The following is a 144179-nucleotide window of genomic DNA, read 5'->3' as shown; positions in this document are numbered from 1 at the left end:
CACCATCTGAGGAAATGCTAATTCTCTAAGCAAATGGCTTCCCTAACTCCACCCCATCCTGTTCCTCACAGAAGAAACCCCTTTTGGTCCTGGCCTCTTTACCTGTGAGACTATAAATAAAGGTGAAGGTGGGCTCCTCCATCTTGTTGGAGGCCAGATCTGGCCTGGCCCAGTTCGCCACACCCGCTTCCATTTGAAAAAATTATTGGTTCTTGTATTTATTTGATTAGATAAATTTCTTGGTGATTAATTGATAGTCGGCACCGTCCTCTGACAGAAATTCTTTCCCTCTCTACGCTGGACATGTCAGGAGAACCCACGCACTTTCTCTCACCTAGAGAAGAAGGAGGAAAAGAAAGGCAGGAGGGGGGAATCTCATGAAAATCAAAGGGAGACCAGTAGAGGAAAGGGACCAGGAAGCAGAAAGACGGGAGGGAAAGGGGAAGTGCTGGGGAGGATACTGGCCAAATTATATTGTTATATTGTGTGCATGCATAAATATGTAACAACAAATCCCATCATTATGTACAACTATAATGTACCAATAAAAATGTGGAAAGAGAAAAAATGAAATAAATTGATTAATATTCTGAAGTCTACAGTCTTTTTTTTTTTTTTGGTACTAAGGATTGAACCCAGGGGTGCTTAACCACTGAGCCACATCCCCAGCCCTTTTTATTTTTTTGTTTGAGACGGGGTCTCCCTAAGTTCCTTAGGGATTTTCTAAATTGCTGAGGCTGACTTTGAACTTGTGATCCTCCTGCCTCAACATCCCGAATTGCTGGAATTACAGGCGTGCCCCACCAAGTCCGGCCCAAGTCTATACTCTTTTATCATATCTGACTATTGAGGTCTGTACTCAATTTATTTGTAAAATAATAATTATTGTTATTATTAAAAGAAATATTTTTAACGCAAATGGAGCTAATAAATTTTCTGATTTTTGCTCAGGAACAACAACAACAAAAAAAAAACCAATTCATGTGTTGGCACCTTGATTCCCATCATGGCAGGGTTGGGTGGTGCTCACTGGCAGTGTTTAGGTAATAAGGGCTCCACTCTCATGAATGGATTGAGGCCATTCTCTCTGGAGTGGGTTAGATTTCCTAGGAGTAGCTTTGTTATGAAAGCAAGTCACACTTCTTTGGCTTTTTCTTTCTCTGGTCCTCTCTCCATGTGATCCCTTCCACCCTTCAGCCATGTTATGATGTGGCATGAGATCCTCACCAGAAGCCAAGCAGACACAAGTGCCAGGCTGTTAGGCTTTCTAGCCTCCAGAATCTTGAGCCAAAATAAATCTCTTTTCTTCATAAATAACCCAGTCAGTGGTAGTCTGTTCTAGCAACACAAAACAGTCTCAGACATGGATACTACAAAGACTTGCATTCCTGAGAGAAATATTTCACAGTGAAATAGAAGTAGAAAGAAAACTACTGAAACATTAAAACACTGATTGCTAAAATCCAATAGGGAAGATCATTCTCAATAGTGAAACACTGAAATAATTTCAATTAAAATTACAAAATTGACAAAAAAATGACTGCTCTCACTATTGCTATCCAACTCAAACAAATGCAATAATGCAAAAAGAAAAAAAAAAAACTTAGTAATTGCTATAAACATTGAGAAGGAGAAATAAAACTTTTTATTTTGTGGTTATTTTATAGTTCACCCAGAAAATCCAAAAGACTTTAGGGAAAAAGTTCAGCTGCAATTAATAAGATAATTTGGAAGATGACTAGATAGATGATACATATCTCCAATTAGCTTCATCCTATTTTAGCAATGAGCATCTAGAAATAGAAGTTGGAAAAAATGTTTTCATTACTAGGATGGCAAAAGTTACATGGTGCCTAGAATAAATTTACAATGAAAACCACAGGGTCTATTTGTAGAAAACTATGAAATCATACTGAAAGACATAACATATTCATGTTTGGGATGGCAATACCATAGCTATTAATTCTCCCCAAATTAATATATAAATATATGTATTAAATTTCCACAAGAATATTTGAATCGGATTAAATGATTGTAGTGATTATAAAGAATAATAAAATGTGTGAAAACTATACATAAAAAAGAATAGGTGAAGGGGACTTTCTTTAACTTATACCAAAACATTCTACAAAACCAACATAATCAAATCACTATAGTATTGGCCTGGAATGAACAAAGAGAAAAGCAAAAGAGGGACAGGATAGCACACACAGTAATCCCAACCACTCAGAGGCTGAGGCAAGAGGATTGCAAGTTCAAGGCCACTCTGGGTAACTTAGTGAGACCTTGACTTAGAATAAAAATTAAAAAGGTGAGGGGGGGGTGGTAATAGGTCAGTATTAGAGGACTCCTGGGTTCAATCCCCAGTAAAATGTAAAACGTTGGTGTGGTTAAAGAAGCTTACAGTGACAGATTATGCCAATGTATTTGTAAAAAAAAAAAGTATATATTTGCCAAAGGGTTCACATCTGTAATATGCAACAAATTGATAAGATGACCCCACAGAAAAAAAAAGGGGGGGGGCGGATGAAGTCTAGAATGGCCAAGAAATAAAAGGTGTTCAAATAAACCATATTTCTGTTAAGGAAATAAAAATTCAAACAAAAAATCACCTTTTGCTCATAATTTAACTAGCAAAATTTAAAAAGGACTGGCACCATTTGCTAGAGAAGATTCAGGAAAGGGTTCCTTCGTGTCGCCCTGGTGGTGATTTGACTTGCTGCAGTTTTTCTGGAATGTAGCCTATGAACTTCTATTGAAACAACAATACAGCTTCCTTTGGACCAGCAAACCCATTCCCGAGGATCTTTCCCTTAGAAATTACCCCATGAGTGTGTAAAAATATGCACATAGGCATGTTTATAGCGGTTTTGATTACCAAGGGCAAGAATCAGAGTCGGCATGAATGACAGATCAGTAGGGGGACGGTTGGACCAACTGAGACGCATCCACACCATGATGTCTACATGGTATGTGTGGTTTCTAAAAATGAATTGGAACAATAGCAGTGGACTTGGAGGAATTTCTGAGGTATTTTTGAATGACTAAAGCAAAACGTGAGACAGTGTGTCCAAAAAATGATTCTATTTTTGTGGATCAGTGCCAGAGCTCCTGTATGTATGAAATTTCTTTTCAAACAAGAAGAAAAAAATTCATCCATTTTCCAAATAAACCAAAACAGGAAAAAGGGAAAAGAAAGAAAGAAAGAAAGAAAGAAAGAAAGAAAGAAAGAAAGAAAGAAAGAAAGAAAGTAAGTTAGAATGTTTATCTGTACTTCAGTTTCTTTCCACCAAGTATCTGGACAGATAACCAAGCAGTTGAAGTCCAAGTTCATTTGCAGGGTTCATGCTCACATTGATCATATAATACCATTTGCAGGTACCTGAGTTTTTCTTGCTTGACTCTTTTCATTTCTGGAACCGTTAGTCTAGACAGGTGTACTTAAAGTTTTCTCGTACCTCAATTCCTGCTTTTTGGCCTTCATGCTAGATACTAAGAAAGAAACTACATTTTCACCATCAACAGGAAACTAATTGTACACTAAATAAATAGAAGGAAAAAAACAATAAGTCAAAGTTCTGGCATTAAATTCCAGCTCCTCTGTCAGCAGATGGCTTGGACCTAAGACATGCTCTGTCCTAAAGGAAGTTTGGAAAGTCATTAGAAAATTGTTCAAGACCCACCAGCACCAAACTAACACTTTCTCGCCTACAGTATTAAAGGATTGAAAGATATTTGCAAAGGAAATAGTTTTTCTTTTTTGCCACTGCACAGTCCTTGGTGGCGGAACTCCAGCACTTGGGCAGATATTGATTGAGTCTAATCCTCATTTCTCCAGTTGTTAAACCACCTCCCGGAAAGTTGCATTACTCCTGTCAGGTCAAACATCTGGATGGTGACATGGTCTCTGCCACACCAGGCTGGCTCTTCCTGAAAATGCTACATTCCCTCTAGACATTTTGAAGAAACAAAATCAGGCAGTGACACTTGGTTCTATTCTTGGCTGGCTGTGGAAAATATCTCCTTCCTCCTTTCTTTTCACTCACTTAGAAAAATGATCTCACTTATAAGAAAGTTAAAATAGGTGTTCCAGGGACGACATGGAATAGGAAAAGTCCTGGGAGGAGGAAACTGTCCATCAAGAAACCACTTAAAGTGCTTTGTCTTCTCCTCAAGGCGGGGAAGGAACTTAAGAATAGAACTCAGGGAAGTAAGGATTCCAAATGGAAGAGCGGTGGTGGGGTAATTATAACGTGATAGGCAATTGTGGTTTTCCAGGAAGTGCCCAAATTACAGGGCCAATGTCATTTCCATGTTAGTTCCACCTGAGAATAACAATGCAGGCATTTGACACCTGGACACATTCAGGCACCTCTTCCAAGATGAAGGCAGTTCTAGTGCCTGGTCGTCTTCCTTCAGTCCCTTGTCACCTGATGTGAGGGTGGACTTAGTCACTCACTCCTCCCTCTCATAGTAAAATGGCGCTGGTCACCAGTCTCTGCCTTCTCTCTGGCTCCAGAGAGATGAAATGGTGAGCAAGTTAACGTGGATGAGGTCATGGAGAACGGGTTGCCGTGAATAGCAGGTCCTCATTCCCTCTCCCCTGTACAAAGGCGACCTTTCATTCCCTTGGAAAAACCCATCCCAGGGCCCTGGTGAAGAAATGGTCGTCCCCAGGACTCCTGTTTACTTAGCTCTCGCCTGGGAGGCCAGGGCTGGCTAACATAAATGCCACCCTTTTAAAGCCACACTGACCTCAAGTTGGCAGTGGAGAAACAAGAGTTTTGTGTGAGGAGCTCCTGTGGGGAAGGCCCATGGAATTTCCTGCAGCCATTCTGACTGCAAAGCGGAGCCACCATTTCACACACGGTTGTTTTGATGTGGGGGCATTTTGACTCAGCCTGAAACCCAACCATTAAACTTCAGGCTTAAAAAAAAAAAAAAAAAAAAAAAAAACCAGCATGTACACAGAGAACCTTATCCTATTCCTGAACCTCGCTCCTGGGGAGGGTGAAAGTCAGGCATGGAGCGAGGGTTATGAGAATCTGTTTTGTACACTCACTGGTAGGCTCAAGAAGTAGAATTGTACGTTTTGATGTCACCTGTCAACAGGCCATGAAGTGGTATCCGAATGGCCACAACAACACATTCAGCCCCTCACATGGCACCAACTTTCTCATATTTCCAGCTGGGTTGGTTCTTCCCCTTTTCCATTTTTTTTTCTTATGGGATTCTGGGCATGGAACCCAGGGCCTTGTGCATGCTAGATAAACACACTGCCATTGAGCTACATCCACAGCATTTTAAACATTTTTTAAAAATTCTGAGACAGGGTCTCACTAAGTTGCCCAGACTGGCCTTGAACTTGGAGATCCTCCTGCCTCAGCCTTCTGAGTCTCTGGGATTACTAGGGTGCCGAACAATGCCTGGCCTATGTTTGTTCTTGTCATAGCCCCAGCTCCTTAGAGGCAGGCACCCTCTGAATCTTCATCAGTTGTAGCTTCTCAGCTTGACTGATAAAATAAAATAGCCTCAACTACAGTTAGTACTTTCCCCATCTCCACAAAGAAATGAAGAAAGATCACTAGACCAGTGGTTTCTTCACTTTTTTTTTTTTTTTTTTGGTACTGGGTATTGAACTCAGGAGCACTTAACCACTGAGCAATATTCCCAACGCTTTTTTTGTATTTTATTTAGACACAGGATCTCACTGAGTTGCTCAGAGCCTTGCTAAGTTGCTGAGGCTGGTTTTGAACTAGTGATCCTCCTGCCTCAGCCTCCAGAGCTGCTGGGATTACAGGCATGTGCCACTGTGCCTGGCCTTCTTCAAACTCTGATTACAACCTACAATAAAAATACTTTAAAAGCCTATTAATATTGCAACCCAGTATAGTTTAATTATTTACATATTCCACATACAAAAGTTTAGGGGCACAAAATTGGAATTCACCATGTGCTGTGTACTTGGCCTTTTAAACTTTTTTGGCAGTGCTGGGGATTGAGCCTAGGATTTTATACATGTTTGGCAAGCACTCTACCACTGAGCTATAGCCCCAGCCTACTTGCCCATTTCTTAACTGGGGATTTAACCCAGGAGAGCTCTACCACTTAGCCACATTTCCAACCTTTATTTAGTTTTTATTTTGAGACAGGGTTTCACTAAACTGCAGAGGCTGGCCTCGAACTTGCCATTCTCTTGCTCCGCCTTCCGAGTCTCAGGGATTATAGGCGTGCACCGTGGTGCTCAGTGATGCTATTTTGTTCTACGCTGTTTGTTCTCTACTATTTCATTTTTAAACTCCCTGAACATTCTTCATTCAGTAGATTTGATCAACAGCAGATGGATGTTGACTCACAATATGGCAACACCAATCTTGCTGGGCTGTTCCTGTCAGCGCTCAGCAGGGCACCAGGCTCCCATGTCACTCCTCATCCACCCCAGGAGAGGCTCTCTAAAGGGACATAGGAAGGAGCTTCTGAGCTGGGGCTTGAGCCGGCTGCCAATCCTCTCTACACCCTCCCTACATCCTCCACTTGCACTCGCAGCTGGCCCTCTATGGACTTTGTGGTCCTGGTGAGTAGACTGCATTTTGTACCTTATAACAGCCTGAGCCAAAGTTTGTTCCTACTGACAGCGCATCTGAGGTATCCTACACTCAGAAAATCTGTTCTTAAAGGGCTCTTTGGCAAACCGCCTGTATTGTTAGCTAGGGCTGCTATAACAAATATCTCAGACTGGGCAGCTTATTTTATCACAGTTCTAGAGGTTGTGATCAAGGTGTTAGCAGGGTTATTTCTCCTCAGGTCTCTCTCCTTGGCTGGTAGATGGCCTTATTCTCCTTGTCTTCACTCAGTCTTTCCTCTGTGTGTCCGTAGCCTAGTCTTTTCTTTTCAGGACACCATTCATACTGGACTGAACCTACCATATGACCTCATTTTCTTCTTAAAGACCCTATCTCATTTATCCATATTGTCCTTACTGAATACATAAGTGTCTTTTACTATGAATGCATTGTTTTATATCTTATTTAACTAGTCTTCTACTGTATTTATAATATTTTCAATTTTTATTATAATAAACACTGTGATTTAAAAAATTTTATATATATATATATATATATATATATATATATATATAGAGAGAGAGAGAGAGAGAGAGAGAGAGAGAGAGAGAGAAAGAGAGAGAGAGAGATCCTATTCCCAAATGTGGTCCTTTTTGTGGGGATACCAGGAATTCAACTCAGGGACACTCAATGGCACTCAACCACTGAGCCACATCTCCAGCCCTATTTTGTAGTTTATTTAGAGATAGGGTGTCACAGAATTGCTTAGTGCCTTGCCATTGCTGAAGCTAGCTTTGAACTCCTGATCCTCCTGCCTCAGCCTCCTGAGATGCTGGGATTACAGGTGTGCGCCTTCGCACCCGACCCAAATGTGGTCTTATTCTGAGGTACTGTACCTTAGGACTTCAAGAAATGAATTTTGGGGAAATATAATCCATAACACCTGCCTAGACTTTGCCCCTGGGGGACCTATTATCTCTACCATCCTGGTCAGAAAACATCCTCTGCCCCCCCCCCCCCCCCAAGGAGACATTATCTCTAGCCCCTAAGGCTGTTGGCTCTGTAAACCTCTTTGAAAAGATGATCCTAAACAAAAGCTATCACAGGATGTATGGAATTACCTGTAGGTAATTTGCCCTAGGGAATTAACCACCAGCAAACAGTAAGTCTAGGGAGCAGCTGCCACCTCTAGGGCTGGGTTTATCAGAATGCAGATGAGGCTGGTTCTAGGAGTTTATCAAGAAATCGGGCCGACCCAATGCTGCTGCATGGGTGAATAATTTCCAAGACAGGAAGCAAAAAAGAAGGAACAAGTCCTGTCTCCATGTAGCATCTCCTCTCTATCTGTGGAACTCAACAGGGACCAAAGTGGCTTAGGGAAGATATAGTCAGCAGCCTCAAAAAGCAAAGTACAGAAAGATGGACTGAGAGACATGACCGATCAACATGTAAGGGGGTCACTTGATGCTTTGATTATATTCCTTGTTGCTTTGAGACTTACAAGGCGTTTCTTGTTCCCAACCTTTTCCCTGATCTACTTTCCCCTGATCTTCTTTTCCCTAACCTTCCCCTCCCTGATCTTCTTTTCCCTGATCCTCTCCTTCCTGATCTCTCCTCTCTAATCTCATTTTCACTGAATCACCGCTATAAAAGCTGCTGTTCCTGCTGATGGGCAGAATCACAGCCTTTGGGACAGGAGTCTCCTGTGTTTCTCCTTTGCTATCAAAGCAATAAACCTTTTTCCTTTTTCTCAAAACTGTGTCCTCGTTACTGGATTGCATTGGGGGCAAGGATGGAGCTTTCAGCAACAAACACAGTCTCCCTCTTTGGCTACTGAACATGGATACACACCCTTCTATAAACACTTCAACTTCTATACAACAATTACAACTTTATGCTTCCATACAACGTGATGCAGCTATACTTCATGACAACAAAGATGCTCCCAACAGCCATCAAAGTGAGGTTACAAAACATTCCCCTGATTCTGGTATCCATCTCTTGGCAAGGGTCATGGGCGATGTTAATTATTTCTATAATTCAGTCCTTGTCCCATCTGATTATTTCATAACCTTTAACCAAACCAAATTTCACAGGTAGCCACCAACAGTATCCTTACATAAAACAAGATGGCAAGAAGAATGGAGGAATGCGCGCGCACACACACACACACACACACACACAGAGAACCATGTGCAAGCACACTTGCTACAGTCCTCCTTTCCACAGCTGATGGCGAGGTTGTAGTGAATATGCATTACTTCTCACTTCTTTGATGAGCTGATGTTTTCAGATGGCTGGAGTTCTTAACCTGGTAGGCTGACTCACACCTTTGTGCCTAGATGGTCTGATTCCTCGGGAGCTCTGACATTTTTTCTGGTTGCTGTAATTTTCCATGAACTTTTACTATTGAACATAGTCATACTAAGAGGCACTCTGGAGACTCCTCTGGATTCCACCCGGGGTGCACCTCAGCACCATTGTGTCCAATACCCCAATCTCCCCTTGGTGATCAGGATCAGTCACCCCAGTCTGAAGGGCAACCTGCCTTTCTGCCTGCTGGCTCAAATGGCCAGACGGCAGAACCATTTTCCATGTTAATGGAATCACTGCTTGTGCTCCCTGGTGGAGACATGCCCTTTTGGGGACTAAGATCTCCAAGGATCAGAGCTCCAAGTTAATTTGGAAAACAAAATTCCTGAGTAGGTTAGGAGCTACAATAGTGAGAGCGGCCACTCCCACTTCTGCGCCTTGATTCCCAGACCTGTGTAGCCTGGTTATGGGAAAAAGAGCTTCATACGTTGGTTGCTGAGTCAAAGCCTAGGTTGCATCTTGGAGGACACAACCCTGTCATTTAGGGTGTTGTCTCCCAGTTGCAGTTGGAACTGGGTCTTCAGAAGGCTTTTCCACTGATCCATCAGGCCTGCTGCTTCTGTGTTCTGGGGCATGTGGTAAAACCAGCGAATTCCAGAGACACAAGGCCATTGTTCATGTCTTTTGCTGTGAGATGCGTTTTTGCTATGTCTGGATTTCTCAAGAGGATGGGATAGAAAGGTTGGAGGGATGGGTGGGAGTCAGGAGGTCATACCCCACTTCCAGAAAGAAGAAGTCCACACTGCTTCGCCCACATTTAAGGTCTTCTCCCTCTAACCAGCTCTCCTTTCCAGCACTGGCCACTCTCCGTGCACTAATTAACCTCCCTGTTAATTAACTGTTTGTGAACCCCTCCACTTTTAGGACTGCTGTCTCCTGGGTCCTGCTGTCTGTCTCTGTGCAAAGCCCCTCCCAGTTTGTGCAGGCCCCTCTCCTCCAGGGCAGCAGGTCTGAGGCTCTGTCTCTTCTTTCCAGCCAATGGGCCTCTCCCTGTTAAGCTCCAGAGCCCTGACCAGTCCTGTCCTCCAGGGTCCAGCTTCTGGAAGACCTTGGGTACCATCTGGATCTGGGTTACCCCTGGGAAGCCTAGACATCTAGTCACTTCAGGAAGGCTACTTGTAGGGAGGCATGGTTGTCCACGCCGGAAACCCCAGAGACTCAGGAGGCTGAGGTGGGAGGATGGAGAGTTCAAGGACTGGAGGAATAGCTCAGTGGAGAGGTATCCCCGCATTCAATTTCCAATACTGAAAAGACGAAGGAGGAGGAGGAGGAGGAGGAGGAGAAGAAGAAAAGGGAACTTGCTCTGGGCAAGGACAGAGTTAGCAGAGTGCCAACTATGTGAGAGTGAAGAGTCATCTGGCTCTGCCTGAAGAGGAGGCCTATGGGCCTGATTGGGAGCTCGACCCCATGGAGGGTGCCTTGTGTGGATGGGCAGGAGGAATGTCCGCAGGCCAGGCTCGCAGCAACATCTGACCTCTGGTGGGGGTGTTGCGTGCTGGGTGACAGCCACAGCAGATGGTATTGGCTCAGCTTCAGTGAACCCCAGGGCTCTGTGCAGGTCTCTGGATTCTGAGTCTGCAGCAAAAACTAAGGCTCATCAAGATGGTGAAGATGAGGCAAGATTAGGGGGCAGCCAGGGCGCCAGCCTAGGTCGCATCCGTGGTTAGAGGTGAGAGGGGAAGACGCCTTCACCCTGAGCACTCTAGTGAGGACAGCCTCTTCACACAGCCCTGTTGACAGGGGCCTTAGACACCAGGGACCCTACTGAAGATGTACTTTCCTGCCCAAAACCCTGCCCTGAGGAAAATATCAGACCCATTGGCAGACAGTACTGGAGGAAAGGGAGCTTGAAAGAAAAACATAAAAGCCGGGTGTGGCGGCGCACGCTCGCAATCCCAGAGGCTTAGGAGGCTGAGGCAGGAGGAACGTGAGTTCAAAACCAGCCTCAGCAACTTAGGGAGGCCCTAAGCAACTCAGTCAGATCCCCTCTCTAAATAAAATACCAGAAGGGACTGGGGATGTGGTTCAGTGGTTAAGCGTGCCTGGGTTCAATCTCCAGTACAAAAAAGGAACAAAAATATCCTTAGAAGCAACTTACTTCTGAAATAGAAAGGACCATCAGCCTTGAAAATAAAAGAAACGCTCTCAGCTCTGTATTCTGTCCAGTACATTGGGAGAGACAGAGAACAGGAAGGGGAGGAAGGAGCTACCCGCAGCAACAAGGACATGGTTTGAGAGAACGTATGCGCATGGATAGATATACATATACATATGCAGCTGGGTGCAGAGGCGCATGCCTGTCATTCCAGTTACTTGGGAGGCTGAGACAGGAGGACGGCAACCTGGGCAATGCAGCAAGACTCTCAGGAACTCTGTGAGACCCTGTCTCAAAATAAAAAATAAAAAAGGCTGGAGATGCGGCTCAGTGATACAGTACTCCCCCCAAACACTGGGCCTCGCCCGCCCCCTCAACCCATCCACTTCAATTCCTGGTAATGCAAAATAAATAAATAAGTAAAAACAGGAAAGGAAATTTAAGTCTAACCTATTTTTCTCACCTGAAAATGTGTTCTTTGTCCCATTGTGCCCTCTCACTTAACCATGCAAAGGCCCAGGTGCTTCTCTAGTCTTTTAAGGGTTCAAGGCTGGGAATGTGCTAATTAGCTCCTGCACAGGGTTGCAAAGGAACAACTTACTTACTCCTGGGGTGCAGAGCAGAAACATCCTTCTTATGGCAAAGCCTCCCCCTCTTCCTTTTCTTTCTTCTGGAACTCCCTTCCGGACCCCGTCGGGGCAGGCACCTACACCTCCCCCACATACTTTGGGATTACGAGTCTGCTTTCCGGTTCAGCTCACCCTTTCACTGCCAGTGTGGCCCAGACCTCAGTTTCCCCTCTGTAAAATGTGGGGCTGGCCCAGATCAGCATTCCCTTGGTGCTATCCGTGTACAGCAAGTTTGCAAGCTGCTGCACTTGTAGGAGCATCGTAGGGAGGCCTGCAGGTTGTCTGCACCTGGCCGCAAGCAGTGGCCATGCACTCTGGCTGGAGCATACTGTCCTGTCCTGCTGGGCCCCTCCAGGCAGCTTGCTGGGACAAGCCAGATTCCAAAGGCCTTCCCACTTGGAGATGTCTGGGGTATGAGGAAAACAGGACGGGGTTTGGAAAAGGACACTCTCCTTGACCCCAGACCTGTGGTCACTGAGCTGCTCCGGCGCAATGGCCTGACTTTGCAGGCTGGAGGTTAAGTGGGCAGACCTGTCTGGACACAGCCACAGCTCAGCCGTCCTCAGTGGTGAGCAAGCGGGCTTTCCACTCTCAGGGCGCCTCAGCTGGGCTTTGCTCACACCCTTGCCCAATTTTCCCAAGGTTCCCTGGGGTGGTAAGACTCATCGTGATGCTCAGCCTGTCCCAAGGGGCAGCGGGGAGGTCTCCCTCCCTGGTCAGGGTCGCAGCAGGACCTGAGGCTGGCTCTTAGAAACCAAAGAGGAGCAGCAGGGTTAAGGCAGCTGGGCTTCCTCTTTCCCTCTCCTTCTCCAGCGACAGTTGCCTCCTCCAAGAAAGAGGTGACAAGTCAGGTGCAGTGCACCTCTGTGGTCCCAGCACTCCAGAGGCTGAGGCAGGAGGATCACTTAAACCTGAGAGCTCAAGACCAGCCTGCCACATAGCAAGTCCCCAGCTCAAAAAAAAGTGACAAATTAGACATCTTTGGTGAAGGAGAGAAAGTCCCCCGTGGCTGAGACTGGAGGGCAGGGCTGAGGCACTGGTGTGGAGATGGTGATCTCAGCCCTCCACGGGCGCAGTACTGAGGCCTTGGAGCCCAGTTGGCACAGTGGCAGGAGACGGGGGAGGTCTGGCTGGAGCGTAGACTGAGTCATCGCAGCTGGCGGAGGCCAGGGTAGTCTCGCCTGTGAGTGATGAGCAGCTTGACGGAGGACAACGTCACTGCCGCGTCTGGGAGGTGAGTCAGGGGCCCACAGAATAAGCCTCTACATTCCTGGGAATGGCTTCCTCTTCCTATGTTGCCTCCCCTACCTGACCTCAAAGGAATGCCAGCTTTGCAGTTGACATTTCTACAGCAGCAGGATCTAGCCTGTGTGCTGGAGTTCAAAGGGCATGGCGGCAACTTCCAAACCAAACTCCCATGAGATGTCACGAAGGGATAATTCCTCCCTGCCTCTCCCCCTTCCATCACGCCTGCATTCATCTTTCACATACTGACTGAACACCTACTATGTGTCAGGCACCATGGGCTGGGGTCCCAGGAATCAACTAGACACGTGATTCCCTACTCGAAGGTGAGAGGACACTACCCATGGGCACAAATAATTACCTTCAACTTTCTGTGAGTTATGAACCAATAGCTCAAGGGCTCTGAAGGCATCTAAAAGGTCCTGTGGGAGAGAGAGGGGTAGGGAGGGCTTCTTTGAAGAAGCACACGTGTGAGGAGATGAACAGGGTGGAAAGTTCTCCAGGGAGGAGTGGACTGTGCAGAGGGAGCAGAGGGACCTGATTTCACACACGGTGGGCGTGGCCAGGGAGAGTGGATGGAGGGGAGGCACAGGGCCTGGAATGGAAGCGGTGCTAAGGGTTGGTTGGAGGTTTAACTCTGAAAACAGTTCTTAAGTTGGGAGGGTACAGACCTGAGTCCCAGAGTCACAGCATCCCAGGAGGGAAGTTTGAGATTCTGCTCGTGGATCACTTGGACTCTGATCTCCCAACCATCAGCTGTATCGAGACCTGGGAGGCTCAGGACATGGATATTCTAAGAGTCTGGCTTCTGGGTTTTGTCCCACTCAGACCCACTTCAGGTGATTGTGGGAGGTGATTCAGTTTTCCTGTCTGTAAAATGGGTAGAATAAGCTTGGATAAGTATGTCAAGGGTTATAAGCATCAACAATGGTGGTGGATAGAAGGGAGATTAGTGCTCTTTTAGTGGCCTGCCCAGACCCAGATGACACTACTGACCTCTCCAAACTAGCAAACCCTGGGATCACAGACACATACTAGCCTTTCCATAGTGAGGAAACAAAAAATGCCAAAGAAGTCATCAAATAGCTCATAGATGCTTTGATATAGTAGGAGTCTGGGCTTTGGAGCCAGAAAAACTTGAACTTGTATTCTGGATCTGTCACTACCTGCGTAGCCTTGGGCAAATCACCTAATCTCTCTGAGCCTCATTTCCTCATCTGTAGCCAGAGGACAATTGCAACAATCTACACTTATTCAGCTGTTTGAAGGATTACAGATGGTGTTTGTAAGATGTTCAGTACAGAGGAAAGAGTAGATCTCTAGTACTTGGAAGAGGTAGGAAAATATTCAGACCACCTGAGACAGGTGGGCTTTCACCTGTGCTCTGAACAAGGAGAAGCCCCATCTTCCAGTAATGTCCTAGAGGAGTCCTTTATTGGTCAACTTTTACTACTGGGAAGTCCTGTCTTGTGTCTAAGTTTAACCCGTGTGCCTCTTTGCATGGCAGCTGAAGCCCCATCTGCTGGGTTCTGCCCTAAGTGGAGCATCTAGGAACACAGGAGAGATAGACCAAGTCCCACCGCCCACAGGGCTTCCACAAAGGAGCACCCAAAAGACAAGGGACATCAGTCCTGCTGGAGTAGCAGGTGCGCTGCCTCGCTGGAATTTTCAGAAACACAGGTGCCAACATCATCTTCCCCCATCACTGACTGGGGCCCACACACCAAGACCTTTCCCCTTCGACACTATACCTTCCTAGCATGCAGGCAGAAAAGACCCTGAGCTGAGCAAGGGGCCAGAACGAGAATGTAGGGTGTCTGGACCTATAGACACACACATGCGCACAGGGATCATGGATGGTTATCAATATGCAACACACATAAATAGATGTTTATGAGACTCCAAATCCACAACCACCAGGAAATTGGTACATGGTAAAGTTATTTAGTTTCTCCATACCTCGGGTTTCTTTTCTGTAAAATAGAGATATAAGGCCATGGGAGTATTATAAGGATGATGTAATAGGTACTTGGACACAGCCAGGTCCACAGCGGGCACTCAGAGTCGGTTTACTGTGAACAACATTACACAGCCAGAAACCCTCACAGAACACATACAAGGATACAGAGGCACACACAAATACGCTCAGACTCAGCACAGCAAATTCACGAGCACACACATGCCCAAAACTGACCACTATGAAGTGCAGGAGCTCATCTAAGACAGGCCAGTTCCAGCACCTGGCTGCAGGGCTCCTGAGGTGTGGCCAGGTTAGGCCTGCCCCATTTCAGCCAGACTAACAAAGAGAATAAATTGCTCTGCAAATTCTAACGAGCAGAATTCTAAGATGGAGTCGTAGTTTAGATGTGAGGTGTCCCTCCAAAGCTCATGAGGAGACAATGCAAAAAAAGCTTAGATGTGAAAGGATTGGGTTAAGAGAACCTTAACTTAATTAGTACGTTGATTCTCTGATAGGGATTAACTGGGTGGTACCTGTAAGCAGGTAGGGTGTGGCTGGAGGAGGTGGGTCATTGGGGCCATGTCTTTGGGGTTTATATATTGTCCATGGTGAGGGTGATGTCCTAAGATGGTTTCCCCCTCCACACCCTTCCACCATGATGTGTTGTCTCACCTAAGACCCAGAGCAATGGATCCTACCATCTATGGACTGAGACTTCTGAAATCAGGGGTGCCAAATACACCTTTTCTTTAAAGTTGTTCTTATCAGGTCTTTTGGTCACAGCAGTGAAGGTGATTAAAACAGATGGTGTGTCAAGGGAGGCCCCAGAGAGAAATGGGACTGAGCCCAAAAGTTCAAAGCCTCTTTTTAAGCAGTCAGCCACTTTTAAGCTATCTAATGGCTGGGCCTGCATATGGTCCCCACTCCACCTGCTGAATCTCCAACAGATGGTGCGTTGCTCCCAGTCTCTGATGTCGCAAGTATGTGGAGATGATCAAAGGTAGGGGGCTGTGGTCCACATCTGAACTGATGTGCTGCTGGTCATGCTCAGAGGCAGGAGAGAAGAAGTGTGGAATTCATCTGGAGCAGGAGATGAGAGCCAGCTGACTGGGGGAAGGGACGCACCCTGGGTCACTCCAAGATAGCATCATGATGGACGTGCTAATTACCCCTGATTTGATCACTACACATCTAGTGTAGAAATGTCACACTGTATCCTGACAATATGTACAATTATGTGAATTTTTTAAAAGATAGTGTTATGAGATGGGGAGAGAAGGTATAAAAATGGATGGCTATCAAAAGAGTAGAAATCTGAGCACCTATGTCCCCATTATCCCCTCCTGCTAAAACAGGCTGGAGGGTGGGGTCTGGGACTCCTGTGGCATTAGTCAGGCTCTGTGAACAGTGGCTGTGAGGTGGAGGGAAGCTGTGTCTGCCTAGTGGAACCTGAAACAGTGAAGGTTGTATCTTGGACCGTCTTAGGAACTTTCTCTTCAATTCACCCAGAGACTTTCATTGATTATTTTAAAGAGAAGTCTGTGAATGGCCCTGGGACAATTGGTCCTTATCATTTTTCTTTCCAGGAAGCCTTCCCTACTCTGTGATTAACACGGGATGTCAGGGGAGATGAAAAGAGGGGATTTGGGAGCTTTTAAAGAAAAGGTGACCATCTGAATAGAGCAGGTGCAAGTGGCTAAGGTCAGAAGGTGGCAGATGGCTGGGAACAGAGGAGATGACAGGCAGGCAGGTGTGGGGTCATTGTGAAAGGGATTTCCCAAGTGAAACAAAGAATTTTTTTTTGTATTGAAGTTGGGGTCAAGCATGAGGATTTCATCACTATTTATTAACTGCCTTTCAAACTTTGCCCACAAATGCAGTAGGAATGTTTTCATGGCAGATCAGTTTGGGAAATAACTGAGAAATAGGAGAAGAAAGGCAGACCTACCATCCCTTATCTGCAACTCCAAAAGGAAAAGAGCTCTAACAACAGGTTTTGAAAAAAAACTTATGTGGCACAAGAAGGTGACCTGAACTGACCTGAAGTTCTTTTTCATCTTTAGACCATTTGAGGCAAAAATGTGGATGGGTGGGACTGTTGAGTGCTGGCAGGCCCAATGGAGTTCTACATAATGCAGGTAATGAGCTCTATATTGCTTTTTTAAAATTCAAAAATTGCAGGATTTTCAAGTGTGTCTGGCCCCTGTGGTTTGTGGGCACATTCCATGCTGAGCAGGCTGCCCCAAGGCCTCAGCGCAGGATGGCCAGGTGTTCAGATGTCCGGGAGTGGAAGAGGTTCTCTGGAAAACCTGCAGCTTTCTTGTGTACATTGGGAGGGCAAGGCGCTGGGTTGTACAGGTTCAGGCTGGCTCCATCTAAATCCGGATGCCAAATTAACAAAGGGGGAAAGAAGCCCTTAGGAAAGTCATCCTCCTGGGTGAAATGGCTCTTTACTTTGAGATGATACTAATAATTAAAACATTTTTATGGCATTTAAAAACAACAACAACAACAACAGTTGGGTGTGGTGGTACACGCCTGTAATCCCAGCAGCTTGCGAGGCTGAGGCAGGAGGATTGTGAGTTCAAGGGCAACCTCAGGAATTTAGCAAGGCCCTAAGCAACTTAGTGAGACCTTGTCCCTAAATAAAATATAAAAAGGGCTGAGGATGTGGCTCAGTGGTTGGGCTCACCTGGGTTGGATCCCCAGTATCAAAACAAATGAACGAACAAACAAACAAACAAACCAAAACAGATCCATTCAATTAGGCCCACTTGCAAGACTCTTTCCTCTCCTTTCAAAACACATTTCAGAAATCTGGACTGTGATTTTGCTGTCCCTTGACTCTCCTTCCTCATCTCCACCAGGTGGGTCCCCAGTCCTGTAGCCCTGCTGTCTGCAGGCCTCAGGAGGACCCTGAGGAGGGAGGCCGTGGGGAGAAGGAGGGGAGCAGGGAAACGAGCATAAATAGTGCTTTCATCAGCTTTTTGCTGCTGTGACTAAATGACCTGACCAGTCCGACTGTAGAGGAGGAAAGTTTATTTGAGGGCTCACAGTTTCAGAGGTCCTAGACCATAGAAGGCTGACTCCATTCCTCAGGGCTTGAGGTGAGGCAGACCATCATGGCGGAAGAGGGTGGCTCAACATCATGGCAGAAGAGGGGAAGCAGCCCACATTATGGTGATCAGGAAGCAGAGAGAGACAAAAAGAGGGGGAGGGGGAGGGGGAGGGGGAGGGGGAGGGAGAGGGAGAGGGAGGGAGAGAGGGAGAGAGAGAGAGGAGAGAGAGAGAGGAGAGAGAGAGAGAGAGAGAGAGAGAGAGAGAGAGAGAGAGAGAGAGAGAGAGAGAGAGTCTCCACTCTCCAGATACAAAATATAAGCCCCAGAGCCACGCCCCAATTCCCACCTCCTCCATCCACCCCCTACCACTTCAATTAATCCCATCAGGGATTAATTCACTGACTGGGTTATGATTCTTACAACCCAATCATTCCTCCTCTGAAACTTCCTGCCTTGTCTCACATGTGAGCTTTGGGGGGGGGCACCTCACATCCAAACCATAACAAATAGTCTGCCCTCCCCGTCCTAGTCAGTGAGCTGCTCCTGAGCTTCCCAAAACAGCAGCGTTGCCACCAGGGCCACAAAGCGTTGGTGTCACCAGGACACAGCAGCATCAAGAGGAGAAGGGAGGTGACTGGAGGTAAAAAGGGCTGTGCTGGCTCTGAGCTCCAGGGTCCCTAGAGGAGAAAAGTGAGATAAGCAAATGAATACATCCTCAGAGAGATCTCGTAATAAAGGGGGACATCAATTTTACTGAGCTATTTTTAAGAGTAGAGCTTAGTTTTCAAAGAAGTGCCTCCTGTGCAGTTTATGCAGAGGTCATTTTTTGATGATTTCTTTCACTGACGTCACTTATCACTAGAAGACCTTAAGTGAGACCCCAGATGAGAGATTTGCCCGATCATTCATGTAGAAGCACTTCCTATCATGAAGGGTGCAGGAGTAGGAGGGTGTGCTGGGGTCTCCTGCCTGGGGTACAGGAATAGATGCTGTTGGGGAGGGACTTACATTTGCAAAAGGAGGAAACTCAGGGAATAGAGTCTCAGGGAGCCAAGACCAGTGGAAGGGCCCCTTCACTGCACCTTCTGATTCTATTGAAGGAAGATTGCTACCAGGTGATGGATGGGCCTGTGTGGGAAGTAATGCCTTCCTTATCACCACAGGTGACTCAGCCAAGCCTGGGAACTCTGTGATGGTGACTCATGCATCAGATGGGGCAAGACATAGGAGAGAGTGTTTCTAAATCCTGGGGTGCAGGGGGATAGCAATGACCTCTGTCTTTTGGAGCCACAGAATGCCCCCCTCCCTTAAATCTTGGCTAGTGTGTCATCACAGCTGGTAATCAAGCATCAGATGCCTCAGGCTGTTGGGGAGGCGGGGTGAGGACTTATGGGCTCATGTTCTTTCTTGGGGGTACCCGAAGCAACCAGTCCTTGGGGAACTGTAATGAACTAGAGAAATATTCAGTAAGAGCTTCTAAGGAATGTTTGAGCCCAGAAAGGTGACTGAGCCCACAGTTGACCAAAGGTAGACTTTCCAAGGTTGATTGTTTCTTCCCACGCAGGTGGGATCTCACAACCCTCTGCATCCATCTTGTCTGGCTCCTGGTTTTTATGGGATAGTATCTGGTGTTGCCAAGTATTTAAAACCAGAAAATGTGTGGAACTATCTCATTCAAGTGTGTCTCACACTGTCTGTCTCCAAACTGTGATGGAAATGTTCCGTGCTATCCGACCTACTGGCTGGGAGCCCCCTGTGGCTACGGGGCACCTGCAGTGTGGCCAATATGAACGAGGAACTGAAATTTTTGTTTAGTACAATTTTTGATTTAAATTTTACATAGCCAATTGTAGCTAGCAGTTACTATGTTGAACAACATGGAGCTGAACTATTCATTCTTTGAGAGTAGGAATTGTATTTTCTTACTTTTTGGGGGAGGGTGGTCCTGGGGATTGAACTCAGGGGCACTCAGCCACTGAACCACATCCCCAGCCCTATTTCGTATTTTATTTAGAGACAGGGTCTCACTGAGTTGCTTAGCGCCTCACTTTTGCTGAGGTTGGTTTTGAACTCCTGATCCTCCTGCCCCAGCCTCTCTGGATTTTGAATCTCCAGCTTCTTGTATAATGCCCACAAGCAGATATTCAATGAATAAACAAGGCATGGCTATGAGGAAGCTCTGGGAAGTTTCTGGAGAGGGCATGGAGAAATCTGAGGGCAAAGGACTGTTCTAAGTAGATTAATGGAGACTGCAAATCACCGGGGGTTGTTGGCTGGCTTGTTTGCAGTTTCATTCTCCTCAAGAGCCCAGGAGATTCCTACCATTCCAACCATAGTTCCCTGTGTTTTGGACAAATATACATAAAAGCGGAACCTGTCCCCAGAGCAAGGTATAGAGCCTTCCATCATCACCAGTATTTTCTCATGGCCAGTGTTGGCTTCAGGCATGTACCCTGTTCAGAGGACCCCAGGCCTGGTTTAATGCTCTTCTCCACGGCTTCCACATCCTTTTTGGGGGAGGCGGGGGTTACTGGGGACTGAACTCCAGGCACTTTACTGCTGATTTATATCCCCAACCCTTTTTATTTTTTATTTTGAGATAGGGTCTAGCTAAATTGTGAAGGCTGGCTTCGAACTTGTGATCCTCTTGCCTCAGCCTCCCAAGTCACTAGGATTGCAGTAAGCTTCCACATCTTTAATGAGCTCTTAGCAAGGGGCCCTGCATGCATTTTCATTTTGTACTGGATCCCACAAATTATGTAACTGGTATTTCTGGTACCCCTTTGCAGTTGATCTCCCACCAGCCCAGCCTTTGACAACCACTGATCTGCTTTTGTTACTCTGGGTTAAATGTCTTTTTTTTTTTTTTTTTTCAGTGCTGGTGATGAACCCAGGGCATTGAGCAAGCTAGGCAAGTGTTCTACCACTGAGCTAAACCCAGCAACCCTCACCCATTTTTGAGATGAGTCTCTATAAGTTGCCCAGACTGCCCTCAAATTTGTGAAATTCATGCCTCAATCTTCCAGGTAGCAGGGATTCCAGGTATGTGCCATCACACTCAGCTCCAGTTCCCTTTTTACAGTTTCATATAAATGAAATCAAAAGGTTTGTACTCCTTCATGTCTGTTTCTTTTTTTTTTTTTTTTCTCAGAATAATGCTCTTCAGATTCACGTATTTGTGTGCATGTGTGTGTGCTTAGCAATAGCTATTCCTTTCTTATTGTTTAGTAGTATTCCACTGTATGGTGCACCAAAATGGGGTTATCCATTCATTTGTTGATGAACAGTTGGGTTGTTTATAGTATTTGTCTCTTATAAATAAAGTTGTCATAAGCTTTTGCAAACAAGTATTTGTGTGGATGATGTTTCAGTGTATGTGTGTGTGTGTGTGTGTGCATGCGTGGTATTGGGATTGAACCCAAGGCCTTGTGCATCTGAGGCAAGCACTCTACCAACTGAGCTATATCCCCAGCCTGATGTTTCCCTTCTTCTTGGGCAAATGCCTGGGAATAGGTTTACTAAATTTTAGGATATATTGATTCTTTACTTCTCTGAAGTTGTCATATTGTTTTCCAAAGTGTTTGTCTCATTTAACATTCCACCCAGCAGGGTACAAGGGTTCTGATTGTTCCATAGTATTGCTAACACTTTACGTTGTCAGTCTTAAATTTTAGCCATCTTAATGAGCAGGCTGTATATCTTATGGTTTTACCTGGAATTTCTTGGTTACTAAAGATGTTGAGTATCATTTCATATGGTTTCCATCATTTGTATATCTTCTTTTATAGTGTCTATTCAAATCTTTGCCAATATTTGTTTGTTTTCTTATTGTTGAGTTCTTTATATATTGTGGATACAAGTCTTTGGTCAGGGGTGTGTGTGTGTGTGTGTGTATGTATATGCATTAACCTGATATATTTTGTCCCATTCTGACTTATTTGTCATTTTCTTAATAGTGTCTTTCAAAAGGAGAAGTATTTTTTTTTAATTTTAATTTTAATGAAGTCTAATTTATTTTTTAAGGTTCTTTTTTTTTTTTTTTTTGAGGTACTGGGGATTGAATTCAGGGCCTTGTGCTTTCGAGGCAAGCACTCTACCAGCTGAGCTATCTCCCCAGCCCTTAAAATTCTTTTAAAAATTTTTTTATTTCTTCTAATTAGTTCTACAGCATACATAAATGGAGTATTACTTCTCATTCTTCTGGTTGTACATGATGTAGAATCACATGGGTCATCTAGTCATATATGCACACAGAGCAATAATGTCTTTTCATTCTACTATCCTCCCTACCCATCCACCTCCCCTCCCTTCACTCCCCTCTCCCTAATCCAAAGTACCTCTATTCTTCCCTAGCTGCACCTCCCTTTTGTGAATTAGCATCTACATATCAGAAAAAATATTTGGCCTTTGTTTTTGGGGGATGGACTTATTTCACTTAGCATGATATTCTGTAGTTCTATCCATTTACCAGCAAATGCCAGCATTTCATTCTTCTGTAAGGCTGAGTAATATTTCATTGTGTATATATACCACAGTTCAATTTATTAATTTTATCTTTAAAATTAATATGTTTTTCAGTGTCTAAGATATTTTACCAATTCCAAGTTTTTAGATGTTTTATCAAATGTGGAAACACCAGATATTTCTTCAAGTATTTTTCTACTCTCTACCTTCTTATACACATCTTCAACCACTTGCTATGTTTCCATAGCTCATAAACTCTGTTATTTTTTTTTTTTTTTTTTGCCTTTTTTCCCCCTTTTCATGTGTCAATTGGAGAGTGTCTATTGTTCTCAAATTCACTTGCTTTTTCTTCTGCAGTATTTAAGTTGTTGGCAATTCATTCAATGTTTTTCATTTTATGTATCATATTTTTAATCCAAAGAGTTTCTATTTGTTCCTTTTATATATTCCCATTATTTATAGCTATGTTATCATATTTATAATAGTGGTTTTAAGTCCTTTTTGCCAATTCCAAAGTCTCTGTCATTTATGGTATGTTTCTCTCGACTGGAATTTTTTTCCTAGTTATGTGTCACATTTTCCTGCTTCCTTGAATGTACTGTAATTTTTATTGTGCTAGGCATTGTCAAAGTTACCTATTTGAGAGCTTTTATGGAGCTTCTAGCAGGGGAGCACAGCTCTCTGTATTTCCTTGACTGGAGCCCAGTCCTCCTCTATAAGGGAAGATCTTCCTCTTCTACCAAGTATGCAGCTTTGGGAGGGCTGCATACTTACCTAGGCAGTCAGACCAGCCAAATTGATCTCCCCTGGAGATCAGTGGGGTGACAGATGTCACCGCCTGATTGCCCTTGCATCCAATTGTTTCCTATTTGATTGAATGACTTTCGTTTTTAAAAATGTGTTCTTTTTAGATATACATAACGGTAGAGTGTATTTTGACATATTATTCATTCAAGAAGTATAACTTATTCTAATTAGGATCCCATTCTTGTGGTTGTACATGATGTGGAATTATGTTGGTTGTGTGTTCATATATGAACGTAGAAAAGTTATGTCCAATTCATTCTACTTTCTTTCCTACTCCCATCCCCCATCCCTTCCCTTTATCCCCCTTTGTCTAATCCAGTGAACTTCTATTCTTTCCTTCCCCACCCTTATTATGTGTTAGCATCCACATATCAGAGAGAACACCCAGCTTTTGGTTTAGGGGGACTGGCTTATTTCACTTAGTATAATAGTCTCCAATTTTGTTCATTTACTGGCAAATGCCATAATTTCATTCTTTTTTATGACTGAGTAATGTACCATTGTTATATATACCACATTTATCCATTCATCTGTTGAGGGCACCTAGATTGGTTCCATAGTTTAGCTATTGTGAATTGAGCTTCTGTAAACATTGATGTGATGTGTCACTATAGTATGCTGATTTTAGGTCCTTTGGGTATACACCAAGGAGTGGGATAACTGAGTTAAATGTTGGTTCTATTCTAAGTTTTCTAAGGAGTCATCATACTACTTTCCATAGTGGTTGTACCAATTTGCATTCCCATCAGCAATGACTGAGTGAGCCTTTTCCACCACATCCTTGCCATTATTTACTTGTATTCTTGATAATTGCCATTCTGACCAGAGTGAGATGTAATCTCAGTGTAGTTTTAATCTGCATTTCTCTAATTGCTAGAGATGTTTAACATTTTTTCATATACTTGTTGACCGATTGTATTTCTTCTTCTGTCAGGTACCTGTTTCGTTTCTTTGCCCATTTATTGATTGGGTTATTTGTTTTTTGTTTGTTTGTTTGTTTTTGTCGTTGTTGTTAAGTGTTTTGAGTTCTTTTTATATGCTTGAGATTAATACTCTCTGGTCTAATGTCTAGGTCCTTGATCCACTTTGAATTGTGTTTTGTGCAGGTTGAGAGATAGGGGTTAAATTCAATTCTGCTATGTATGGATTTTCAGTTTTCCCAGCACCATTTGTTTAAGAGGCTCTCTTTTCTCCAACATATGTTTTTGGTGCCTTTGTCTAATATGAGAAACTGTGTTTATGTGGATTTTTCTCTGCCTTCTATTCGGTTCCATTGGTCTTCATGTCTGTTTTTGTGTCAATACCATGCCATTTTTGTTACTGTAGCTCTGTAGTATAATTTAAAGTCTAGTATTGTGATGCCTTCCTGCAGGTAATTTTCATTTTTTTTGTCTTAAAAGAGCATCAACTTCTATTTTGACATGTGTGTAAGAAACTTTGGATCTGCTCATTTTTTCCCAGTTCGCTTTTAGGTTTAGCTAAGGTAGGTCTAGAGTAGCCTTTGCTTTAAGTCTATGTTATTTAGTCTTCTAAGATGAAACATTTCTACAATCCCCACTGAATTCCATGGACATTCAATGACATCTTTCCTCTCTGACTGGATCTCTACTATTCCACAGCCTATGTCAACTCTGGAGATTGTTCAGCATGCAGACTCACAGTGCATACAGATTCCAAGTACTTCTCTGCATAGACTTGTGGATTTTCACTCTAAGTATTCACAGGTTAATTTTCAGTAATATACTTGCGGGGAACTTGATGCAGATTCCTGGCTCTTTGTTTGCATAGTTCTATATGTTCCATAAACTCCAGCGGCTTCAGTCTCCTCTACCTTGGATCTCTGCTTAACCTGGCAAGACTGAAGGGCTGTGCTTCTGGGTTTTTTTTGTTGTTGTTGTTGTTGTTATTGTTTTTGTTTTTGGTTTTTTCCTATGCTATTAGGTGAAAAGAGGCTCCTTGAAGACATTCAGGGCAATTGTAAGGATCAATGTGTTTTTTTCCTGACCCTCCTTGACCATAGTTCTCCACTGTTTGTTGTCCAGTATATGGAATAACTTTTCATAAATATTGACCAGTTTTCTCATTGTTGGGGCTGGGAGATAGCTCAGTCTGTAGAGTGCTTGCCTTGTAAGCACAAGGCCCTGGGTTCAATCCCCAGCACCAAAAAAAAAAAAAGAAATGAAACAATTTTCTCATTGTTTATAGCAGAATGGCAAGTTTGGGGAAAGATGGACTTTAGAGAAGAACACTTTACAACAATGATAATTCTAAACTGTTTTCATAGAGTCCCATACCAAGGGACTTGGGGAACTGAAAAGGACTTTGGAGAATCTGAGGTCTGGAGATTTGATGATGGAAGCAGAGGCCCAGATCTCAGGGAAAGGATCACAACAGGAAATCAGACAGATCAGACTGGAACAATTGGGATTTCTGGTGTGTGGGCTGGGAATGAGATGAGAAAAGTATTTGACTATTTTTTTTTCTTAAACTGAACATTATTCACTTCTTAATGAAGCAGAAAACTCAATAGGAGATAAACTAGGGCCTCTTCTTCTAAGAAGAAGTCAACTTTGGCTAGATTAGAATGTTCTAGGGAGTTTTTTTAATAAATCCTGATGCTTGGGTTATACTGAAAAAATAAATTAGTCTGTGGGGTGAGCCCACACATTTGTATTTTAAAGCTCCTTGGGTCATTTCAGTTTGCCACCAAAGACGAGGAGCCCTGTTCTGAGGCCTGCCTGGGGACTATAGGTCTTTCTCCCTGAGGGCCTGTGGCAGGTGCTCTCTGTATCTTACCTCCTTCCTCTGCCCTGAGCATCTTCTCACCCTGCCCTTGTTCTCAGAAGGAGGCCCAGGTGACCAGACAGTGGGGAAGGCCAGGCAGGAGGTGCTGGAGTGGGAAGAAGGGAGCTTGGTGGCAGGAAGGGGAGGGAGGTGGGGAGGGAGAGAGGGTGCTGCGAGGCCAAGGCCGGGGAGTCCCCAGGCCTTCTCCCTCTTCCTGCTCTCTCACTTCCTTCCTGTGCCGCAGGCCCAAACAAGTCTGGAGGTAGGCGGCTCAGCTAGGGACTGTCCAAGATCTCCCGCTCACAGTTCCTGGCCACGGTCCTCCTTCGGGGTGAAGAAGAGGTCCTGGAAGTCCCTTCCTATCTAGGAGGGATGCGTGGGCTTGTCTCCTGGGAACAGAGTCCACACATTTTCTGTGATGGAAAGTGCCACAGGCCAGAGCTCGTGCTCTGCTGCCGACCTGCAGACTGACCCCAGGTCAAGTTGCTAGTCCTCTTCATCTTCCCCACCTGTAAAATGAGGGGATCAAACTGACGGCTTCCTGGACATCTCCGGTGTGTGCAGGCAGCCAGTGTCCCTTTGAGTAGGGCTGCTGCAGCTGGCTTTGAGGACTCTTTTCCCCCAAAAGTGTGTGACGTCTGACCTCCCTCCTGAGTTAAGCCAGCGATGACAGGTTGGAAATGGAGATGGCTTTGGTGGCTGAGAAGGTGGCAGTGGGTCGTTGGGGTGTTAACAGAGCCCTCCATAGTACCCTTTAATCCTTTTCTTTTTTTCCCTAAAGGTGAGAAAAATGACTATTTCAAAAGGGTCGTGTTGGAGGCAGATGGCATGTTTGTTTTGAAAGGTACCACTCAGCACTCCCCTTGATGGTGTGGGAAGGGAAATACCTGCCCTCTGTGGGCTCAGCATGTGCTGTGGAGTTTCCTGGAGACTGGGTGGGGTGAGGGTGGCCAGCCAGAGGGAGGAGGTGGGGTGAGGAGCCTGTCCTCAGAGGATGCCTGGGAGCTGGGTGGAAGCCAGTGCAATGGGGGACTCTACAGAGTCCCGGAGGCTCTGTGAGGAGGTTCTTGGAGCAGCAGTGGGAGGGGAGGAAATTTCTTTGTATGGACAGGGGACCAAGTCCCCAGACTGGACCCCAGAACAGAGCTCTGGCAGGTTTAGCCAATGTCACCGGCAGAGATGTCCTCACAAGAACATTGGGCAGAAGGGACAGCAGGTTGAGGACCAGGGGTGATTGCGGAGGCTCTCTGGAAGAAGGTCTGAGGCCGCGCTTCAGAGACCACATAGAATGGCAGCTGGAAGCAGACCTTCAGAGAGCCCAGATTCTCTGAATCGGGATGGTGGGGGCTGGGGTAGAACAAGGAATGGTTCTTCCTTGACAACCAGGGCTGCCAAGGTCTGGGGCTTGGCAGCTGCTCCTCACCACATTTTCCCTGCAGCCCACAGAGGCTGCACAGGAACAGGGCAAAGACAGATTATAAGAGCAAAGTGCGCAGGACCCAGTGCCTTCCAGGCGTGCTGACAGAAGGCCATTGTGAAGGTCATCATTGCTAGAGATGCACCATGGGAATGTTTTCATGAACTGTGGCCTAATTTACATTGATCCTTTTATTGAGTCCTGCTGGGTAACCAGGGTGCTATTGTCAGGGCCCATCCCTAACACTGTGGGGCTCAGGCGAAGAGCGCAGATGGAGGTTCATGTTCTTTAACACAAGCAATTCAATTTGCAACCAAATTTAAGGGCCATGTGGATTATATAATATTGCAAAATATCACTTAGCCACCACGTACAACTGCTAAGTATATAGCACTGATGAATGACAACCTCTGAAAGCACATATTGGAACAGAAAGAGAAGCAAGAAGGTAGGGGTCAGCAGGATTGGGAGAGTCCATTCTGCTATGTTATATTCGGTAATTTATTCCACTCATGCTATCTGTGAGGAAGGACTGAGCAAGTTCATTTGCTTTCTCTTGATCTAGACAGTTTTATCTCCAACTAAACACACAGGTCCGTTTCCAACACATCACCTTCCCAGCATTCACATAGTCACCTTTGTTTGGAGACTACAAAGCAAAAACTTGGGAGACAGGTTTTCCTTGGTGCTAATCAAGAGAATGGACATTTCAGTTTCTTGTTTGTCATGTGTCCTTGAGAGCACAGGGCCCTTCTTGCTGGGTCAGTATTATTTTATTTCTTCTTTGGACTCTAGATACAGAAACTTTAGCTCAATGTATTCTTCAGTGCACAACACAGTATAATCTTTGATATATTCAAGGGCCTCTTGATAATTGATGTAGAATTCAGGATGAGATTTTCAGAGTGATGAAGGGAACTATTCAATCAGGCTAGATGTATCGCTATAAAGATGTTCCTCATCTATTTTGAATAAGGTTGCTTAAAACAAGTTGAAGTTAGTTTCACCTTAATTTCTTGATTTTTTTTTATTAAAGGCAATTTTCAAATCTTCTTTCTCTAACATTAGTTAACACCCTCTTGAGGATCAGAGACATCAGTATCATTGGATGTAGAAAAAATGTTTATAGAGACAGGTGTCCAGATTTTACATGAGGAGAATATAGGGAACTGTATAGGTGTGCTAGGATTTGGACCCTTAAGGTTCAGGTGCTGGGGGCTTTGTCCCCAGTGTGTGCTGGTGTTTTGGTGGTGGAAGCTTTAAATAATGGGGCCTAGTGGAAGGTGCTCAGGTCATGGGGGCACTGACCTCAGAAGGATTAATGCTGGTCTTACAGAGCGAATTAGATCCCAAGAGAGCAGGTCAATATAAAAAGAGCTAGCATGGCCTGGTCTCTTACTCTCTACCTCACCATGAGATCTCTTTTGAATGCACTTCCACTATTGTGATGCCATTCATCTGACTTTCACTAGAGTCAAGCAAACGCTGGCACCATGCTCTTGAACCTCTAGAACTATGAGCTAAATAAACTCCATTTCTTTATAAAGTACCAGGTATGTTGTAGCAATAGAAAACTGACTAAGACAAAATGCTAAACACATAGGCAGGGCTGCCTATAAGTGAGGAACAGGAGGTTCAGCTCAACCTACGTCACCTTACAACATTGCAGGCTTGTCCACTGTGGTGGTCCCTGGCAGTCAGTTCTTTCCTTTTCCCCTTCCAATCCCTAGGTTTCCTGCCCTCAGCTGTCCATTCAGCCATAGCTGGTGCTGCTGGAATCCTGACAACATTTATCTTGCTTCTTCAACCCAGTGCCCACCTCACCCCTTCTAACTTCCCATAGGCCAGAGGCTGTGCTGCTGGAGACCCTCAGCTTGGCTGTAGGTCATGGCAGTGGAGAAGAGTGAGTGCTTAAATGCAAGTGGGCTGGTTAGCAGCCACGGAAGTGCATCACTCTGCTCTCCCTCAAGAGGGAGCCAGTCAGCGAAGCTAGTGAGCCCACTGCCTCCAGCTGAGGCACCTGCAGGATCTGCGGGCAGCAGTAGCCAATGGCTGCTTATGGCAGAGGCAGCAGGGCCCGACAGTTCCTGTCCTGTCCTGAGAAGAACTTCTCTAATAGGGGGTCCTTGTTCTAGAGCTCCCTTTTGGGTGACAGAGGATCTCTGGGGGCCGCACTGCTCCGAGGTATTTTCTATTTGCTCTTCCTTATGCAGGTGCAGTCCTGTGATCGGAAGGTTCTCCCTGCCTCCTTCTGCTCCTTCTTCCCCTCCTTCTTTCACATTAACCCTGCCACCCCCCAGTAAATCTCCTGCACTTCTTATTCCATCTTGGTATCTGCTTCCTAAAGGATCTGAATGCACACAACTCGTGGGAAAATGTGCCAGATGTGACAGCGCGTATCTGTAATCCCAGCAATCTGGGAGGCTGAGGCAGGAGGATCTCAAATTCAAGGCCAGCCTCAGCAATTTAGCAAGGCCCTAAGCAACTTAGTGAGACCTGGTCTCGAAATAAAAAATAAAAAGGGCTAGGGATGTGGCTCAGTGACTAAGTGCCCCCCGCCACCCGGGGTTAAATTGTCAATACCCCCAAACAAAAACAAACAGCAACAGAAAATTAAAAGTGTCACTTTTCAGCTGTTGGTGGGGAGGGGGAACAATGGTTCAAAGATAGTATGGACCAGCAAGAGCCTGCCCAGAGCCATTTGCCAACAAGAGCATGACTTGAGCAGGAAGTGGAGTAAGACAAAGGTGTGGGCCATCCGTTACTGCGCTTCTCAGTCTAACTAGTACAGTCAGCCTGGGATCCAGGCCCAGGGCTGGCCTCCTTCCTTCAGCCATTCTTCGCTCATGAGCCCCCTCACTTGCAACAGGAAAACATGGCGGTGAGGCCCTCTTTCCATTTGGCCTACTTTTCTCCACTAAATTCACAACTCTTCTTAACCACTTGAGCAAATAGCTCTTCAATGTCTGTCTTCACCTTAAGAATATAAGTCTTATCAGACAGAGGACCCTGTATGTCCAGGTCAAAGTTCATTCCCTGGAATCAAAAAAATGGTGTTCAAAACATGAGAGGTACTCGGTCACCTGGGCTGGTGAATAAATGAGCCAAGACAGAGAGCTAGCTGGACCACATTCTTATTCTTTCAGCAGCTATAAAAGCAAACCGAGAAATTAAAGGCATTCCAAGCATTCAGTATTCTAGCCAGAAATATACTCCACGTGGTCCCTGTGGTCCCTGCTCTACAGATGTCATTCCTGTATGCAGGATGGTTTTCTCTTTTCCCCATTGGAAACCTGCTTCCACACCCCCTTATCCAGACTTCCCTAACCCTGTCTTTCCCCTCAATCTAGTTCTATCCGTGTTGGGCAACATATTGATGGTGTCTGAGATGACTCCTAACTCCAGGAAAGCCTGTGAGATGACATTCCAAAGAGTATCCTCCCCTGCCTTCTTTTCATTTAAATAATTACAGGTTTCTTCCTGTCAGGTTCTGAAATAACTTCCCCACAGGGCAAAGTCCTTTGCAAGGTGGTTCAAGCCCAGCTTTAATGATATGCACTCAGAACTTAAAAGCCATTCTCTATCAATTATCTCAGGCACTGGGCAAGTTAGCAAGTTACTATTTGTCAATACTGGGAAGAAAAACAATAGACATACTTGAGTCAAGTTCAACTCAAGATTTGCTGGACTTTCACAGAGTGGAGCAGGTCACCTTGGGCTGGTTGTCGCTGAACTATGAGCTATTGATTTTTCTTTTTTTGGTGGTGCTGGGGATGGAACCCAAGGTATTGCTCATGCTAGGCAGGCACTCTAGCACCAAGCCACATCCCCAGCTTCCTTTGCAACTTAAAAAAGGTTCGCTATTCCTTGCAGAATATATTAGATGCTATTACAAAGGGAATTGGGCTCTGGATAAAGTTCTTTGTTCCCTTCCTTGTTGGTTACCTGAGGACACAGAGATGACTCAAGGGCAAGTTGCCATACCAGGGGTGAATTTTTAACAAGAGTCTCCTTCTCTGTCTTTGAGTTTCGCTCATTTGCTCCTTTTCTGTCTCCTAGAGAATCTTGTAGAAGAGTAAATTTCTCCAAGATTCTATAGTCATTCAATCATTGATTCATTCAAGGAACATCCATGGCATGTATACCAAGTGCCAGTTATTCTAAGAACTGAGGATATGACAATGGACAAAACAGACATGGTCCCTGTTCTCACGGAGCTATGCTTTAATGGAGAGATGGGACAAGATGATAAATGGAAAATAAATGGAAAAAATAATTTCTGACAGTGATGAGTTCCAGGAAGACAATGAAACAGGAATGTGATATAGTGGATCGGTTCTTTTTGAGTACAGACCTGGGTTGCAGAGAGGGTTGCTAATCCAGTTTGATAGTCAGGGAAGAACTCACCCAGGAAATACTTGAACTAATGCCTCAGCAATACCAAGAATTCAGCCATGAAAAGATGTAGGTGTAGAACTTTCTAAGTAATGAATCAGCAGGATCCACGGTTGCAAGTGGGGAATAAATGAGGTGAATTTGAGGAATCAAAGGAAGGTCCAAGTGACCAATGTACAAAGAACTGACAGTAGGGGGAGGACAAAGTCAAAGAAGAAGGGGCAGATGATGGGATAGAAAGGTGTTTATCAAATCACCTCTGCTTATTGTCCCTAGTGATGGTTTCTTCCATTTTCTGTTGACTTTACATTCAGAAGCTTCATTCAAGATTCACACATTCTACCCAGTTAAGGAATCTCAGTGCCAATATCCATCTTTGACTGCATTGTTTCCACTAGTGGGGTGTTACCCTTCTTCTGAATACATGGGTTCTTTTGTTGGACAACTTTAATTATTAAAAAAAAATATCATTTGCCTATTGAGTTTGTCTTCCAGACTCATGCTTCAAAATGATGTTTGAAGAGAATTAGGGTCTTAGAATCTTCTCTTTCTGAGGATAACATCACCAGTTCCTAAGCTATTCTTGGTTCCCAGATTCCTAGAAACCCTCAGATACGCTTGTATTAGTTAGAATTCTTTTCATAAGAAATGATTGAAAGTCCAAAACGAATTGCAAGAAGACAAAAAAGAAAAGTATTGGCTCGTGCAATTGAAAAGTTCCAGGGAATCCTACAGCAATCTTGGTCCAGAGGCTGGTTTCTTCCTGTCTTTGATTCATCCTTCCTTTGTGTTGGGTCCATTCTAGATTTAATATGGTGACCCTCGATGCCCTTCAGTTGATGAATGGATAAAGAAACTGTGGCATATTTATACAATGGAATATTACTCCGCAATGAAGAATGATAAAATTATGGCATTTGTAGGCAAATGGTCGAAATTGGAGAATATCATGCTAAGTGAGATAAGCCAATCTCAAAAAACTAAAGGACAAATGATCTCGCTGATAAGCGGATGAGGACATATAATGGGGGGTGGGAGGGGCTAGCATTAGGTTTAGGGTTAGGTTTAGAGTTAGGCTAAGGAGAGCAGTAAGAATGAAGGAAAGAAGGACTGTGTAGAGGGAAAAGAGGGGTGGGAGGGGTGGGAGGGGTGGGGGGGAGGGGAAAAATATAATAAACATCATTACCCTATGTAAACGTAAAAAAAATAAATAAATTAAAAAAAAAAAATATGGTGACCCTCGAGGCTTCAGATTTGCATCAGTTTAACTGCAATGCTGTGATTGACTAGTCCTGATCGTATTCCTGTTGCTGGGGTTGGGGGAAGGGATCAACTGCATTAGGAACAATGTACTGAGCATAGAGGAGAAAGTGATTCTCTAAAAGAAGAGTGGGGTACAGCTATCTGGAGAGAAAAGTAAGCAGAAGCTTTGGGGGGGCGCAAAACAGCAGTACTAACTGAACCATGAATTTGAAAGTAACCAATGTATCTCACTCACCAGCGTGGGGAACAGTTCAGGTCATATTTCTTCATGCAGTATTCTAATTAAAGACCCCAACTCCCTGATCGCAGGTCATCTTTTCTTTCTTCCTGGGTTCTACCCCGCTGGGAAGAAGCAAGAATTATCCAAAGCATTCATTTGCATTTATTTGTGTTTCATCTTTGGTGGAACCACTGTATGGTGTTTGGGGTAGAAATTGAACTCAGACCTATTCTGGAACTTTTCCAGAGTCAACACCTCTGAGGTTCATGGAAGTTTTTAGTGTGGTCACTGCTATTACTGCTGCTGCTGCTGTTCTTCCTGCAGCAGAGTGTCACATCACTGCTCGTAGGCACTGGGCCTTTTGTTCAGGTTGCTGTATCTGACAGAGACAGGAGTTCCTCAGGGTGGCTGGATGTGGATTTCCTGTCCCTTCCCCTTCCCCATATATTGCCATGACTCAGTCTCTGGGGGCCTAACCAAGTATGGCCCAGGCTCCTGGGGTCCTAAACAAGCATAGCCCAGGCTCCTGTTATGTATATAAACAGATCTTCAAAGTTTGAGAGCTTTTTGAGGATGGAGGAGAATGACTCTTATACTCTGTTTAATGATTCACTCATTAATGGTCTGAATTTATCAAATGATTAGCATTGTAACTTTAAATGCTTCCTACCTCTCTACGTATTCACACGATATTTACACAATTGTAAATCAAAACTTATCAACCTAAGTTTCTCCAATCGCTTTCCCATTATTGAAAATTATTTAACCTTCTAGACATTTTTGTTGTTCTGAAATTATGAATCTGTCACATTAGATTTTCCTAAATGCAATCTTAAGAAACAAAAGGCCCCAAATTTCACAGCACTTTTTAAGCTGATAATTCAACTTGAAGTATTTGTGAAAGTACTAGTACTTGAATTTAATCTGCTCTTATCCTCATTCTTCCTTTCATTCTAATGATCTCATTTAAGTTCTTTTCCTAGCATTTCAGTCCCCAAAAGAAAAAAAAAATAGTGGTCAAGCGGTGAATTTTGTGTGTGTGTGTGTGTGTGTGTGTGTGTTAGTGTGTGTTACTGAAGATTGAACCCAGGGGTGCTTTACTACTGAGCTATATCTCCAGATCTATTTACTTATTATTTATTTTTAATTGTTCTTTTTAGATATACATGACAGTAGAGTGTATTTTAACATATTATACATAGATAGAACATGACTTATTCTAATTAGGATTCTATTCTTGTGGTTGTTTATGATGTTTGGATTTTGAAAAAGGATCTTACTAAATTATCCAGGCCGGCCTTGGATCTGAGAATCCCTTGCCTCAGTCTCCCTGGGATTATAGACATGTGCAACCACACCTAGTTGTGACCTATGAATTCTTAAACAGAATTAGGAACTGCACCACAAATCCCAGTCTCTGAGGGTCAGACTGAAGCTCTTTGATAATTTACTTTTAATTTTAATTCCCTGGAATTGAGGTCAGTTTTTACTTTCTGAAGGAAGGTATCTTTTTCCAGAAATGATGAATCCTTAGGTTTTGCCCACTGGCTAACCTGATCCTCTGCCCCCCACTGTGATTGTTTGACTTGGTTAGAATCTCTACAGATATGTCCTTGTGGTAAGGTTGGTCACCTGGGGGTAAAAGGTAGAGTTTGGAACCCAGAGTGACCTCTGGTCACTGTGAGTGACCCTCGAGCCTGGTGAATGTCAGACCCTCTTCCACCAGGTCACTGCTGGTGGCATCTGATCCTGGCCCACTGGTCCTGCTCTTGGTACAGCAACTCCTTTTTTTCCAGCTTTACTTGACTTAGTCACAGTTTCTGTGTTTCAATATTTTGTATTTGAAGTACATAAACATCTATTTAATAGAAGAAGGGAAATAACCCCATGTGTGTTTGTTAGGTATCCATATGTGTGTGGGTATGCATATGTGTGTATGTAGGTTTTCTCTCTCTCTCCCCCAACCCCATTAAATCATTAAAAACACAATCCATTATACTACTTTCATTTTTTTAATTTTGACGATATTATTTTTGGACTCTATAGTAACTTTTTCTTTCACAAATCCAAACGGACCCAATATTTATCATTTTTCATTTGATGCTCAGCGTCACGTAGCTGGGCTCACTGTGGCCCCTGCAAGCCAGCTCCCGTGCTACCAGCACTGCCTCCAACATCTGGGAAAGCAACCTTGCTTTCTGGTAGCAGTTAGAGGATGTTCCAGACCCTTCCTGATGGTTAGGGATGATCATCGGACACTAGGAAGATTTGCCATAGAAGATTTGGGAAATGACAAAAGCGTGGCTATTCTTTCATTTTGGAAAAAAAGTTTTATTAAAGAATGTGTTTGCACTGGCTTCCCCAGTGTGACGTGTCATGTTATCTTCTTGTCATAGTTTGTATTCTCTTGTCCTAGTCTGTGGTTGCATCAGCCACTAACGTGACAGGTTAGCTGCTTCAGTTCACTCTGCCACCCTCTGCCCCTTGACACAGGCCTGGACCTGGAAGGGCTGGGCCAGGACGAAGGCCAGCATCCCTTGTACTCTAGACCCCCACATCTCTCCCTCTTCCGCCAGTTGCTCACTGCAGAACCCAGGCTGCAGGTCCCCCTCTCTACCTACCTACAATAAGGCAGTTCAGTTTCTTGATTCTGCTTCGTTAGAAATGTGCTCCATAGAAATGTCATCTTTTATTATTTAAAAAAAATACCATGTTTGTTATAGGTAATTTGGAAAAGTCATTAAGTTGCATAAAAAAAACAAGAACCGAGTATGTTTCTAGCTTTCTCTTTAGAGATTACTTGAAACAAAGGATGCCCCCAGCTGGGTGTGGTGACTCACACCTGTGATCCCCTCAAATGTGGAGGCTGAGGCAGGAGGATCCCGAGTTCAATGCCAGCCTCAGCAACTTCACAAGACCCTGTCTCAAAATTAAATACCAAAAAAGAACTGGGGTTATGGCTTGGTGGTTAAGTACCACTGGGTTCAAACTCCAGTACCAAAACAACCAAAGGATGCCTCCAGAAAATTCAGCTTCAAACCTGGCGAAGTTTGAATTATTCACACATTAATAGAGGTTACATCTAGAGACTGGTGCTAGAAGTGAGAGAGGAGAAACTTTGATTCTTACTGTTTATATTTATGCATTGTTGGAGTTTTTCAAAACAAAGCATTCACTTCCTTTGTCATAATAAATAAAATTTTAAATACTTTGAATAATAAAAATAAACTATCCCTGTAAGTACTGTTAAAACTTTTTGTGCTCCCTGTTAGTCTTATTTTCCCCTATAAGGTCTTTATTTCTTTTTGCGTCTTTGGTATCATAGCCTGTCCTCAATTCCCCGCCTCCCCCCTATTTTTTATTTTAACTTACATGATGTAGCAAGCGCTTTGTCATATTATCAAGTATTCTTGGGAAACACAGGACTCGTAACAGCTGCACGATATTTTATCATCAGGATGCTCCTTAATTTATTAGGTCCTGCTATTGTTTGGCAAAAAACATTGTTTTAAATCTGGAAAGTACATTGAAAGATCGTTTCTGGAAGAGAAAACTGCAGTCCAGGGATGCTAGTCATTTGTTCAAGCATGGCCAGCTGGCGAGAGGCTTGGCCGGATGGGACCCGGTGCTCCCAAGATCTAGGCTTCAGCTCTCACTGCCGCCACACTTTGCCTCCCAGGCCTCGGCCGGGCACTTTTGGAATCTAACTGTAGGGCACTGCCTACATTCTTTCTAAATTACATTTTGTAATTTGGGGCACATTACTCCTGCCCGTCAAGATAATTTTTTTTATCTTCTGCCATTAACCATTAGCTAATGAAAGACAACGTAGCCAGCGTCAGAAGTTGTGATTTTTTCCCTCTATCAAGATGTGCACCTAAATCATCTCTGGGCTGGGGAAGGGGAAATGGCATAACTTTGATCAGATAATTCCAATTGTCACCAGCAATTACAGGGAAGGGTACTAATTAGCAGATCTCGGTCCTTGTTTCTCAGGGATCCCCTGGGTTCTGACATTCTGTGATCAGCATTCCAGCAGGATGCCTGGACTCTGCCCAAGGGCTGGCGCTCACAGGATGGAAGAGGAATAATTATTAGGTGGGGAAATGAAGAAGAGGAGGGAACTGGCGCTTGTGGCTAATCTGTGCCTGGCTCAGGGTGCCACGCCATGGATGTCAGAGTTCTGTAGGCAGCAGATCCTGGAGAATAGGATTGGTGTGTTTTTGAGGGAAAGTAGGAAGATCAGGGGAATCTCTCTTTTGCTTGGGTTATGGAACATTGCCTTACCCTGAAGCTGTGTTAAACTCCGGGCAGATATGAAGGAATTCATATGATCACTCTCAAGAGCTGGGACTATCTGATATTTTTCCCTTGACATTTTATGAAACACATTTTATCCAAACTCATTTTTTTTTTTTTTTTTACCAACAAGTCTTTAACATCTGTGTCTGTCATCACTACAACTACTTTTTTGAGTCATCTAATGTCATTTTTTCCCAGAGTATGTCATGTTTGCCCCCACCTAAGTTATTGGAAGTATAATCCCTTTAAAATATGTCTTTAAAGATATTGTGGTTCAGGTTTATTCTGCATTGACCTTTTTTTAAGTATTGCCTTTCAGAAAATACCTAATTCCTATGAACGTGATTGGCAGGCACCAGAGAATGTGATGGTTTCTATTTATGGTTAATGTTAATCCATCGACCATATGGTAGTGTAAATTTCTAGTGCAAATTCCATTTGTATGATGTTACAGTTCATTCTTGGACTGCTATAATTGTATAATTTATCATTGTGAAGAATGGACTTTGAAATGTAATAGTCCAGAGCTAATATGGCCAGGAACCTAAGAGTTTTTGGAGAGCGCTCGTTTCCATGGGAACTAAATGCTTCAAGGAAGGCCCCTGGATCCCTGGGCTGCAGTGTGAGTCATGCATCCAGGTGATGCAACCTGGGTTCCAGGCTCAGCTTGGACATGACTTGCCAGGTTCCATGGGCAGGTCCCTCAACCTCTTTGGGACTTAGTACTCTTCTCTACAAGTCAGACTGGTTCTATGGTTACTAGAGTTTGAAGTATCAACGATCAGTAATGTATTAAAGTGTGTTGTTAAAATTTTAGATTTACAGAGTTAGATGGGTAGCTTCCCCTAATGTTATCATTCACTAAGTTTCCCCAACATCTTATAGAAGCATAGTGCATTTGTCAAAACTGAGAAATGAATGCAGGTGAGTACTATACACTGTAGACTTTATTTGGATTTCGCCAGCTTTTTCATTAAGATTTTTTTTCCATTCCAGGATCTAATCCAGGGAACATTTAGTTATCATGGTTCCTTAGTTTCCTTCAGTCTATAAACATTTCTCTGTCTTTCTTTCCTTCCTTATTATGACCTCAATAGTTTTAAAGAGTACCGGTCAGGTATATTATAAAATGTCCCAATCAAAATTGGTGTAGTGGTACATGCTTGTAAGCCTAGTAACTCAGGAGGCTAAAACAGGAGGCTTGCAAGTTCAGGGCCAGCCTCAGCAAATTAGCAAGACCTTCAGCAAAACTTAGACCCTACATGTCTCAAAAAGTAAAAAGGGCAGAGATTCAGCTCAATGGTAAAGTGCCCCTGGATTCAATTCCCAGTACCAAAAAGAAAAGAAAAAAAGAGAAGAAAAAGCAAACAAAACAGTAAGTAAAATTGGATTCTATAATTGGCAGATTTTTACTTTGACAAGTGAGGAGTATGAGTAAATTCTCAGGATTGCACATCATAGACAACATGTTCAAAAAGGAAATTTATTGGCTCATGTCAAGAAAATACCCAGAGGTGGTTGTGGATTCAGGATGACATTTGTGTTCAGTTTTATTCTGTTTCTTGGCTTGGTTTTTTTCTCCTTGGAACAGCCGGATCCTTGGATATGCATTCACCAGATAGTCACAAGATTGCTGCCAGCAGCCCATAAGACTGTATCCACCCAGGTGTGTGTGTGTGTGTGTGTGTGTGTGTGTGTGTGTGTGTGTGTGAACACGTGTGTGCATGATATGGGAGGGTAGGATGCTTGCCTCTGTTTCCTTTGCCCAACTAAGCTTTCACCAGCTCTGACTCAGCTGTTTGCCCAACCTGAACCAAAGGGGGATGATAATCCCTCTTCTGCTGTGATGTTGCCCAGAGATATGGCTTCCATCCTATAACCATGAAGGGAGCAAGCTCAGTGCCCAGGAGAATGTGTGAACCTTAAAGACGGACAAGAACCCAGATTCTGAATGATGTCATTTAGCTGCTGAACTAGTCAACCCTGGAATTGGATCATCACACAAAATAACACATGTTCCTATCATTTCAGCTGCTTTGTAGTTGGGTTTTATATTACCTGCAACCACAAGCATCTTAAGTGGTACAACATGTTATATTGCTCTTGTACAATATATTATACTCTACCTGTTTGAACAAAGGCTTCTTTGTTGGACATCTAAGTTGATGGTAGGATCCAGTGGAAGTCATCATCTTCTGGTTGGTAGTTTTCATTAGATTGGTGTTGAAAACTCAAGTTCTGCACGGGCATTTTGGCGAAAAACAGAAACGATAGTCTTCAGTTTCACACAACAGGGAACATCAGAGCAAGAGCACCGCTATTTCCAATTGCTTCTTCTCATGACAGAAGGCTGGCCAGCGAGGGGACAAGAGGGGGTCTGCAGGGTGCTCCTTACTCAGAATGTTTGTGCTCAGATTTCTGCTCAATAGTTCTGGGATTGTTCAGAAATGGACACCACTTTCTCATGACGCACACATGGGCTGAGATGATCTGGTCTCCACGGCCCCTTTTGTCCCGGTCAGGTCAGTGTTGTATGATGGACAGGCGTGGCTCACCAGTAGCTGGGACCTTCCTCCCAGCCTGATTACCAGCTTGTGGCTTCTCATCAAGGACCAACTTTTACAAGGACTACAGGAAAGACAATTTGAAAATACACTGACTTGATCCCTCCTTTCACCTGTGATATATACGACTAGTTTTTGCTTACTCTTCTAGCTTTTTAAAAATGAAGACAGTTTCTACTCTATCCTTCCCTCCCACACATGCTTTCTCACGGGGCAGATACATACTTACACGAATATTCTCCGACCTCTTGCAGATCCACATACTTTGGGCATGTGCATAAAGCCATTTATAGGGATTTAATCATGAATCATAGACAGAAGATTCTCATTAGACCTAGGCAGTGTGGCCTCTTGGTACTTACAGTAGCTCAAGGTGGGAAACTCAACCTTCTAAGGGAGGCCTATAATCACAGCACACTCTGCATCTTAATATTAAAAACTCAGAGTATCAAGCCCAAGCGATGATAATCTGATACAATAGCAGCATTTTGTTTAGGGCCTGGCAAATTGTAGGTTGTCAAAAACATTTGTTGAGAAAATGAATGACACTCTCCCATCCCTGAGGTTTTTAGGATAAAAATCCACAAAACAGAACTTTAGGGAAAATCAGTTATTTTGGGATAACTAGCAAGTATTCCTGGATCGCTAAGTGCTGAAACAAATTGAAAATTTTTCCACAGTTAAACTTCAACAGGGCTGTGGACAATCGCTTGCAGATTTGCTATTTTCCAGTGACCAAAGTTTGGTCGTTAGTGTAAAATTGGCTCCATTTCTTGAGCCCGTTTTAGGGGTTGCTGTTTGTCTTGGGCAGCCCACACAAAGCCCTCAGGGCCTGGACACTCACATCACTGTCTTCCATGGTCCCTCTTGGTCTCAAATTAGTTTTACTGAAACTCTATCTTTGTGTGGGTCAGGGTTTCCTCTTTCCTTAAAAACTTTTTTTTCCATTTAAAAAAACAAACAAACAAACAAAAAACCATCCTCCAGTTTCCAGAAATTCCTGCACTTCTTATTTCCTGTTGGCTTATTTAGAAGCAGTTTTTGCTAATGAAATTTCAAGATGATTTCTTGAAACCATTCTAAGGTTATATAACTTTTCTGATTTAAAAGTGCCTCCTTTGCTTAATTTTTTTTTTTTTTTTTGTACTGGGGATTGCACTCAAGGGCACTCGACCACTGAGCCACATCCCCAGCCCTATTTTGTGTTTTATTTAGAGGCAGGGTCTCACTGAGTTGGTTAGCACCTGGCTTTTGCTGAGGCTGGCTTTGAACTCTCAATCCTCCTGCCTCAGCCTTCTGAATTGCTAGGATTATAGGCGTGTGCCACCATGCCCAGCTCCTTTGCTAAATTCTTAATTGTCAAGTTTCTTTCTCCATTCAGAACAGAGGTTCCTTAACTACTGAGGGTTATGGTGGCAAAACTGGAGTAGATTTTACACCATATTGATCTCAGGTTCAAAGAATGCCAATTCACACTGCATTTTTGTTTTTATCCTTGGATCCCAAGTTTAGCAATCTTCTGCTTTGTAAGAGTTATTACTACCTCCTATTTTGATCCTTCTGGTTAATACTATTTCATCTAAATACATTCTTGGCCTCCAAGGTATGGACCTCTGGGATTGTTTCTGGGCTCCTGGGACACTCTGTACCCGAGGCAGGGACCCAGAGTTCTAGTCCACTCTCTGCCCTGGTCTCCCCATCTGCAGAACAAGGAGCCTGCAGCCTCCTTTATGGCTCTTTCAATTCCCACCCAAACCCTGGTCTGTTTGATATCTAAACAGATGATGGCTTCTTTGTTGGGCCATGGAGAAGAAAATTCTGGAGTCCATGGCTGCTTCTCTTAATTTTTCTGCTTAGTAACTGTAGAAAAAATTTCCTGCTATCACCATATTCTTTCCCATTCAATCAAGGCTGTGTCCTTGACGTGGGGACACATGCCTAATTCCACAGCCATGTGGATGTCGGCATTTGCGGGGTGATCCATGTAGAATGTTTTGCTCTTCTTCTTCAATCTCGGCTGCCTTCTGATTCAGTTTTTTCCTCTAGAGTAAAGAGTGCAGGTCTGATGACATGTTGCAGGGAGGCTGGGCTCAGACTGAGGCCTCAGACTCCTTTTTCCTGGTGATCCTGGCTTTCTGAGTTTTCTTTACCTGCTCTGTGAGGACTTGGCCACTTGGGCTGCAGGGCGGTGGCCAGAATGAATTGAGGTGATGCTCTGAAGAAGCATCATCTGTGGAGAGTGCCTGTCATGTTAAGTGATTCTGTGGCAGCTTTGTTGCTGCTCTGAGGACAGGGATTCAGCTCTGTGGTGAGACCCCCCCTCGGAGTGGGTCTTAGCATGTGATGGACTACAAATAAATGAAAAAATAAAATGAAGATAGAAACTTCCAGAGAATCTTGCTTCCCATCACTGGGTTGAGGCACTGGGCAGAGAGCACTTATTCAGAACTTTGAGGTTCTCTCCTTGTACCTCCTCCCTTTTCTGAGGAGGGAGGTGGGTTAAGAAAGAAAAGAACTTTCCCCGAACTTTCCCATTCCTCCTCAGCCAGGCTGCAAAAGCTGAAATTCCATCCTGTGTTTGTTGTTGCCCTCAGGCCCGTTTCCATAGTTACCCGGATTCCAGGCACTGGCCCTGGGCCCACCACAACCCATCCCTCAAAGTCTCCCTGGCAGAGGAGAAGCGTTCCGTCTCCCTGTGGCCTGTCAGAGCCAAGGGTGGGGGGCTGCACTCTTCTCTCAAAGCCCCTGGCCCAGCCCGGCTCACGTGTCACCTGTCTGGCCTAGGTTAGGCCTCACCTTGGAGAGTAAACACAATTTCTCTCTCTTCTCTTGTCCTTGTTGGAGTTGAGGAGCTGCTTTCTTGTACCAAACACTGCACCCTCGGAGAACACTCCAGATGGTTCTCATTAAAATTCCAGTTCTTTTTTTTTTTTTTTTTTCGGTTCCATTCTCCTCAAACTGCTATCTCAGAAGTCAACCTCAGGTTGAGGAGCGAGCTCCAAAGAGTAGAGTCTTTCAGAGACCCTGGTGTGCACCTCCAGATCCAGGTCCTCTTGCCAGTGGCCACCTGGTCCTTCATGGAGCTGCTGGAGGTGGCAGACTCCTGGGATGCTTTCTGGCACAGGAGAGTCCAACACACCTTGAGGAGCTTGTTCCATTCAAGGGGCAGGAAGAGGGGCAGAAGTCCCCTTCCTAAAGGGCCCAGGCCCTGGTGGCACCTGCAGAGGGACTGTCCAGTGTGTCAGTGCCCACAGTGGCCTCTGCAGGTCTTGAAGACACTGGTTGCTGCTGGAGGAGACACTGCCAGAAGCTGGGTGGGGGTGAAGAGGAGAGTCGCCAATGCCTCTTGGTCATAATTGCAGCTGAGCAAGCCACAAATTTCGCTCCCACATCTGGAAAAATCTGCTTGTGCAGGAAAAGCATGCCTATCCAAGGATGTGTATTTAATGTGCTTTCATTTTTAACTTCATATTATGAAAAGAAAATTTTAATGCAGAAAGGTTGTAATAAGATACAACAAATATTCTTACCTTGTAAAAAGATACAATGAATATTCTTACCCTGCTACCTGGATTCCAAAAGTGTCACATTTGGTCACATTTGCCTTCTCTCCCTGTCACCTTCGTATCTCTCTCTAGACAGATACTTGCATATCTTTGCTTAGGTATTTGAAAGTTGGCATCTTACTTCTATAATGTTCTGTAAACATTATACATATGTGTGTGTGTATATATATGTATGAAGGTGACAGGGAGAGAAGGCAAATGTGACCAAATGTGACACTTTTGGAATCCAGGTAGCAGGATATATATATAACTTCATACTATACATGCTGTTTTGTAATTTGTTTTCCACTTGGAAGTATGTCTGAAATCTTTACGTTTTATTACTTAGCTCTGCCTCATTCTTTGATTACTACGGAGTATTCCAAAGAATGGTGGTGGAATAATTAGTTATTCCTTCTTGATGAACGTTTCAGCACTTTATTATTATATTTCCATTACTCACAGCAGTGCAATTAATATCCTTGGGAAATATTTCCTTAAGGACGTGTTCCAGTATTTCTCTTTGACAGATACCTCGGAGTGGAATTGCTGGGTTGGGTGTGTACAATTTTACTTTTGGATAGATTATTGCCAAATTGCCTCCCCCCGTCCCCCCAGTACTGGGGGTTGAACCCAGGGGTACTTTACCACTGATTTATATCCCCTGCCCTTTTAAATTTTTATTTTGAGACAGGGTCCCACTAAGTTTGTAGGCTGGCCTTAAACTTTTGGTTCTCCTGCCTCAGCCTCCTGATTAGCTGTAATTACAGGTGTGCGCCACCACATTGGGCTCAAACTGCCCAAGAAAGGCAGTTACAAGACAAATTACCTCCAAAACAGAGCTCATTTTCCCTCACCCTCACCAATGCCAAGTTTAATTTTGGTTTTTTAGATGTTAACATTCTGATGAATGAGAAATAATAACATTGATGCTGTAATTTGCATTTCTTTGATTATTAGTAAAGTATCAGAATTTAGCTACAGATGACAAAAACTACTCCGGTTAGTTTATGTGAAAAGAAATTTACTGTAAGGAATTGTGATTTTAAAATTTGGTCAGATGGGTGGAATGGAGCCAGGTGCCCTTGACACTTGCCTATAATTCCAGCCACTTGGGAGCCTGAGGCAGGAGGATCAAAAGTTCGAGGCCAGCCTCAGCATCAGCAACTGAGTAAGGCCCTAAACAATTTAGTGAGACCCTGACTCAACGTAAAAAAATTAAAGGAGCTGGAGATGCAGCTCAGTGGTAAGGCACCTCTGGGTTCTAGCTTAAGTAAAAAAAAAAAAATGGTGGAATGGAAGGGTCCAGGTTGAGGCTCTAGGACTGACTTCCCTGAGAAAGTTTCTCTTCCCAGGCAGCAGGACCTGGAACCTGGGGATTTGGGAAGCTGGGACCCAGTTACAGACTTGGCAGCCAGGAAGCCTCAGTCATACCTGTTTTCCAGAACCACACTGTCTCAGCTGCAGGATGGTTACCCACATCCTGTCCATGACACCCACGGAGCTGGAGACTGGAGCTAGACACTGAGGTCATTGCTATTGTTGCTTCAGGGAAAAGTGCTAAACCAAAACATAGATCAAGGACCCTCTCAGCCCTGTTTGTCAACAGAGTTCGTAGACCTTCAGAGGGGAGGTCTAATCAGAAGTTAGGTCGCATGCAGAAACTCAGCTCAAAGGGAACTTAGAAAATCGTAGGCTTGGGCTTTCCAGGCTCCAGCAGGCAGCAAGGTCAAGTACTAGGTCAGCCTGGCGCTGAGCAAGTCAGTCTGAAACATATACCATAATCACAGCTTTATACTTTGAATCTGTTCGTATGAATTTCCTGATTATATCCATCGCCTGCTTTTTTATTGGGTTATATTTTTCCTTTTAATTGATAGAAATTTTTATGGGTTGCTCGAAGAATAATTTTATATCTTCTATATATGTTATGATCACCTTCTGTTTTAGTCAGCTTTTTCGTTGCTGTAACTAACGAACCCAACCAGAACAACTGTAGAGGAGGAAAGGTTTATTTAGGGGCTCACAGTTTCAGAGGTCTCAATCCATCGACAGCCAGGTTCATTCCTCAGGGCTCAAAGTGAGGCTGACCATCGTGATTGAAGAGTATGGCAGAAGGAAGTAGCTCACATGGTGATCAGATAGCAGAGAGAGAGAACCTCCACTCTAGAGATACAAAATATGTACCCCATAGCCACATCCCAATTCCCACCTCCTCCAGCCACATCCTACCACTTCAGTTACTGCTCAGTTAGTCCCTATGATGGAATTAAATCATTGATTGGGTTAAGACTCTTACAACCCAATTATTTTTCCTCTGAACCTTCTTGTATTATCTCACATGTGAACTTCTGGGGGACACCACATCTAAACCATAACACCTTCTATTTTAAGTTTACATATTTTTTATCATGTAAAAATTTAAAATTTACTTTTATACTTTTGGGTTTTTTAGCGTACTGAAGAAGTCCTTTCTACCTTGAGGTTCCTAAAGTGTTCAACTACATTTTCTTATAATGTTTTTATGAATTTTTATGTTTAATTTTTGAAACCATTTTTAATGTGTGGTGTGAGGTAGGGATCTAACTTAGGTTCCCACACAAATGGAAAACCAATCATTGCAGCACAACTGAGATTTTTTTTTAACACATTTTAAATTTGGAAAATTTTAAAAATATATAGAATGATCTCTTTCCTTTTTCTGAAGCAAAAGCAGGATTAAACTTAACACATCATTTTTTCACATTTTTTGCCATCTAAAACCTTCAAAAAATAGGTGCTTGGCATTTCCCACAGCACAGATACAAGATAATCCCCTAATCACAAATTTTGACTGGGTCCCCTTCCCCTTGAGACCAAGGTTCAGTCTGGTGATAGCTCTCTGCTCAGCACTGTCCCCAACCCCCTCCAGGGTCTGTGCAACCTTATTTCTCTGCTCCTTTGCTTAGAAGGGAGGTCATGTTATTGGAATTAGCTGACAAAAGCAGAAAATGTGTGCAGATGTCTATGTCAGCAATTTCTTTATGATATTATAAATCTATTTATGATGCTTCTCTCACCTACTGGTATTTCTCCATGTGGTCACTATTAGTATTTGGATAGAACAATTCTTTGTTGCAGTGCATTTAATGATATTGGCCTGCATCCCACTAAATGCAGCAGTATTCTCTGATACTCATCCTCTCTATTTCAGTCATTGTGACAATCAAAAGAAAAAAAAAAAAAAAAAGAAAAGCTTCCACATATTTCCAAACACATCAGCCTTCCAGCCCTGCCCAATAGTTGAATGGAAGAAAAAGATAGAAGCAAAAACTGGAATTGAATCACAAGTGACACAATGTCATCAACTTAAAGCACCTTCTTGATCTCTAGATGTTAAAATCTAGCCTTTCAAAGGCTACCATTTCCACAAAGTTTTCCTAAATTCCCTCAGCTGTAGTAGACCCATTCCTTTTCTGACTGTCTTTCATGCTATTATTGATTGATCCATCCATCCATCCATCCATCCATCCATCCAGTTGTCTATTCGTCCAGTAAACATTTACTGAGCAATTTTTGTGCGTCAGACACACTGACCACTTTCTTCTTGTGTCATGGGTTTTTACATGAGTGTTTTATCTGCCTTCATACGTTGTGACCTCAGGCAGACTCCCACATCTGATCCACTTGCCCATCTCCCAGAGTGCTTTGCCTGGAGGTGGTGCTTACAGCTGAATAGTAGTGGAATGAAAGTTACTGAATGCAGAAGCCAGGCATGGTGGCACTGCAATCCTGGCGGTTTGGGAAGCTGAGACAGGAGGATTACAAGTTCAAAGCCAACCTCAGCAATTTAGGGAAACCCTAAGCAACTCAGCCAGACCCTGTCTCTAAATAAAATATAAAAGTGCTGGGGATTTGGCTCAGTGGTTAAGCACCCTTGGGTTCCATCTCTGGTACCAAAAAAATTTCTGAGTGCAAAGACAAGTTTTGACACACATCCAAGATCTTTATTCAAAGAGAGTATAAGTTGGGTGCAGTGGTACACACCTGTAATCCCAGGTACTCAGGAGGTTGAGGTAGGAGAATCATAAGTTCAAGGCCAACTTTGGCAACTTAGTCTCAAAATAAAAAATAAAAGGCTGTGGCTGTGCCTCAGTGGTAGAGCTCCCCTGGGTTCAATCCCAGTACAAAAAGAGAAGATAATGAGAATGTTTATTTTAAAACAATGGCTGGGTGCATTGCACATGTCTATAATCCCAGCGATTCTGGAGGCTGAGGCAGGAGGATCACAAGTTCAAGAACAGCCTCAGTAACTTAGGGAGGCCCTAAGCAGTTTAGTGAGACCTATCTCAAAATAAAAAATAAAGTGGGCTGGGGAGGTAGCACAGTAGTAAAGTGCCTCTGGGTACAATCACCAGTACCAAACAAATAAAAAATAATAATAAACAATGTTTTTCTGACTTTCACAATATTTACATTATTATCTGAAAAAATTACCCATAATCTCACCACCTTTTTAGGCTCTAAGGTAAAATGTGACATTTCCTTCCTCAGTCAAATTTTGTCCCTAGAGGTACTTACAGCTTACAATTTATTGTCTTTCTTCCTGGATGTCATAAAACAAGCTTATGCAAATTCACAGACAGCTAGCTATGCCCATGTATACATTTACCAAATTAGCACATATACTAATGAAACATGAAGTTAGGAATAAAATTATGAAGTTATGAAATACATTAACTATGACATTTAACTAAAATGCATGTAGTCTTTATAACTACAACACAGTTTTTTTGTACATTTTTACTCCCCAACACTGAGAGGAAGGCTCAGAGAAGTTGGCATACAGTTTCCTGGCTCCACAGTCAGGAAGTGGTGGAACAGAACTTGAACCCAGGTCTTCTGCTTCTGAATTCATGGCTGTTTCTACCATACAAAGTAATTCCTGAAGGTTATTTGGGAATGTTCATTTACATAATGAAATTATCCTTTGTTTAACTTCAGCATATCAATGCAGAATTCCATTGAAACACTTAAATATTTTACTTGAAAACAATAGCTAATCTTTACGAAGTGCTTACCATGAGTTAGGTTTTGAACCCAAGTCTTACTGTCTCCAAGGTCCCTACATTTAACCACTGTACTTTCCAGCAGTAACTATATATACATTTATATGTGTATACATATATATACACACATCACACATAAATGATATACATATATACATATGTATTACATATACCATACGTAATTTTAAATAAGTGACATGTGAAACAAAACGAGGTGTGAATTTGACATGAATTTTACTTTAGAGATGTTTGTAATGGGAAAGGAGGGAGACAAGTGTGATGTGTAGACTCAGATATTTAGATAAATGCTTGAATAAGAACAAGGAAGAAAAATACTTCAAGCAAGATAAAAATAGGGACAGACAGTAAGATTGACTGAGAGAAAGAGAGAACTGAGATGAGAGAGGTAGAAACAGCATCAGCGGGGAGAGGGACAGAGCTTTGGCCTTCTCTACTTTTGCCACGAACTTGGGACTCTAATCCAGACCCGGTCTTCTTTTCCTTGTCCTCCTAGGCTAAGAACTCAGACTCATGAGCTCTTTGGCTCTGCAGTCCAAGGGCAGCCTGGGTGAGCAGGAGGGCACTGGAGAGACAGAGGCTCTCTAACATCTACACAGCCCTGAGCGTAGGGGCGGAAGGAGAGAGCCTGGGAACGCAAAAACCAGGAAGAAGACACCAGGAAGGACAGCTTCACCTGGCAGGCCCACCTCCCCATCTGTCTGCAGTGCTGGGAGGCAGGGCTGCGTGGGTCTTAATCAATTTAATCAATGGCCGATGTTAGTGACAACTCTCAGGCCAAGAGGTTGGGATGCTGCTGCCTCACTCTTCAGGAAATCCTCCCAGTTAGACCGGACACCAGTTGGAATGAGCACCATACTGTGGGCATGGTGGTGGGGGAAGGGGGACTGCCTGAGACTAAGCTGGCAGGCCGAGAAAGCATGGGCAGACGCTGGAGCAGAGCAGTACCACGGCCCGGAGAGGAAGACCTCTTTTGCCCTTGGGTGGTAACATCATTGGAAAGGGGATCTGAGTCACCAGGGAGTGAGGAGCGACTGGGATGGGTTTGGACATCAACCTCTCTCATTTCCTCTATAGTCATTTGGTTGTTTTCAGCTTCTCTACCCTTTGCCTGCTTCCCCTCTCCCTAACAAATCTGGTCCACATGTTTTGTGTACATGTGCATTTATGTGTATATCTGCACAATTGATCCCAGGTAAGAATTAGCAGAAAACACAGGAAATTGGAGTTACCTGGCTATTTTTGGCCTCTGAAAACAGAATTTGTGCATGTGTGTGTGTCTGTGGTTCAACAGAATTGGGTAAACTGAAATAAAAACCCAGGTAGAATCCTTTAAACTAAATAACATGACTAATGATATGAGTTAACCATTGTTCCCAGATCTGCAACTGTGCTTCTTACACTTTGTTTCCATCAGAGGCTCTATTCTGAGACAGGGACATAGAGAGAATGTCATATAGTGGTTGACTAAGAGCCAGATGAAATTTAGGCATGGACATGTCCTGGGGGTGGGTGATAATCCTGCCTCAAGTACTCTTAGCTGTCACAAAGCCTGTCTCAATGCACTTCCTACATCTCTGTCCCTGCCCCTCACCCTATGGTCAGTGAGGGCAGCTTTGAGGAGGCAAGAATGACAGAGAGCTTGGTCAAGGTGAGGAAAGGACTCAGCAACTGTCCTGGGAGAGCTGTCCAGGGACTGGAACCCCTGTCAGGATGATCCAGCTTTCTCTCACTGCTTGCCCAGGCCCTGTCTGCCTTCTATCACCCTGAAGGCAGACACTCAGCGCCTTGAACTGTCATTCAAGTTAGTCACTGGCCAATGTGGAACCCCGGCAGATGGCTGCCATAGATTCGAGGACTAGCTGCATAATTTATGGGGCCCTGTGCAAAATGAACATATGGGCCCTTTGTTCAAACATTCTTAAGGGTTGCGTTCGAGACAGTGACAACAGAGCATTGTACTAAATGTGGAGCTGTGTGTGTGTCGTGCACTCACCAAGGCAGCCCTGGTGAGCTAGGGGCACAGGCCAGGGCCATCTATCATCTAAGCCAAGAAGGTTACAAGCTATATCTGTCATCAGCCTTCCAGGCCAGTCTCTGAACACCTTGCTGTTTTCCACGGAGCTGACTGAGGGGACAGCGAGAAACTGGGGACTGCTTTTGACTGTGGGTGAAACAGGATTAAAGAAAAGAAGTTTTAGAAAATAGTCTTTCTAGAGCCTGATAGATTATTCCAGGATGATGCCAAAATTATTCAAGTGATTTCACCCCAAAAGCTGAAAAACAGCTTAATGAAAGCGCCCCAGGACTGAGTATGAGTTGGGGCCAAGGGTAGGCAAAAAGATGACCCCAGTTGTGACCACCTTTTTCTGTAACCAAAGTTCTGAACTGTCCTCCCACGTGGGCCCTTACCAGGTCCTCCTCAGGGCATGAGTGATGAGCTTACTAAGTGGGCTGCCCAGTCCTAGTGTGGCTCACCAGAGTCTCAGGGTGACAGCTGACAGCACTTTCTTCACATAAACCCCCACCCAACACTTTGAGACACCCAGATACGCAGAATCTATTGCAAGGATTGATTCAGTACACTCAGTTTCAGAGAAGGGGAAAGAGCCACTGGAGATTCAACTTTCTAAAAAGGATCGAGCACCCCCTGCTGGGAACTCACTGTCATTGACATTAAACTACCCCAAATGCACCAGAATCTGAAAATATACCATAGGGATTTAATCTTGTGTAAAACCCAGTGACAACAATATGAGTTGTGGCAATGAATGTGGCTATGACTTTGGTAAAAAGTTAAACTTTTGAGTGATTCATGTCTTTCAGTTTCCTAATAAAAATTCTTTGGGTTCTTTGTCTCCATTATAGAGACGGATATTTGGAAAATTCTGAGTATTCTGATAGGATTTTCTTCCCATTTCAGAAAGAGGTGGTCACAGAGTCTTTCTAGAGGAGGTGACGTGGTACTGGGAGAGGACACAGGTTTTGAGATATGACCGCCTACGTTGGAATGTATTTGTGGTTTGAGTGACTTGGAATAAATAAGTCCTTTTACTTGAACAAATCATTTAAGTCACCGTCTCCTGATGTAGGAGGACAATGATATCCACCTCAAAGTGAATGGAAGGGCTTAGAGATCCTGAACACACAGAAGTGCCCGATTAATCATGGCTGTCATTATTACTCTGCTATGAGTGGGTCTAAGTTGGGTTTCAAAGAATGGGCAGCTCCTGACTCGGAGTCTGTCTAGAGGACACAGGTTATATCTGTTGTCCTATGTCCGGTTCAGCAAATCCAGCCCTGGGTCCTAAATGAGTGTTCACACTGAGCGCATGAGTCTCTTTAGAGCCATACGGCCACAACCCAGGGTGCTGACTTCATGAAACACACCTTGCAGTGGGCAAAATGGATGTGTCCACCACTAAGGGACCCCTCAAGTCCTTCTATATCCACCTCCATCTACCTAGCCCAGGCTGCCATCATCTCTCACGTAAGCCAACACAAAACTCTTTTGTTTTCCTGCTTCTATTCTTACCTGCCCAAATCCATCCTCTAGGGTAACACACACATATAAAAAGGGTGTGTGTGTGTGTGTGTGTGTCCATGTGTGCATGCATTTGTGTGTATGCTTTCCCCATACTGGTGATTTAAACCAGGGCCTTGCACATGTTAGGCAAGTGCTCTGCCTAAGCTACATCCCTAGCCCTTTTTTAAAAATTTTATTTTGAGACAGGGTCCCAATAAGCTATTGAGGCTGGTCTCAAACTTGAAATCCTCTTGCCTTGACCTCCAGAACAGTGGGGATTATAGGCATGTGCCATCATGCCCAGCTCAAAGTGATATATATATATATATATATATATTTTTTTTTTTTTTAAATTGATTATGCCATTCCTCTGTCTCTGGTTAAAATCCTTTGATGACTAAGGTAAAGTTTTAAAAAGATCCTTCCTTCCCCAGTTACCTTGCCTATGATGCCAGTCCCACTTCTGGGTTTTATGGGACTTTTCTCTCTCTGTAATCAATCCTCACCTCCTGACTCTTCTCCTGGCTGCTCCTACTTATCTGTTAAACACTCAAGAAGGGTACAAGAAATATCACATTTCTCTATTTTCTTCAATGCAAATCTAGCTTAACTTTGCTACACTGAAGACTTAGGGAACACTCTCAAGGGAAAGAGTGGGTCCTTTCAGAGAGAAGGATGGCATGCTTCTCATGCCCTCCAGTTTTATGGGGGTTCCAGAGAAGTTTCCAGAGAGTTCCTCCCAAGTCCACCTCTTGACTGACATCAAACTTTTGAGTCTCCCCCTGTACAGGACAACTCTAGGTCACTTTAACCCACAGTGACCAGTTCTAATTGGAACTTGTTCTTACAGATTTTATGGTTATGGGGAATTATCCTTGTATCCCCAAGTTCTGGAATCCAGCCTGTGTAAGGGTCACTAAAATCCCCTACTCTCCCCACCAGGGTAACTTGTGTTCTTCTAGGCATCTCAGGCCTACCTTTCTCCTATAGATAACAGGTTGCCTGCTGAGAAATGTACATTTTCTATTGAATTAAGCCAGGCGGGGCTGCGGATAAATTGCTTTTTTAATAAAAGCATGAGGTGCTCAGTACAGTGAGCCCAGTTTACAGAGTTATCCCTTAACCTTATTCCCACTGCTCACATCTGTCTCCTACCTACCACCACCAACAGGTGGGGCACACTCCTGGCTTCAAATCCTCTTCCTTCCTACTTTCCCCAAGGCGTGGGGGCATTTTTGAGCATATCTGCTCCTTGCTGTGCACAGGACCTGACCACTTTCTTGGAGAGTGGAAAAAATTCAGAAATTAAATTAGCCTATTAAATTTATGTGCTATAAAAGCTACTTATCACCAGGCCTTCCCTTGATTATAAATCAATATAAATATAAAGCAGGTTCCCCAGTCATACACTCAGCAGTGGTCACCATTGGTACCCATTCCCCAGTTATTGTGTGGTTGCCAGAAGACACAATGCTGTATGTCCTCTGGGGAGCCATGTCCCCTGGCAGCGTCCAGGAGGTTATGTTCATTTCCTGGGGGATCCTGCAGGAAGAGCAGAGCCAAGAGCATTCACACGTGGGCACCTGGCCAATGGGTGCGCTGGGCAAGGTGGGGAAAACCTCGATGCCATCGTGGTCCAGAGCTCCCGTGGGACCAGGCCGAGGCTGGACTTGAGCTGAAACCGCTTCTTTGCTCAGCTTCTTTCCCAGCCCCATCCTGCCTTCCTCACGTAGTTCTCTGGAGAGCACAACCTCAATAAATCATGTACACAAGACACCCTGCCTTAGGCTTTGCTTCTAGGGACCCAAACTAAGTCACATTCTTTATTTTTCCTTCTTAGCATGTCACAATTTGAAATCACAAATTGGTATGGCTATTGATTTAATACGTATGTCTTCCCACTAAGCCAGATCTAGATCTAGAATTGCAGAGTGCAATTTATTGGGGGACTTACTGACAGAAGCGTGGTCCTAGGCAGCAGCAAGACCAGCTGGATTCCTACAGTTCCAGTCAGAAAGAGGTTGCATATGTATAGGTTGGGATAGAAGTGACTTTGTCCTGGTGGGAATGAACCTGGTTTATCTTAATACCAGTGAGTTGCATCCCAGGAGCCAGGGTCTTGTTGCAAAGTTCCACGTGATTCTAATGATTTTATCTATTTATGGTTTGCTGGATAATGCAGGGGGAAGGCCAGCTAGGGTTGCTCAGGGGCAATCATGGTGGTTACAGCTCAGGGTGGCTCAGTCAGGTCAAGCTGAGTCCATACAACATGCTGTTAACTGGCAGGAACCAGGGGCCCACAAAGCCCTTTGATCTCCCTCTGCACCCACTTTCCTCTGAGTATTTTGGTATGCATGAAAGTCACTCTATGACACCAGCTTGGCCTCTTTTGTGTCCATCAACCTCAAGTCAGTCCTAGGTAGACAGACTCCAAAGCTCCACTTGACAGAATCTGAGTGGCCCAAGTTTAGGTCACCTAATTCCTGATACAATGAGACACTGTTCCAGTGCCACCTCACAGTTATCACCTTGGCCTACAAGGTCATTCCTGGGCATGGAGGCAATTATTAAGATCAGGATCTTAAGTCAAGCAGAAAAGCCAAGTGCTGTCTTACAGGTTTCATATTCCATTTCAGATTAGACCAAGACAGCTCTATGTTTATCTATCAATATTCCAGGGAAAGGTTGGGCTGGCAAAGGCTTACTTTGCCAAATTCTTAGGTGTTAGTATGTTAACTATTAGCACAAATAAGTTGTAGAGAAGACATCGTTTAATGAGAATGTGAAAGAACTGTGACTTTCCGGGTAATTTTTTGAAAAGCTGAGTTTCCTCTTGATATAAATCTCTTCCTTATTAACTTTCCTTTTTTATAAGGTCGCATTTTTTTCAGTTACTGATGGGACTGGTGCCTTGAGGGATCTTTAGTCTGAAGATGAATGGCTTCTAGATTGGACCACTGATGAAGCAGACCAGCCTGATGTGTGTGGGTTGCAGAACTGCTAGAACCATGATTCTGGTTGAAATCCTAAAATCTGCTCATTGTGATGTACTTCTTTTTCTTAAAAGCTGGGTAAAGTGGGGCTGAGGGTGTAGCTCAGTGGTAGAGTGCTTGTCTAGCATGCATGATGAGGCCTGGGGTTTAACCCCCAGCACAACACACATACACACACAGACACAGACCCAAAATGGGTAAACAGAAAGATCCAGTCAGAAAAATGACAAGATGAGATAAACCCAGGAGACAAATATATATGAATGTGTTTTCCAAATCACATCTTCTTTATATAAATGCATAAAGAACACCACTTTGTGGTCTTTTGTTATATATGTAAGGGCTTTGAGAAAATAAGAAATGCCACTACTGGATAAAACTAGGGGCCCATCTAGCCAGATTCTTTCCAGCTGCACCAAAGGTAGTTATAGGGAGAGCAGAGATAATTATAACTTTATTTAAAACAATTTTTTTTAGTTGTAGATGGACATGATACTCCCATTTATTTTTATGTGGTGCTGAGGATCAAACCCAATGCCCCACATGCACTAGGCGAGTGCTCTACCACTGAGCCACAACCCCAGCCCCCAGATAACTTTTAATCTGTATATTTATTTACAGTTTGAAAATAGCATGGAAGGCTGGGCACCGTGGTGCACAACTGTAATCCCAGCAGCTTGGAAGGCTGAGGCAGGAAGATCGCAAGTTCAAAGCCAGTCACAGCAAAAGTGAGGCACTAAGCAACTCAGTGAACCCTGTCTAAATAAAATACAAAATAGGGCTGGGGATGTGATTCAGTGGTTGAGTGCCCCAAGTTCAATCCCCTGTATTAAAAAAAAAAGTGTGGAAAATCTTAGGAATCTCAGTAATCAGTGAATGGTATCACCTTTATGGGGCACACACAACTACAGGCTCAAAGCTTTTAGAAGGCTTTTCAAGGTGGGGAACTATGAGAAGGCACTGATCCTCCTATGTCTGGCTTCCTGTTTCTTTGTCTTTCCCTCTCATCGTTTCAACCACTTATGTCACAGCACAGAAGTTGCAGTGTTAAACTTTGATAATAAAGCAAAACTGGAGTTAAAAGCAAATGTTTAACCAGTCATGTTCAAACACCAAAGAGTGAATGAGGAATTTAAGGTTTAAAGACCCAAATATTCTGCATTCCTGAGAAATCTGTTTCCCATTCTAAATATTTTCACATTGCTCTTTGCTGCCTCAAACTAAGAGGGTGTACACTTTGAATGTGGATTTATTACTCAAAGATCTGAATAAGGAGACTGAGAGAAAACATTTTGTATTTACATATTTTTGAAAATCCATCCACGAGAAAGGAGTCAAGAGTCAGTTTCCAACGGGGGGGACGTTCTCATGGAGGTACTGCAAGGCCAAGTCTGTCCACTTCATTTCTTGTTCTTTCACGGATTCTGTGGTGCCACCGTTGTCTTGTTCAGGTTCAGGAAGTTCATTCTGAAAAGGTATAATGAGCATTCAGAACAATAATCTGCATTAACTTCTTAAAACTCAAGACTATTTGGAATTAAAACCTCTAAGTTCCTAGGAACATATGGCACAATTGTTATGTGTATTCCAAAGAAAGAGCCAAAATAAACAGATGGGAGGAAAACATCAGAAGCATTGCTCAAACATGGCCTAGTCCACAGGAAGATGGGAGGGAACAGTGGGCACCAGGACTCTGACATTTATGCAGGAAGCAGTGTGGCAAGAGGTGAGGGGAGAAGCTTCTAGAAGTCAATCAGGACCTAAGCCCAGGACTCCACCATCTGCTGGGTTACATGGGCAAGGTATTCAAATCCTGGGGGCCTTTTCTTCCTTTTTGGCAAATGGGATAAAAAGGTAGCCATCATCTCATATGACTTCTGTAAGTTAAATGAGATAATTTAGATCAAGTGCAGGGCACTGGGCAGGGCATCCAGTAATCCAGGAGCCTTTGTTATTATGAGTGGCCAGGATCACTGAAAGAGGAACACTAATCTTTTATGGGGGGGGTATGTTTTAAATGAATACTGGATTTGATGGCATGGATTTGATGGCATGCTCTGTAAACACAGGAAATTATCCAAAACCATGCTGCTCTGAACATATCTCTATTATAATGAAGGTAGAGGCAGTGATGAGGGACACTGAAAATGTAACAGGAGGCCTTGGTTCAATCCCCAGTGACTAAGGAGGCTAAGGCAGGAGGATAGCAAGTTTGAGACCAGTCTCAGCAACTCAGGGAAACTCTTGTCTCAAAAGAAAAAACAAAAAGGGCTGGGGATGTGGCTCACTGGTAAAGTGACACTGCCAAAAAACCAAACAATAACAAAAAATGCCCCAGAGATCTCCCCCTAGTGGTGAAGTACGGCAACATAAAAAACAGCAAAGTATCAATTTTCTTAAAACAGTGAGCCGTGGGTCAAGCTTAAAGAATCTGGAATTACTTCCTTATACTTCATATTGAAATTTATTACTAACAAAATTGTTTTGTGCCCAAGTTCACTGATACCCATATATTTCTTTTTCTTTTTGGTAGTGGGGACTGAACCCTGGGGTGCTTAACCACATCCCCAGTCCTTTCAATTTTTTAAAAATTTGAGACAGATTTTTAAAAAATTTTGCTAAGTTGCTGGGGCATTTTTTGGGGGGGACACTAGTGACTGAACTCAGGGGCACTTAACCACTTAGCCACACCCCAGCCCCATTTTATATTTTAGAGACAGGGTCTCACTGAGTTACTTAGCACCTCACTTTTTAGCTGAGGCTGGCTTTGAACTAGAAATCCTCTTGCCTCAGCCTCCCAAGCCACTGGGATCACAGGCCATGCCCTATGCACCTGTGTTATGGTTTGGATGTGAGGTGTCCCCCAAAAGCTCACATGTGAGACAATGTAAAAGGTGAATTAATCCTGGGTGGGATTAACTGAGTAGTAACTGGAGGCAGGGTAGGTGTGGCTGGGGAGGTGGGAACTGGGATGTGGCTGTGAGGTATACATATTTGTAACTGGAGAGTAGAGACTCTCTTTCTGCTTCCTGATGATGCAAGCTGCTTTCCTCTGCCATGCTCCTCCGCCATGATGCTCAGCCTCACCTCAATCCCTGAGGAATGGAGCTGGCCTTCTGTGGACTAAGACCTCTGAAATTGTGGGCCCTCAAATAAACCTTTCCTCCTCTACAGTTGTGCTGGTCAGGTCATTTAGTCACAGCAGCGAAAAAGCTGACTAAAATAACCTGGCAGCATGTTTCATTTTAATTAACTGAATTTATGTTGTTTTAGGGTCAGCAAACTATTATGTAATAATGTTCATACTTATGATTTCTTGCCACTTCGTGGTATGTGTATGTTTTTCCCCATTAAGATTACATTTAGTATGTAAATATTTACTTACAATGTGTACAAGTGTTTTTGAGTCACATTCATCTTGTTCTACAAAAATAAGACTGAGATTCAAACAAACTTGTACAGATTGGAAAGTATGTAAGTTTGAGAGACCAGATTAAGGATATTTGGCCCTAATAACTAATAGCTGACAAGAATAAACAGGTCCTTGGTTATTGAAGTATTTAAGACAGAGGCAGGCAACTCTGCTTAATCCCATCCATCTGTGATATGCTTTCTAAAATAATATGTCTCTCATTTGGTGACTATTGTCTCTTGTAATGAACACCAACACATAAAATTGCACAAGTACCTAGAAAATAAAAGTATTATAAACATAACCATCTATGATAGTACACTGGAAAAACGGCTGGAGCTATTTTGCAACTACTCCTATCCAAAGGTAGTGTCTATTTTCCTAACCTGGGACTTGGACATCATCTGACTTGCTTTGGCCAGCAGAATGCAGTTGTGGAGCCTGTGGGTAAGTTCCTGGCCTAAACCCTATAAGGCTCTGCAGTTCTCTCTGATGCTGCTCTAGGACCCCTCAGTCCGAGATATCTGGGCTGGTCTGCTGGATATGAGAGACCAAAGCCCAGTTGCCCATTACCCAAGGACATCCTGCTAGCTGCTAGATGTGTGAGACTATCCTAGATTATGGAGCCCCCAGTCTACTGACTATGCAACATAAGGAAGCCTAGCAGTGACAAGCTGAGCTGGTGCAGACCAGAAGACCCTCCCAAATGAGTTATAAAATGTTGAGATAAGTAGTTGTTTTAAGTCAGTAAGTTTTGGGGTGATTTGTTATGCAGTAAAAGCCAACTCATACACACATTGCTTTAGAACCACAAGACAAGACAGGTATCAATTAGCAATAGTGCCAGGCTAGCACCTGAGAGTTGGCAGGGAAATTTCCCTTTCCCTCATCCCCATCACATAAAATGGTCCCCACATCTCACCATAAACAATTCCAAAATTTGGGAAGTCTCCAATATTTCTTTGTCTGTCAGAGACTGAATCTAGGTGCCAGCCCTTTTTAATTTTTTGAGAAAGGGTCTCACTACATTGCTTCAACTTGCAATCTTTCTGCCTCAGTCTCCTAAAACAGCTGGGATTACAGGTATGCTCCGCTGCACCTAGCTCCACCATTTTCTCAACTCTGCTCTAGCCCACTTCCCTTGCCTAGACCGCTGCAATAGTTAAATTGGTCTCGCTTGCCCTCTTCTTTATATTGGTCATCTCTAACAGTGTGCTGTACTGATTTCTGAAAGCCGAATCTGAGCATGGCATGGAATGAAGATCATTCATTCCTAGGTCTCCAGAGCAGAAGCCTTAAGTGTAGCACGAGGTACCCCTGTCAAAACCTATGTCCAACTTTTCTGACTACTTATATGATAAGTATGAAGTGCAGTCTCCATTCACCCTGCTCGTTGCACCACCTCCTGGAGTCTTTCGAGACTCTGAGCCTGCACTTCTCTTCCCTCTGCTGCAGTGCCTTTGCCCACTCCACTTCTGGTATTCCCTACGATCCAACTTAAACATTACATTTCCTCTGAAGCCTTTCTGCTGCCTGCCAGGAAATCAGCCCTTTTCTGTACTATGTGGTTTTCCCCATGCCTACTTAGAACACTTATTGCTCTATTTACAAGTTGCCTCTCTAGACGCCCCCAAGGGTATGAATTGTATCTTATGTTCACACAGTCTTATGGCATGCAGTAGGCACAAAGAAATGCTTGTTGAATGAATGAATGACAAAATTTACAGGCCAAGATTTGGAGCTTTACAGACCTATGTATGAAGTCCAGCTTATCAGCTGCCAGACTCTGGACAAGTTCCTCTCTCTGATTCTACTCTTTCCTGCAAAATGAAGATTTAACAAGCTCCTTTCAGGCTAGTTTTCCAGAGATAAGGAAAGGAGAGTATTCCAGGAACCTGTTGTCCTAAATGCAAAAGAAGAAAAAGAAGAAAAGCCAGGCACCCTGAATATTTTCCAGGGAACCTAGGATAGGTGTGTATTCCAAGAAAGTGAGTTTCTCCAAGTATCAGGAGACTGAAAGCCACAGGCAGGGAAGTAAGGAACATACGTGCTGCTGCTTCTTGCTCCTGCGTCAGGCCCTACACTCTTAACTTGGTTTACGTCTGGCTTTGGTGTGGTGAACAGAGCATTGTTCAGAAAATCTGGATTCCTATTTTGGTATGACCCCCTAACAGAACACAGCATGTCAGCTCTTGGAACCACATTTCTCCTCAGTGTTGGGTTATGGTGTGATGGTGCATGCCTGTAAACCAAGTGACTCAGGAGGCTAAGGCAGAAGGAGTCCAAGTTCGAGGTCAGACTTAGCAATTTAGTGAGACCCTAAGCAACTTAGCAAGACCCTATTATGAAATAAAAAATGTTAAGAAAGGGCTGGGGATGTGACTCAGCGGTAAAATCCCTTTGGGTTCAATCCCCATTACCTCCCCGCACCCAAACAACAATAATAAGAGCTGGGCTAGATATTCTCCAGAGGCTGTGAGAGTTAAAAGAATGCTAATTTCTCTGTTCTACTAGTTCATCTTTCATCAATATCTCACCTCCACTAAGTTTGCCCGATAACTTTAACCCATTATACTCAGCTCAAATCATAACCTACCAGTGGTATTGCAACATCCTCATAAGGCAGTTTGTCTTCTCGCCAAGCATCGTCAATCAAATCCAAGATCCTTCCATCTCTCTGGACCTCACTGTCCATTTTTCTGCAGCTTTGATTTTGTCAGATCTATAAACCAAAGAGGTTATTTCTACAACATGAAGACGGAGGTGCTGGTATAATTCAATACTAGGATTCACCAGGCTTGTTAGACTGGAGCTGTTTTGGGGATGACATTACTGTAAGAAAGGCTCATCTTGTATGGATCAGGTGACCACTTATTTGTAAGACCAGTTCTTTCCTCACCTCAGCTGACCAATGTATTACAGTGTAAACTGGGCAGACATAGTTCAGTTGACAGCCCAGAGTGTGACAGGAGGTCAACACATCTCTAGAGAAAACCCTTATATATACTGTACCTAAATGTAGCTTTTCTTAATTTGTACATTCATCTTTCCCTGTTCGTGATGCCTCTGATGAGTCCCTGATTTCTGTCTGCCAAGTCTCCTCTCAGTTCTTCTAGCTCTTCCTGCACGGTTTTTACACAAGCCCCCACCAGCCTTGACTCAAACCTCAGCATTCTTGGGCACAGGGGCTAACTGAAGATGTTGAATTAATGCTGAGCTGGGTTAAACAATGTGACCAACCAGAGGACTGACAAAAATTCTCAAGGCAAGAAAACAAGGCAGCTGTTTGTAAAGAAATGTGCATCCAGGCTAAGTTCCAGGTGAATAACAGTGGTCGAACCCCATGATGCTATAGTTTCTACTTTTCTTTAGGGTTACTTCCCTGATATTTTTTTTTTTTTTTTTGGTACCTGGGATTTAACCCAGGGGCTTTACCACTGAGTCACATCCCCAGTCCTTTTTATTTTTTACATAGGGTCTCACTAAGTTGCTTAGGGCTTCACAAAGTTCTTAGGCTGGCCTTTAACCTGTGATCCTCCAGACTCAGTTTCCCTAGTTGCGGGGATTACTGGCATGCACAACCATGCCTGGCCCCTGACTGACTCTTAATGCTGCGCTCCCTTCGATGCCTGGTCCGAGTGGTCAGGATGCTCCTTGATCACAGCTGATTCATTTTTCTCTGGAACAGTTGTGATCTAATAGGCTTACTGACTTGGACAGTACTTCTAGGTTTACTGTTTCTAAGTCTGGGCCCTGCCTTCTTATCAAAGCAATCACCCTACTGTGCTCCCTGATATAAAGTAACAATCTTGAAGGGCTGGAAGCTATTGGCACCAATGGCACCCTCCCTTACTCTTAGTTTCTGAGACTATGGGCTCATCAAGCGAAAACAATCTTTGCAAGTAGAATTCAACTGTGTCATACAGATGTGCTACCTCTGATAGCACAATTGCAAGATGGCTCTAAAGCCTGGTGATAACTATACCCAAATTGGGGCGGAGAGGGCTTTTACTCCCAAGATAAGGATTCAGGCAAAATTTAAGCAAAAGGTACCCACTACTTCTGCTACTAGTGAACCAGGTTAGGTCTTAATGCTTCTCAGAATTAATCCAGAATCCCAAATTTCAATTCTGCAAGGGTTTCACAAAACTGACATGGGTGCATGAAAATGGGTTGGAAATTATAATCTAGAGCTTGTATGTCATATATATATATATATATTTCTTATATATATTCCATATTTACTTTCTAATGTTCTAATCATTCACCTATTGCTTTATCAAAAGAACAGAACTCTAGAAACATATTATTTCAAAAGATACCTAACGTGGTGTAGTTCTTGTGCAATTTAAATTTTTATAGGTATCCCATATCTGGAATGATGGTATTGAACGAGTTAATGTACTACTGCCCAGTGAATATTTCAAAAGCTGCTGAGGGATCCTCCGTGTAGGAAATTTACAAACAGTCCTTACCTGACAGTTTAATCATACTTTTGTAGTCTCTGTTCTACAAGAGCTCTCCTTTATCTACTCCTTTGTCCTTTCTGTTTGGTGCCCTGGGATCCCCTTTACACCTTCCTCTGCTGATCCTCCCTGGTCCAGATATGTCACCTTTATTTGCAAAGTTTTCTCTAATCACTCCAGTTTCAGCAGGGTTTCTGTCCTGAATGCTTGTTTCTTGCTCGAATGGGATCCACTAAAGAAGGTAGTTTTGTGGCCAAGTAGTATTGTCTCTGATTGTTATGTCTAAGTTTCAAACCAATGATTTCCTAACAGATTTTTCCACAATTTGGCCTCAATCCTTTTTCACCTGTTCCTCTTCAAAACACCTCCAAACCTGTCACTATTTGCAGCTTCTGCACTTCGCCCCCCTTCCACCACTAAAGCCTACCCTTTCTTCCAAATGCAACGCAGGCATGAGCTCTTCGGTATCAAACACCCATTTCCAGGGTCAGACGCCAAAACGCTTTGCTCTTAGGAGCTGGAAAAGCCGGAAGCATCAAAGAGGAATGCTCAGGTCACAGCCACAATGTCCCAAGCACTTCCCATACAGTATGTTTATTCCCAGCTTTCCGAATACACTTTTATTGTACATGTGAGTCTCAATGTCTGTAATACTTTTATTCCCTGTATTTCCGGTTAACACCAGTCTAAAAAATTTTAGCTCCGAGGTTGCCTTTTTCAGGAGGCATCCTCCAAAGCCCAGGGTGAGCGGGGCGCCAGCACCCAGTTTTCTACTGGTCCCACAGATCCCTGGGCGCAGTACACGGTACCAATTGGGAAACTAATTACAGTGCCGAAATGTCTTTCAAAACATGCAACGAGAGCGTTCCCCAGGGAGAGGCTCATTTTGCCCTTCTCTGTATTTCACATGTTGGTAAACATGTATTTTTACGACCAAAGCAGGCAAACTCTTTCCGTTTCTAGAATTGACCCTCGCAGGCTACCACCATCCGAACCAGCACGTGAAGCCACCCAAAGCCGTCGCTTCCGGTCCGGGAGCTGGATATACCAAATGTGGAAACAAAAAGGGGGAGGGCTAGCATCGCCACAGGAAGTCCCTTTCCACCCGACACAGCATGCAGCAAGGAAAATGACTCTAAGGGTGAAGTGAAGGCCTCGACCTCGGCTACTGGGACTGAGGGAAGTTCGAAGCTAAGGAACGAAGACGGTGCTTCTTCTTCAAGAAATAGGCTGAGGACGGGAGAATCCCTTACCGTAGGCGGGCCACCGCAGCACTACCTCCAGACCACGCCCTCGGCATCACGTGACCCACAGGCTCTTCTCTTAGATCCCCGGATGTGGGTGAACCCATTTGCTCGCGCGGAGGGGAAGCCAGGAAGAAGACATTGTTTCAATCAAAAGTGAAGAGCCAGTGGGCGGAACGAACGTACCGACGCCCAGGCTGGACGTAAAGTTGGCGGCGACGCACGTGCGCGCCTCCGGCCCGAGGTAACGGCGGGAAGGCTCGGGCCAGCTTTCTGCGGCTCAGTAACCGCTTGTGCGCACCGAAGACCAGCGACCGGCGGGCGAGCCCTGGTCCGTAGGCGACGCTGGCCGCCGTGGTGCCGCTGGCCTCCCAACAGCATGGCTCGCGGCTGGTTCCCGCAGCAGCCCGCAAGACGCCAGGCTCGCTGCTGCCGACCCGAATCCACAACTGCGCTCCGCCCCTCGGTCTCGCCGCCGGCGCTCCGCGGCTCCACCAAGATGGGCATGGCCCAGCGCGGTGCGCCGCTCGGCCCCGCCAGGTGGTCAGCTCCTCTCCGGAGGCAGGGCCGGCGGGAGAGCCAGCGCAGGGTGCGGGGTGGACGAGCTGCTCCCAGGCCCCCTCGTCCCCGGCGGAGCCAGTTCCTAAAGGGTCGGGGCCTGCTGCAACCCTACTGCCCAGGCTGCAGGCAGCGTCTAGCTAGAGCTCTGGTTTCCTGGCGTCTTTTCCATTTACCGCAAGTGATATTGTCCCATTTCTAATGGGATTTTAAAGTTAGCAATTTTAAAAAAAATGAATGAACTAACTGGTTTAAACGTTAATATTAGTACAGGAGGTGAGGAAATATGGCAGAATCGTGAAGAGCTTTGATGCCTTCTTGCATACAAAATCAGGGATGGAAAATAAATGACAAGTTAAAGTTTCAAAGGACAGTTTACTGGGGATCGTTCCTAGGGCCTTGTGCTTGCAAGGCAAGCACTCTACCAACTGAGCTATCTCCCCAGCCTAAAGGACACTTTCTTGATGAACTTGAATCACGAAGGTGCTTGAAGACAGTTAATCTAGGTTCAGAATCTAGGTTTTCTTACATCCATTACGGTATCAGGGGAGTAAAGATGAATCTGATAGTAGTCTAGCTTTCATTTATAGTTGCATTACAATACTCTTATGTACAGATAGTTAGTTCTTCTTGAGCCTTGTCTGATTATTTATACCGACCCCCATCCCAGGATTGAAAACGGGCGCTCTCCCACAGATCTACAGCCCTCCACCTCCAGTTTGGTTTTGTTTTGATATTCTTGCTAAGTTACCCCTGCTGGCATAGAACTTGGGATCTTCCTGCCTCAGCCTCCTAAATTCACTGGAATTACTGTGGGCACTACATTTTATGCCTTTAATAGATCTGTATATGATGCCCTATATTTATAGTTAGATGCTCCCTATGTATACAGTTAGATATCTACTTGGATTTCGTTTTATTTTTATAGGAAGAGGAAACCAAGGATCACTACGCATTGCCTTCAGATATTTACGTTTATACCTAATAGCTATAGCTTAATGACACAATAAAGTGTTTTTTTTTTTTTTTTTTTTTTTCTTTTTTCTTTCTTTTTTAAAAAATTTTTTGACGGTGCTTGGAATTGAACTCAGCGCCTCACACATGCTAGGCAAGCACTTTACCACTGAGCCGCATTCCCAGCCCTTGTATTTTCTTATTTGGAATGAAATACCATCTTAGACTAATTTTTATCCTGAGCTCCTTGCCTTTTGACTCATTACCAATGATCAGTATAGTAAAAGAGGCTGTGAAACTTAAGTGGGTTAGATATTTATAAAAATCCAGGCACAGTGCCCTTTACAATGTATGTAGATTCAAGTTTTAAAAATTATTTGTAAAAATTGTATGTGTTAATTGTACTGATGTCATTTCTTCCTGTTGAAAAGACCTTTGCTTATTTTCCTGTTCTCATGTATGTTGTGGCAGATGCCACCAACATCTGTGGTCCATTCTATCATAGTCAAGTTTCCCCTACCCCCAGCTAGGTTTGAATATTTTTCAGTATTTTAAAACCACCACAGTACTATCATATACTTATAGAAATTAATAAACATTCTATCATATCAATATACAGTCAGGTACAGGTTTCCTCAGTGCTTTTAAGTGCTTTTACATTAGCTTGTTCTGAACAAAAATTCATCTTCTGTGATAGGGCTGATACACCCTTTAGTTATGCACAGTGGTCCACGCCTGTAATCCCAGCAGTTTGGGAGGCTGAGGCAGGGGAATTGCAAGTTTAAAGGCAGCCTCGGTTGCCCTAAGCAATTTAGTGAGACCCTGTCTCAAAAAAATAAAGAGCTGGGGATGTGGCTCATTAGTTAAGCACCCCTGGGTTCAATTCCTGGTACAAAATAAAATGAAATACACACTTTAAATTTTTTAATCTGTAGCAGTTCCTTAGCTCCCCTTTTCCCCTTACCATTCTAAATTTAACACATAGTATTAATATGTAACTCCATTCCCTTTGTGTCCTCTCTGCCAGTGGTTAGATCTAGAATTGCACTGTTCAGTATTGTAGCCATCCTAGTTGTAGTTATTTAAGTTAATTAAAATGAAACAAGTTTGGCTCCCTAGTTACATTACCCACGTTTGTAGTGGCATTTTGTCTAGTGGTTTATTGTTTAAACAGTGTAGGTATAAGATAATTCTATAATTGCTGAAAGTTATGTTGAACTATAGTGATCTAGAAATTTGATTAGATTCAGCTTTGAGTTTTTGATGGGGGTGCAGGAAAATTTCATGTGTAAAATTTCATGTTATGAAATTTATGGAAATTTCTGTTGCATTATCAGGGAGGCACATAATGTCTGAGTTGTCTCCTTTTGTGATGTTAAGATTGAGCTGTGTATGGATTCTGGTATTGCAAGCCCAATCCATCTACCATGAAATTATCCAAGAGGATGCCACTTAATGGGAAAATCCTTTCATGGATTTAGAGTCCATGTATCCATTATTGTGTTAGGAGTCACAAAGTGGTGCTCTTCTAATTCTGTCAATCCCTCAGTATTTATTAGCTGGGAATCTTTCATGAAGAACTTGCCCTCATTAGCAATTTGACCACCCTGAAATATAGTTTGTATAGGAAAGGCAAGAAAAATTCTTAATTTGTTCCATCTATTTTCAGACTACAGTAATGAGTTGGTGGCCTAGCAACCTCCAAAGGTAACCATGAGGGTTTTTGCCTTTTTAAATTATCATCATGAATTTATATACTTTAATATATTTAAACTGTTTCAACATATTGATTTTTCTTTTTTTCTTTTGGTTACTCAAATTGTTTCCTCTTTGACTAATGGGAGCACTTTTAAGTTCACTCCTATTCCATTTGGTATAACTGGTAGTTTTGATAATTTCTTTGCTTTTTGGTAAAATATGTTTCTGCTTCATAAATCTCTGGCTTCCAGAAAGCCCTGAGATAGGAAGTACATTTTTTAAAAAAGAGAAATATACAGAGTTCACACTTTTTTCAACTTAACTTTAATTTTGTGGATTCTTAAAACATTTTGTATTTGTATTTTCTTGGCTTTTGTTGAGAATCTTGGTGCCTAATGCCATTAGTATAACCTCTTTTTTCCCTTATTCTATATATACTGGTTTAAAGTTAATGATATCATTTTTATTAATAATGATTCTTAATAGTGTTTAGAATTTCTTTGCAGTTCTTTTTTATCCTTAGTGTATATGCCACTAATGATATATATAGTAAAATTATTTTACTTTAAAGACATATAAAATCATTATGTGGTTTGACTGTCAACTTGATATCTAGTTGATTTATTTCATTTTGTTTATAGTTTTTCAGTACTTCTTAATTTTTGTTTTATTTTGTGTAAAATGTCGGCATAGTAATTCCTGTTTAAAAAGTACCTAAAACAAAGTTCATGCAGAGAAGTTTAGTTTTCATCCCAGTTTTTCCACCACAACTGTTTTCCCTCTTTATAGCTTTCCATTTTTCTATACTTCCATTAAAAAGAAGTACTGAAAAGTGCGAGGGCACACGTGCACACACACACACACTCATTCCTCTTCACCATTCCTTATTAAAAGGTACTATTTATATATACTATTTTGTATCTTGCTTTTTCTACCCAATAGCATATGTAGCTCCCCCCATAGAAGTATGTAGAGATGGTTATCCCTTTTTTCAATTTCATAGTGTTTCATTAATGGATGGATATTCATTTGGTTCCTGTTGATAAGCATGTATTCCTATTATTACAAACAGTGGTGCATGGATAGCCTTGTCTGTATGTTATTTTGGATTTTCTCAGTGTATCTTTGTGATATATTCCTAGAGGTAGCATTGTTGGATCATAGGGTGAATACATATCAGTTAATATTGCCAAAATCTGCCCAATAGTAATTGTACAATTTGCAGTCCTCCTTACAGTGTATGCGTGAGTACTTGTTTTCCTCATTATTAGAGTATACTGTCAAACTTGTAGTTTTTGGTTAATTCAATACAGGCAACTTTATGTAAAGTTTTAATTTATATTTCACTTGTATGTCTTTTTAATATATATAAGGTCATTTCTGTGTACTACTTGTTCATATCTTTTGCCCATTTTTCTTTAGATTTATAGATAACCACATTAGCATACATTATTTCTTTTCATTTTTATAAGCTAATTATATAGTTGGGTGGTTAACCCTTTGTGGTAAAACTTTTAAACAATGTTATCATTTCTCTTTTAACTTCGCCTAATTTTTTTCCATGTAGAAGTTTATTTTTATGTACTTCTATTTTTAAGATTTACCTTTTTTTGTGTGTGAGAAATTTCTCTGACATCTTAGCTACTGTTTTTTTCCCCCTTCAGCCCAAGTAGGAACCTTTCTGGGAAATGGTAGATACTATTGATTGTTCATTGGAACAGCTGTAGTTTATCAGCCATAGTCTTATAGCCTAGGTCTTTGTAATTCAAGGGACATTGAGGCAGATAAGGATAGAGCCTCCTGTAAGTGAGGCTGTGTCCTTTCACTTTGTATTCCCCCAATTCTAGTCATAGCTTTTTCTTCCTGTGTTCCATTTTGTGAGTAATTTGATTTCAGGCATATACTCTCGATGTTTTACCTGATTTGTAAAATGAAAAGGTTAAATTAGAGGTCCAAACTCCAGTATGTTAATGAGTTTAAAAGAGCTGCTTATTATTAGACATCCTGTTTATATCTTGTTTCTCTAAGATTTAAAGTGTTTTTCCTCCTGCCTCGACTTGATTTTAAAATACCTGTATTTCCTTAAAACATTCAATTCCAAGTTCCACTGATTTACTACAGCCTTCATTTCATAGGCGAGTTCAAATTAATAAATTATGCTTCTTTATATCTTGGTCTAACTGCAGGCATAAGTAAAGTATCAATTGTAGTGCAACACTGTTTCTATTTCACTACAGCAGCATTTCAGGCTAGTAGCAAGGAGTAGCAGATTATGAAACAGTTTTTAGTTAAATTTGTATTTAGTATTAGGAACAGAGAATATATAACTTTACATAATTCTGTATCACATGACACAGGCAAAGAAGAAGTCAGTGTGTAGTTGAATGAGGTCAGGTTGGTTAGGAAATCCATAACAGAGCTGTGAGAAAATCAGGTCACAAAGGTCCACAGAAAATCTTGCTGTTTACCTGACCCTAAGGAAGAGAATCAGTGGTGTTTGGTGGTGTCTCAGGCAGTTGAAGGTATTGACAGAGAATCACGTTACATGTTAGCAAGTTTGTTTTCTGCGGAGGTTGTTGTTGGTTCCCTGTCTCCTTTCTTTAAAACAAGAATCTTTGTCCAGGACTTAGACCATTATTTTCATTTCTGTGGTCGCAGTTTTTCCTTATGTATACTGTTACTTTATTGTACTGCTGCCACCTGGTGGTCATGAGTTGATGTCATGCTGCAGTTCAATTTGATTTCTCACCAAGAAGACACCATTAATGTGAAAGAAGATAGGTTGATGTATTTTAAGATTTGGAATATTGTAAAATATAAAAAGATTGTACATGGGTTGGGACTTGAGAGTCACCCTGCCTAGGACTATAATTTGCAGTTTACCATGCTCAGGTTATTTAATCCTCCAACCCTCAGTTTTCTCAAAGTAATAGTATCTGAGCGATGTGAAGATTTAATTAGACAAAGTGTAGAAAGCCACTAGGATGTGAGCTTTCAGTTACTTTAAGCATCTATTATAAATATTGTTAATTATTAAATAATGTCATACCAAGCACTCTACATACAGTACTTAAAGGCAAGGACCTTCTCAAGGAATTAACAGTTCAGTATGTGACCGAAAAAAGTAACCAAAGATGTCGCCCACTGTGATATTATTATTATTATTATTATTATTATTATTTTGGGTACTGGGGATTGAACTCAGGGGCACTCAACCACTGAACCACATCCCCAGTCCTATTTTGTATTTTATTTAGAGGCAGGGTCTCACTGAGTTGCTGAGACTGGCTTTGAACTCATAATCCTCCTGCCTTAGCCTTCAGAGCTGCTGGGATTTCAGGTGTGTGCCGTCACACCTGGCATAACATTGAATTATTTATTGAGGAAAGGAATCTACTTCTTAAAGCAGTATAATTTTTAGTTGAGGCATTAGGACAAAGGGCAGAACTTCCATATTACAGTATTTGGTCATTGTCTAATGATTGCAATTCAGGGTTGAGGCTTTGAAAGCTTACGGAAAGAGAATAGTTTCATAGGAGTAAAAGTGATTTGACTTTGAACATGTTGAAGATTTGTGATAAGAGGGGAGAAAGGTATGGCACATTGGCACTTCTGAATTTAAGCATCCTCTCCTTTTTCACTCTCACCTTCCTTTTTCATGTCGTGACTTCCCTTTTTACAGCAATCTCTTCTGCTTCCCTTCCTTTCTGTTTCTCCTGGACCCTTTTCTGTAGTCCTTCAGCTAAGGCCTCCAGTTTGTGTGGGATAGGTAGGAAAAGAGGGAAAGGAGATCGACCTGAAGCATCCATCCAGCATATACCATGTGAAAAATGCTACCCAGAGCTTTAACTGCAGAGATGAATAAAACTAGTTTTCTGCCCTTGAGGGATGAATGGTTTAGGAAAGAAAAAGGACATGCAAAACTTTTACTTTCAACTTCTCTATAATTTGTAACTCCAGTGCATAAAAAATGGTAAGAACCAAGAGGAAGTGCAGAGGAAGGAGAGCCCCTGAGGTTGCCTTTCAGGAGAGGAGAGTGTTTTGGTAAGTGTTCTAGGCCTGTCTTCTCCAGGGTAAGACTCTCAGATCAGATGATGGACCAGGGAGTGTAACCTCAATGTGTTTCACCTTTCCACCTGTTTTTTTTTTTAAACAAACAAAAGCTGTACTTTTCCTCTGATGTATATGACCCTCCAGTTTGCTCCACTCATTTTGTAAGGTGGATCATGACGGTGTCCTGTTGGAAAGACCCTCCCCTTTCAATTAGAACCTGTCATAGAACAATGAGGGAGAGTATCAACAGCAATTAGGATTTTTTAAAAAATCAATAATGTATTTGTTTCTAAAAAATAAAGTGATGTTTGCTTCTACAGTCGTCTTAAGAGTTGCTGCATTTTCTCATTATGATTTGTGTGCTGTCAATTCACATTCTTAAGTTGAAGTTGGAATGTTAGAACTTAAAATGATGAATTTTCTCATCCCTTTCTTGTGATTTTTTTTTTTTATCATTATTATTTTTTTGCCTTTCCAGTTGCCAGAGCAAAGGGGATTTGGTGATGGAGGCTTTGTTGGAAGGAATACAAAATCGGGGACATGGTGGGTAAGTTTGCTTTTGCCCTTGGGCTTCTCACTGCAGTTTAGAAAGCGTACTAAATCATACTTCTGGCCATATTGTGCCTTGGTTGCGGAAGCAAGTGTGTTGAGCACAGGGTAAACTGATCCATGTTGGTTTGCAGCCTCTCTCCTTAGGATGTTTTATCCAGCAGTGTGAAGCTAGGCTCTTGCTTTCACTACAGCTTGAGATTTTTACTATTTAAAAGCAAAAGTAAAAGTTCAGAGGTTTGGTGACACTACGATCACATACTTTTTAAAAATGTATCAAGCATTTAGTGGTTAGAGCTCTCAGTCGACCTTCCTGGAAATGTCTTTGGATCTACTGCATCTATGTCTACCTCTGTTTCACCTGTGCAATGTCTGGCATTTCCTGAAATTTGGAAGGACACCAGTGAGTTTACGATAATGAGGTAGGTTGCAGTAAGTTTCTAAATAAGGTGGGAACAAATAGTTGAAATAAATCTGGCTCAAGGTGAATTTCTTGAATTAGCTCTTAAACTCACATTATCACTTTCCTGAATAATAACCTATTTACTTCCAAGGGTTTTTATTTGGCTAGATGAGAATGTGGTGTAGACTAGCCTGGGTTCTTCCTGAAAGCTTCCCTAAAATATCACATAAGACTTAGTTATGGAAGTCTCACTCCACAGCCAGATTTAAAACAGCAATCTTGTTTGGCCAAATGATTTAGGCTTTAGGTTGCTTATTAGAGAAAGACAAACTATTCTATGGAATAAACCATCTTAAAATGCATTAAAAGCAAAAGCTCAGAAATCCTGTTCTTTGCTTCTGGTAATTTGCTGAGTGACATTGTTCTACCTCAGGTAAGTTTAATCTGTTATATTTTTTCACATGGAAAGATGGAAAACCACTTGAACATATGCTCTGTGTTCTAAATGTTTTTTCTTATTTATAGGGTATTTTTGACATCCTGTGAAGCAGAACTACAAGAGCTCATGAAACAGATTGACATAATGGTGGCTCATAAAAAATCTGAATGGGAAGGGCAGACACATGCTCTGGAAACTTGCTTAGACATCCGTGAACAGGAACTTAAGACTCTCAGGAGTCAGTTGGATATGAAACAAAAAGAGGTAAAGCAGTTGATTCACTTATTTTGGTACTTCAACTTTGTTTATTAAATGTGTTTATTTGTTGAAGAAAGCATTTGTATATCAAGTTAGTTTTGTTAGTTTTTTAAATTCTAATGCTGATGGAATGTTTTAAAAGAAAAACATTGTGAAAATGTATCAGAATATTAGTTATTTCAAGGATCATTTTATCCCATTCACATTTATATTTAATGTGTACATAATTTATTTAAGAAAATATAAAAGGGTATCACTTGATCATTGTATAACTTTCATCATTAAAATTACATGTTTATATTAACATTCACTGAGTTGAGTGAAGTGGTTTTGGACTTCATTATATGCCTGGTTTTAAAAAAAAAAAGCTTCAGGTTCATCAGTTTGACTCTTGTTAGATTTAAAACAAAATTAAGAAAATTCTTTAGATTACATTTATCTTTGTTGGAAATTAAGGGAAAAGAAAGAAAATAAGAAAATAAAAATTACTTGCAATCCCACTATCTACTGATACTGGTAATTTTGGGGGAAACTTTAATAATATTTGCTGATTTATTTCTCATAAATTAACTGCTACAGTAGAGATACACTGAGTATTGGAAGGAAAAGCAGAAGTATTTATAAGTCCAAGTATTACCTCTAAATTTCTGGCATGAATATCAATCTTAGAAGGACTGAGAGTTTAGGCAAGCAGTAATTCCAAGCCCATTCTGTTGACCTTTGCTACTATAGGGTCACTACTCATCAAGACTGTTATCATTTTACTCAGGTACATTTCCATGAGTGGCACACATTGAGATTGTGATTTGGGTAATGACACTTATTACGAGTACTTTAGAAAAACTTCATGTAAAATGGAAAGGGTAAAACTTGATAAAAAGGTAAACTTGATAAAAATGTTTTATACTTCAATAGTTGGCTAGCACTTTGGGTTGAAGCAATATATATGTTTTGTTGGAAATTCATTAAAGAAATTCTTGGGTTTGTGATTATGAGAATATTTAGGCACTCTGAGACTGAGTTTGAACTTGTTCATCTGGCTTGGTTTGATGGATATTAGCATCATTGCTTATTGAGTCCTAGAGAAGTTAAAGGACTGAATGGATAGATTATATGGTAAAGGTTTGAAGATTATAAATTTGGCATGGAGATAATTTAGAACTATAGCTCTCTGGTCGATTTCTTGCTTCATTGATTGGGATGCTTTTAATTGACTAAATTTCTAGAAGTAATGTGCTGTTATCAAACATTAATAATAATGGGCATCTATTCTGTGAAGTTTGTGAAATTGTGATGTGTTAAAACACCTTTCAAGTATATTCATAATCTGCTTTGAGCAGTACGTGATATAAAAACTAGAAATTAAGACTCAAATTTTTGTCTTTCCATTTGTTGGGAAGGTACAGGTCTAGAAATAGTCCTATGGTAATAACCAGTGCCATTCAAATGACAAGTCCATGGAGAGTTAAAAAGCTTGCATAAAATGTAAATCAATCCATTGCATCCTTCACTGAGAATTCTAGTTTTGCTGTGTAAGATTATCAGTTGCACTAAGCTGTGTGTTTCATGACAAAGTTGATTTACATTCTGTCTCAAGCTTCTTATGGTGGATTGCTGTCTGACCAGCTCTAGCCACCTTCGGATCATACTTGGAAGAACGTTAGTGTAAGCAATTGAAAGTTAATGCTTTATGTATTTTCTGATTACAGTGTTGGGATTGGGTTGGTTTTAAGGGACAGTTTTGCTGCTGTTATCTTTAACTTCCTGCAGAACAAGTTAAAGAATTTGGAGTCCTGGTTCTGTCTCTTTTTAGCTGACTAACTTTGAATGAGTCACTTAATCTCTTTGAGCCTGTTTTATCATGTGCAAAATTTGAATTTAATCCTTAGATTACAGTGATTTTTTTGTATATGAAATGACTTTGAAAAATATGGATCATATAAATAAAATCATCAGTTAGGACTGAGGATGTAGCTCAGTGGTAGAATGGTTGCCCAGCACATGTGATACCCTGGGTTTGATCTTGACCACTGCACTCAAAAGTAAGCTCTACCAAAATGGAAAATGACAGAAAATATAATGAAGCAAAAGATAAATGTATAGAAGCCTCTAAAACAATGCTGAATCCTCAGTACCAAAAATTAAAAATAAATAATGATGAAGGTAGTTCCAAGACAATAACTATTTAGCTAGCCTCAAAAATAATATATCCACATTTGAGAATGACTAGTTGTAGAACAGAAAGCTTCATAGGGGGGGAAAATAGGAAAAACAGATCAATAACCTGATATGTCTGAACACAAAGAGAAGACCTGTGTCAGAGAATTTAAGGAGAATTGATAGTATGTATGTTTAAGAAAAGCAAATGGAAATGAGACATTTACTAATTCCCAGAAAAAAAACAGCATAAGAGGTAAGTCTGATTATAGTTATACTATCTGATTCCGCTGAGAATAATAGTTACCTTCTTAATAATTCAAATACTGAGTACTCATCTAACAAAAAATTAAGACATAAAATCCTGACAAGATGAAGAGGTGGTATCAAAATCTAACAGTGCAAACTCCTCACCTTCATAATAGCAAGTCATTAGACATAATAGTTAAAACTAAAAATTAAGGAAGAGTAGTATAAAAAGTTACCTGGAAACAAGGAAAATATTAAAAGAGTGAACTCGCGCTGGGGTTGTGGCTCAGTGATAGAGCACTTGCCTAGCATGTGTGAGGCACTGGGTTCAATTCTCAGCATCGCATATAAATAAATAAAATTAGACAATAAAGGTCTGTTGACAACTAAAAAAATATTTTAAAAAAAGCAAGCTAACAGCATTAAAATGACTGCCTCAGAGAACCAAGAATCCTGTTTTAGAGTAGTGAGGCAGATTGCCATTTTTCTCGTATGAGCCTTATAGAAAAAGTTTTCTTTTTTGTACTATAAGCATAAACATTAAATGTGAAGAAAAGATTTAATTTTATTTATATAGCAATGCCTGCTTGATAATGGCCACTCAACAACATTTAGATTTCTTAAAAAAAAAAAAAAAAAGTGAAAAAAAGTTTAAACACTGATAGAGAAAATGTTTTAAAAAATGGGAGTCAAAGTTTGCACAGATGATAGGAAAAATGGATGAATAACAGATTTGTGTGTGTGTGTGTGTGTGTGTGTGTGTGTCTGAAAATATCTTTATTCACTTTTCAGGCCCAATTAAAAGTGTGGTTGGTTATCAAATTCTATTTTAGTTAGATGTGAATCTTTTAAGCCGTAACATTTGGTAATAGCACATTAGGTATTTTGGGCTAGTCTACCCGCTGAGGGCAAAAAGGGAAGCTAGATTTGAAACAAACTGTACTTGAATTAAAATGCTAACAGGTTAAGTGAAGAATTAGTAGGCCAGGATCTGGACCAGGCTAGAAGCCCAGAGAGGTAAGGGCAGTGTTTTGGGCCATTGTTAGCTGAAACTAGAGAAGGCAGCTGAGAGGATGAAAAACTGAATGGAATTTTTGGTAGCTTCAAGGGGCCAAAGAAATAAAACATTTGGTGCATTGTGGTGACTCTGAATCCCTCTTTAGTTTGTGTATGGATCAGAGATGGACCAGATATAGAATAGGCCCTTTTGAAAATACCATTCAGCTTTAGACATTTAAATCAGTGAAATCAGTTTAAGGTGATCTTAGAGTGCTGCTCTCGCTAAGCATCTCTAAATTGCTGTGACTTCCAGGAACCTGGAAGAAGGAAACTCAGATTTTCTCCAAGGAAGAAAACACCATTCTAGGCTTCAAGTTAATTCTTCAGATAATTGTGCAAATACAATGCATGGTACACACTCAGAAAATAACTCCAGATGCATAAGGAAACAAGACAACAAAAATGACAAACAGTAGAAACAATAGCAAGTAGAAATAGACCTATGACAAATCTAGATATTGGCATTGTCATGCTCAAATTTTATAATAGCAGTGTTTGCTAACATTGAAGATTTCAAGGAAGAATTGAAAACTGTACAAAAAATGAAATGAGGCTTTAAAGATTGAGATCATTACTGAACTTGAAGCTATGGCAAGAAGAAAACGTCTAGAATAAAGCCCAAAAGATAGAAAATGTAGATGAAAGCACAAAACAGAGACGATGCTGTGAGAAGATTTAAGTATTTTTAGAATCCTTGAAGGAGAAAGAAGAATGAGAATAGGCAGAAGTGATATTTGAAGAGATACTGGTTGATTTTGCCAAATGTGAATGTTTTGATTGGGTCTGGAATGTTCCCAAAGTCTCATGTTTGAAGGCTTGGTCTCCTGTGCAGCAGTGTTAAGAGACAGGACTTTTAGGAAATGATAAGATCTTGAAGAGTCTTAACTTCACCAGTGGATTAAAAATTGGAATGACTACTGGGAGGTGGTGGGAACTGTAGAGCATCATTGGAGGCAAGCCTTTGGGACTTTCTCTTGTTCCTGGCCCCTTCCTCCCTCTCTCTGTGCTTTGTTTCTGCCACAAGTTGAACAGCTTTCCTCTGCTAGGCAATGAAGCTGGCCAACCATGGACTGAAACTGGTAAAACTATGAGCCAAAATAAATCTCTCCTCTGACTGACCCACCACTTAAGAAGTTCAAGAATCTCAAGCAAGACAAATGAAAAGAAATGTTTATCTGTGTTGAAAACCAAAGACTAAGAGAAAATCTGAAAAGCAATAAAAGAAAAATTATCTACAAACAATTTGAAAAAGCTGACTTGTCAGCCAAAACAGTGAAAGCTGAACACAACAGAAAAATATCAAAAAGGGGAGAAAATGGCCTTTCTTCCCTGCCAAATCAGAATTCTATATCCAGAATGAAGATGAAACAAAGACATTTTCAGAATTTATCACGAAGCATATAACAGGAGATATTAAAGAAAGTTCTTTAGGAAGAAGGGGAGTATCCTTATAGGAAGAAATAGAAAGCAACAATAAGTACATGGGTAAATCTAAATGAATATTGACTTAATACAAGAGCAGTAGACTTTTGAGTTTAAAATATTTGTGGAATTATGGTGGCAGTGATGGCATATTTGATTCAGGTTTAGGAACAAATGGAATTAAAGTATTTCTGTAGTTCTTAGATTGCCTGGGAATTGGTAAAACTGCTTATTAACATTAGGATTGTGTTTTGTTTCTGATATGAGGTGTACCCCCAAAACTCCGGTCAGTGCAGGAATATTTGTGGGTGAAATGATTAGAGCATGGGAACTGTAATCTGATGAGTCTGTCCTAGTTTGAATGGATTGACTGTAGGCAGGTGGGGTGAGGCTGGAGGAGGTGGGTCGCTGGGGGCATGCTGCCCTGTGTCCCCTGAATCCCTCCATATTTCTGCTAGACAACTTTCCTGTGCTAGACCCTTCTGTTATGAGGTACTGGCTCACCTTGGACCCAGGGCAGTGGAGTTGGCCATCTGTGGACCTGAGACTTCTGTAACCATGAGTCTCAAATAAGGTTTTCCTTCTCTAACTTGGTCTTGTCTGGTTTTTTGGTCACCTTGATGAAAAGGCTAACTAAAACAACTTATTATGTGACAAGACCATGTTTTAACCTTGTGAAAACTATTGTGAAAGTATGTACAATGTAGAATGTATTTTCCAAACTAATAGGAGAAAAATGGAATGATAAAAAGTAATTAGTCTCAAAGAAGGTAAATCAGGAGGGAAAAAAGTATGTACCTTATTAAGTACAAATTTAAATGTACTAAGATGATAGATTTAAATCTCAACTGTCTGTTAAATGTAAATGCTATAGCTGGCCTTATTAAAAGATAAAATGGGTAAAAATAATTGCAACTTTTGGTAATTATAAAAGTACAAGAAGGGTGGAAGTTAAAGGTAAAATAAAATCATATCCCATGAAAACACTTGAAGTAGAAAGGTGATGTAACTATATTCAAATCAGAAAAAGAGTATTTCAAGCAGAAGCAAAGAACATTATTACAAGTGAAGAGAAGCACTTCATAATGACATATTGTGGAATTTCAGGGTGTGTAATTATCGGGGACATACTTTGTGCTCCATATCACATCCTCTTTGCCCTCACTTTTATTTTAGCTGCTGTATGCAGCTTCCTGTGCATGGCCAGCATCCCACTACACTATGCTTCTCTCTTTGGGACCTTGGAAGCTGCTCAGGTGAAATCCAGAGGGGCAGGGGAGTTAGTACTCTCAGGACAAGCCTCAAGGAGTGGAAGGACTGAAATAGGTGGATACAATCTCCTGCTTTCCATCCCCCAGGGAGACAGTTCTGAAACATTCTGTAAGTATGTATAAATAATTTTAAAATAAAATTCTCTTTTCCTCTCTTCTATGTGTATACAGAAAGTGTCAGAACTGCAAGGGGAAATAGATAAAGCTACAATCTTAGTTGGGAATTTTAACATTTTTCTTAGTAACTGGTGGAAGAAGAGACAGACATCAGTAAGAATACAGATTTGAGCAGCATGACCAACAAACTTGACCCAATTTATATTTATAGAACATTACACAATAGAACTGCAGAGTACATATTCTTTTATAACACAAACAGATCTCTTACCAATGCGATTCAAAACCTTGAAATCATAGATATGTTCCCTTTGAATGTAGTAGAAGCAAGTTAGAAAAAGATAACTTGAAAGATCTGTATTTATTTGAAAATAAGACAAAGTTCTGAATAATTCATAGATCAAAGAAGTAGTCACAGTGAAAATTAGAAAATACTTTTTTTTTTTTTTTTTTTTTTTTTTTGTGGTACTGGGGATCGAACCCAGGGCCTTGTGCTTGCAAAGCAAGCACTCTACCAATTGAGCTATCTCCCCAACCCTAGAAAATACTTTTAATGGAAAGATAATGGAAATACTCCACATCAAACTTGTAGGATACAGTTGAAATGTCTCAGAGGGAAATTTATAGCCATAAAAAGCATATATGAGAAAATAGGAAAGCTGAAAATCAGTGAGGTAATGTTTCATCTCAAGAGATTAGGGAAAGAGCTTGCTAAGTATCCAAGGAATTCAGGAAGAAGGAAATTAAAACAACAACAGAATTTGAAAATAAAATCTTAGAAATTATGTTCCTTGAGAGAATTCCAAAAGAAAACTGAAGTAACCCTATTAGCATAAGACAAAGTAAACATTAGGGCCAGTAGTAAGGCTAGAGATCTAGGGACATTTTAAAATTATGAAGGAATCAGTTCACTTGGTTTTGTTGCTTCAATTTTGTAAGTACTTAATAACATAACCTTAAAATATATAAAGTAAAAATGGACAGAATTTAGGGAAAAAGAAAATTTATGGTGATAATCTATAATCTATGATTATAAAAGACTTCAACTCTCAATAATTGATAGAACAAGCTGACAAAATATTTAATCAAGATCAACAAACTTGACCTAATTAATCTAAATGAAAGATTGTACCCAATTGCTGCTGAATGCACATTCTTTTCAAGTGAATATGGAACATTTACCACTATAGCCATAAAGCAGTTTGTAACATATTTCGAAGAATTGACTCATATTTTTGAAACAAAGCTAGAAATCAAAACAACAAAACACAACCAAAAAGTTCTCAAATTATTGGAAATTAAGCAGTTTGTTTCTAATTATGCATGAGTCAAGAAGAAATCACAGTGAAAATTTGAAAATAATTTTGATTGAATGATAATGAGCTTTCTGTGTATCAAAACTTGTGGAGGTAGGGAGTGTAGATCAGTGGTAGAGCGCATGCTTAGCATTGCAAAGCCCTGGGTGCAATCTCCAGCTCTAGCACCACACACACCCACACACACCCACACACAAAACAACAACAAAACCCCAGAAACAAAGTGTGTGTTTGTGTGTGTGTATAGAAATGTTGAAAAGCAGTAACCTAAAATTAGAAATAATTGGTAGAGTATTTGTCTAGTATGTACAAAGCCCTGTGTTCAGTCCCCAACACTGTGGGGCAGTGGCTGGGGGAGGTAGACATAGATATTAGAAAAAAAAAAATAATAGCAAATTAAGGCCCAGGAAGGATAAGAAAAGATACAATGGAGATAAGAATAGAAACTAATGAAATGGAAATGTGTAAGAGAGGATGAACAAAAGCCATGGTTGGTTCTTAAGAAAAAATCTAATAAAACCAATAAACCTGATAGAACTATTGAAGAAAAGAGAATAATAATGTTTGCAATTAAAAAGAGAAACCACTATAGAGCCTTTTTAGTAAAAGAGTTATAAGAAGATACTGTGAATGACATTATGTCCCCCAGTAGAAAATTTAGATGTAATAGAAAAATTCCTAGAAAAGTAAAGCACACAAGAAAAGTGGAAACTTGTAAATAGTACCCTACCTATTAAATCTGTTATTGAAAACACTCTTACGGAGAAATATTTCAGTCCCAGTTGGCTTCATTGGTGAATTCTACTAGACATTGTAAGGAATAAGTAATACCAGTTGTTACAACTTAGCTGTGAGGTGTCCCACAAAAGCTCATGTGTGAGAAAATGCAAGAAAATTTAGAGGTGAAATGATTGGGTTATAAGAACTTTAATCTGAATAGTGCATTAATCCTCTGATAGGTATTATGTGGGTGATAACTTTAGGTAGTAGTGTGTAACTGGAAGAAGCAAGTCATTGGGGGTGTGCCTTTTGGGTATATATTTTGTGAGCTGAAATTAGTCTCTCTCTGCTTCTTGGTGGCCATGTTCTTCTAAGCTGCTTTCCTCCTCATGCCCTTCTACCATGATGTCCTGCCTCACCTTGGGCCCAGAGCAATGGTATTGGCAGTCTGGACTAAGACCTCTTAACTGTGAGCCCTAAATAAGCTTTTACTCTTCTAAATATTGTTCTTGTCAGATCTTTTGGTCACAGCAGTGAAAAAGCTGACTGAGACACCAGTTGTATATAAAATTTTTCAGAGCACAGAAAAAAGGGAAAATTTTCCTAACTCATTTTATAAAGCAGCATAATCTTGATTTCAAAACATAATAAGGACATAACAGGAAAGAAAATTATGGGGCCAATTTCATATGAATGTGAGTGTAAAACTGAAAGAAAATATTAACAAACTCAATGCAGCAATATATAAAAAGGGTGTCTATCTTGACCAAGTTAGGTTTATTCTAGGAATTCAAGGTTGGTTTATCATTTGTGATAAGTATAACTCAGCAAACTAGAAATGAAACTTCTTATTATGATAAAAGATTATGCAGGAAACATATAGCAAGTAACTGTAAAATATCAGAAACTTCAGAGATTGTGAAAAAGACAAGGATGCCCAGTATCACTACTTTTTTTTTCATCATTGTAATTACTGGAGGTTTAGACAGTGCAATAAAGCCAAAATAAATAAATAAATAAATAAATAAATAAATAAAAGCTGTAAGGATTAAAGAGGAAGAAATGCCATTGTGGTAATTGGTATATAACTTATTTGTGTACATAGAAAATCCAAAGAATCTACAAACTGTTAGAATTAATAAATGAATATAGCAGATTGCTTAATTCAAGGTTACTCTACAAAAATGAATTATATTCTCTTTATGAGCACAAAGCAGTTAAAATGATGTTTAGAAAGATACCATTGACAAGAGTAACAAAAACACCCAACTGTACTGAATCTAAGAGGTAAAGATCATATAGAAAGCTCTAACTATGGGGAAGAGTTAAAACTGAAATAAATGGAAGGATCAAACTATATTCTCGAACTCAGTATTTTAAAGATACTGGTTTTACCAAAATTGTTGGAGAGCTATTTAGTGTTATTCTAATCAAAATTCCAATGTATTTTTAAATGAAATCTGACAAGGGTAATTCCAAAATGTATATAGAAATAGCCAAGACATTCTTGAAGAGGAATTCAGTTGGAGGACTTAGTATGAGACAGGATTATTTAGATGAGTATTTAGATGAATATTTAAAAAATAGTACATTATGCATAATAGTGGGCTTCATTTTAACATTCGTAAGTGCATGTAATATAGTTTTCTCTATTTCGTTCCCCAGTACTACCCCTCTCCTTCCCTCCTCCTCCCCTCTGATCCCCTTCCTCTACTCTATTGGTCTTCTATTTATTAATTTATTTTAAATTGATGCATTGTAGTTATATATAAAGTTAGAATGTATTGTGGTATATTTATAACATGTGCCTAGTATAATTTGGTCAACTTAATTTCCTAGTTCTTCCCCTTTTCCTCTCCTCCCCATTACCATTGATCCCCTACTTCTACTCTATTGATCTCCCTTCTATTTTCATGGGATTCCCCTTTTTAAATTTCTTTTTTCTCTTTAACTTCCGCTTATGAGAGAAATCCTTGACTTTCTGAGCCTGGCTTATTTCACTTAGCATAATGTTCTCCAGTTCCATCCTTTGGAACTGGCAAATGACATAATTTCATTCTGTGTAGAACTCTATCATATATGTATACCATATTTCCTTTATCCATTCATCTATTGATCGGCACTTAGGCTGGTTCCATAACTTGGCTACTGTGAATTGTGCTGCTGTAAACATCAGTATGCATGTATCCCTATAGTATGCTGATTTTAGTTCTTTTGGATAAATACTAAGGAGTGGGTTAGCTGGGTCATATGGTGGTTCCTTTCTTAATCTACTCGTATTATTTTTGCATGGATAGAAAAAAACAATAGTTGAACAGAATAGGGTTCTTTATTAGAGATATCTCATGTGTGAACATTTGATTAATGACAAAGTTAATGGTACGAAGGGTAGTAGGGATTCTTTTCCATAAATGGCACTAGATCAACAATAGTAAAATGGGGTAAAAAAAGATTTTTTTACTTACTTTGTACCATATACCAAATTCATTTTTAGATGGATTACAAATAATATGAAATGCTTAAAAGATAAAGTCCTTTTTTTTTTTTTTTTTTTTTTTTTTTTTGGTACTGGGGACAGAATCCAGGGCATTCTACCCTTGAGCTACATGCCCAGCTCTTTTTAAATTATTTTTTATTTTGAAATGGGGACTTGCTAAGTTACCAGACTGGTCTCCAACTTGTGATCCTCCACCTTCAGCCTCCCTAGTGACTGAAATTCCAGGCATGTGCCACTGCACCCAGCTAGAACTTCTTCAGTTTAAGAAGAGGCCAACTGTGTGGCAAAATAGGCAAAAGATTTTCATAGGCATTTCATAAAGGAAGATATTAAAATGACTAATAAGCATGTGAAAAAGTGCTGTTTCACTGGTTATTAGAAAAATGCAAATTAAAACCACAAGATAACACTAGATACTTACCAGAATGGCTAAAAGTTAAAAGACTATGAATACTAAGTTATCATAAGAATATGAAACAGCTGGAATTCATATTATTGGTGGTAATGTAAATTTGGAAAACTGCCAGTTATCTACTAAAGTTACACGGTGATGTGGCAGTTCCACTCCTGATACACATATGTGGTACTTCTGTTCCTAACAGCACAATTCTTAGTAACTTGAAGCTGAATATAGCTCACATATCCACGAATGATAAAAAAGATTTTTGAAGTTAAGTATCCATACAGTAGAAGACAATACAGCGTTGAGAAAGAATGAGCTTTTGCTCCAGGCAGCAGTACGGATGACTCTTAAAACACCGTGTTGAGTGAAAGCACCAGCCTTGGAGAACATACTGTATGTACGGATCATTTATACAAAGTACAGAAATAGGCAAAGCAAAACTAATTGATGATATCAGAAGTCAGAATAGTAGTTACCTGGGGGGGAAACAGGTAGTGACTACTGGAGTGGAGGGAGCAGGTCTGTGTGGAATGGTGGCCATGATTGAGGGGCTTAGTCTCTTTTTGATTAATCAATAAGCTGTGCTTTTCTGTGTGTATATTTTCTTTCAGTTAAAGTTTATTTAAAAATAAACCAGTAGCCAGTTCCTATTTGAGTGGTTGAAAACATGCATTTTTTTGCATTTCTCCCCCCGCATTTGGGCCTGGAAAAGTTTGGAAATAATTAACAGCAATGTAACTGCTGAGAATTACATGGGTTAGCATGCTTCCTTTCACCCTTCCATACTAAAATTCTTGCTGTTTTTTGCATTTATCTTTTTACATTTATTCATACAAAGTACACTTGTATTTGTTTACCTAGTTTATTGCTTTTTATATTAATAAATTTTTTTAACATGTACTTTTTTCACTTTTTCTGCTTTTACTTTAGAAAGTGATAAAAACTGGGAGTAGTGGAAAGGACTAGAAGTTCTGTCACTATCTTGGTCATGTTATCTTCATTAATAGTTAATATTCTCACTTCTGTTTATTGATCAATGATTTAGTGTTACATTATACTCATGATTTAGTGTTGCATTATCATCAATAGTACAATGAATTGGAACTTGAAGCTCTCATTTTTCCTTTTTAGTGTCAATATATCAAAGGGGGAATAAATTCTGTATGTTGGTTTTAGTATGTTTTTTCAAAAGAAGTTTTCTAGAAAATATATAAATACACACACACACACACACACACACATATATATATACATACATACCTATCATATACTTATTTTGCCATTTTGGGATGGACTTCTTGCTATAAACTTTAACTGTACAGTGTATGGAAAAGAGATTTCAGCTGGAGTTGGAGGGTCTGTTCTGGCATTTTAGTTTGTAAATCTAACATGTACTCATTTGTTCATCTCTTTGTATTTCTTCCCTGTGTTTCTTTAGATTATGTCACTCTGTTATCTGCATTTCCTTATTTATTAGGAGAGTTACCTGGAGACTCTTTATTGCTGTTTTGTCTTGAAAACATTTTAATTTTCTGCCTCTCTTTACTTGATAGGTAGGATATATATAATTTTGGCATTTTTAAAATCTGTTAGTTATGAATGAAGAGATCAAACTGCCAAGAGGCCAGGGAAACTGAGATGGAACTATAACCTTTTCTGTGCTCTTTAGGGATTCCACATATCACATATGCCAAGAGTGTGAGGAAGGAGAGACTCTCAAGGGCAGGCATCTTCAAATGGGTTTATAAGCTCATGTCAGAAAACCTTTCTCTTTGGGATCTCAGTCCTCACGGACATAGGCAAAGAGCCAAATGAGAGGGATTGTAAAATACTGTCAAGTGGAAAGTGGTGTTTTTTTTTTTGTTTGTTTGTTTTTGTTTTGTTTTTTTTCCCTTAGCCTTTGACTTTTATAAACCTTGGTCAAGAAATTTTTGCTAGGTTTAAGGATTCCATAGTCAGTTTCCACACTGCTAGTAGGTCTTATAAAATCATTCAAAGCTTTTAAGATTCTGCACGCCTGTTCTGTCTTAAATGTGACAGAAGGCCAAAGGGCCATAGAAAGTTCAAAGAAGTGTGTGTGTGTGTGGGGGGGGGGTGTATTTTTGGTGGAGAGTCATCTGTTTTATTTAGTAGGTAGATAGTACAGGTCTACTATAATGGTAATCTGATTCTTTTTTTTTTTTTCTTCTGTTCATGCTGAAAGATGTTCATTTCTACTGATCATTGTACTTACCTCTTGTTCCTTCTCCTTCACATGCTAATTTTATATCTTCTAACAGATGTGGGCTAGAAAATATGAATAATTAAAGCTGTTCAGTTTGTGTTGAACAGATGAATGCTCACTGTTTCTAAAGGTATTAATATAGAAAGGTTTCTGGAAAGGTTATTGTACTTTGCATTTTCTAAACACTCTGTGGGTACTAGATTCCAATTACCTGGCCCATATAAGTCATATTTTATAAGATCTTTACAATTTGATAGACATAAAATGCCATTGGATTAAATTTTTAAAAAATTATTAGCACATATTGTTTATACAAATTAATAGGTTTCATTGAGACATTTCCATACAGGCATATAATGTGCTTTGCTTGTATCCATTGATTTTAAAAATTTTCTTCTGGTTACTAGAGTTAAGCTTTTTTCATATGATTACTTGTCATGTTTTTGTAGGAATCATTCTTCTTGGGTTATTTTTCTATTGAAGGCTTAGTAATTTCCCTAAATTTGATTTGTAAAAGTTTATATACTAAAAGTTTAAAGTCCTTTGATTTTTGTAAATGTTTTTCTCACTTAATCTTTTAATTTTGTTACTTGGATTTTTTAAAGTATGGAAGTTTTACATTTTTAAACATTGTATCCATCATTTAAAAATGACTTTTACATTACATTTGAGCTAGAAAGTTTCCTCATCCAGAAATTCAGTAAACATTCACTTAGGTCTTTTTTGAAAGTAGTTTTTTCTTTCATTTTTATTTAGTACATTTAATATTCTTCTAGTTTGAATTTTAGAATGACTTTCCTTAGTTCAAAAAAATTTTGAACTACTAGAATTTTTTTTTATTGAAATTGCATATACTTCTTAGTCTTGTAAGTTTATTTCTAGGTATTAAAAATTACAGTTCTGTCTTGTGATTGATATTATTATTCCCAGTCCCCTGTCCTCCCGCTCCTTTTATCAGTAGCTGAAATTCTAACTGGTTGTCAAGAGAAATACTGATGGATATACCATAGTGAATCTCCACATCATGTACATACACAAGACTGGGATCCTATTAGAATATGTTATACTCCATATTTGTATAAATATGTCAAAATTGACCCTACTCTCATATGTAGCTAAAAAGAACAGCAATAACAAAGAAATCTATGAATGTAACTTATTTACTAATAAAGCTGAGGAAAAAGTCATGTTTTCAGCTCTATAGATGCTAAAAAGATATTAAAATCTATTGTCTATTTTTGATTAAATTCACTTCATTAAATAGACTTGATAGGAATTTTAAAAAAGGGAGCATTCGAGAAGTATAGAAGTGAAGTCTGGGCATGAAATAATCATGACTAGTATCTAATCATTGATAATTGAGTTAGGATTACTTCCTTTGGTTGATGGAACTATTTTCTCTAAAGTTGGGGAAATTTATAAAGTAAGTACAAGCCTCCTATTGTCTCTTTCTGACACTTGGATTTATAGAAATTATTCTTAAAGTCTTACAGATTTTTATTGTGTAAAACATTCTTGATTTTCAAAATTTTAAAAACTTTATTTTAAAAAAATTTTTAATCAGTTCTTCTGATGAAAAGGAGTGGGGATAATAAACCAAACAGAGAATGTGAATTTTCATCTAAACCTGGAAATTCTAGAAGTTGTTCTCATTTTTTTTTGGAAGGGGGCAGTGTTATGATTTGTTGAATATAGCTAGATGTTTGAAAATATAAATATATACAAACATATAAATGGAGCATATATATGTATTTCTATACATTTGAAAACTTGAGTTTAAAAATAAGTACAAAGGTTATTTCCCACTTTTATGTTTCAGGGCTATCCTTGTAAGGCTAATAATAAAAAATACTGTCTATCTCCTTTTAGGTTGGAATGTTGCAGCAGCGGTTAGAAGAACATGAAAAAATCAAGCAAGAGATGGCCATGGAGTATAAGCAAGAGTTAAAGAAACTACATGAAGAAGTGAGATTTTAGTCCTATTACATGTTGTGTAGTTCTCTCTTTAACCCTTGAGAATTTTGTTAATGAGAGCCAGTTTCTGCTATAAATTGAAAGTATCTGTTCTATCTCCATAGGGTTGGAGATCTGTTTCTCTGTGTTTGAATCCAAGCAGAGTCCTGCCTAATTATTTGTTCAATGCTATCTAGAACAGGAATTCTAAAATATGTTTCTTGATTGAGTATAGGAAGATAATAGAACTATTTTTATATATTACTGTGAAATATTATTGCAAACATTTTAATATTTTAATTTTTGACAAATTAGTTGCTAGATTTTAAGAAATGGAGGATCTAAAGCAGAATTTTAGGGATAAAAGAGAAAAAAATAAGAAAATTCAGTCCAGTTTTATTTAGATTTGGGAAAAACTGCTTTTATTTTAGTTTAATTCTTACTGAATAGCAGTGCCCAACAGCATTTTGGATTGAGAACCATAGGCCTAGAGGAAAGAAAAATAATTTTTATTTCTTGTTTTTATTGTGGCAGTGGGGGGGTAAGGTCTATGTGTGCAAGGTTAATGTTATAAAAACCAGTATTTTCTTTAAAATCATTTTTTTCTCTTTTTCTTGGTACTTTAATAAGTAAATAAGTTTAATAAGTTTATTTTTCATGTGTAAGTTTCAATTTTGTATTTCAGTTTGCAAATCTAACAAACTCTCAGTCTATTTTCAGTAGCACTGGTTAGTTAGCACTGCTCCTGCTTTCATAATACCAATTTGTGGCCCTGACACTATTTATTAATTCTTAAATTTTAAATAAGTTTTAATAAATAATTTATAGTAAATAACTGTGTCTACAGTTAGGCAGATTGAAGAGAAGCTACGAGAAGCTGCAGAAAAAACAAATAAGGGAATTCAGAGGAAATACCAAAAATCTCAGGGAGGATCGGACTGAGATTGAGAGGTTAACTGGAAAAATAGAGGTATGTAATCACAGTAGTGTAGTAATAATCACAATAGTGACTTTAGCTTTCATGTAGGAAAATGCTGTTTCTAATGGTGCTGTTTCCTGAAACCAATTTTCTGCCATCTCCAGGACTGCCACTGAGCTATTTCAATGGTGGGAGGGTGAGCCACTGTGTATCCTATCATCACCTGGTTCCCTGTGGTTAATGGGGTTACTAGTGATCAGTAATTCTCAACAGGGCAGTAGCACCCTTACGGGACATTTGGAATGTAGAGACTTTTTTGCTTGGTTGTTCAAATGATGGAGCATGCAACTAGCATTTAGGTGACAGGGACCAGAGATTGCAACGTATCTGAGGCTATACCTTGGAAAGAATTATTGTACTTAGTATCTCCAGTATCTAGCAGTCCTCCATTAGCAGTGTCTGTGTCTTATTTATTTTATCTCAAGCAGTTAGTAGAGTATGGGCTTAGTAAATACTAAAAGTACATGGTTTGTTTATTTGTTTTTTCTGCATAGTGCTCAGTATATTAGATTGTCTCAGTCCCATTTAGATAGAGCAAGGTATTCACCTCCATCTTTGCTGATTTTGTTTTTACTGAATAACTCCATGGCTATTGTATTTGTTGGTTCCAGAGGACCTAAGAGGAGGTGGTGAGTCAACACTGCCAGGAGCTGAAGGAGCAGCACAAAGACTGCCACTCTTCACACATCTGTCTTCCCATAGTTCGTCACTGTGCCTAAGAATCATTCAGGGTGCTTTCAGGCTTTCTGAAATTCCCTTCTAGGAGTATGGCATGGTACCTAGGGATCTGCATTTTATCCAGCTTCCCTAGCTGATGCTAATTTTAGAAAAGTTCAACACTTTGTATGATGACTTACAATTTTTTCTACTGTGAGTCAATATATTTTTATCTCTGCCAATATTTATTACTACCAATAATTGTTATTTCTGTGTTTATATTATTTTACATCTCAGTGTTTTTATTCTTTAATTTTTATTTTTGGTATCAGGGATTGAACCCAGGGTTGCTTTACCACTGAGCCACATCCCCAGTCCTTTTTATTTTTCATTTTTTTAGGGCCTCGCTAAATTGCTTAGGGCCTTACTAAGTTGCTGAGACTGGCCTCGACCTTGGGATCCTCCTGCCTCAGCCTCCCGAGTCCCTGGTATTTCAGGTGTGTGCCACCACACCCAGCCATCTCAGTACTTTCATACATTTGAAGACCACAGAGGATTGCACACATATTGCTCCTCCTCCAGCGCTTTTCATTGGCACTTCCCCCCTAAACTCTTAAATCCTTCTTGTTTCTCATTGCTACTTCTGACCCTTCTGTTTTCTTTCCACCTCGAAACCCTCACTTTTAATGTTTATGTCATCAACCCATTCCACCAACCAGTGTTGTGTATGATATAACCTAAGTGGCTTCTGAATCCTGGGTTACCCACCTGGCCCATAGATTTCAGCTTCTAGCTCATTATTGTTCTCTCTAACATTATTACTCTTAAAATAACTCAAGGATTTCTCTCTCCACAGGGATTATGCTTCTAATACCCTGACCTTGGGTTTCTTGATCCTTTTCTTTCTTCTTTTTTTTCCTTACTGAGGATTAAACCCAGAAGTGTTTTACCACTAAGCTACACCCCCAGTTTCTTTTATTTTTTATTTTTAGACAGGATCTCATTAAGTTGCTGAGGATCTCTTTAACTTGCTGAGGCTGGCATTAAACTTGGGATCCTCCTGCTTCAACCTTCCAAGTTTTTGAGATTCTAAATGTGTGCCTTTGTTCCCAGCCTTCATACATATATTGATCTCTTCCTTGTCCATCCACTTTTTCCTCTTGTCATTCCTTGTCTTTACCAGTGTTTGCAAACTCTTTAGAATCTCATTTTTAAGCACCTGACATACCATCTCTATCTTTTTAACTTACTTCCTTTAGTTCTTTGATACTTAATAATTATTAACAATCCCTTAAAATGATTGAATTGTGGTACATTCTCACTGCTCCATGTCTACTGTGCTTTCACTTATCAGTTCTTAACCAGTGTGAAGTTCCTGGTTACATTCCATACATTCCCCTCCATCTTCTGTGCACCTCTCTTGCTTCATCCCTTTTGCTTGACAGAACCACAACTCTAGTTAAGTCTGCCTTTCTGCCCACTCAACCTGCCATAGGTGGCTGAACATATAACCATGCTGGCTGACCTTATTTTAAATTCTTGGTCATTGACCTCAGATGGCTCCTCATATTACCTAGAATAATACTGTATTTCTTTTTACTCTCCCAAGTTTCCACAATGACTCTTTCATACTTCTTTTCTCTTTAGTCTTTCAGTACTTGTTCCCATGTCCTCACCTTCAGGTGCTGTCTTCCTTTTGGTTCAGACTTCCAACACTGTGTCTACCCACCTATTTGTATCAGTGCCCAGGTGCCCTGCCTTCCCTCCCCACTGGAGGAGCTGTCTGTGCTCTCCGCTCCTTCATCTAAGACATCCTCTGGTAATTTTCCTTTCCTCTTCTGCATTCTCAGTTTTTTCCACCATACTGGATCTTTTCCACCAGCATCCAAATTTCTCTCAAATATCCTCTTGACCCCTCACTTCCTCCTGTCTCATCTTTCTCTTTCATTTTACTGCTAAATCGCTTCAGGCATCTAATTTTTGTCTCCAATTCCTTTTCTCCCATTTTTCTTTTTCTTTTTTTTTGGGGGGGGGGGCTTATTTTTAAGTTATACTCCATGTATGTATAATCTCACAATACACCCTACTGTTATGTATATCTAAAAAGAACAAATTAAAAAAATCTCTCATTTTTCTTGCACACATTCAGTAAAACTTTTGTTCTCTCATGTTATAGAAGCTATTTGCATGGAGGTCACCAGTAACCTCCACATTCCTAAAACCTATGGCCACTCCTTAGTATTCTTATTATCTCTGTAGCATTAGACCGAGCTGGTCTTTCCCTCCTCCTCAAAACACTTTTCTTGACTTGGCTTTAAGAACCATAGGTTTTCCTCCTCCTATCTTATTTGCACACTTTTTCAATATTCCTTCTCCCTAACCTTTTAAAATTGGCATAACCTAGGGTTGTGTCATTGGACTAATCTGCCTATATCTATGCTCACTCCCCTGGTGATCTTCAGTCTTATAGCTTTAACATTGTATGTTAATTTCTGAATACCTGGCTATGATCTCTCCTCATTATTACAGAGTAACATTGAACTACCTGTTTTACATATCCACCACAATGTCTAAAACTGTGTCAATCTTAGCATGTCTGAAGTAAAGGTCTTGACTTTATCTCTCCATCTCCCCAACACCATTTCCTATTTCAGTTGATGGCAGCTCCATTTCTCAGTTTTCCAAGTCTTTCCCTTCTAATCTTCCTTGACCTTTCTTTTCTCAGCATAATAACCAGAGTGATTCTGTTGCAGTGAAAGTCAAATCATGTCATTTTCTTATACAAAAACCTTCCAGTACCTTCTCTTAAAAGCCAGAGTTATAATTCTATACATGCATGATTCTCTTTCAATTCTCTGACCTCTTCTCCTACTTTCTCTTTCAGTCACTCCTTTCCAGCCACACCAACCTCCTGGCTTATCCTTAAACACATCAGGATGCTCCCGCTTCAAGGCTGTTCCCTTTGCCTGGAATAGTACAGCTTCTTCCTCATCTCCTTAGGTGTTTACTTAAATGTTATTTACCCAGTTTGGCTATCCCCTTTAAAGATTATAACCCCTAACTCTGAACTTTCCATGCTCTATTTTCTTCAAAAAACAAATTACCATCTAATGTACTGTATGATGAATGTATTATCTGTTACCCTTTAATTGAGTTGGCCAGGATTTTTGTTTATTTTATTAATTAGTATATCCCCAGCACCCAAGTGAGTACTGGCATATATAATAGAATGGTGGATATAAAAATCTGGTTATCAACAGCTATCCTAAGGAGCATGAGATGTCTAGAGTTGAGGTCCTAGAGGATCTCATAGAAAGGACCCTGATAGTGATAGGAAGATTGAGTTTCTGGTCCCTTTGATTTGCCCCATTTAACAAATATTGGACTTAATTTCTTAATCATGCAGTCTGAAGTTGCTGATGATTCATCATTAATTTTGAACTGTTCTGTTTTGGGTTACAAGTATCTGTTAAATTTTAGTTCAGATTTCCCATGTTATTCAAGATCTTGTATTGAGATAATAAAATCTGACTATTAAGGGATATTGTGTTATCTGAATCTAGTTGGTTTTAAAGGCTTAGATACTGAGAAGTAAGAATTGGGCTACCAACTGACTTACCTGAAAATGTACTTGAATTCGTTCAGTTCCTGGGTCTAGAAATCAAGAATTTGAATAGTGAGGGGTTTATGTAGTCATATTTTGAAATTTTAGTTATCTTAGTATCAGTCTTCTGAAAAATCACTAGAAAATGATAACAACCCTTAGGTGGCAGCAAATCTATGAAGATGGTTATGGACCCTGTGTTCAGCATCTGTGCTTCATACTCTTCACCATTAGGGTGTTAAATTTAGAAAGACAGATATCCAAAGGCACAGTATGAGAGGAATTCGGTATTGCTCCACGGTTCTGTCAGCTAAGTGAGTAATGGGGCTCCTGCTGTGGAGAAAGGTGCAAGTGTACCCAGGGAAGTGGGGAAAAATTAAAGCAAAAGTGAATCTGGGAAGTAGTGACAGCGAGGAGAAGCACTTAAAAGTTAAGTACCTTAATTGGCTCCTCAGGAATTTCGTCAGAAATCACTGGACTGGGAGAAGCAGCGCTTGATTTATCAGCAACAGGTATCTTCTCTAGAGGCGCAAAGGAAGGCTCTGGCTGAACAATCAGAGATAATTCAGGTAAGTTAAGACATTTTAACATAACAGGAGGGAGGTGGGTTTTGATTAAATCTGACCTATGGTAATGCAACTTCCTAGTGCTGTTCGGTCTTTCACTGCTTCTCCCTGCTGAGCCTGCTCTCTTTCTTTTACTCTTCTCTCCTTATGGACTTATCCTCTTCAGCATCCAGACATGCTCAGGACCTCTATCCGCTTGCGCACTCCTACAGAAGCAGGTGCTGGCTCCCCCAGGCTTACTCTCCCAACCACACTGGGTCCTCCTGCCTGCTTGCTTCTTTGCTCTCTCAGGTGCACTCTCCTGATCTTATTCTCTCATCTCTCTCTTCCACTCTTCACCTTTTCACTGGTCTCCTGGCTCTACTTCTGTCTTCATCTCTGATAATTGGGTACCTCAACCAAGGTGCCTAAGCCACAGAGCTCAGCTGCTCTGCCTGTTTAGAAACAAAATCTGAGAGAGTCACACTGCATTGCTGTGTACCCTAAAAGTAGTGTCTTTTTGGTTGCAGAAACTCTTAGAACAGTGATAGAAATTTTTATGAAGAACTGGTAGCTTAAATAAAAACAATAGTGTCCAGCATAGTGACTCGCCTGTAATCCCAGTGGTTTGGGAGGCTAAGGCAGGAGGATTGCAAGTTCACAGCCAGCCTCAGCAATTTAGCAAGACCCTGTCTCAAAATGAAAAATAAAAAAGGACTGGGGATGTAGCTGAGTGGTTAAGTGCCCCTGGGTTCAATACTTGGGATCAACAAACAAACAAAAACCAAAAAACCAATATAGATACCTAATTTAGGTAGTCGTTGTTTTAGGATATTTGTAGCTCCTTTACTTTTTTTTTTTTTTTTTTTTTTTGTACCAGGGATTGAACCCAGGAGCACCTAACTACTGAGCCACATCCCAGGCACCTCCCATCCCTTTTTTTTTTTTTTTTTTTTTTGAGATAGGGTCTCACTGGGTTGCTTATAGTCTGGCTAAATTGCTGAGGCTAGTTTCAAACCTACAATCCTCCTGCCTCAGCCTCCCAAGACACTGAGATTACAGGCATGCACCACCACACCTGGCTTACTTTTTAAATTAAAAACAAGAACATAAAGGTCATAAAATGATTTGTGACCTTCTGTTATGTGCTAGATACCACCTCTGCTTCTTCTGTTTCCTATATTCAGTTTATATGTGTTACTTGTTTAATATAATAATAATCTGTCAAGGTTAGTAGTTATTTCAGTTTATAGAATGAGAGAAGACTGGTTAAGAGAGCTAGAGAGAAGAATAGCTCTGCTTTAAGTGACTGTGGTCAGAATGACAGGAGAGGACCCATAGTAATCCCAAGAAAAAAATATATTTTAAGGTATAGGAAGCTATTGAGCCAGAGCAGGACAACAAAATTCTGAGTTTTCTAGAACAGAATTTTTTTACCTGAATGCTAACATATTACACAAATGTAATTGCTGTGAGAGATTGTTACATTCTAATTGTAGCCTTCAGATTGCAAAAAAGCAAATTGTCTTAATTTTTTCAATTCGCAAATTATTTGTCCGTGGTGTTATTACTGATTGTAGATCCGTTTTTCAAATTGCTGTTATCCAGTTTCACATTATTATTGTGATTATCAGCTGTCTAATTAAAACTTCATTGTTAGTAAAAATGGGATTTTTATTTACCATAATTCAACTAGAGCTAGAATAAGTAGCCTTCAGAAAATCGACATCTGTTTTCACTACTAAAGATATTAGAATTATCCTTCTGATGGTTTTGTTTAAACTAAAACTGATTGTTTAACTAAAATGTTACTTATAAATGTGTGCTCTTTCTGCCTTGGCAAACTAAACAAAATTAAATTTTTCTGTGATTCAGTATGCACGATGATGTATGACCATCGTTTTTCTAGACATTTAAATAAATTTCTGTATACTCGTTACCTAGCACTAATAGTTATCATCATGTCGCCCATTGTCATCTTTTTTTTTTTTTTTTTTAATTGTGGTTATAACATAACATTAAATTTGCCACCTAAGCTCTTTCTAAGTGTATACTGCATTGGTGTTAACTGTATGTACATTGTTGTGCAACACATCTCTAGAACTTTTTCATCTTGCAAAACTGAAACTCTATTCCCTTCTTCACTTTTTATGTTTGACTGGAATATTACAAAGCAAATCATAGACAACATCTTCCTTCCCAACAGATAAGGACTTGAAAAAAACTACAGTAATAATAGCATTACATTAACAAAATAAATAACACCTTCTTAATATAATTTTAATGTTCAGTCTGTCCAAAATTCCTCAGTTATCTGAAAACACGTCCTTTCACTGTTGGATGTAACTTTTATAGTCAGGAGTTCAGCCAAGATAGATTCATCACACTTGGTTGATATATGGGTCACCATTGAACAATAACAGTAGAAAGTCTGGGAGTTTGGGTAGGTAGATATCCAACACATTACCCCTAGCATTTAAAAAAAATTCTTGGTATAATTTTTTTTCATGTATATTTTTAGCATCTAAAAGTGGAATTCAGAAATAGCTTCCCTCTGTGTTATATATTTCCTTGAATTCTTTTTTTAGTTGTCTATTAAAATTACATATGTGTTCATTTTAGAAGAATGAGAAAATATAGATAAAATGAGAAGTAATATCATCCATCCATCCATTCCATCCTATAGAGATTCACCATTTTTAGTGAAATTTCTTCTGACTTTTTTCTGTGCATATATAGTGAAGACTGTTACATTCATGCACATTTAGTAGAAATTAAGCTGTATACACTGATTTGGAATGGAAGGAGTAGTAAACTTTTTAAAAATACCAAGAATAGCAAATTAAATTGTTGGAGGTAAGTGATGAGTGTATGGAGGATCATCATCTTATCTATCTTTGTATGTTTGAACTTTTCCATGAAACATAATTTAAAAATGTGTAGAGTGTTTACTGTGACAGGCTATGCTAAGTATTTTATAATACAGTGTTGTAATTTTCACAGCTTTAAGGTTTTTCCTGTTTAAAAGTGACATGTGACAAATGTGTAGTCATCATGATTACATAGAAGTCTACTCTCCCATTAAATGTATTATAATTTGTGTAACCAATTCCTCATTACAGAACATTTAGTTTTAAATTTTTCACTCTTATAAATTGTGCTTAGATGAACATCCTTCTATAAACATTTAGGAGTGTTTTCTCATTTATCTTTTTTAATGACCCTAGAATGAAATTGCTGTATCAGAGTAGTTGTGCATTCTTAAAAGTTTTAATGTATCTTGCCAGAGTGCTCTGAAAGGTGGATTGATAGAGATGTCTTCCAGCAGTGTGCGAGAATGTCCATTTTCTCACACTTCCCCAACACTGGGCACTATTATTATTATTTTTTTAGTTATCCCAGTTTTAGGCTTGTCTTCTCTAATCTTAAAAGTTAAAAAATACCATCTAATTTTTTCTTTTAATTATCATTTTTAATGATGAGTGAGGTTCAGCATTTTTTTCATGTTTCTGTTTTTAAGCTTTTGCAAATTGCTTGCATCTTTTGCTCATTTTTCTTTAAGGATGTGTGTGTTTTACTATTTTGAAAGAGCTTTTCATACATTAGTATGAAGCATATGCCCTTTACTATTATGTTGCAGTTGTGTGTGCTTTACCCAATTTGATTTTGCCAAGTAGTCTTTTTTAATAGAAATCTAGTTGTTTTATAAGCAAGTATTAGGATTTCTTAATTCTATCAGTTTCTTCTTTAGGGTTTCTTTCATGTTATAAAATCTTCCCAAGGACAAGATTTCTTCTAATGCTTTCTAATTTTTTAAAATACATGTCATTTAAAATTTGTTGTGTTATTTGATAGAGGTCTCAATTTTTTCAAAAATTGTCTGCATCTTCAGGATTGGACAGAATGATTCTAAAATTCATGGAATGATAACTGATACTAGAGAAGGCAGCTGAAGTGTGAAGGACAATAGGGAAGGGCTTGGGATTGGGGTTGAGTTGAAATCTTTTTCTGGTTTTGTGGTAGTACTTCCTGGCTTGTCAATGAAACGTCTCCAGGGAGTCCTAGTATGAAGGCATGACTGTTGCAGACATCAGGCCCTTACCAACTGCCCATCGTGTCAGCTCCAGGTGTGTCAGTGCAGGCTCAGCCCTGCAGCATCCTGCGAGGCTGCGGCTGGAAGAGCCAGGGAGCTTCCATCACTGCTGTGCCTGTCACCATAAACTTGGCTCTTGCCTCCTTAGTTACTTTCACTGTGATTCATGTTGTTGAAACAACACCACCAGCTTTAGTAGACTAGCTAAATGTTAGATCACTAAGAGAAGTTTCTGGTTTGGTTAGTTAGCAGCAGTACTCAGTGCAAAAAAATGTTTTAAACTATATTAACCTTAAAATATGCCTCAAAGGGCAGATATTTTAGAGAGAAATGATCATTGTTATAAGTGGTTTGCATGATTATTTCTGACTTAGTATTGGAAGTGGTATTCTTGAGATGGGTACAATGCAGTGCTAATAGAAATATTATTTAAAAATTTAAAAATTTTAAAATTATTTAAAAATTTCTAGTAGTTACATTAAAAAGTTGAAATTAAATTTAATAATTTAATCTGGTAAGTCAATAATATTATATTTACATCCTTTAAAAAAATTTTTTTGGGGGGTACTTGGAATTTATCCCAGGGGTACTTTACCACTGATCTACATCCTTAACCCTTTTGATTTTTTTTATTTTTAAGGCAGAATTTCCCTAAGTTGCTTAGGGCCTCGTCAAGTTGCTGAGGCTGGCCTTGAACTTGGGATCCTTCTTTCTCAGTCTCCTGAGTCACTGGGATTACAGGTGTGTTCTACCACACCTGACTATATTCTTTTTTTTTTTTAAACTAAGTCTTTGAAATTCCATGTCTATTTTATACCTAGAACATGTATCAGTTCAAATTAGCCACAAATTCAGAGGCTTAATGGCCTGGCCACATTTGGTGAGTGACTACCATATTGGACAGTAACAATCCTAGTATATTAATTCTAGTTAATGAAAATTTAGAATTTTTACTTAAGATGATGTACTTTTCACTATGCTTTAAAATCTCTGTATTTTTGCATGACTGAAGTAGTAAATCAGTAAAAGAATGCGATGTTGATTTTTCAACACTGAAAAGCTGGTTAGATTTGAAGTAGCAACCCTAGACTAACTGGTTAAACTAGCTTAGATAAGCTAGCCATTACTTCACAAATTTGAGTTGAATTGTGTTAAGTGGCTAGTGCAGTGTTAAGTGTTTTGCAAGGATATATTATCCTTCATCCTGTCCTTTTGGGCAGTGGTGTTCTTCCAAACCCCAGGGCTGCTTTTAGGGTTAAGAGAGGGTTAGGGGAGGTTCAGGAAACCAGACAGCAGTACTTTTCTCCCTCCTTCCCCTCACCCAGTCACTGCATTTATTTGTTTTGTTCGGGATTTTCTCGTTCAGAAAAGAAATTTATACTGTATTTAAGTTTAGAGACAATTGCATACTTAGCAGTTACTGTAGTGAATCTAAACCTTTGTTAAACCTTTTTTCACACTGTTGTGGCAATCTGGAAAAATATTTTGACTCCACACTGGAATTGTGATCTGTACTTTGTACAAACACTCTGTCTCTTTGCCTTTCGGTCTTGTCTCTTAGCATCTACTTTATGTCACTGTGGTTTACAGTATAGATTTTGGCCCTCAACTATACAATACAAATTTTAAATTTTCAGCCACAACTTTCCCAGAAACATTTCCATTTATATTTCTAGAATAAAATTGTATTCCTTTACCTTTAGAAATATTTAATATTAGGGAAGTTTACTTCCACAGGTATTTATGTCTGTCTTCAGTGTGTAGATGAAGAACTAGTTTGGATGCTGAATTAATACTTGCGAAAACTAAAGAAAGTTGGGTGTCAAAAACTAGTAGAGCTAAGATATAGAGCCTTAGGCTTAGCACATATACTTCATAGGTCTATGAGACAGTTGCTAAGTGACTATTTGTATGTACCTCAGTATATAACATCATTCAAAATCACTATTTTTTTAAAATAAGGGAAACTAATTTCTTAAAATAAGAGGCTGGGGCAGGAGGATCGAAAATTCAAAGCCAGTCTTAGCAATTTAGTAAGACCCTAAACAAACAGTGAGACCCTATCCAAACTTAGTAAGACCCTATCTCAAAATAAAATAAAAATAAAATGTGTTGGGAATGTAGCTCAGTAGTAAAGTGCCCCTGGGTTCATCCCCAGTACCAAAAAGAAAAAAAGAAACTAATTTAAAGTATATTATATTTGGTTAAATCTTCTAGCTCAGGAAATATCCAAAAATTGATAATAATCTCTCCTCCCCTACAAGTATCCTTTTCCTCAGTGAATACAGTTCTATAATCTCCCCACCTTTCCAGATTTAAACAGCATTTTCTGGTCATTTTGAATAATGTGAATCTGAGTGTTTATATGTATCTGAAAAGAATTAACTACATGCAACCTAAACATTCTATGGGGGTGGGTAGAGAGTGAAAAATTAAGAAGTTTGGTGATTTTTACTGTTTAAATATCTGAACTTCCGTAAGAAATAGAATAATGTATTATAGTTCCAATTTCCTATGTGTAGATGGAATAATTCAACTGTCTTTTCAGTTAGGTGGGCAGCATCTCTTCTGAAGAATCCCCTTACTTTCTCAATTTTTTCTACACCTTAAGGTACTTATGTTTTTTAGTAAGCGAATGCTTTATAGTTTTCAGTTTCATTTTAGTCTTCCTTATTCATTGTTTATTCTTTCATCATTTCCTTTTACCCACTGATAATCGATGTGTTTCTAGGCTCAGCTTAGCAATCGGAAACAGAAATTAGAGTCTGTGGAGCTGTCCAGCCAATCAGAAATTCAGCACCTGAGCAGTAAACTTGAGCGAGCCAAGGACACTATATGTGCCAATGAGTTGGAAATAGAGCGCCTTAACATGAGAGTTAATGACTTGGTTGGAACCAATATGACTATTCTGCAGGAGCAGCGACAAAGAGAAGAAAAACTGAGGGAATCTGAAAAACTACTAGAGGTGTGTTTTAAAATTACTAGACCTGAGGGAAATGTGTGTGTGAGCATTTTAAGAGAATAACGAACCTAGAATTAGGTTCCAAAATCTGTGGTTCTTCCTTACCCTGTAACTGATGGCTCAGATATTGATGACTGTAATAGTGCCTGTTATGTTCAGTTTGACTCTCTGGCTTCCTTTTCTGATGAAATAGAAGAATTGTAATATTGTATAACTTTGTTTTTCTTCCTGAGTACTTTGCAGGCTCTACAGGACGAAAAGAGAGAATTGAAGGCAAATCTTCAGTCTCAAGAAAATTTCATCCGTGAGGCAAAAATGCAAAAGGAGAGGTTACAAGCAAAATTAAAAGCAACTGGCACTCAACACACACCAAATAGGTAAGATGAATAATAGTTAAAATTAAATACATCTTACCTATTTGGTGGTTTGACATTAAGCATTAGTATTAATATTGCATGTTCACAATTTTGTATTTGATTATACTGTGGATTTTCATATATAGTTTTGATTTCCAAGTTAGATTTTTATAGTGTTATAAAACTTTGGTTAGTTTCTTGTGCTTTCAGTTTGGGTTCTGAAACAAGGTTGACATTTTGAAAGTTAGAAACCCTTAGTTCACACTTGGTGAAACTCCAGATCTGAAAGGAATTGTAGTCTCTTCCTAGAATGCCTTCCTTTCTTCATAGAGTAGGTCTTGATAAGCTGGCCCTTTTAAACATATTCCTAAAACTAATTTTATTTTTACCTATGAATTATCGAGGTTTCTAGCGGAAAGTGAGCTATACTCTTTTTAACTCTGGAATACTTTTATTCTTGTCAGAACTGTCCTGTAGCTTTTCTTTGATGCATGTGTCAAGAAGGTGATTCTGCCATTTTATCTTTTTCCCTTGAAAAGCAGACAAAATCCCAGTTAAGAAGGGAGTAAAGTGCTGCTGACTCTTGGGAAGCAGCATCTCTTGATTCTGCTCTCCCAGTATTCTTTTCATAAAGCAGAAGACTGAATGAAGAATTCCCAAGAGCTTAATTACCCAAAACAGTTGGGAATAGCCTGGTCATGCATTGTTTTTGTTTGCAAAGATTATAGGCCTGTAACAATTGTCTGTGTCCTCCCATAGGCCTCTGGAGGAGTCCCAGGCAGAAAAGAAGTACACCTCTCAAAGGCAAGGAGACTTAGACAGTGTGCTCTCCCAGCTGGATTTCACCCATACAAGTGAAGAACTTCTGCAGGCAGAGGTGACTCGTCTTGAAGGCAGGTAGATAATTATATACACATATCATAAACCTCATTTTTAAGATGAATTTTTGATCACCATATTGATCCAGTATGGTAATGTAATAGTCTCAGTGAAAAGTTGTTTTTTTCTCTCTAGCATCCACGAATGACTTTATTTCTTATTTTACTGAGAAAACATAAGCAATTAATTTTTCTGTTTATTTTCACATTTCTCTGTTCCCTCAAGATTAAATTCTTTAAGGAGTTGTCTGCACTAACTGTACTTCTTCATCCTTAACCTGTTTGGAACCCCTTCAGTTTGGCTTGGAGAGTCCCAGAACACACAGTGCTCTTCTTCATTGTTCTGCGGTGTTGTTGAGATTTACTTGGATGTTAATTGAATTCTGACCAGTGCCACACTGTATCCACCTAACTCCTATTGTCCTGCTTCTAACCTTTTTGGGAAACGAGTTTGATGTTTGTTGTGACCGTATTAATCACAGTCACTTGTTTACTAACATTTTCTATATGTAGAAGATAAGAATACTATTACACTCCAGGGAAACAAAGAGTAACAACAAAAAATGCCATTCTTCACTTGTTAGGTTAACTTTAAGTAATGCATTTATTTGTTTTCATTTTTATTTCTGTGTTTGGAAACTACGAAGTATTTTCTGAGTGTTTTTTCTCCATGTTAAATACAACAGCCTACCACCACACACATGTATTTTTGCTTCTTTTGGAATACTCAACATTCTTTGTGTGCCTTCTTTGTATGTGTACATGCTTTAGCTTAAATAAAATAAAGTTCATCATTATTTTTGATATTGGAACTGAAATTTATCATAGATTTTTAATTGATGGACTTCTTTGTAATCTTTTATATGTGTATTTATTTTATTGTCCTTTTCTGAGGCGCTGAAGTTGCCAGTGTTTCTGATCTGCAGCGTTACTTGGGCACTGCAGCCTTTGTAGGCCCTGATTTCCCATCTGCAGAGAGTACAAGATGATCTCTGATTTTTCTTCTCTCTGAACTTCACTGTTGGGCACATTGTAATCACATACCAACTACTAAACAAATGAACACTTTAGGATTTTTAGAAATAGGTAAAATTAGAATAAATGGATACAGATACCAGTGTTCAGTAATAAGCCAGTGGTTTAAAATGTTTTCTTTCAAAAAAAAACAAATAAAAAAGGGGACTATTTTAAATAGTTTGTATAGTTTAGTTTGAATAAAATATTCCCTAAAACAGGAAATGGGGAAATTTAATTAATTCTTTTTGTGCTGCTGTATTACAAAGATGATATTTTTAAATGATAGTTTATTTAGTAAGTTGGTTATGTTGTGAAAGAATATAAAGTATTAAGTGTTTATGAAGCTGTTGAGAACCATACGACGTCAGGGCTGAGGGAATAATGGCTAAATTTGGAGAGAGATAAGCAGTAAAGACATTATTCTGAGAGGAATTCAAACAAGCAAATTTGAAGTAGAAAAATCTAAGAAATTTTTTTATATTCAAACTTAAAAGAATTGAAATAAATGGTATTTAGGGTCATTAGGGGAGTGAGGGTTAGGGTCCCTCTTAATTGGGTAAATGCTGATTTGATTCTCGAAAGGGTGTTGGCCATCCCTTGCCAGGTGGGGAGGGGAAGGAGGTGCTTTGTAGTCTAGGAGGTGATACATGAATAGACAAGAAGTCAGCATAGCACATGACTGACCATGAGGCTTATCAGCTTAGGAGCAAAAAGATCATATTAGAAGAAATGAGCAGAGAGGTAAGAGAGGTACTTTACCTCTCTTCTGAGGTTCTTACATCTGATGAAGGATTGATTCTTGAGTAAGGGTAATGAGTCAGGAACTCTCGAAAGGTTATCCTCGTGGATGTGTACAGGATGGTATATAATTATGTGTTGTGAAGAGTGAGACTATGATGGCACTCTAATAGAACTAGAGAAACTTTAGGATTTTTTTGTAGCCAGTTTAATTTTAAGCAGAGGGAAAGTACAGGTAAACATGGAAGTCAAAACTATTGCCAAACATTTGAATTATTTTTAGCCACCTCTGGTACTAAGGACATTGGAAATAAGTTTTAATTTGGGCTGTAGAGTGTTCTTTTAAGATATTGACTGGATATTTCTTGGACATCAAGAAGGTTAATTAGAGGACTGAAATGTAGCTTAGTGGTAAGTGCTTGCCTAGCTCGTGTGATGTCCTGGGTTCCATCCCTGGCACTGGGTGATAATTAAATTAGATAATTTAACTTGTGGGTTTCAGGACTTTTTATTTTATTTTAAATATGTGATTGTGTCTGTGTAATACAGTTTGGAATCTGTGAGTGCAACATGTAAACAGCTGAGCCAGGAGCTAATGGAAAAATATGAAGAATTAAAGAAGATGGAAGGACATAACAATGAGTACAGGGCAGAGATTAAGAAGGTAAAAACCCGTATGCTGGGATCACAAGACTGGATGTAATTTTAGACTGAGGGATGAGTTGGGAGATCATAAAAGTCTTTTTTTTTTTTTTTTTTTTTAAAGAAATGGATCTTACGGATCTTCTTTTTCTTTCTTTCTTTCTTTTTTTTTTAAGAGCATAGTAGTTGGGTTCATTTTGACAGAATCATACATGCATGGAATTTGATTTACTCCTTTTCAGTCCCCATTCCCCACCTTCCCTCTCCTCCTCCCATCCCCATTCTTTTTCTACTCTGCTGATTTCCCTTCGCTAAGTTATTTATTTTTGATTGGTGCTTTCTACATATACATAAAGGTAGAATTTCTTGTGGCACATAGCTTTGTTTTGTTACATTCATTCCACGTTTCCTCCCTTTCTTGTTCTTCCCCTCTCCCTCCCAATCTCCTTCTTCTGCTCCACTGATCCTCCATGTATCTTTATGATATCCGATCCTCCTCTCCCTTTTCCCCCTATTTTGCTTTGACTTCTAAATATGAAAGAACACATTTGATCTTTGTTTTTCTGAGTCTGACTTGTTTCACTTAGAACAGAGCAATGTTCTTAATTCCCATCTATTTACTGGCAAATGCCATAATTTCTTTCTTCTTTATGACGGAGTAATACTCCATTGTGTAATATATACCACATTTTCTTGATTCATTCATATATTGACCGGCATGTTGACTATTTCTGTCAATTATGCTGTTATAAACATTGACGTGACTATATCACTAATAGTATGCTGATTTTAGTTTTTTTGATAAAACTGAGCAGTGGGATAGTTGGGTCATATGGTGGTTCCATTTATAGTTCTTTGGGGGATTTTCCATATTTCTTTCCAGAGTGGTGATACTTATTTGCAGTCCTACCAATAGTGAATGAGTGTACCTTTTCCCCAACATTCTTGCCACATTTATTATTATTTGTATTCTTGATAATTGCTATTCTGACTGGAGTAAGATGAAATCTTAGGGTGGTTTTGATTTGCATTTCCCTGATTGCTAGAGATGCTGAAAATTTTATTTTCATATATTTGTTGGTCTTTTTTGATTATTCTTTTGAGACATATCTGCTTTTAGTTTTTTTAAACCTGTTTATTGATCAGGGTTGATGTTAAGTTTTTTAAGTTCTTTACATATTCTGGATATTAATCTATAGGGGTTATTTTCAGTGAAAGAAAAATGTAGTCCAAAGAACCACTTAATATGTAGGAGTGGAATGTGCTTAGGGAATGTGCTTTCTTTCTTTAGCTATTTAATTATTTTCAAGATGATGAGTCTGCTCACTATGAACTGTAAACATTATTTCAAGTGTATGTGTAAGCTTTCTCTTTTTGAGATCTAATAAATGATGACAGGTGTAACCACCTGATCTTCAGTATAGACATACAAATTGGTAAATTACTAATTTTCTGCAGATTTAACCTAGGAAAAATTTTGTCTTGAGATAAGATAAACATTCTTTTGTTTACTAACCATTAATATATTTTTCTATCTACATGATTTCCCTTAACTTTGATGTTTTCCTTTCTCCTCTTTTGTAGTTGAAAGAACAGATTTTACAGGCTGACCAAAGTTATAGCTCTGCACTAGAAGGAATGAAGATAGAAATCTCTCAGCTAACTCGGGAGTTACATCAGCGAGATATCACCATTGCCTCTGCCAAGTGTTCTTCCTCAGACATGGAAAAACAACTCAAAGCAGAGATGCAAAAGGCAGAAGAAAAAGCAATGGAGCACAAGGTTAAGCCTGAACAAAAATCTATGTGATGTTCATTTTTGAAGGTTGAATTTATTAAAAATTTAATTTCCATAGTATTTAAGTTAGTAAATTTTTATTAGATACCTGCTTTGGGCTCAGGATGTGCTGGTTAGCAAGCAGCCTAGTGAGAATTTTGGGGAGGTGACAGTGGGTACAGACCTTTGTGAATGGTGTGTGCAAGTTGTTAGGAGCACCCAGGGAGGGATCTAGACCACTCACTGAGGCTTCCCAGAGGGTGTGATATCTAAGTTAAGACCTGAGGGCTGAATAGGGTTGAACTGGGTGAAGTAGGGCAGAGGAGCATGTCAGACAAGGGAGAGGAGGTCTCTGAGAGAGTGTGACATGTTGGCTGTGTTTGAAATGAGAATACAAAGTTGGGTGAGTGGATGGGATGAGGCTGAAAAGCAGGGACAGGCCCTGAAGATTTCAACGAGCTGTGCAAAGGCATTCCAGTGTGGTCTTGAGGTACGTAGAGAATGCTGTGTACAGGCGTACAGGGTCCTCTGGGCTGGAGTGGAAAAGGAGCAAGGAAGCAAAGAGAGCACTCCTGTGCTAGGGTAGCAGCAAGATGGAGGTCTGAGCAGTGGACAAGGGATGTGGAATGAAGTGGATGAGTCCTGGAGATGCTTGGCTGGTAAATTGCCTGAGCTTTGTTTTTGGACAAAGTAGATGAGGTAGATAGATTTGAGGAAAGATGCCTCAGGATTTAAGCTTAAGCAACTGAGTGGAAAGTGGTACTCTATAATGAAATAGAGAAAAGATACGGAGTAAATTTGGAGAAGGACAGTGAATTTGTGTGAAAGATACACGTAGTAGGGAAGTAGGTGGGGGCATTTGATATGGCACATTGAGTTTGAGAGAAAGGCTGAACTTTTTGTGAAAATATCTAGTATTCAATGCCACAGAAAGTCTGAAGTTCAAGGTTAAAATCCTGGTTAGTTATGGTAGTCTTTCCTTACATGAAGCTGGTATTGGAAACCTACTGAGAATCTGAGAGATTATAATGAAAAAGCATAGAAAATACAGAGCGACTCGTACCAAACTTAGGATACTTATCACTTAAAGTAAAAATGATGTTGGAATGGAGCTAAAAAAAAAATGTAGCAGTGAGAAAGTTACCAGACAGTTTTGGCTAAGGAAGAAGGAAGCCAAGGAAGACAGGGATTTCAAGCAGGAAAAGCTAAAAGTCAAGCAGAAAAGCTGAGGAGAGTAGGACTGGAAACAAGTTAGTATTTTGTTAAAGAAGTGCAATTAGAAATGATGTTGGAGGTGGAAGTCAGATAGGGAGGAGGCTAATGCAGGAGAGTGATGAAGGGTTGACCAAAAGAAACTTTGCTGCTTCATGCCTGGTTCATCTTCATGGAATAATAATTACATGCATGTTAATTCACCAGTAATGCCTTCAGCACATCCTTTTGAAGAACATGAGTGTTTATTCATATGTGCATGGATGTGTGTATATGACTGAAGAATGTAACTTGTCTAGTAGAAATTGCATGTACAAAAATTTTATATGATGCATTTGATTTATTTTATATATATATATATATATATATATTTTATATACGTATTTTCTCCTGCTTTTCTTTTGTCAGGAGATTTTGAATCAGATGGAATCATTAAAATTAGAAAATCATCATCTTTCTGAAATGGTGATGAAATTGGAATTGGGTTTACATGAGGTAAATAGAAGCTTAAGTTTTTCTTTTTTTAAAGCCTTTAAAAATCACTTTGTAGATGTTGATATCATAGAATAAGTTAAGATTAAACTAGTAAAATGCTCCTTCAGAAATTTTTTCAAATAAAATGAAAACAAGGATGGAAGTGAGCAAAATGTGACTTTCCATCCCTGCAATAGGAATGTATTTTTTATAACATGTATGTCATAATAAACACACACAAGCCTATGTTCTTAGTAGGGAGAATATATGTAAAGGACTTGGCATTGTACCTGGCACTTAGCAAATATATGATAAATGCTGAATGGTGATTTGCATTTATTATGTTCACAATATCTTTTTCATTATAAAGTATATCATCTTTTAAATAATTTAAATTATATTTCTATAAGATAATTCATTTAATGAAATATTTTAGAATCTTTTATGTTCAAAACATTTTAGTAGGTGCTGTGATAAATATAGGGATGAGTATAGTGGGATTCTTGTCTTTAAGACATCAGAAGAATTTAGTGGGGAGAATAAAAAATGCATAAAATCTTCTGTGAAACCACAGAGAACACTGTTAGCAACAGTGAGTTATGAACAGTATGATGCTCTTTTAACTTTATTGTTATAAAATTCCTGTAATTTGCAAAATGATACATCTGTTCTGCTCCATCTTTTCTTGGATGTAGGTCAGATATCCACAGATTGTGGAAATACAGAAAAAATATTCTACAGAGTATTATGCTTCCACAGTGCTCCCCATTTGCTCCCAAGTAGTGCTAATTTCACAATCAGGAGGCTGGAATGGAAAAAAGTGAAAAAAGCTAGAATTATACTCTATTTCAACTAGAAAAATGGGGGGTTATTTTTATAATCTGTCAGATGGCAAAATTCTCTAAGCATCATGAAGCCACAAAGGATTTTATAACATGAAAATGTAAAATTTCAGGGTTGGGGACATAGCTCAGTGGTAAAGCACCTGCCTAGTTATGTGTGAGGTCCTGGGTTCAATCCCCAGTAGCACCAAAAAAAAAAAAAAGTAAGATTTCTATATGACAGTCCATAAAAAGACTAATAAAAAACAATTTGTAAACAGATGAAAGGTTAAGATAAAGCATTCATATGTAAGAATTTCCTACAAGGATAATAAGAAAAAGATAAGTAGAAAAATTGGCAAATTTATGCGTAGATAATTCATAGAAACCATATAAATATCAAGTGAACAAGGAGACCTCTTCAGCCTCCCTAATGAAGAATAAAGAAAACATTTCTTTGGTATTTGGCTTTATGATGATTTTTAAAAACTAATATATAGTCACTGTTAGCAAATATGTAGGAAAGCAGGCCCCCTCGTGCACTGTTGATGAGAAAGTGAATTGATATGACCTTTCAGGAGGACAATTTAGCAATAGCCACCAAACTTATAAGTACACATTGTCTCTGAACACCTGGGTTGTGTGCATTTCTGTTTTTCATAGTCATTGCTGAATTGTTCTTCAGCGTATTTATCAATTTGTATCCCTAAAGAACCCATCCTATAGGAGCATGTGTGCAAAATGGCCATGTCAGTATTATGCGCAATATCCAGAATTTTGAAATCTACCAAAAGTATTTATTTAAATGGTTAGTTTGTGGCTGTCTATACTATGAAATATGCTGCCATTTAATATGGCAGATGAAAACATTCATTCAAATCTTGTTTCCTTTTCAAATCCTTAATACTGTAATGAAAAGATTCGTGAGTTTTTTGTTTTTGTTTGTTTAAAGGACACAAGCACAGGAAGGGGAGAAATAGGAAAAGAGACAACAGTTAAACATTTTGTCAGGTGATTGCTGTGTGGATGGATAGTTTAGATGTTGGATGCCCTGATAAAACCAATACTAAGCTAGTCATGAAGAAATCCAAGAATGAATCTGATTTACACTACAAAATCCTCAAAAGACTCAAAAGTTGGCAGTATTTGATTGAGAGTACCTTTTCTTATGCAGTGATAAGGTATAAGCATACCTTATATTTGTAAGGTGTACTTATATCTGATAAGTATATTTTATACCTTACTTTCAAATTTAAGAGTTGCGAACACTCATGAAAGCTCAAGTCAGACTCTTGACTAGAGATTCTGTTCAGCTGAATTTTTCCTGACACCGCCACTTAACTAGTCATATTGTTCTTTCTTTACAGTTAGGTGTGTGCTTGCTACTGTTTTTATATTACCTTTCACATTCATTTATCTAATTATTTTTAATAAAATAAAAACTTAGAAAAATTTTGAAAGGTACCCGGAAAAGACAAGTTTTATCTTTTTTTGAAAGTACACTTAATGATATCAAACTCTGGGTGTTAAAATCCTGTCAGCAGTTTAAATTTTGACTTCGAAGTTACACACTGTAAACACGTTATATATGTCATTAGAAATAATTATTAGGAAGTTCCCTTTTGTATTTCAGCACCCAGGGGCAGAATGACTTTTACAAATGAAGGTTTGGGTTAAAAACATTTAACAAATTATCTCATTATCATTATTATCTTTTTGTACTGGGGATTGAACCCAGAGGCACATTTACCCCACTGATCTATATGAGTTATATTCTTAGTACTTTTTATTTATATATTTTTAAATCTTGCCAAGTTGCTGAGACTGGTCTTAAACTTTTGATTTTGCCTGAGTCTCCTGAATGACTGGGATTACAGGCATGTACCTCTGTGCCCAGCTCTAATTATCTTAAAAAAGTAGCACACCATAAAATATTTACCATGTTTCTAAACTCTGGCAGTAGATTGCAGTTCAGCTCCTATATCCTGCAAATATTCTTTAAGATTTTTGAAACTTATTGAAAGCTCTTGTAACTCATTGTCACTGGAACAGAGATAGTTACAGTTGTTTTTGAAAGTTTAAGTTTCTGTTAGGGTAAGTCAGAAAATCTCTTATAGGAAAGACCAAGGTATAGACATCATATTAACAATGATCTTCTCTAAAGAAGATCACTATAATTTTGTAGAATGCTAATTAAAATGTTGTCATTAGAAAAAATGGTTCTTTATTACCAAGAAACACATAGAAGTGAAGAGGGATAAAACTTAGGATCAAATGCTAAGACCAGATCACTGTAGTACTTCCCACCATTTGCTCATATCCTGCTTTGTCCTGTCCAAGAGTACAAACCTAGATGGCCAAAGTTATGTAAAAGTGTTTAGGATGCAAGAGTATTGTTCAAATTTGTCCTTGCAGAATTCCTTCTTAGCACCTTATGTTTAATGTTTTTTTCTTGAACTAGGTTTGTAGATTATCTTCCCTGGGTGTAATGGGGCCGCACAGACTTCTTTTCTTGCAGAACAACCATGGCTGATGTTTATTTACTTTCCTTGCCCTTGTTTTTGGCTCTCGTGGCTTTCTTCCCGTGTCCATCCTTCCCTCAGCTCCTCGGATATTCCTGTCACATGAGGAATCCCATTGTGCTCTTTCTTTCCACTCTCATTTATTCAGAATGCTTTTTTGAGTTAGTCTTAAATAAAGACAAACCTTTACTTTTTCCAAAGTAAAGCAATAACTTAACTAGTTACAACAAAAAATTTATTTTTCAAGTATTGTACAAATTAAATGACTTTAGTGTTCTTTTTTATTAGGCAAAAGAGATTTCACTAACAGACCTTCAGGAGAATTATATAGAGGCATTAAATAAATTAGTGTCTGAAAATCAACAACTACAGAAAGATTTGATGGATACCAAATCTCAACTGGAGATCGCTACTCAGATGTGCAAAAAAAAAAATGACAGTATCTTTAAGCCGACACACTGCAGAACAACTGAGTTCAAGAATACAGAGTTTAAGTAAAGTTCCTCAAAAATTTCTCTTAAATGTGTATCATGGAAATATAATTCTCACTTCTTTGAGAATTTCTGACTTATAGAAATTAAATCTTCCTCAAAGGGCTCTGTGTTTAATTCTGAAGGACAGTGTGCACAAGCTAAGCCACAGGTTGAAAAATGAAGAGAAAGTTGTATAGCACTTTTATGAGAGCTTTAATTTTCTGTTCTCTGGAAAGTCTTCAACTTTACTCCTTTGAGCCTTTTCATGCTACCTCCAACCTCCTCAGCTCCACGTGTCCTGTAAGAAGCAGAACTTGGCATTTTCTGAAAAGCCTCCTTTGTCTTTTTGATCAGTTAACTTTAGGCAGTCAGCATAAGGAGTAAGCATTCTAGGACAAGCTACCTGGCTTGAGCTCTTACAATATGGCTGTATGTTTCCCACCCAAAAGCCTTTGTTGAGACCCTCATCCCATCCTGGTTCCCCCATCCTGGTAGGAACCTCATAGAATACCCTACAGCTCGTTTGTCTTCCTGGCCCTTGTGTGAGTAGGTGAGAGCAGGGGCCTGGCAGTAGGGGTTGGATATTTGGGGTCTGAATGAGTAAAAGAGCACCTGGTCTGAGTAGGCTGCTCCTTTGGTAAACTGTGGGCCTTACTGGTTGGCTTCTTTGTTTATGCCTAAGTGAACTTCCTGCAGCATTTCTGTTGGAAAAAGAAGAGTTGCAACAATTTTTCATTTGTTTTGTTTTCTAATCTGCTCTCCAGGCCAGCCCATGGCCAGCACAGACCTGATGGAATAAAGACCGAGCACTACAAAACAGGTTTCCACCCTCTGAGAGGACAAGCATCAGATGGTGCAGACCCCATGGCAAGGGTCCTCACCCCCATGAGTCCTCAAGTCAGCCCCTGCAGCTCTGCAGTCTCTTTGCCTTCTTACTTTCTGTGTCAGGCTAACTCTTCAGTGCTAGATACGAATAATGCCAATTTTTCTGACACTACGTTTGACAGTATGAATGACCAAGAGGAATGTGTATCTTCGGTATGGAAACTTTCTGATCTTACTAGCTCATTAGTTTATTTTGTTTGATTTTATTTTTTATTTTAAAGGTGAAGAAGGTGTCTTTCTTACTGGTTCTCTATCATAACTACCCTTTTTAATGCTCACTTATTTCCTTTATTATGCTCACTTATTTCTTAAGAGTTTTGCTTGTAAAGACACATTCAGCCAAGATTACTTTTCAGAATATATCCCAGTTCTGAAATATGAATTAAAGGTATTTATTTAATTTTAACCCCAATTGGAAACTCCCTTCCTGTCTTTTTCAGAGAGAGCCAGTTCTGTACTGGAATGGTTGTCTCTAGGAGCGTCTCTGGGCACCCGTTGCTGTAGCACAGGCAGTGAGGAAAGGGGTGGGTGGGCAGAGGAGGATGAAGGCCACACATCTCAAGCGTGCAGAGCTGGTTTGGGTGCTGTGCAAGGACCCTGGTGGCAGAGGCTGCCTTTGATCTGACACTCTACTGTCCCCTTGTTCCCTCCCCTGCTGTGCAGACTGCACAGTCTGTTTGCTTCTGCACAGAAGCCTGTGCCTTGGTTTGTCCATTTCCAACCGACTTATGATTGTATACTTGTGAAAGCTGAGGATTTTTGACTTTTCATTGTTGTAACAAATCCAAGGAAAGGTTTTCTTTTAGTGTTAAAGTAAGTCCACATTTCACTTATATGTAACTATGAAATCCAAAAAGCCCCAAGTTTGGCAGCAAAACTTCTTCTTTTTTTTTTTTTTTTGGCGGTACTGATTGTACCCAGGGCCTTGTGCTTGTGAGGCAAGCATTCTACCAACAGAGCTATTTTCCCAACCCATGGCAGCAAAACTTTTTTATACCAAAACCTTCTCTGCCTTTAAACTGATGGGATTTGAGAAGACTTTGTTTATTCTATATTCGTGTGAGTGCCATGCATTTTGTTTCAGAAATATCAGTGTATTTAGTTGTGGGACATAACCTCAGACTGTAGCAGGTTAATAGAGTTGATCCTCACCATTCAAAGATGACCTGTTTGCCCTCTCCCTAAACTCTGCTGCGGCGCTTCTACAGCCATCAGAGCAGTGAGATGTTGGAGTCCTGATGTGCACGTTCCCAGCTGAGCTCGCACAAGGCAGCACTCTGCCTTCCTGCCTTGGTGCTCATGCAGAGATGGCCAGTGGATGGCAATGATGGGGGCAGCACAGCATAGTCCTGGAAGCACAGACCTGGGCCACCTGCACCGGGTTTGAGTCCCAGCTGCACCGGGTTTGAGTCCCAGCTCCACCAGTGAGAGGGGCCGCCTGGGAGAGTCATTTGACTCCTCTGAACCTTGTTTCTCATTCATAGAATAGAGATTACATAGAATCTACCAGGCTGAGTGATTTCTAGAGTTTAGGATTATAATCTTGGTGAGGGGGAATGTGTAAATGTGTTGCTGTGTGTGTGTTTTCCTCGGGCAGTGATTCCGTGTTCACTAATCCAGTGTTCAGGATGATTTTATAGAACATAACTACTGCAAATGAGGATGGACCGCACATGGGCGTATTTCCTGAATTACCTTTCTAAAACCTGAACTCTGAAATGTCGCTGGAATCATGAGCTTCATATAAAGGACTGGGGAGTGGAATTTTACAGGAGCGGGGAAATACTGATTTTAACTGGCAAATTTTTGTTGCTTTAAAATGAAAGCATTCAGATTTTAAAGTGAATTTGAAATAGCAGACATTAACTATATTCTCTTCTGGGGGATAGAAGGATATGTAAGTCTAAATTGATTTATTCTTCAGACCAGTAGGTAATAATTTGTTCTATTTATTTCATGATTTACATTGATACAACTTGAGTTAGAAAGGGAGAGATCTGTGTTAATTTTTGTAGAGCTTATCAACTTTTAATTTTAGTGTTGTCATTAGAATGAAAACAAAGAAATATATTTTCCGAGGGGGGAAATCACCTTTTAATATTGCTAGTTAGAAAATATCACGAACCGTGCACTTTAGGAATGTAAGTTGCTACTTACTCATGCATATCACAATTTGTCCTCTCCTAGTGTTCTGTACCTGTCTCCCCCCTGGGTTCCATAGCTACCAGGTTTTTGGAAGAGGAGGAACTGAGGTCTCATCATATTCTGGAGCGCCTGGATGCCCACATCGAAGAGTTAAAAAGAGAGAGTGAAAAGACAGTGAGACAGTTCACAGCCCGAATGTAGCCACTTCCAAGATCACAAACTTGGAAGTAAAAGGAAACACCGAAGCGTTACTCTCATCTGAAGGAGCAGTTTAAAAACATGAGCATTATCAAGATGATGCTTACTAAAGCAGTGGTAAAGAAACCCCGCAAAATTGGTGCTTCTCTTAGACATTTTTACTGTACTGTTTGTTTGAAGAACTTCTAGCAGTAACTGAGAATAAATCACTTTGCAGACTTTCTGTCATATGAATATTTATTATCATAAAGTGATATTTTCTCTCACTGACTTAAATGTGAATAGCTATGCATTAATTAAAATAAAGATTTCAAGATACATTTTGAAAATAAAGTAGCTCGAGGAATTTCCCTTAAGGGAAGTGTGTAGTGGAAGCATGGTTTTGATTTGAATATGAGGTGTCCCCAAAACTCATGAGATGCCATAGCAGAAGGGGAAATGCTTAGATTAAGAGAGCTATAATCAGTGGGCTGATCTATCAGATAGATCAATAATTTGGAAGGAAAAAAGACCAGTCTTCTCTATTTCACAGCAAAAAATAATAGTAATTGGAAGGACAACTGTATTGGGTGGTATATGTTGGTAGGTGGGACATGACTGGGAGAAGACCAGTGAGGAATGTGTATTTGGGGCTTATATTTGTCCCTGGCCCCTCCACCATGACTATTCTCTCTCTGCTTCAACACCATGATGTTCTGCCTCTCCTTAGGCCCAGGGCAATGAAGTCAGCCAACCATGGAATGAACTCTGAAACCTTGAGTTGAAATGAACTTTTCCTCCTCTATTCTTGCCAGGTATTTTGGTCACAGTGGTGAAAAGCTGACTAACACATATTGGTTCCTGACTCACTGGATCTGGATCAGTGGATCACTTTGCCATTTTTTACAGAATATGGCTGGAAATATGTGAAAGGAGCATACCAAAGACCCTGGCAATGAGCATGCTTGCTCCACCCTGAAACAGAACAGAGGTTGAGGCAGGGGCAGGAACTGGCTTTAGTGTGTGCAGCCCCCGGGGGCATCCAGTGGGAATGTTCAGGAGAGAGGTTCAGGTGGGAGTCAGAGGTCTGGATGTCATCACACATGGGAGCATCTGAAGCCACCAAGGAGGGCAGGGAGAGAGGAGAGCAGGGCACAGGCAAGGGCCCCTAAAGGAGGCCAGCAGTTGAGGGTCACAGGAACTTCCTCCAGCAGAGGACCTAGAAGATGCAGTTGGGGAAGAGATGGGAAAGTGTGGTGCCCTTGCCAGCATAAGGGCCTGGCTCCTGCCATTCCTCCCTCTGCGGTTCCATCAGCATGCAATCCTGTTGTGTTTCCTCCCTTAAAAACAAACCGAAAACCGCCATTCCGTGTACTACTCCATAGATTTGCTCTTCTTGGAAACGTTTCTGGAGAGAGCCATCTGCAGTGACTGTCAAGTTCTTCACCTTCATTCTCTCCTCAACCTTCTTCAGCCCATATCCATGCCAACCATGGTACCTTCCTACCCTTCAGGTCACCGGTGACCTAATGAGTCTGAGTGTCATTCAACACAGTGGTCTCTCTTGGCTTCTGTGACCTGGTGTTCCTACCCCTTTACCTCCCTGACCACTCCCATCTTCCCTCGCTTTGCCTTTTCTATCCTGAATGTCAGAGGACCCCCTAGGGCTCTGATAGGGCTTTTCTCACTATACTCTTCTATAGATTTTCCATTTTATTCCAAGTTTTTAATACCATCTGCAGGCCAGTGACCCCTACATTCATAGGTAACCTTGGTCTCTCCCCAGAGCTGCCTTCACAGCTACCTAGCTGCTTATGAAATATCTTCTCTTTCATGTCTGACAGCACCATATATTTACGTCTTACACAAAGAACTCTGGACACTCCCTCTTGCTAAAATTCTACCTGAGAACATAGCCTCAAGTTTTCCAGTTCCTAGAAGTTATCCATAATTCCTTCCTTACCCACATCTCTGTATCCAGTCTGTCAGGAGCTCCTGTTGACTGTCTCTAAATGTACCTCAGATCCCACCATTTCCCTCTCCATTGTCTTGACCCTGACCCAAACTTCTCCCCACCTCTTGCCTATGTTCTGGCAGAAGCCTCCCAACTGGTATTGCTGCAGTACCTGACACCAGTCATTCATTCTCCCCAGATCCCCCAGAGCTATCCTTTAGGAATGTAAATGGAGCAATGTCACTGCTACCTACCTGGAAACCCTTCCAAGGCTTCTTTGGACTCAGAATAAAATCCAAATTAAGGCCTACAGGGTCTCAGTGAACTGGACCTGCGTTTATCATTCACTGTATCCTCCTTCACACTGGCCCGTTTCTTCAGAGCAGCAAGCTTCAGTATGTTCAGGTCTTCACCTGGAAACCCTCTCTCTCTCCACACCCATGGCTGGCATTTTCTTCCTCTAAGGTCTGTGAGCTAACATCCCCTCTTGAGCAAACCTTCCCTGACTGCTGCTTCCCAAACCTGCTTCTCCTGTTCTTTAGCTAGCTGCCCTGTTACTTCACGTAAGCTCCTTGAGGGCAGGGTCTTTGCCTGTCTGGTGTGATCCTCCTCCCCTGCACAGCCCGGCACTCGAGGGAGGCGAATATTCTCCCTCAGGTGCTTCCTACTGCTTCCTTCATGCTGTTGAGCATGTGGTCCTTTGGTCTGCCTCTCCCCACACCTTGTCACCTCACCCCCACAACACCCTGTTCACTTGGCTCCTTTATCTTGTTTGGCAAAGCTTTGCCGTATCCCTGGCCAGAGGCAGGGAGAGTTTCTCTATCTTGCTCTCATGCCTTGTGTAGGCTCCTCTCAAAGCTCCGGCCATACCGCACTGTCCTCAGCTTCTCTCTCTCAGGGCTTGTTTAACTTGCTGGCTGACAATAATAGATGTGAGGCAAATGATGCATGAAAATTGCTACCGTTCTGGGCTTCATTGTACTTACCTGCAAAATGGGAATAATAGCTAATGGGGTTGAGGGTTTACTGAAAATATATTTCTGAAAGGGCTTTGCAGCCTCTGAAAGTACTGTACCTGTGTGGATTGGTCTGAGGGGATTTCTTATGTTCAGACCATTCCAAGCTTCAGCTTAAAATCTGTACGGTATAATCTCTACTTCTCAAGTTTTCACACAATGTCTTAACTAGAGAAGTAATGGTGGACTCCAGAGCTGCTAGAAATACTTAAAACATGAGGCACTATGTATTTCCTTACATTTGTACTGTGCTTTTTAAAGTCGTTAATTGATTATCTAATTTGTCAGAACACTTTATTGTAATTTAATCTCTCATCTTCATTTTTCAAAATGATTTGCCAAATATTAAAATGTTCCAAAACTAAGTTTGAGTTAGTTTCTTAACACAGTTTACAAACTCAGTGTCTGGGTACTCGAGATGAAAGGATGAGGAGTCTGAAGTCTGCTTTTGGTATTTACAGACAGGTTTTGTTGAGTACCGTATTCCTCTTGTCCTGGATTCTCAAGGAATTTTTGTCTGGATTCTTCGGCAAATTCTGGCTGAAGAGGACAAAGTGGAGTTCCCCCTGCGAGTTGGACATAGCCTTCCCATGAAACCTCGTTTGATCACAGGTCTAGGAAGCAGTGGATGTTACTGTTCCACTTTACAGTGAAGTGGTTGTGAAGAGTCCCAAAGCCCTGGCTGTAGCAGAGCTGAAAGGCAGAGGGTGGACTCTACAGGCAGATGCCCCTGTTCCTAATTCTAGTCTGCCACCTAACTAGCTTTGTGAGCTTGAGCAAGTTTATTAATCTGTTTTTTGCTTTCCAATCTGTAAAACAGGAGTCATAAAAATAATACCTACCTCCCAGAGTTTTGTGAAGATTAACTTAGTTACTATTTGTAAAGCACTTAGCATGCTGCCGGGCATGGATGTTCGATGAAAGTGTTGCTGAGTGGAGATAACCAACCCAGCATCTCTAGCATGTCCCCTTTCAGACTCATGCAAACACCCTTGAATCCGGTACCTAGAAGTTGCAGTTGAACAAAACAACCAAACAAGCTCAATGTCATTGAGGACATAGGTGAAGCCAATGATCATGACCTCTGCTGAAGTGCAGAGGGACAAAGATTAGAAGGGGAATTGGTTGGGTTGCTTCAGAAACAGTTTGAAATAGCATATGAGGATGCATCAAGAAGTACAGGGCACAGGAGAAATGAGGCTGTCAACACCAACTCACAAACCAATCCGGTTATCCAGTCTCATTCCTAGATGTAGGTGGCAAAGTACCTCTGAGCTTCTTAGGACAAAAGCAGGGGAGAAAACATTACTAGAAGTCTTCTGGTGTCCACAAGACTGAAGCAGACCATGGGGCCCAGAGAAGCACAGTTTTCCTTGGGGTGTGGCTCAGTGTGTGAGCATCAGGGAGGTGCCGCGTAACTGATGGTAAGGAATCTGGGCCGCTTCCTTACAGTGTGCTAGCTACCATGTAGGCTATGGCTTCAGCCTGAAGTCAAAGTAGAGGAACCTGTTCTGAGAAGGTCCTAACCGTGATGGAAAAGTTTCCATTTCCTAGCTTGATCAAAGGGAAAATCCAGAGGAATGACGGAAGGCAGTCCTTTAAAGCAGCCCTCTGTAAAATCTCTAAGTGCAATTTTGATAATTTAAACAATTCACACAGGTTTTTTTTCTCTGTGGATACCTAGAATATGGGAATTTTATGTTGCCCATTAGAACCAGATTCAGTGGTTTGACAATTATCCAATCAGAAAGTAGGTTTACAATCTCAAGAAAACACCTAATCAAGGCAATGGTTGAATGGCAGAAGGTACAGAAGCTCCTTCGATTTTAAATGAAAAAATAAATGTGCATGTGTTCATTTTTCTGGGAACAGAGTTCATAGTTTTCATTAGCTTCTTGAAGGTGTATATGAACTATAAGAGATTATTAAGAACTACAATTTAGGGACTAGAGTTCTCCCAGAACGACTTGATTCTCAGGGGAAGACAAAATGGAAATCCAAACTCTCCCTGCTTGGGTTGAATTTTGAAGTGCTGTTGAAGAATCATTTAAAAACCAAACTTTTTGACAATAAAAAGACAACCGATTGAAAAATGGGCAAAGGATCTGAATAGACACTTCTTTTTTAAAACTGGATCATCATATATTTAACCAGTGTACATTTTCTTCTATTCACAGGTGGATTTTATTTATAGAATATGTTAATTTTTAGTCAATGCTTTGAGTACTGCTTAGAAATTCAAGATATAGCAGAAATGGTTTAGGAGTTACAGTACCCAGATTTGACAGAGACCCAAGCAAGGACACATTGATAAGTTATGAGTCAACTGAATTTCTAATTCTACCAAAACACAGGATTAAGTGCTCTGCATCCATTCATGTCCTAAAAGTTCTCAATCGAATCAAGGCTTTTTTTTCCTCAAATTCAATCTACATTTTTTTATGGGTCATGTCCAACTTCTTAAAATTTTTTTTATTTGTTCTGATTAGTTATACATGACAGTAGAATGCATTTATGCACTTTGATTATATCATACATAAATGTATAATTTCTCATTTTTCTGATTGTACATGTTGTAGAATCACAGTCATGCAGTCATATATGTACTTAAGGTAATAATGTCTGTTTCATTCTACTATCCTTCCTATCCCCATATCCCCTCCCCTCTACCTAATCTAAAGTAACTCTATTCTTCCCTAGTGCCCCACCCCCTTGTTGTGGATTAGCATCCACATTTCAGCTCCAAAGAGTCCTCCCCACCCCCGCTTTGCCCACCATCAGAGGGTCTGGGGATTCGAACTGTGGCCCTTGCGCATACTAGGCGAGCACTCTCCAAAATGAGCTATTTCTTCAGCTCCTAGCATCCACATTTCAGAGAAAATATTTGGCCTTTGGTTTTTTGGAATTGGCTGATTTTGCTTAGCATGGTATTCTGCAATGCCATCCATTTACCAGCAAATGCCATAATTTCATTCTTCTTTAAAGCTGAGTAATATTCCATTGAATATATATACCACATTTTCTTTGTTCATTCATCTATTGAAGGGCACCTAGGTTGGTTCCATGGTTTAGCTATTGTGAATTGAGCTGCTGTGAACATTGACGTGGCTGCATCACTATATTCATTTGGAAAAATGAGATCCAGAATAGCCAAAGCAATCCTTAGCAAGAAAAGTGAAGCAGGGGGAATCACAATACCAGACCTTAAACTATACTACAGAGCAACAGTAACAAAACCAACATGCTGTTGGCACCAAAACAGACAAGAAGACCAATGGTACAGAATAGAAGACACAGAGATAAACCCACAGAAATACAGTTATCTCATACTAGACAAAGGTGCCAAAAATATTTATTGGAGAAAAGATAGTCTATTCAACAAATGGTCCTGGGGAAAATGGAAAGTTACACGAAACAAAATGATATTAAACCTCTATCTCTCACCCTGCACGAAACTCAAAGTGAATCAAAGACTTAGGCACTAGAAAAGACACCCTGCACCTACTAGAAGAAAAAGTAGGCCCAAGTCTTCACCATATGGGTCTAGACTTTGACTTCCTTAACAAGACCCCTAGAGCACAATAGTAAAATCAAGAATCAATAAATGGAATGGACTCAAACTAAAAAGCTTCTTCTCAGCAAAAGAAACAATCAGTAATGTGAAGAGAGAGTCTACAGTTTGGGAGAAAATCTTTACCACATGCACCTCAGATAAAGCATTAATCTCTAGGATATGTAAAGGACTCAAAAAACTTAACACCAAAAAAACAAATAACCCAATCAACAAATGAACTAAGAATTTTAACAGACACTTCACAGAAGAAGATATACAATTGATCAACAAATACATGACAAAATGTTCAACATCTCTCGCTTTTAGAGAAATGTAAATCAAAACTAAGATTTCATCTCACTCCAGTCAGACTAACAATTATCAAGAATACAGGCAACAATAAATGTTGGTGAGGATGTGGGGAAAAAGCACACTCATCCATTGCTGGTAGAACTGCAAATTGGTGCCACCACTCTGGAAAGCAGTGTGGAGATTCCTCAGAAAACTTGGAATGGAACCACCATTTGACCCAGCTATCCCACTCCTCAGTTTATACTCAAAGAACCTGAAATCAGCAGACTACAGTGACGCAGCCACATCAGTGTTTATGGACACTTCTTAAAAGTCATACAAATGGCTAATAAAGCACATGAAAACATGGCCAACCTTATTAGTTATCAGGAAAATGCAGATTAAAACTACAATGAATTGGAGTAGACAAAAGGGAAGGAAGGTAAGGGGATGGGAACAGGAAAGATTAGAATGAATTGGCATTACTTTCCTATGTGCGTATATGAACACATGACCAGTGAAACTCCTCAACATGTACAACCACAAGAATAGGCTCTTAATTAGAATAAGTTACGCTCCATCTATGTATAATATGTCAAAATACACTTTACTGTCATGCATATCCGAAAAGAGCAAAATTTACAAAGCCCTGGATGATATGCCACCACACATGTGTAATGAAGACAGCAAGTGTTGAGGAGGATGTGAAGAAATTGGACCACTCATATGTTACTGATGGGAATGTAAAATAGTGCAATGACTTTGGAAAATAGATGGGCAGTTCCTCAAAAATTTAAATGTAAGTGTTACCATATTACTCAGCAATCCCAATCCTAGGTCTATACCCCAGCAAAATGAAAATACCTGTCCCCATGAAAAGTTGCTCACCACTGTTCACGGCACCATGATTCATAATAGCTTCGAGTGGAAGCCACCTACCTGTCCATAACCGGTATGGCATATCCACATAATGGAATGTTATTTGGGATAAAGCCCTGGTGCCTCAATACGAACGAACCTTGAAAACATCATGCAAAGTGAAAGAAGCCAGTCACAAACAGCACATTGTATGATTCCATTTATATGAAATGCCCAGAGCAGGCAAATCCACAAGGACAGAAAGTAGACTGGTAGCTGTTAGGGGCTGGTGGTGGCAGAGGTTGGGGAAGATGGGAGCGGGGAGGGGACAACTGACTAAAGGGTATGGATTTATTTTTGGAGTTATGAAAATACTCTAAAATTGTGTTGATGGCTACACAGCTTCAAATATAATACAACTAAAAACCACAAAATTATATACTTTTGATAGATGAATTTTATGGCATGTGAATTATATCTTAATAAATTTGTTAAATCCCCCCTTCCAAAATGCCTCTCATGCATGGGGACACCTCAGAAACGCTGATTTTGTATTCAGAAACCCGCATAGCGCGCATTCAGGACTGTGAGAGAGTCGGGGTCCAGCTCCAACATGAGTGGCTGCTGGCGGGGGTGGTTCTGCGCAGGAGAGACAGTGGCTCAGAGGGCTTTGCCACCTACAGGGCTCTGGCTCTCCCTGCAGTGGGCATGTGGTCCTAGCGTTACTGAGACCGGGGTAGCGATTCCAGGATTACTGGGGAGTAGCAACTGCAGAAGTCCATAATCATCAGTCAGGAAGCTTCTTGCCTTCAGGGGCAGGACACTAAGCTCAGTGGTTAGAAAAGGACTGTTGACACTTTAGAGAGGGTTACAGACCAACGATAAGGGAATGCAGAGTCCTCGTCCTCAGTCTACTTAGCAAGTCCCTTAAGATCTCTCTACGCATGAGTGAACAGGCAGAGAAAGCAAGCCAGGAACAGTGCCCAAACTCGCTTCATTTCTCCACTGTGGAAGACAGGTCAGCTAGGATGCCCTTCAATATTCGTCTGCCCAGTGCTTTTCTGGAATGCCACTGCTTTGACAGGGATTCATTGAGATGGGCCAATACCACTTGGCTTTACTGATTTCCATGGCACTGGCTTTGGGAAACAATGGGGGAGGGTCTCTTGGATTTGTCTTGCCCTCGACTTACAGGAGAAACCAAAATAACTCTCCAGTCCCTTAATCTTTCTGTAATCTAGGATGTGTATTCCAGGTTCCCAGCCCCAAACAAGGCACTTAGAATTAGGTACAATGAGTCCCTTCAGCTGCTGTTGAGCATAGTCCTTGTTGCCACCAGGAGCCTGGATTTCAAACATGCAGGTCCTCATGCAACCCAGGGGAGAAGCGGGTGGGGTAAGAGCACCAAAGCTTCCCCGGTAATCCTCCCTCCTGGTGACCGGAGGGTCCCTCTGTGCAGCATGGACCCGGGAACAGCTAGATCATGAGCAAAGGATGGGAAAGATTCTAGATTACTGACATTTTTAGTCCATTCTCACCTACATGAGCTATGACTTGTAGATTAAGGAATCACCTGATTTTTCTCTAAATAGGTTTAGCATTAATCTATTGCTTTATACCACCAATTTCAGTATTTTCTCAGGCTAAGTCATTTCTTAAGATGACATTACTCAAGTTGTTTTCAAGAGATCTGAAATGTGTAGAATATTAATAAGTGCTCTTTAAGAATGTGCCCAAGTAGAACGGGAAACACTGCCCATCACATCCCCCAGGGCTGCCTCAGTCCCTGGATGGAGTGGGGAGAGTCCTCACTTCCACTCAGGGACCAGGATCCCTCCCTGGCCTCCTCTGTTGCTTCCCCAGGGAACTGAGACCTGGTGGCCTCTGATATTTAGAGGTTCTTAACATTCTGGGTCAGGACTACCTCTGGCAGAGTGGGGAAGCGTAAGGATTCACAGAATAGTGACTAAGTACATAAAATACATAGCATTAAAGGAAAAACCAATTATGTTGACATTCAGCTATCAAAACCCAAGGAAAACAAGTTTTGATAATTATGTGTGCTTCTTTATTAACTCATTAAATAACAAGGCTGAGAAACAGTTCTATCAGTACTATGCTTTTGAAGCAGTGATGCATGAAAACAATATTTTGAGATGTCTGCAGCAATTCTAACGAGTTATGAAAATATCTGTGATTTCTATTGGAATAAAGCCACAGGTACCACTAGCACTACTGTGAATCGTGGCCTATATTCATAATGGAAGAAAAGATAAATTTCAGTTCAAGGATATATGAGGATGTCAGTTTTTTTCTGTCTGAGATCATGGACTTTCTTAGACTAGATTGTATTCTTAGACTCCTTGGGTCGTATCCTATGAACTCCGGGTTAAGAATTCATACCTGCCAGGTGTGGTGGCACACATCTGTAATCCCAGTGGCACAGGAGGCTGAGGCAGGAGGATGGCAAGTTCAAAGCCAGCCTCAGCAACGTAGCAAGGTCCTAAGCAACTCGGAGAGATCCTGTCTCTAAATAAAACATAAAAAAGAACTGGGGACGTGGGTTGGTGTTTAAGTGCACCTAGATTCAAACCCCAGTACCAAAAAAAAAAAAAAAGAAAGAAAGAAAGAAAAAGAATTCATACCCAATCACTGGTTCTCTGGGAACTCTCACTTGTTTAGAGAGAGCAGTACTTGTGTTTAATACAAACTGTGACTCTTTAAGAACATGGTCTTTAAATAGGTAAAGATAATAAATGACTTACCAAAACAAGAGAAATTCCTCTTTTTTAAAAAATTCATGGCACATTTGGGCATTTTGGAGAATTATTATTCTGCATCTGACAGACCAGAGCATTCTACCTGGGTTATAGGTGAACCTTGAGGCCTTGGAAGCCCTGAGCATCTTGGGTATCAAGCCAGGACAGGGATCATGAGGGCTCCTCTCTTGAGTCTCCTCAGAGGAAAGACAGGTTCAGTCAGACAGCTCACAGACCCTGTAGATCACAGGACCAATGAATGACATCTTTTTTTTTTTTTTTTCTTTTTTTGGCGGTGCTGGAGATTGAACCCAGGGCCTTGTGCTTACGGGGCAAGCACTCTACCAACTGAGCTATCTCCCCAGCCCATGAATGATATCTAGAACTGGCTGCAAGTGACCAAAGAGAAGCTAGCCCACTGGGACATCCCTTTTGATGGAGCTGTCTACTGTGGACAAAGGGCCCGTGGCACTACTGGAGGAACTGGGACTCTGTGGAGAACTGTGAACAACTCAAGTGCAGCCCCTGGGAACCTGAGGTGGGGAGACCTGGGAAGGGCCCGTACAGTAAGAGGAGGCCTGACAAAGCTTGGTGGGTGCAGCTCTAGGAGGTAGTCCCAAATCTGTCCTTAGGAAACGAGTCATGAGTTTCCTGATCTTTATGCAGTCTCAGGACTTTGGATGCCTGGTCTAAAATTAAATACTACAAACAAGGCTAAAAGTATTATTATTTTTTTATTTTTTATTTTTTGCAGTGCTGGGGATTGAACTCAGGGCCTTAGTGCTTGCGAAGCGAGCACTCTACCAACTGAGCTATCTCCCCAGCCCTAAAAGTATTATTTAACAATGCACCAGATAATTCTGTCCTCCACTGTGTCCTCTGTCACCTCTCACCCCAAACTGCCTACCTCACTGGTTGGAGGGTACTCACTCCACCAAGAAACAGATGTTCTCCAAATTAGTGTTTCTCATTATTTTTAAAACTCTGGGTCTAAATATGTTTGGATCTAATATCTCCCCATAATATCATTAAAAATTTCAACAATAAATTTGTTAATGAAACAAGAACAATTTCAGTCTTTATACACAACCTGTACCATTGTGATTTCTTTTTTTTTTTGATGATCTAATATGTGTTTATTGTTGTTAAAGAGGATTTTTTTTTTATTGTAAACAAATGGGATACATGTTGTTTCTCTGTTTGTACATGGCGTAAAGGAATACCATTTGTGTAATCATAAATTTACATAGGGTAATGTTGTTTGATTCATTCTGTTATTTTTTCCCTTCCCCCCACCCCTCCCACCCCTCTTTTCCCTCTATACAGTCCTTCCTTCCTCCATTCTTGCCCCCCTCCCTAACCCTAACCCTGACCCTAACAATGACCCCTCCCACCCCCCATTATGTGTCATCATCCACTTATTAGCGATATCATTCGTCCCTTGGTTTTTTGAGATTGCCTTATCTCACTTAGCATGATATTCTCCAATTTCATTCATTTGCCTGCAAATGCCATAATTTTATCATTCTTTATGGCTGAGTAATATTCCATTGTATATATATACCACATTTTCTTTATCCATTCATCAATTGAAGGACATCTAGGTTGGTTCCACAATCTGGTTATTGTGAACTGAGCAGTTATGAACATTGATGTGGCTGTATCTCTGTAATATGCTGATTTTAAGTCCTTTGGGTATAGGCCAAGGAGTGGGATAGCTGGGTCAAATGGTGGGTCCATTCCAAGTTTTCTAAGGAGTCTCCACACTGCTTTCCAGAGTGGCTGCACCAATTTGCAGCCCCACCAGCAATGTTTGAGTGTACCTTTCTCCCCACATCCTCGCCAACACCTGTTGTTGCTTGTATTCTTGATAATCACCATTCTAATTGGGGTGAGATGGAATCTTAGGGTGGTTTTGATTTGCATTTCTCTTATTACTAGAGATGTTGAACATTTTTCCATATGTTTGTTGATTGCTTGTAGATCTTCTTCTGTGAAGTGTCTATTCATTTCCTTAGCCCATTTGTCGATTGGATTATTTGCATTCTTGGTGTAGAGTTTTTTGAGTTCTTTATAGAGTCTGGAGATTAGTGCTCTATCTGAAGTATGATTGGCAAAGATTTTCTCCCACTCTGTAGGCTCTTTCTTCGCATTGCTGATAGTTTCCTTTGCTGAGAGAAAGCTTTTTAGTTTGAATCTATCCCAGTTATTGATTCTTGCTTTTATTTCTTGTGCTATGGGAGTCCTGTTGAGGAAGTCTGGTCCTAAGCTGACATGTTGAAGCTCTGGACCTACTTTTTCTTCGATAAGATGCAAGGTCTCTGGTCTGATTCCGAGGTCCTTAATCTATTTTGAGTTTAGTTTCGTGCATGGTGAGAGATATGGGTTGAGTTTCATTCTGTTGCATATGGATTTCCAATTCTCCCAGCACCATTTGTTGAAGAGGCTATCTTTTCTCCATTGCATATTTTTGGCCCCTTTGTCTAGTATGAGAAAATTGTATTTATTTGGGTTTGTGTCCGTGTCCTCTATTCTGTACCATTGATCCACCTTTCTGTTTTGGTACCAATACCATGCCGTTTTTGTTACTTTTGCTTTGTAGTAGAGTTGAAGATCTGGTATTGCGATACTCCCTGCTTCACTCTTTCTGCCAAGGATTGCTTTAGCTATTCTGGGTTTTTTATTCTTCCAGATGAATTTCATAACTGCTTGCTCTATTTCTGTAAGGTACATCATTGGGATTTTAATTGGAATTGCATTGAATCTATATAGCACTTTTGGTAGTATGGCCATTTTGACAATATTAATTCTTCCTATCCAAGAACATGGGAGATCTTTCCATATTCTAAGGTTTCTTTAATTTCTTTCTTTAGTGTTCTATAGTTCTCATTGTAGAGGTCTTTCACCTCTTTTGTGAGATTGATTCCCAAGTATTTTATTTTTTTCAATGCTATTGTGAATGGGGTAGTTTTCCTAATTTCTCTTTCTGAAGATTCATCACTTGTGTATAAAAATGCCTTAGATTTATGTGCATTGATCTTATATCCCGCTACTTTACTGAATTCACTTATGAGATCTAAAAGTTTTCTGGTGGAATTTCCTGGTTCCTCTAAGTATATAATCATATCATCAGCAAATAGGGATAGTTTGAGTTCTTCTTTTCCTATTCGTATCCCTTTAATTTCTTTGGTCTGTCTAATCGCTCTGGCTAGAGTTTCAAGGACGATATTGAAAAGAAGTGGTGAGAGAGGGCATCCCTGCCTTGTTCCAGTTTTTAGGGGAATGCTTTCAGTTTTTCACCATTCAGAATGATATTAGCCATGGGCTTAGCATGGATGGCCTTTACAATGTTAAGGAATGTTCCCACTATCCCTATTTTTTCTAGTGTTTTGAGCATGAAGGGGTGCTGTATTTTATCAAATGCTTTTTCTGCATCTGAAATAATCATGTGATTCTTGACTTTAAGTCTATTGATATGGTGAATTACATTTATTGATTTCCTGATGTTGAACCAACCTTGCATCCCTGGGATGAAACCCACTTGATCATGGTGCACTATCTTTTTAATATGTTTTGTATGCGATTTGCTAAAATTTTGTTGAGAATTTTTGCGTCGATGTTCATTAAGGATATTGGTCTGAAATTTTCTTTCCTCGATGTGTCTCTGTCTGGTTTAGGTATCAGGGTGATATTGGCTTCATAGAATGAGTTTGGGAGGGTTCCCTCCTCTTCTATTTTATGGAATACCTTGAGAAGTATTGGGATGAGCTCTTCTTTAAAGGTTTTGTAGAACTCGACAGAGAACCCATCTGGTCCTGGACTTTTCTTTGTTGGTAGGCTTTTGATGACTTCTTCTATTTCATTACTTGAAATTGGTCTATTTAAATTGTGTATGTCCTCCTCGTTCAGTTTAGGCAATTCATATGTCTCTAGAAACCTGTTGATGTCTTCAAGATTTTCTATTTTGTTGGAGTATAGATTTTCAAAATAACTTCTAATTATGTTTTGTATTTCAGTCGTGTCTGTTGTAATATTTCCTTGTTCATTCTGAATTTTAGTGATTTGGGTTTTCTCTCGTCTTCTCTTTGTTAGTGTGGCTAAAGGTTTATCAATTTTGTTTATTTTTTTGAAGAACCAACTATTTATTTTGTCAATTTTTTGTATTGTTTCTTTTGTTTCAATTTTGTTGATTTCAGCTCTGAGTTTAACTATTTCCTGTCTTCTACTACTTTTGGTGTTGGTCTGTTCTTCTTTTTCTAGGGCTTTGAGCTGTAGTGTTAGGTCGTTTATTTGTTGAGTTTTACTTCTTTTATTAAATGCGCTCCATGAAATAAATTTTCCTCTAAGTACTGCTTTCATAGTGTCCGAGCGATTTTGATATGATGTTTCTTTGTTCTCATTTACCTCTAAGAATTTTTTAATTTCCTTCCTAATATCTTCTGTTATCCATACATCATATAATAGCATATTGTTTAATCTCCAGGTGTTGGAGTAGTTTCTGTTTTTTACTCTTTCATTTATTTCTAACTTCAATCCATTATGATCTGATAGAATACAAGGTAGTGTCTCTATCTTCTTGTATTTGCTAACATTAGCTTTGTGGCATAATACATGGTCTATTTTAGAGAAGGATCCATGTGCTGCTGAGAAAAAAGTGTATTCGCTCTTGGTTGGATGGTATATTCTATAAATGTCTGTTAAGTCTAAATTATTGATTGTGTTATTGAGATCTATGGTTTCTTTGTTCAATTTTTGTTTGGAAGATCTGTCCAGTGGTGAGAGAGGCATGTTAAAATCACCTAGTATTATTGTGTTATGGTCTATTTGGTTTCTAAAATTGAGAAAGATTTGTTTGACATACAAGGATGAGCCACTGTTTGGGGCATAGATGTTTATGATTGTTATATCTTGCTGATTTATGCTTCCCTTAAGCAGTATGAAATGTCCTTCTTTATCCCTTCTGACTAACATTGGCTTGAAGTCCACATTATCTGAAATGAGGATGGATACTCCAGCTTTTTTGCTGAGTCCATGTTCATGGTATGTTTTTCCCCATCCTTTCACCTTTAGTCTATGGGTATCTCTTTCTATGAGGTGAGTCTCTTGCAGGCAACATATTGTTGGATCTTTCTTTTTAATCCAATCTGCCAGTCTATGTCTTTTGATTGATGAATTCAGGCCATTAACATTCAGGGTTATTATTGAGATATGATTTGTATTCCTGGTCATTTGGTTCATTTTAAAATTTTATTTATTTATTTATTTATTTTTTGACACACCTTGGTTCCTCCTTTATTTGACAGTTCCTTTAGGATAATTCCTCCCTTTGCTGATTTGCTTCTTTGATTTTTATCTCTTCCTCATGGAATATTTTGCTGAGAATGTTCTGTAATGCTGGCTTTCTTTTCGTAAATTCTTTTAGCTTTTGTTTATCATGGAATGATTTTATTTCATCGTCAAATTTGAAGGTAAGTTTTGCTGGGTATAAGATTATTGGTTGGCATCCATTTTCTTTCAGAGCTTGAAAAATGTTGTTCCAGGCCCTTCTAGCTTTTAGGGTCTGGATTGAAAAATCTGCTGATATCCGTATTGGTTTCCCCCTGAATGTAATTTGCTTCTTTTCTCTCACAGCCTTTAAAATTCTGTCTTTATTTTGTATGTTAGGTATTTTCATTATAATGTGCCTTGGTGTGGGTCTGTTGTAATTTTGCATATTTGGAGTCCTATAAGCCTCTTGAACTTGATTTTCCATTTCATTCTTCAGATTTGGGAAATTTTCTGATATTATTTCATTGAATAGATTGTTCATTCCTTTGGTTTGTTTCTCTAAGCCTTCCTCAATCCCAATAATTCTCAAATTTGGCCTTTTCATGATATCCCATAGTTCTTGGAGATTCTGTTCATGATTTCTTACCATCTTCTCTGTTTGTTCAACTTTGTTTTCAAGGTTAAATATTTTGTCTTCAGTATCTGAGGTTCTGTCTTCCAGGTGTTCTATCCTATTGGTTATGCTTTCTATGGAGTTCTTAATTTGGTTTATTGTTTCCTTCATTTCAAGGATTTCTGTTTGGTTTTTTTTCAATATCTCTAACTCTTTATTGAAATGATCTTTTGCTTCCTGTATTTGCTCTTTTAACTGTCGATTGGTGCTATCATTCAATGCCTGCATTTGCTCTTTCATCTCATCGTTTGCTTCCCTGATCATTTTAATTATGTACATTCTGAACTCCCTTTCTCTCATTTCTTCTGCCATGCTGTCGTTGGATTTTATTGATGTAACATCTAGATTTGTTTGGGGCATTTTCTTCCCTTGTTTTCTCATATTGTTCAGGAATCAGTGGGTCATTAAGCTATTGCAGATTTCCTCTATTGACTTATAATGTCCCTGAAGATTGCTAGTATATCTCCTCTTATCCTTCAGTAGCCTGCAGTCTTGAAGGAAGTTGATAATGCGGTGCTCCACAAGGAAGCTGCCTCTCTAGGGTTGGTGACCCTCAGGTGGGGTATATTCCCTGATAGTGGGCAGAGGTGCCTCCACTTGTTGACCAATGGTCATCCAAAGGGGAACTAGGCTGAGGGCTGAGGCAAGGCCTGTTTGTGCCTGTGTCTCTGGTTTTACCGTCCTTGTGGGGAAACCTCCCCCGGCAGGGAAGACTCACTTGGTGGGGACGTCTCGCTGGTCAGTTCCCCTCCTAGAGGTTTCCCTCAATCTACAACTACCGCCTGGGCTGGGCTGTCTTCCTCTGCAATGTTCCCAGGGTCCCGGACCTACCTCCTGGGCCTGGGAGCCTCACCCTTCGCAGACGAGTCTCCTTAGGCTGCCTCTCCTCAGAGAATCTGCCCGCAGTCCTGGAAACTTCGCTCCACTCCTAGGTGTGTCTCTGTGCGGTTCTTCCAGCAAGAAGCCGGTCCTGGGACCCTGCTCTGCACCTAATTGCCCGGCTATGCGGCCCCTCCTCTGAGCCGCCACCTGGAGCCCCGTACAATAGCTCCGAGACCCAGAGACCCGCCACACCCCTCTGCCTCCGGACAGCCGCCTGGTGTTCCGACGCAGTCACTAGGAGTCCAAGCAACTCACTTCCCGTCTCCTCCTCCCGCCAACCGCCCATAGCCCTAGGCAGTCACTCCGAGTCCAAGTGACCCGCCCTGTTCCTCCTCCTCCTCGGGGTAGCCCCCCGGGTGTTCAGGAGCGGTCACTTGGAGACCAAGCGACCCCCCGTGCTCCTCCTCCAGGCAGGCCACCGGTGTTCAGGAGCGGTCGTTTGAGTCCAAACAACTCACCACTCGCCTCCTCCTCTGGCAACCTCCTGTGGCTCTGATGCAGTCACTCCTAGACCAAGCGACATGCCGCGCTCCTCCTCTTCCTCTGGGCAGTGCCCCCCCCCCCCGTGTTCAGAAGCAATCGCTCTGAGTCTAAACAGCTCGCCACGCAGCTCCACCTCTGGCAACCGCCTGTGGCTCTGATGCAATCACTCCTAGACCAAGTGACCTGCCGCGCTCCTCCTCTTCCTCCGGGCAACCCCCCGGTGTTCAGAAGCGGTCGCTCTGAGTCTAAACAGCTCGCCACGCAGCTCCTCCTCAGGCAGCCGCCCGGAGCCCCAGTGGTTGCTCCGAGTCCAAGCGCTGTGCTGAGCCACCTCCTCTATGATGATCCCAGTTGTCCATGTTTACTGCTCCAGCGGGGGGAGGGGTGTCTCGCCATGCGACTCCACTTCACAAAGTTCCCTGCGATCCAGGGCTACCGCCCCATCCGGGACGCCTCCCCAACGGGAGAGACTCACCCAGTGGCTTTGAGTTGGTCCCAAGTCTCTCACTATCTCCTCTTTTGAATCCTGCGTCCTGGAGCAACATGAAATGCAGCCGCCCTCTAGTCCGCCATCTTGAAAAACCTCACCATTGTGATTTCTGAATGACAGTTGTAAAGAAAACGAACACCATTTTGCAAATCTCATCAATGTGGCTATGAAGAATTTATAGACATTGTCACTAAAAATTAGATTGAGAACTGTGTATACCCATTTTGAACATAAATCCTAAGATAAAAAGTTATGGTCATTCAAGGAGTCTCAGGATATTTTTATTAAATTTTTTTTGCAAACACTGTATTAGATGTCTCATAAAAATTCAGTAATCTTTCCTAACACCTGCATTCTTTTTTCCTCATAATCACATGTTGATGAGAAAATGTAATGAATTTTGCCTCCTATGATATTAGTCCATTTTCTGTTGATATAACAGAGTACCAGAGACTAGGTAATTTATAAAGGAATGAAGTTTATGGTTCACAGTTCTGGAGGCCGGAAGTTCAAGATTGAGTGACTGTATTTGGCAAGGATCTTGGGCTACCCACATTTTAACATGGCAGAAAAACAAAAGGAGAAGTGAGTGGGGTGGAAGGGAATCCAGTGCTGTGAAAACTAGAATTCACTTACTCCTGGGAAAAATAATCCAACCTCGAGAGAGCACCATTAATCCCTCTCCATGACTGACTTGATCACTCAACTTCCAATAACAGCCATTGAATTTCAACACGAGTTTCAGAGGGACAAACCATATTTAAACTGTAGCTCATATAAACACCCTTAAATCTACCCCAGAGATTGCACAGATGTATCCTCTAAGAGCCTTTAGCTGTAAGCTGGTGGCGGTGATTGCTCTGCACGCATCCTGGTGCAGTGTTGGCCAACCCTCCTCCCCTTTAAGATATTTCTGCAGTTAAGTTCTATTCTGATGAATGGCTAAATGTCAATGGTGCTCAGAGGACAGTTCATCCATTTATTAATTGGTTCATCAACATTTAATCAAGCCCACCCCTTACCTCAGAAGCCAGAGCTCCTGCTCGCCCCTGAAGATGACAGTAGTGCCAGCTCCCTTCCTACTCCCAGAACCTCAGACCGTGTGCATGGGGCTTGGGAACACACCTGTGCCCTTAGCAGTTTGCATGATGGACGCTTGAGGACAGCCCCAGGGCCCAGGGCAACGGGCCCAGTGAAATGAGTCTGAGAGCAAAGAGGTAAGGCCTCAAAGCCAGCTCACCACTTAGCAGCTGTACGCCCTTGGGCAGTGCCTTCATATGCAGCGTGTGGACTATGATCCTAACTCATTCAGGCTGTCACAGGCCAGTGAGATGCTGAACAGTGGGGAGAATCAGAAAGCGTGGATCCTCCCATTCCACCTCACAGCAGGAGGAAAGCTTCCATTCTCGGCCTCAGGGTCCGGGAGACAACTGGAGGGGCAGGTGTGGGGTGACCTGGAGGGCCAGCTTACAAAGCGAGAAGCTGCGGTTGGGTTTTTGGTGGTGGTATTCACAGGCTCCTTAGGAAAAGGTGATGGGGTGGATTTTAATCTGTTTTTCCCTGATGCTTAATTTTGTTTAACTTAAAAACAACAACAACAACACTGTATAGGCTGAACAGTAAAGTTTGCAACCTCTGCCCCGTACAGAGTTGGGGCCATGAGCTGTATCACAAGCAAGGCCCTCCAAGGAAGGGGCAGCTGGGGGCAGCAGAAGAGGTCATTTCCTTTGCCCACAGGGTTCCAAGGGATACTGAAGCCACAGGAGCTGGCCACTTGGGATGAGTTCACTCAATCCTTCAGGAAGAATCGGGCTCATTTTTGCAACATTCTGACTGCCTTTAAGAACTAAAGCTACAGGGGCTGGGGATATAGCTCAGTTGGTAGAGTGTTTGCCTCGCAAGCACAAGGCCCTGGGTTCAATCCCCAGTACCGCAAAAAAAAAAAAAAAAAAAACTAAAGCTACAAAAATTCTAGCAAAATCATAGGAGAAAATCTCTGCCACTCTGGGTTAGCCAAAGATTCTTCTTAAAAAAAAAAAAATAGTTGTATGGATGTATTTCCCTCTGAACCTGAAAAATGTCAACATTTCATCATGTATGCTGCAAAACTTGTATAGACTTAAAGATTACCAAGAAGTTCTCTATGGCCTTTTCTAATTCAAAACCGCTTCTTCTGTCTCTAGAAGCAACTGCTATTCTGGCAATGGTGTTAACACTTCACGACCACGTTTGCATGTGCACACGTCCACAAGCAACACAGCACATGATTTCATGTATCGTAAGAGATACGTTTAGCAACACCATACATAAAACCTGCAGCCTGCAAATGGGCACTGGGCCAGGTTACTCACAGGTCCTGAGAGCAGATTTGGTTCATGCAGATTTGGTTTGTGCACTTTTCCAAGAATGATATGTTGAATTGCCAGTTTTATGCTTAACTTTTTAAAATACTAAGCCACTTTACATTCCCACCAGTGATATCTGAGGGTTCCAGTTTTAAGTACATCCTCGCCAATGTTTGACAGGCACCAGTCTTTTAGACGATGGCCAGCCTAGTGAGTGTGTGGCGGTAACTCATGGTGGGATTAACTTGCATTTCCCTAATGACTAAAGATGTTCAACACATTTTCATGTGCTTATCAGCCATTTGCATGCTGTATTTTCTTTGGTGAAATGTACATTCAAAACCTCTGAGCAGTTTTTAATTGGGTTGTTTTCTTATTATGTAGGGGGTAAGAGTTCTTTGTATATTTAACACAGCAATTCTGCTCCTCGGTACCTGCACGGTGGAAATAAAACATGTATTCATAAATGTAGTTGATGTGAAGACCTTATGTGAACATCCATAGTAGTAGTATTCATAACAGCCCAAATCCAGAAATGATCCGAATGTCCATCAACTGGTAAATGAATAAAATATGGTGTATCCATAACAGAATACTAGGTGGCAGGACAAAGGAATAAGGTACTGAAACATTCTGTAACATGGATGAACCTCAAAAACAGGCTAAGTGGAAGAAACTGAAAGATTAAACATGGTAAAAATCCCTTTATGTAAAATTCAGAAAGACATATCTACAGACCAGTGGTTACCTGGGACTGGGAGTGGGCGTGAGGGAGCTTTGTGGGGTCAGTGACATGTTCTTAAACTGAATTGTGTCGGTGGCTGAACAACCCTACAAATTTATAAAGATTATCAGTGGGTATGCTTGTATAGAGTGTTCTATGGCCTGTAACTTACAGCTCAATAAAACCGTTTAAAAACAAGCACACAAACAAAAAGAAATGATACCAATCATAACTAAATCCTTTCAGAAAATAGAAAAGAACCTCTTTCAACTTTTTCTATGAGGCTAGCATAACCCTGATACTAAACTCCAACAAAGACATCAGAAGGAAAGAAATTTATGGACAAATATCCCTCATGAGTGTAAATGCCAAAACTATTGGTGACACGCTACAGAATCAGATCCATCAGTAAAGAAAAAGGACACCCCATCACAGCCATGTGAGGTTTGTCTCATGTGAGCATAAAGAGATTGAACATTTGAAAAACAGTGGTGTTCACTTCCAGTTGTAGGTGGATTGACAGTCCTCCAAAGATGTCCATGTTCTAACCCTTGGAATCTGTGATTACCTTTCATGACAAAGGGAAATGAAAGCATCCAATAGAACTAAGGTCACCATCAGCTGGCATTAAAATAGATTCCTGGATTATCCCAGGTGGGTATCACAGGGACTCTAAATATGAATCAGGGAGAAGAGTGGTCAACTCTATTGACCACTGGTAGTTTGGAAGATGGATAGGGGTCATGGCACAAGGAATGCAGAAAGACTTTAGAAGTTGGAAAAGACACATAAAATCTTCTCTAGAGCTTCCAGAAAAGAACAGTCCTGCTGAGTTCCAATGAAACACTTTTTTTGGATTTTGACCTGTAGAATCATGGGATAATAAATGTATGTTTTCTGAAGCTATTAACTCTGGCAATTTGTTACAGCAGCAACAGGAAACCAATATACCACATTAACAGAATCAAGAAAAATAATCATGTAATCATCTTAGCAAAAGCATTCGTTGAGACACACAATAAAGACATTTCATTTTAAACTTGAAAGAGAAATAGACTTTATGTCAAAAAGCATGATCAAATAAAAAAGGAGAGATTTAACAATGGTCAAAGTGTTTGGTCAAAGTGTTAGAATTCACCAGAAGATATAAAACTTGTAATTTTAAATGAAATTATTAATACAGACTCAGAAATGTGAAAAATGGAAGAAACAAAAGGAAAAAAGAAGTAAATCTTGAAACATAACAGATATTTTCAATTACATTTCTCAGTAATATTTAGAACCAGTAGACACAAAAATTTAGCACAATGTAAAAGATTTGAAAACTAAAATGAAAAAAACTTGAATTATGAACATATGAAGAAGATTCCACGCCAAAATGTCAGAATACCCTTCCCTTAACTGAACATGAAATGAATATTGAACATTTGTTGAACTACAAAGACTCCACAAATTCAAACAATTTAAATAATATACTACATTCTCTGACAGGACAGAATTAAACTAGAAATGAATTTTAAATGATCTTTTTAAAAATACCCAAAACTTTGAAAATGAGGCAATAAATTTGTAAATATACTTGGGCAAAAAAAGAAACCACAATTGAAATGAGAGAATATTTTGAATTGAATAATGAATAATTGAATAATGAAAATACCACACATGAAAACTTTTGGTGTGCCACTGAAATTGTGCTTGAAGGGAAATTCAGCTTGGTCACAACATATTATCCTTTTTCTACATTGCAGAACTTGATTTATTCATATTTTGTTTAGAATTTTTATAATTTTCAGTCCATATTTTAGAAAAGTAAAAGGTTGGGGAAAAAAATGACCTACATATTCACCTTAAAAAATTAGGGAAGAGGAAGCAGTTTAAACTTAAAGAAAGTGGAAGGAAGATACACAGAGCAGGGATAAATGAATTAGAAGACAACTCTGCAATAGAGGAAAAAAAGGCAGAACTTGTTCTTTGCAAACACTAATACAATTGATTAAACTTTGGTTAGATTGATCAAAGGAAAAAATAAAAGGTTCAAATTGCCAATACCAAGAATAAAGAGCAGACCAGTATAGATCTGAAAGATGCTAACAAAAAGCACAAACAACTCTTAGCCAATAAATATAAAAATTTAAGTACAATGGCTAAATTCCTATAAAACACAGCACACCAAAATGGATACAAGAAGAAATAGAAAATCTGAAGAGTCATATATAATTTAAAGAAATTGATCCCTAATTGAAAAACTTCCCACAAAGAAAACACCAGGTTCAGATGGCTTCACCAGTGGATGCTTTTAAATATTTAAGGAAGAAATAAACCACACAAACTCTTCCAAGGAATGATAAAAGGGCAAACAATTCTCATTTTATATGCTGGCATAACCTTGATGCCAAGTCTGACAAGGACATTTCAAAAAAGAAAATTCCAGGCTAATCTCTCTTACAAAATATAGATGGAAAAATTCTAAACAAATACTAATCAATCAAGTTCTGTGATAGGGAAAAAGGATAATATATTGTGACTAAGCTAAATTTATTCCAGGCATGCATGTTTTATTTAACATCATCCCAAAGGGTGAAATATTGAACACTTACCCTGAGACTAGGAACCAAAATAGAATACCCCCTTCATAGTCCTTCCTACCCAGCATAATCAGACAAGGGAAAGAAATAAAAGGTAGAACATCCAGAGAGGAGAAAATAAAAAATAATTATTCATAGGCGATGTGATTGTGAAGGTAGAAAATCCCAAAGAATCTCCCTATAGCCATTAGAATGAATCAGTGAATTTAGTAAGATCACTATGTATAAGATCAATATGCAATATTTATTTCTACACCAGAAACAAGGAATTAGAAATGAACTTAAAATCAACACCATGTACATCATCGTCAAAAGTCTATCAATATCAAAAAAAAAAGGTCTATCAATATCTGAAGATATATCTAAGAAAAGATACATAAGACTACTAAGCATAGCTAGGAGAAGAGGAGAAAGGGAGAATGAGGTTGGAGTGGCTATTAGATGTCCAAGCAGTGTCTAACACCAATATTTGGTATTTACATTATTTTTAAATTTAAAAAAATTGTTTGGATCTTCAGGACATCGATTTTATTACAAAGTTTGTGAGAAACAAATTTATCAAGAAATGTCTCTGTTCTGCCAGAAACATGGGAGGAAGGACAGAGAAGAGCCTGCAGGGGCAAGTCCCAGGGAAAACAGTCTCTGGTGTCTCTCGCAGGTGGGGGCAGAGGAGACGCCTGTTGTCCAGGTGGATCCACAGGTGCCTCTGAGTGCGCCCGGTGCAGAGAAGCCCGAGCCAGTTTGCAGCCTCGCTCCTGCAGCTGTGTGGAGTCCACAGGACCGATGCCCAGGCCCCGATGTCTGGATGCAGACAGCACAGCGTCCTCTGCCTGAAGTGGGGTGGGTCTGACTCAGCTTTCCATCACACGGGAGCCACTGTCGTTCTGCCTCTGCCAAGTTTCTGCTCTCCGGTCACTGGAGCCCCTTCCCTCCTGCCACAGGGCACGCAGCAACACAGCTGGCAGAAGCAGGTGGCAATCCTCCGAGCCACCCGCTTCCAGGCCTTGCACTGCCCTGTGGAGGTATCTTTGGAGGAATGGCTGGGCCTCTGAGATGCAGGGGCAGCTCGGGGGCTCTGCGGAGCGCGGGGGTCCTTGCGAGCAGCAAGCGGAGATCAGTGCCAGGCAGGCTGGCCCTTCTGAGGTCCTCCCGCCCTGTCTGCGGGGCCTCTGCAGGAAGCCGATGTTCACTGGGCAAGGGGAAGGTGTGAAGGGCAGGCTCGCTGGTGCTCCTCCTTCGGAGGACGCAGCCATCAGAAGGGTGTGATCCAACCTCCAGTTTCACAGGCCTCCCCTTGACCACACAGCCTGCCCCCTGGCTTAGTTGGTGCTGAAGGATCAAGTAGGTGGCTGCTGCATCATCAAATTTTCCGCCAGTCAGAGACACCCAGCTCTCCTACGGGTTGTGACCCATGTCCAACAGGGCTGCCATTATGGCGGGGTTTGAAGCCTCCTCACCCTCCCTCAGTCATGGGTGCTGAAGGATTTGCTCTACCGGAGGTGCTGCATGGGGTCCGTGGTCAGCATGTTCCTGATGAGCATTTGTGCTTGGGGAGGAACATGGTTAGGAATGTGATACCTTCCCTCCTGGATCCGCCTCGCCATCTCCGAAGGGAAGATCGTCCTAAATGGGCATTGTCCTGTCAACATATAAAACAGAATGACACCCAGACTCCCCAAGTCCGCTGGGGGGGCCCTCGTATCCTCGGTGCAGGATAATTTCAGGAGCAAGGTAGATGGGAGTGCCATAGCACCGCGCAGCTTCTGTCCAGCCCTGACCCTCAGGCTGAGACCAAAGTCGATGAGTTTGCAGTTGCCACCTGCATCCACCACAATGTTCGGTAACTTCAGGTTAGGTGCACCATGCCTTTGCCGTGGCAGTAGCCCACCGCGCCCGCGATCTGCCAGAACACTCTCCGAGCCTCCTCCTGTGCATGCCCGGGCATGGGATGTGCTGGAATAGCCAACCCCCAACCACATGCTCCATCACCAAGTAGACGTAGTCACGGTTTCCATAACCGAAATAGCTGGATCACGCTGGGGAGGTCCAGCGACTTCACCCTGGTTTGGAGGGCCACTTTCTCCTTTACCTTGGGCAGGACTTTCACTGCAACCTCTGCCCCGTGAGGAGATGGCAGGCTTCCTGCACCTGGGCACACCCGCCACACCCAGTGGTCCTCAGGACCTCATAATGGTCCTGGAAGACCATCTCTTTGCAGGAGCTGGGCCCCTATAACGCTTCAATAGTCTGACCACGCTGGCTACGCATCCTGAGCAGGAACCCCAAATAAGGATGCTAACTAAAAAGAAAAAAATTACAAACCAAAACAACAAACCAAAATCAAAAACAAAACAAAACAAAACAAAAAAACCCAAATCAAAAAAACTGATATCCAAAGACCACAACCACCAACCACCAACCACCAAACGCTCCATTATCTGGGAGTCTGATAGGTCACCACCAAGAGCTTCCTGTACTTAATGGACAAAAACCCAGCCACAGTCACCCTCTTTTATACCAGGTGTTTGAGTTTCCCTCATAATGGCTCCTTGTGAGGTCAGAGCAAGAAATGGCCCAGTCACAGGTGGTCATAACCCCCAGTGGTCATCTCACTAGTGAGTCCCCAGGACCTTTCCCACTTTCAGAAAAAGAACACGAATTAACTCTGGAAACTTTTTGCTTTTGGGTAGTAGAGACCGATGTTTGCTTGTTGAGAAATTAAAATTCGTACAATATTTTCATTGACTTTTCATTTTAAGTTTAAGAATCTAAAATAACATTTGGCTTTGGAAGACCTCAACATGTCTATACTCAAGGTACCCCATTCTATTTCCTTCCAACTCCAAATAATTGTTACCAAAAGGATAGTAGCATCTCACTCACATGGTGACACTATGCCAAAATGCTTTATTCCCTAAGACACGTGAAGCATGGTGCTAACACCTGTGGGCGCAAGAGGGAGGAAGGGTTCGTCCTAATTTCCCCATAAAGTACTGATTGAATATCTCAGTAGAAACCCTGTAACCCAAAATGCAGTGGGTCAATACATTCAATGTGACAAAGGAGAAAATGTGAAGGCCAAAAATGCTGGAATCAGCTAAAATGATCTTCAACTGTGTCATTTATTAACAGAAATTAACTTCTCCCATTTCTTTTGACCTCTCTTCTTCCTGCCAACAGGGTAGAGCTGGAGTCTGCAGTCTATTGACCAATGTGGATAACTGAATGAAATAATGATATGGAAGAACATTTCTCCTGTGTTCTTAGAAGTATCTGTCATGGTGTCATGGGCTTGCCCTTTTACGTGTTACATCTCATGGCAGTTCATAGACTCTTCCCTGAGAAAATCTAAATAAGATATATGCCTTGGGAATGCATATCATTTTTAAAGTCAACCATTTGGTGGACAGAATAAAAAGAAGAAAGCTTTCCTGCCACTTTAAGTGCAGCCAGGATTCTGTTCCCTGCCTTGTAGTTGTGTAGTTGATTGGGAGCTGAGGTTCACTGCACATTGCCTGGCACCTTGAGTGTACCTTAGTGCAGATTCCTGCTCTTGCAGTGGCGTTTGCTCAACAGGAACTAAAGCAGAAGCTCACATTATTATTACCACGTAAATATTGACATATAGTCAGCTGTGATTACATTTAGTTTGTTGTACACATTTTCTCCATGGAGTTAGCATTTCCCTAGTTTTCTGCATACCTTTCACCAAACAGTTCTCCAAACTCTCCAATGACACTCTAAAATTCCCTCCATAATGCCCACTGCATCAGGCGACCACATACGGGTGCCATTTTATTTTCCCTGTGGTGTGTCTCCTGGACCAGTCTGCCCTACTCCTGGACTGTGCTCCTCTTGCTCACTAACAACTGTTCTCTAGATACTTCCCATTTCCATTCTCCTGGGAATTCCCTGTGTCCCTCCCCTGTGTAGGTGCTTCCTGGTCCTGAGTGGACCTTCTTGGTCTATATTCCTCATTAGGTAAAGTACTCCATGGCTCATGGAAGGTAGATTTTCTTTGGGACTTGGAGGGTTTCTAAACATTTTTATTCCGTTCTCACCCTTGATTGAGATTTTGGCAAAGGCTAGAACTCCAGGCTGGAAATCATTTTCCTGCAGGGTGTTGAAGACATGACCTCATGGTTTTCTCACTTCTGTGCTGCTGTGAAGCATGAAGCCATTCTGATTCCTGCCCCTTGGCAGGCAGCTTGTTTTATTTCTACTCTGGAGGACTTACTTGTCTCCAGTGCTCTGAAATTCATAATCATGAGCTTTTTTTTTAAAATTTATTTTTATTGTAAACAAATGGAATATATGTCGTTTCTGTTTGTACATGGAGTAACAGCATACCATTTGCCTAATCACACATTTACATAGGGTAATGAGGTTTGATTCATTGTTATTTTTTCCTCCCCCCCACCCCTTGCACCCCTCTTTTCCCTCTATCCAGTCCCTCCTTCCTCCATTCTTGCCCCCCTCCTACCCCTCATTATGTGTCATCATTCGCTTATCAGTGAGATCATTCGCCCTTTGGATTTTTAAGATTGGCTTATCTCACTTAGCATTAATCATGAGCTTTGAATGGGTCTGTTTTCATTCATTTCTCTCTCTTTGTCATGTAATCATGGGAAACTTAATTGACAGACATCT

General features: G+C 40.6%; 2 protein-coding genes and 1 non-coding gene across 11 annotated transcripts; 2 read left to right on the top strand and 1 right to left on the bottom strand.

The window, feature by feature from the left end:
• Positions 1-56548: 56548 nt before the first annotated feature.
• Anapc13 (anaphase promoting complex subunit 13) lies at positions 56549-64540 on the bottom strand. Of its 2 annotated transcripts, none has more exons than XM_047563498.1 (3): positions 64402-64540; positions 61279-61404; positions 56549-56737 (listed from the first exon to the last, which is right to left on the bottom strand). In XM_047563498.1, the coding sequence occupies exons 2-3, from the start codon at positions 61375-61377 to the stop codon at positions 56612-56614; spliced, it is 225 nt and encodes a 74-aa protein (XP_047419454.1). In that variant the 5' UTR covers positions 61378-61404; positions 64402-64540; the 3' UTR covers positions 56549-56611. The 2 variants fall into 2 exon arrangements, with proteins under 2 accessions (XP_047419454.1, XP_047419455.1); XM_047563499.1 differs by lacking the exon at positions 64402-64540 and adding an exon at positions 63576-63696.
• On the top strand, positions 64237-118969 carry Cep63 (centrosomal protein 63). 8 transcript variants are annotated; one of them, XM_047563490.1, is made up of 16 exons: positions 64237-64723; positions 67574-67611; positions 72134-72202; positions 73133-73310; positions 88609-88704; positions 89540-89662; positions 94388-94501; positions 101302-101535; positions 101776-101909; positions 102648-102785; positions 105071-105185; positions 106748-106945; positions 108560-108646; positions 112257-112462; positions 113206-113479; positions 115514-118969. In XM_047563490.1, exons 2-16 carry the CDS (start codon positions 67583-67585, stop codon positions 115670-115672), a joined length of 2154 nt encoding a protein of 717 aa, XP_047419446.1. In that variant the 5' UTR covers positions 64237-64723; positions 67574-67582; the 3' UTR covers positions 115673-118969. The 8 variants fall into 8 exon arrangements, with proteins under 8 accessions (XP_047419446.1, XP_047419447.1, XP_047419450.1 ...); XM_047563489.1 differs by having other exon boundaries at positions 64643-64932; XM_047563491.1 differs by lacking the exon at positions 67574-67611 and having other exon boundaries at positions 64237-64636.
• Positions 118970-135737: 16768 nt separating this feature from the next.
• On the top strand, positions 135738-135811 carry Trnaa-cgc (transfer RNA alanine (anticodon CGC)). Its single transcript has one exon. It is a non-coding gene; the product is annotated as a tRNA-Ala (tRNA).
• Positions 135812-144179: the final 8368 nt, after the last annotated feature.

Source organism: Sciurus carolinensis, chromosome 9 (genome assembly GCF_902686445.1).
Source record: "Sciurus carolinensis chromosome 9, mSciCar1.2, whole genome shotgun sequence".
Classification (NCBI taxonomy): domain Eukaryota; kingdom Metazoa; phylum Chordata; class Mammalia; order Rodentia; family Sciuridae; genus Sciurus; species Sciurus carolinensis.
This window is presented reverse-complemented; position numbering and strand designations above follow the sequence as displayed.

What these genes read in the sequence shown, in the direction of transcription:
- Cep63 (XM_047563490.1), top strand. Translation starts at nt 67,583, where the DNA reads ATGAGTTGGTGGCCTAGCAACCTCCAAAG. An exon ending in AAAAAGCAATGGAGCACAAG is followed by an intron (nt 106,946 to 108,559) that starts GTTAAGCCTGAA and finishes TTCTTTTGTCAG; the next exon opens with GAGATTTTGAATCAGATGGA. An exon ending in TTCAAGAATACAGAGTTTAA is followed by an intron (nt 112,463 to 113,205) that starts GTAAAGTTCCTC and finishes TCTGCTCTCCAG; the next exon opens with GCCAGCCCATGGCCAGCACA.
- Anapc13 (XM_047563498.1), bottom strand. Translation starts at nt 61,377, where the DNA reads ATGGACAGTGAGGTCCAGAGAGATGGAAGGATCTTGGATTTGATTGAC. An exon ending in AGGATGTTGCAATACCACTG is followed by an intron (nt 56,738 to 61,278) that starts GTAGGTTATGAT and finishes ATACCTTTTCAG; the next exon opens with AATGAACTTCCTGAACCTGA.